The sequence below is a fragment of the Phalacrocorax carbo genome, chromosome 1 (assembly GCF_963921805.1).
Source record: "Phalacrocorax carbo chromosome 1, bPhaCar2.1, whole genome shotgun sequence".
Classification (NCBI taxonomy): Eukaryota; Metazoa; Chordata; class Aves; order Suliformes; family Phalacrocoracidae; genus Phalacrocorax; species Phalacrocorax carbo.
In genome coordinates, this window is record NC_087513.1 from 205,958,676 (window position 1) to 206,100,556 (window position 141,881).

General features: G+C 45.3%; 3 protein-coding genes across 7 annotated transcripts; 2 read left to right on the forward strand and 1 right to left on the reverse strand.

The window, feature by feature from the left end:
* The first annotated feature begins 16,106 nt into the window (after positions 1-16,106).
* SESN3 (sestrin 3) lies at positions 16,107-63,058 on the forward strand. 3 transcript variants are annotated; one of them, XM_064441336.1, is made up of 10 exons: positions 16,107-16,364; positions 42,143-42,208; positions 45,257-45,454; positions 46,209-46,391; positions 46,780-47,016; positions 48,544-48,712; positions 50,957-51,072; positions 53,467-53,657; positions 54,077-54,221; positions 55,042-63,058. In XM_064441336.1, the coding sequence occupies exons 1-10, from the start codon at positions 16,266-16,268 to the stop codon at positions 55,126-55,128; spliced, it is 1,491 nt and encodes a 496-aa protein (XP_064297406.1). In that variant the 5' UTR covers positions 16,107-16,265; the 3' UTR covers positions 55,129-63,058. The 3 variants fall into 3 exon arrangements, with proteins under 3 accessions (XP_064297406.1, XP_064297407.1, XP_064297409.1); XM_064441337.1 differs by having other exon boundaries at positions 16,108-16,364; positions 48,565-48,712; XM_064441339.1 differs by lacking the exon at positions 16,107-16,364 and adding an exon at positions 23,504-23,522.
* A 3,102-nt stretch (positions 63,059-66,160) lies between these two features.
* Positions 66,161-85,994, reverse strand: ENDOD1 (endonuclease domain containing 1). The gene is made up of 3 exons (XM_009513577.2): positions 85,748-85,994; positions 81,522-81,914; positions 66,161-75,104 (listed from the first exon to the last, which is right to left on the reverse strand). The coding sequence occupies exons 2-3, from the start codon at positions 81,813-81,815 to the stop codon at positions 73,971-73,973; spliced, it is 1,428 nt and encodes a 475-aa protein (XP_009511872.2). The 5' UTR covers positions 81,816-81,914; positions 85,748-85,994; the 3' UTR covers positions 66,161-73,970.
* Positions 85,995-98,261: 12,267 nt separating this feature from the next.
* Positions 98,262-115,168, forward strand: CWC15 (CWC15 spliceosome associated protein homolog). 3 transcript variants are annotated; one of them, XM_064441347.1, is made up of 7 exons: positions 98,262-98,285; positions 100,602-100,740; positions 102,851-102,963; positions 103,880-103,968; positions 104,825-104,935; positions 114,040-114,158; positions 114,815-115,168. In XM_064441347.1, exons 2-7 carry the CDS (start codon positions 100,610-100,612, stop codon positions 114,942-114,944), a joined length of 693 nt encoding a protein of 230 aa, XP_064297417.1. In that variant the 5' UTR covers positions 98,262-98,285; positions 100,602-100,609; the 3' UTR covers positions 114,945-115,168. The 3 variants fall into 3 exon arrangements, with proteins under 3 accessions (XP_064297417.1, XP_064297415.1, XP_064297416.1); XM_064441345.1 differs by lacking the exon at positions 98,262-98,285 and adding an exon at positions 98,310-98,396; XM_064441346.1 differs by lacking the exon at positions 98,262-98,285 and adding an exon at positions 99,032-99,191.
* Positions 115,169-141,881: the final 26,713 nt, after the last annotated feature.

Here is a 141,881-nt window from a genome sequence, read left to right on the forward strand (position 1 = left end):
ATGTAAGGGGCAACAAACCCAAACCAACAAAAAGAAGAGAAGCAAATTCTGAGCCTTCCAGCTTTGGCCCTAGGCCATCAGTTCGTCACTGTGTATTGCAGTGGCTGAAGCACCAGCTTCATGGTGAATGTGGGACAAGCTGGAGAAAGGGTTCACAAGTGCTGAAAGGGCAGAGCATGAAGTTATGAAGGCCCTGAGCTAGGGCTGGTGGAGTGGCTGTGATGGATGAGTCCAGCACTGAGAGCCAAAGGGTTCCCTGGGGCTTTCTCACCAACGTGTCCCTTGTGGGCAGATTTCATCAGATGCAATTTAAAAGATATCAAGCTCTTTCCTAACTTCATTTGTCTGTATAAATAACTACTGCAGTTGACAAACGGCTGTTCCGGGATCACAAAAGGGATGGGAACTAGTACTCAGAGCTGGAATGGGAGAACAGAATTGAGACAGCAGTGTTTTTTCCAGGCAAACTGTCTGGGGCATCCTTTAAGCCTCTTCAGCATCCTGAACCCTCATCACCCTCTGCAGGGCTGGGGCAGTCAGGCTGGGCATGGAGGGTTGGCTGGTGATCTTCCACTCATCACACCAATGGAGGATTTTAGTTATACAGCATCCTTTCGATACACAGGGGTTTTGGGCTCATTGCTACTCATCCTACGTTACAGTGCTATTTATGTCTGTTAAAACCTATACTGATCATCTCCACTTTACCAGCCTAAGTAACCTCCTCACTGAAGCATGGCCACCAAGATTCAGGGCATTAGGTGGCTACCAAAACTGTCTCCAGGGCAGTGTGGCTCCTGCTTTTTCTTGCCTACACCAAAACGAGACTCTCACCAACACCAAGACTTGGGTTGTCTTCCTGCCCCAGCCCCATGGCTAGAGAGTGGCTACAAATGATGACCTCAAGTGTCTATGTTTATTGAGCTAAAGACTTAGGGATTCATCTGCCCAGAGCCCCAGGGAGACTCAGTCACCTCTCCCATGCTGTACAGAGCTGGGCATTGGGAGATGGCTGTGGAACTACCCAGGAACCATGGGGCAACCCCAGAGCACGCTGACTGCAGTAATAGGGAGGGCACGGCTGCATGCATGGGACACATCTACGGCAGTACCAGGGATGCTCACGGTAGGTTAACAGGGGAACCCAAAGGTCAGGACCAGACACAAGTAAACCATGAAATATTTACCAACATACCCTAAAGCTTAAGCTCACCCTGTATTACCCACATACCTGAATTATGCTCCCTTCACTCTCTGCATTGTCAATGGACAATTACAGGAATTTCCAGTGATGCTTCAGATGTCAAATGGGCTGATCTACCCTTTGGAAAGGTCCATCCCTCCCAGCTCACTGCAAAGGGAGTCTGGCATATCTGTGGTCCTAGCTTTAACACCTCTGATCCGCACATAACTTAGGTGAGCTGAATCCTGCCCAAGAGTTGTTCATGAAACTGTGCAAACATGCACTGAACTCCTGGGAGGAAAATGTTTGCTCATTCCCTGATTCCTTATCTGGTGTACTGCAAATGCTAAAATGGGCCAAGGAATTTGGGTCAAGAATAGTGGTGGACTAGAAATGGAGATTAACTTTGTGTGCAACACAGGGGCTCTTGATGCAGCAGCTTTTTGAAACAGATGGCAAAAGAAGGGTACGAACAGCAAAGGAAGATGCAGTTCGCTTTTAAAAGAAAGCCTAAGCAGTTTTGGGGTTTTTTTCTAATTCAATTTTGAAGTTGCTTAGGTGTCTTTTTTCCTAACTCATTCTTATGCGATGGACAAATGTAGGAAGTAAGCAGGGGAACTGCAGCACACTCTGAATACTTTGTGAGCCCATTTATGTCCCTTACCACCCTCTATGCATCAGCAACTATGGCAGAAGTGACCAGCTGCCTACTAAAGCAGCTTGTAGCAAAGCGCTGCCTGTTGCACATATTCATTAAAGGCAGCCACTTGAACATCCTGCTCCTTTGCGGATTTTTCAAATAAGTTTTACATCCTAAGACCTGCTTTATTTGCAACAACTAGGCAGAAACATAAATAAGAAGGACTTCTCATAACAGTGGCTTTATAAAAGTACTATTCATCAAAACCTCCATCTCACTTTTTGGATAGTATCCCTTCAAATGATCACTTTGCAGTATCACTGGGATGTCCTGCACAATGCCCTTAGCTAAAAAGCATCTCTGCTGGGAATTGATTTTTCTGCTGATGGGGGACAGCTTGAAGTACAACCTAAGCAAGAGTACAGTCAAATCAAATGGTTTCTGCTGTAGAAAGTCAGATTCAAAATTCAGTTCTCGGCTGTGCCCATGGCCCGCGCCATGACCCGCGCCAAGTCACTTCATCTTCCCAGGCCTCCATTTCCGCTCCAACCTTTTCACATTTATCTACATGGCTTATGAGCTGGGCAGATGAGTTTAACTGTGCTTGTACAATACATACTAAAGCAGAGCTGTCAGCCTGATTTGTGCCTCTTGGCACTGCCAGCATTACCAGTTCTCGGGGATTTACTGCACGTCTGCATGTTCAGTGGCTCTCATGAAGTCTCCTTTCCTGGGATGACGCATTGAATTAATTTTTCATTTAAAAGCAAAGTACATTTTTAGGCAAGCTTGAAAAGGCAAGCACTAGAAGTTCATACTTGAGAATGGAAATAACACAGAGGTGAAGTGGTGGTATTTTGGGTGTGCTAATCATTATTTTTAACACTCGGTGTTAGCAGCGTGGCAGTAACACAGAAAGAGCACAAATGACATATCCACAATAGTAAAATTAGCAGAGTCAAAATGCTCCTGTTGCAAAGGCACTAGACAAGCAAACATCTAATTACTGTGTTTTAACAGCATGGAAACTCAGTTAATTTACCAGGGATTGAATAATGTGTCTGCATATTCTGTTTACAAAGGAAGATGCTGCCATTCAAAGGTGTTGGGGTTGTCAATGGGGGTTTTTTACCCTGTTTATGAGGCCAGCCCCACACTCCTCTGCACTCTGTCACACATGATGCTGGCGGCTCAGCACTCCTCCCCTCCTCCAAACAGTGCTACCCAACCAAAATCTGCCTGCTCCCTACTTGCTGTGCATGGCAGCTCCCCAGGGAGTAAGAAAAGGGGCTGGCAAGGAGGAAAACTGGACTTTCTATTTTTGTTGTTGTTGATTCCATGGTTGGCTTGTTATGGCATGTGATGGCCTGCTAGTCTGTCTCGAAAATAGGGATAATGAGTCATTATCCTGCCAATACCAAAGCGTATCTTTATTTAATTCTCTTCCTGGTGCGCTGGGTGCCAGCAGGTGATGCAGATGGCGAAGGCTGGGGGACAGGGAGCAATTGCCAAGAAGCAGCTGGGTGAGCGCCAGGTGCCCATAGAGGGTGTACGTATACCATGCTGGCTATGTGGCAGCACCCAAAAGCCACCTCACCCATGGGACTTTTGGGGAGGTGCTGGGGAGAGGGTCACCACCGCAGGGAGCTGGGCACAGTGCGGTGTGCTGGGGAGAGGCGGCAAGCCCAGGCACAGGGCCCCAGTCAGCAGCCAGATGCCTCTCATTGTATTCACTTGCATGAATAAAATACAAAAATGGACTTATCGCATCATCCCTCCCAAAGCGGGAGGCAAAATTACTTGCCCCAAGGTCACTTGGGGAGCCTGCGGCAAAGTCCAGCCTGCAGCCAGATTTTTGAAGGAAGAGAGAGGAGACAAGACCCTCCTGCAATCTCACCCATCTGCACAGGACACCTTGAGACTGCACAGCAGGGGAAACCTTGTTGTAACCTTACAAATAATTTGATAAATTCAGCCTTGAAGTAAGCAAGTTAAATAGCTCACTTAGTAGCTTTATGCTCAGATCCATCCCATCTTGATAGTTTATGAGACTCCCAGTTTATCGCATGCTGGGGGTCGCACAGTGCAGCTCCCCCGTGGCAGCCGCCGCTGTGCCGACCTGAGCTCTGCCGAGGGTACCCGTGCGGTCCCAGCGCTGTCTGTTTCTTGGCATCAGATCTCGCTGTGCTGGTGTGCTGCATACAAACCATTACATGCGATAACAAGTAAAGCACTGCTTGAACCTTAGCACAAAGAAGCAAAAAACCAAAACAATAAATGCATTTTCCACAAGGGCAGAGACAGCAGCCTTTGAATAGGAACTGCTGGATCGGCTTATGACTCAGCTGGCTGCTCGCAGAGCACTTCAGCACATGCTCAACTTGGGATGGCAGCTGAGGCTCTGGTGGCTTTGTTGAACCCAAAACAAAATGCATGCGGAGATGGATGGTAAATGGTGCGGGACACGGTCAAGGTCTCTAGCACTGGTAGGGCAGGGGGGATGCCCACATACTCTCCCTCCAAGTGATGGGGTCACCTCGTTGCAGGCAGCCCCTTAGGAGCAGCCTGGCTGCGAAATGGCGGGCGAAGGGCAGCTGGAGCTCCGCACGGGGCTCGGCATGGCATGGGGTGCAACATGCGCGGCTTGCAGGCTGCGTTTCACTGCCCGGGTCAAGCCCTGACTGTTGGAGTGGGAGGAGGGAACCAGCCCAGGCGCCAAAATGTCTGTGACTGCTTAGATCATACTTATAATGCTTTTCTGCATACGGATGTACCTAAATAAAAAGAAACCATTCATCTCAGCTGGGAAGACTGGCAGCCTTTGGAGTCACCCTGTCCACTGATATCCAGCCACCTTATTTTTTGCCCGCTCTTTGATTGCTGCCCTCCTCCCCCCAGCAGCGCTGTTCCCAGGGCATTGTCTTCATGAAATGGCCTTTTGTTCATAGGTGCCTGAAGCTGATGCGCCTCTTTGGCTGCTTCGTTTCACCCCGACACCCTTAACTGCTGGTTTCATCTTCCTGGTAGAGATTGTCTCAGATGAAGTTTCAATATCACTGTTTCTCATCTGTGGCTTGAGAGTCCCATTTTCACCAGCCAGAAGCCAAAACCCTCGCACTTGCCTGACCTCTGCAATTACTGGCAGGAGTCTTACTCCACAGCGCTGCAGCCTCTGGCCATGGGGAAACTTTGGAGCGGGGACCGTACGGATAAGCCACGGGAGACCTAGAAACTGCGCAGAGTTTGTTTAAAATGTCTGGCTCTTGCTGCAGTTTCATTCAAGTTCACTGTTGCGACCTGACTTGCTGTGAAGTACGGTTTTGATTGCGGTGTCATTTGTATGTTGCCTGTGATGGCAGAGAGCCTGTCCTCGCCTCTGGAGGGTCTACTTGTTTTCTAATTTTTGGGTTCTTAATCTAAATGCCACTAGACACTCTAGACTGTAAGTTTCCCGTGGATCTTCGTGAGCAAGACACGTAACAGAAATGCAAAGGAAAGCGTTAAAACTATTCAGGGATTTCTTACCTCCAATGCAACGTCTTATGCAAGAGCTTATGCAAGTCTCTTGGTGCTGCTCAGCATATTCTGCTAGATGCACATAATCTTTGGTTTTCATTATGCCGTGAACATCCGTCTAACTTCAGCCAGCAGCTTTTAATAGCTCTTCAGCAAACCCCGCACATTTGCCAATGCCTTCAGTGGTGTAAGGAGCCTGCAGCATGCATTTCTACCATCCGCTTAATACATGAAGAGCAAAGCCTGTTAATACTTCCGCAACAGATTGAGTGGAAAAAAGGCAAGCCCTCCACATGCTCATAATGCTGTTGCACCGAGTAGGTCTGTTTTTGATTTCAGCTATCACACTTCAGCTGCAGCACATGGGATTCTGGGCTGGAAACCCCCGCCACACCACTGCCGCACCGTGGGGGTGTTCAGGTCCAAATGTGAACTTTGCAGATCAGTAAAGCACCCAAATGCCAGTATCCCGGTGCAGTGCCTGTGGGAAGCCTGTCATCAGAATAGATCACCTTATCTCCAAGCCGCCTGGAAATTTTGCAGAAATTAGGCAAGGTGTTAACGATAAGTCAGAGACCCAGGACTTGCCTGCCTTCCCACGGCCTCTTCTCAGGCAGCATTTTGTCCTCCTGGGAAAGGATGCCTGATGGCACAGTGGCACCATGCAGTGGGCTGGAGGCTCGTGCTGCTGCTTACCAGCTCTGCTTGGGGGCTGGAAGTGGGACAGCTATGCAGCCCAGTGCCAGGGAAGCTAACTGGCTGTGCTCATGGACCAGCTCCAGCACATGAGTGTCAAGTGTCAGCTGTAGGAAACACAAGCTTGGAGGTCTGAGCACCATGCTCCAGCACAGGCTGCAGCTGTGCCTTAGTTTATCCAAGACAAGAAGTATCCTTCTCTTCTGATGACACACCAGCCTTCAGGAATGGCTGCAACCACAGTACTGAGGCAGGGGGGCAAATCTGCCACTCAACTTTTCTTCTGTGCTAACCAGTGGAAGCTAATTAGATGGCTAATGTCCCACCAGGCCTCATTGCTCTCCTAGGAAACCCTGCCTTGGCTAATCACTTTTGCATGAACTGCAGGAAAGTGTTAGGAGAAGAAAATAAGATCTCACTAAAACTATCACACTGCCTTTCCTGGTGAGAAGAATAAAATTTATTTCCGTCCATCACTCAGATAACTTCAGATACACTGTGCATGCTCTCTTGAGCTCTTCCCATTGACGAGAAGCTCAGCAGCCACACCAGCTTTGTCTTCAGTTTGAGTGTTTTCCTGTTTTACTTCCTCTGCAGCTTATCAAGTGTAGACGCTGTTCTTTGACAACTCCACAGATAACTGCTCTTTCTGGACTTTTATTTTCACCATACAGCGCCTTGCATGAGTGGATCTACATGCACTTCAGGAAGCCCTGAAAGAGTATCAGGAGGCAGATGGGGGTCTGATTCTCCCGTGTCTCATGTTGTCCTTAATAACTACATAAAGCTTAACACCTCCAAAGTAATTTCAGGTGTAAGAAAGGAGAATCAGTTTGACAGAATTGCAATTTCTGAGCGCTTTTCAAGACACAGCTGGATCCTGGTGAGCATCGTGTCTCTATAAGATAACTCTCAAGTTATAGAAGACACAAGAAGTCTGTGACAGCCCCACAAGACAGCAGTGAGCTGTCCCAGATCCCAGCACCTTGTTTTAAGAGTGAGCCTCAGCACACAGAGGCAGTGCAGACTAGGGCTTGGGTACCAGGCAGCTTGGGAAGATGACGATATTTTTAGCACTGAGGAGTTTCATTGCTGCCAAGATGCCGACCCAGGGCAGGTGCCTCCACAGCAACCAGCCAGCAGCCCTTCTCATTTCTGAATAATCTCTCTCATCCATCATCCCGGTGGGCAAAGGGAAATCATGCTGCAGAAAGCACATGCCTCGATTTCTTTTTTACCAGACACCAACTATTTTGTCCAATATTTTTCAGATTAAATGTCAGCTTCTCTGCTTTGGCACAGATACCTACAGGTCTTCAAACCCAAAGATGTGATTTATTCACTTGCACCCCCTTCTGCCACCCATAGCCAAACAAGTTGGCAGTGCTTTAAAAACAGCTGCACGTGGTGGCTCAGAACACAACCAACGAAATTACCTGGCACGGTCGCAAGTTGTTCACCACACTGACAAACAGTTACCAGTCACTTTCTTCTACCTCCCCTAGCTTAGTCATATTACAGACACCGCTTATAAACCACATCCTTCTGTTGCAGTATGACTTGTACCCACTGCTACTGACATGTTTTCTGATTAAATGCATGCATGCCACATTTTATTGCAGGGAGAAGTTGCTGCAGAGGTTCGGAGGATCCCCAGTCTGCACAGAGGATGCTTTGCTCACTGGCTGCAGGAGCTTGCTGGAGGCACCAGGACCACCTTTGCATTTAAACAAGCACTGCTCTCATCCCATGATGGGCCTCCTTGCACTCTTTCTCCAGCGCTTTCAGCTGACATGTTACTTGCACAGTAGCACACCACTGCTACTTTACTCAAAGGAAATCCAACTATCCTGCCAGGTAAGTAAGGGGAGAAATTAACTTTTCATAAACTGCCTCGGAAGAGAGAAATTCTCTGCCTACCAACAGGAACATGCCTATCAATAGCCCCTGTGTAAACACAGATTACGTACTACAGAACGTCATCAAGCATGGTTACTGCTAGCCATCTCTTCATGAAATTCAATAGACATTGATATTTAAATCCAGCCTTTGAGGTTTAGCATGCTTCAGCACAAATATGCTTTTATTAATACCGCAATACATCAGGTCTTACTGACTTTTACTGAGTCTCATTTCACTCACAGATACACTTCTTTCCTGGACTGTCATGCTTGCAAAAAGTTAAGCCAAGAGTGAATGATCTTTCAGCAGAACAAGTAATATGCTTAAGACTACATTCAGCATTATTTTCCTTATTTCACTTCACCAAAGTGATATTTAAAGAGAAGGCTACATTCTGCTCAGCAGTACATTAGTGTTAATGACATGTGACTCCAGTCATAGCAGCAGAGTGGCTCTGAACACACCTCGACAAAAGAGGGAGTGAGAATTTGGCCCAGCGTTCTCAGAATGAGAGTACTAGGATTGGAATTATGCCAGGGAATAATTTGGCCCATACTGTTTCTGAAATGAAGGACCCAAATAATTCAACAAAGGACACTGATTTGTAGCCTGTTTATAAGAAAATCCATGATTTCCAGTGATTTATAGAACCCAGCTAGAGGAAGGTTAAGTTTCAAGAGCAACACAACATGACTAAAAAGTTATTTCTCCCTGTAAAAGGACATTTTAAAAGAAATGAGGACGAATAAAATTCTTAAGACATGACCTTGCTGTAGAAATACAATCCTTTTATGCTTTCCATCTCAGATCATGCTCCTGTGCTGTTCAAAGGCTTCGCTCTGCCTATAAAACAGTCATTTCTCTGCTTCTGCTGTCCAGCATTCTCCTGAATCTTCACCAATACAAATGCTTCAGTGGCGATAGTAAATAGCCAGGTCTGTGTGCCTGAGGTTCAGTTATACCGGAGGATCTGGCAGTTAGCAGAGCAAGATGCAGTGACCTCTGTTATTATTCATTTCTTCGCCCAAACAGAAGTCTGGTTCTGCCCAGGTTATCCCAGCTCGGGGGCTCCAGTGCTGAAGCTGTGACTGCTAGAGCTTTACCAGCACAGCAAGGTGCATTGCTTACACCCTTTTTTGTCCCTTACAGATTGATCCTCCCTTTGCCTTCTCCTGACATTATAAATATAGCTCCTGCCTACTGCAAGGCTGGGCTGAAATAGGTCAGAGAGTCTTCAAAGGAAAATCTACATGCAGGAGTCATGCATTTCCATCCAGCAGCAAACAGGCAGCCTAGAGGAGACAGGAGCAGAAAGGAGTTGACGGATGTTGGTCCAGGGAAGCTGCTGCTCCTTTTCTTTTGCTCTGCAGCACCAGATGGCTGGGCCTGTCCTGCTTGCTGTATTTTGGTTTGTCACAGTGGGCATCGCCTGGCCGCGCGGGAGGGAGGGAGGCAGAAGTGCCAAGGTTAGCGGGTTGCGTGGCGCCGTATGGGCACACTGCACTGCTGATTCAGTCAGCCGGCTCCCCTGCAGGCATCTTTCTTTAAGGTAACTCTCAAAATTTGGGACTTCTCCTGTCCAAGGATGTCCTCAGCATCCACATGCCATGCAAACAAGCCTTCAGCGCTGAGCCTATTTTGCTGGGGAAGATCCCATGTGCTAACTGCCTTGACTCACACGCCTAATTGCTTCTAAGTGTGGTACCTCCTGAGAAAATCCCACTTGCAATGGCCCTCTGTTTTTTCAGGATGTAACTGTCAGAAAAATAACCAAATGTTCTTAAATCAAAATAAGCCAAGCCCATAACAGATGCAAACCTTTCAGCACTTCAGCTCTTCTTTGTCTACAAATAAAGAATAAAACTGCCATAATTCAGCCTGATCTTCCAACTTACTTATGTTTCTAACTCAGGGCCTTCAATGAGAAATGGACCTGAATTATGCACCACATCCCAAAAGCTGATGAGTTCTGTATTTGATTTTTGTATTTTATTATGTATTTGAAAATAATGAAAGTCATGACATTGCCAATGAATAAAGGAAGCTAATTTCAGTGATCAGCTCCATCCTTAATGTGGCATCATGTTGTACCATGTGTTTCATTTGCAAAATAAGAACAGACATGTTCTGCTGCTTGAGAAATTGTAGGGTTTTTTCAGCCAAAGACATTGACATTTGTGCACTTTGCACTGGCTGGGCACAGAACTGAGCCAAAGCAGTGGAAGGAAACAGGCAGCAAAACCCCGGTTTCCAGTTCACCTCCCCGACCAGCAGGTATCTGAGCCAGCTGCCTCCCACTTGCCCTCTTTTGGCTCACTGGCTTTTGAACTCTTGGCCCCAGGGTGTCCTGGCTGCAAAAGGAGGGCTCAGGGTGCTTTCACCCAGCCTGACCTACAGCATCACGGCTAGGCAGTACTCTCCAGAGACATGCGATGTAGCTGGGAGCCAAGGCAGGAGCTCCCGCTTCCCAGCCAACAGCCAGCAGCACTCCTCTGTCTTCTCAAGGAAATCTTGCCACCTGGATCCAGGCCCGAGGCACCGATGGGCACCTACATCTCACAAAGATGTCATAACCGCAGCTTTGATGCAGGCACCCATATTTAGGAGAGGGACGAGACTTTGGGCGCATCCTTCCCAGTGCTGCAGCTGGTGCACAGCCAGTGCTGAGACCCAGACTTGTCCCTGCTCCAAGCGTATGCCCCCAGGCAACCGCGTCCGCCCTGTGAACTCCACCTCCAGTCCTGGAGGGGAGAGGCATTTCTGTCACCAAAGACAGTCCTGCTGCTGTCGTTAAATCTGCTCGGTAGGACTATCTTTGATATTAATATGAATACATAGCAAGGGGTTACTTGTAATTCTCCTTTTGCAGGGAGTAAGACCAGGCTACCTTTGTCCTGCTTTTCTGATCTTTTTTTCAATTAATGCATTTCCCTGCTGTGTCACTTCCAAAAATTGTATGGGCCAAAATACTTCCAAAGTTAACTTGAAGCATAACCTATTTTTTCCAGATGACCCCTATTTACAGGCTCACAGCACTGGCCAGTGTGGTCTCAGGCGGCTGAACTGAAGTAAAAAACATGTTGAAATATACTTAGCGAATTATCATGCAAACCACAGAAGAACATAAAGAGAGAGAGGAGAAGAGGCTTCCTGGTTGGGTAGTGATTTAACGCTTTTTAGAGTTATTTAACTGTCAAAGAAATCAGATATCAAATAGGCCTATTAGGTCAGCGAGCTCAGCTCTCCTGGGCCAGGCTGTAATTGTTTCATAAAACAAACATAATTTCAAGTGCTTTACCTAGTCAGAGTTTAAATGCTGCAAATGAAAAGGCGTGTACCCTCACCCTCAAGAAGAATTCCACAAACTATCACATCTTGCTGTCTCGTATAATTACCTGAACACTCACTTTGCAAATTAGGATGGGAAGTCATTTTGTAGTGTCAAAGTATGCTTAACATCACTCAGGGCACAAACTTTATCTGCTGCCCTTCCTTCCCCTAACAACATAATATAAATCCTGTGCAAGTGATATTAAAACGGTGGTGCAGCAAAAATGATGATAATGAAGGCAGGACTATCACTCATTTGACATAATGGCAATGGGCTGGATTTTTGGCCTCGAGAGACCACATCTATTTCTGTACGTATCCATGTTCAGTATAGCTTTACTGAATGATTCATGGACTCATGAAATGTAAGGCATGTGACATGTGTCAATCACCTTGCCTAACCATGTGCATGGCACTTTACCGCGGCAGTCAGATGAGGAAAGTGGGTAAGGCTCCAGAGTTGGGTGCTCCTGCATACCCTCTTTTCCTGCTTCTGAGCAAAACTTGTTTTAATTTCATGCGGGATTTCTAGTCTTGCAGCAATCCAGTCAGAGCTATTGCATGGCAGCTGCTCCCTCCCTTCCTCTCTCCCCAAGCTGCTGGAGGTCTATGAATCACAAACATATTCACTGCATAACAAGTTCTATTTTACTGCGCTGATCTTGTCAGTCCAAGCTTTTCAGGAAGCATCAAGCTGTTGCATTAATGTACGAACAACAAAAGCCCTGCACGGTCATGCAGTAGGTGCACATCTTGGGGAAGCTTTGCGTGGACTGACTGAGCACTCCTGTAGCACCTGCACAGCACGCTGCAGTCAGGCTGACTCTTCTGGGACACACAGCATGGTCAGTACTGTACAGGCACTCTACAGAGCATCTTCTTATTGCAAGAGCAATTATTGCTCTGTGCCCTCTCACAGGCTGGTTGTACAGCGGACCGTTGTTGCGTGCAATGCTTTCTGGAAGGCAGTGGAGAGACACTGTGTCCAGCTCTCAACCTTCTCTTCAGGAAATTCCAGGCAGAAATACCGCAGCCCCAGCAGGAGTTCAAAGCTGCTATCACACTGCTAAACTGTGGTATAAGTGCTCATTCTGGGGGATGAAAGCAGCTTGATGTTTGGATGTGGTATGTCTTTTAGCCGATCCATTTGAACCATGTTAGCTTGAAGGCTGCATGAGGCATTAGGGGAACTCTGACCTTCTAGCAAAGGCCACCACATCTCATCCAACCCTACAGCAAGGGCAGCAGTCCACAACTGGCTGCAACATGTCTGCCAAAAATTTCAGGAGGCAGAGAAATCCCCACTTCCTATGGAAGTTTGTTCCTGCCTTGTTGTTTCATATTAGTGTTTGATTTTTAAACTTTGCAAAAGTTACAAGCATTGACGATAAAAATCTGTTTAAACCAGTAACCACTTGTGCAACTCTACCACAGCAGGTCAGTAATCTCTCTGAAAGGATGTGATGGTCTCAAGCCAGTACGCTCCATATCGTTAAGAAAAATAAGATCAGCACCTTTCCCACACATGGGATATAACTCGCAGCCTCCTTAAGCGACCTCAGCAGAGAGGACTGACTGTGTTTATAGAACTGACCACCGCCTTAAAATTTCCAGGCAGGTCAGGATGCCAGGCTGCTCATAACACATTCACCTCTTAATTTCAGGATTCTACTTTCCTTTATGACATGGTAACTGGGCAGAAACTGAAGGAAACCCTCAGCAGCAGATGGCAGGTGAGGTACAGTTGGTTCATCAAAACTGCCAGACAATTGTGAAGGGAGCCCTGAATACTTTTTGCAACACTTCTTTTGAGAAATAAGTTTACAAGGAGAACTTTCAAGAATGTGGATATGTTCACCAAGAAGCCAGCTTGCACAAAGGGAGGCTTTTAGTCTGCAGAACTTAAGCACGTGTTTAACTCAAAATGGAACAAGCCGAGAGCTTAAAATCAGGCACACATGCACAAGTCTCTGCAGGCAGCAGGACTCTGCAGATGGCGTAAGCTGAGCACATACGTGGCGTTTTACAGGGCACATCGGTGCCACAGGCATCCCAACACTTAATTTCCAAACGCTACATTTGGACAGAGCTCAGGTGCTTTGAAAATTCTGATATTGTCTCTAGTCTACACGCTCATTACCTATACTGGTACTGGACAAGCACTGCATTGGTCCTGCCAAGTACACTTTTGATCTCTATTAGGCATCAAAACCCTTTCTAAAACGAAAATGCAGAAGGAAAAAAAACAAACTTCAGAAAAGATATCCAAGAGAATTTTTGTTGGGTGCAGGAAAGGATTTTAGGCACCCGCCATTTGCTGTATTGTTTCCAAAACCAACGAAACACTTTCAAAGTTTATGCTTCACTTGACATTTCTCAGGCACTAAAGTACTGAAGGCAAGACTGGGAGCCACAAAGGTACTTAAGTGCTTATGGTTTAAGTGAGGGTTAGTCAACCACATACTTCAGGCATCGGGGCATGCATGTCCCACCCCCTTTTGCAAGAAGTTTGTGGCAGAACAGAGACTAGATATCAAATTTCTCAAATTTTAAACTGCCATACAAGTCAGCTTAACTTTCACACTTGGCTAATGGAAAATTTTCCTGTTTTTAATGGGCTTTGCTCAAGGCCTGAAGTTGTCACTCAAGGTGGGAATAATTTCAGTGGCGAGGAATGGGACCCAACCACATTTCTGAGGATGTCCAGACATGTGTACTTGCCACTATGGAAATAAAATAAATGAATGGATGCTATTATTGAAATCTGAATATTTGCCAACGTTCCAATGTTAAATATTAACTCCATCGAAATCATTCTCTTACCTGGGTTTCAAACTCGCCTGCTACCATCCCTGCCAATGGGTTTGAGTTTTCAACCAGGCGCTTTGACAGCAAATATCTCCAAGTGATCTTACTTGAGCTGAAGAGTCAACTCTCCATTGCTTGCGGCTATAATAACTCTGAACCTCTTCTGCTTGCTTTAAAACTTCTTTGTGATAACATTATCATGAAGTTCAGAAATAAATAAAAAGCCATTTACATCATTCATGTTACTTACATTTTAGCATTACATTCAGACCGCACGACGGAACTAAGCTGCTTGGCTTTCCTTTGCCACTTCAGTTGTAACAGCACCACACTGTAGTACGTGGGATGCAGACACGGCACAGCAAGTACCCGCGCTCTAGCAAACCGCTTCCTCATGTTGGGATGTCATTTCTACTGCACTGCTTGGAAAAAAAACTCCAAGCCTCTTCCATTTATTTCTCCCCAAGCATTTTGTACGGCTGCCTGTGACTGTAACATTTGGATGCATTCCATGTTGACTTGACTGGCAATAGTGGAGTCCACAGTGTGCCCATCTGCTGAAGGCAGCTCTGCCTCAGGAAAAGATCCCTTCGGAAATGGATGGAAGGGGAAGGATGGAGGAGAATGCTGCTGTGGATGTGATTTTACTTGCGGTGGCAAAGTCTGACCTGAGAAACTTTTCAGTAGTTCTCAAAGACAGTCAGATCTAGGTTCAATTAGTATCCTTTAAGAGATGTAAATTACTAATTGCATTGTGCCCTTTTTAGCCATGTAGTTGTCTAAATTACATGCCGCTTCATTTTGCAGAAATACAAAGTATTCCCAGGCAAAGCAGATGACGGTTCTCAGGCAGCTGATTTACAATTGTTTTGCCAGGAGAAACCTGGAAAACAATGTATGTAACGCCCCAAACCTTCTTAGAAATTTCATAGGGTTATAGTGTGCTGTTTCCATAACAAAATCAAATCCTTCCACACCATCGTCTTTCAAGATAGGAACGATATAAGGCTTGACATTTAACAAACTTTTACTGATGTCGGTGGGACTACTTGCATTAATACCCATACATGCCTATTCAAAATCTAAAGGTAAAGAGCACACAAACAAGGAAAACTGCAGTGATGCTATGATGTAAAAAAGAGGTTTATCCCCCAGCTATCCTAGCCTGCAGATTACAGATTTCTTTCGGTCCTAATTATACACTCCATCTCTGCGCATTAGCACGGAGCCCAGAAAACCTGACTCATCATTTCTCCCAGTCCCGGCGACCCGAGGCAGACGCGCACACATGCACGCGCTCGCATGCGCGCTCCAGGCGCTCCCAACTGCCCCGAGCACGCCCCGGGCGCTGCTCCGCCCGGCAGCCGCGCCGCTGCAGCAGGCAGCTCGCCCTCGCACGGGCACGGCCGGCGGCGCCCGCCGCCCTCACCGCCATTAACGGGGCCGCGGCTCTGGACAGGGGATGCCCCGGGAGGATGGGCTGGGCCTGCACTTGAGCTTGAGCTGGAGCTCGCGTTTGGGCTTGGGCCTGGGCGGGGGTCCGGCAGCCAGGCGGGGCGGGAGGCTGAGGCCCGCACCTCATCGCACGGGTGACCCCTCGCGCTGCCCCGCTCCGCGCCCCCAAGCTCGGGCGTCCCCGGGGGACCATCCCCGAGCAGCGCCGGGGTGGGGGGTGGGGGGGCCGGGACCCGCCACCCCCTCATGCCGGGCGCGGGCCCCCACTCCGGGGGCGGGGCGTCTCCCGCCTCGTTTGCATAGCGCCCGTTGAGCCGCCCGATTGGCCCGGAGAGGGCACGCGCCGAGGCGCCGGCCCCGCCTCTCTCCCCAACGCTGCCCAGAGACGCGGCCGGTCACGCCCCTCCGCTGCCGTGACCACGCCCCTTCCCCCGCCCCTTCTCGGAGGCTGCCTGGAGATGGGAGCCGGAGAGGACTCTGCCCATTGGCCGGCGGCAGGCGGCCTCTCGGATTGGCGGAGCGCGGCGGCGAGGGGCGGGGCGGCCGGCGCGGATTGGCGGAGCGCGCAGGGGTGTGCGCAGGGGGCAGCGGCCCGGAGCGGAGCGCTGGGGCCGCGGCTGGAGGATGGGGGCGGCCGGCGGCGCGGGCTGCTGAGGGGCGCCGAGCCACAGCCTGCCGCCTCCCCCTTTCCTTCCCTCCCTTCCTTCCCCGCCCGGCTCCCCGCTCCCAGCCAGCATGAACCGCCTCGGCGCCGGCAGCGTGGGCAGCGCCACCGCCGCCTCCGCCGCCGGCCAGTACCGGGTGTGCGGCAATTGCCGGAAGGTGCCGAGACAGGTACCGAGGCGGGGGGGGACACACACAGGGCTGAGAGGCGGGGGGCTGCGGGAGGCGGTGAGGGGGGGACGTGCAGGTCGGTGGGGCAGCGGCGGTGGGGCGGGGGGCTGCGCGGGGGGGACTGTGGGGAGGCGCTGTGGGGCAGCTGGGGCGGTGCGGGGGTGTCTGGGGGTGCGGGCCGGGCGGGATGTGGCCCCGGGGGTGCAGAGGGGTGCCGGGCCTCGCGCCCCCATGGCCGCCCCCCCCCCGGGACGGTTGTCACCTGCCCTTGCCCAAACCTGCGTGTGCCTCCCCCCCCCAGGGCGTGGGGGGCGCCTGGCTTCCCCGGGGGCGGGGGGGGATTGACCTGAAGAAAGTTTATCCACGCATCTCACCCGCAAAACTCATCACCGCGATGCTCGTCAAGTCTTCGTGCGGGGACACCCAAAATCAGAGCTTTAAAAACATTTTTAAAGACCCCAAAAAGCCCCTTCCCCCCCAACTCCCCCAGCCCCATCCCCACGGTCGACGGCAGCTCCCTTGCGCGCACCCTCGGTGCTTCAGGGGGAGTGTAATGGCTTTACCGCCTCCCCTCGACATCTGCTTAACGGGGAGCATTAGTTGAGGTGTTTTTTGTTTGTCCAGTGCAAATGAATTAAAATTGCTGAGCTGTGCAAACGCGCCGAGTCCGAGCGCCCAAGATGAACGCGATGCTGTTTTTGGTTTTATTTTAATGCAATCTCTCCCCGTACGCTTTTGCACCAGGTCGGTTCTTGCAAATGCTAAGAAAGCCTGTAAGTCAATGAGCTCAAATATTTGCGCTCTTTGTCCAAAAACTGTTTTTCTTCCTCTGTGGGTCAGGCCAAGTGCCAATCAAAGTTGTTTTTCAAGCCTCTCTTCCCTGCAGTAGGACTGCTTTTCTCTTCTTTTTTTTTTTTTCTAAGGGTTTGGTTTTTGGAAAGGAGGTGTGTATTTAGGGAGGGGGGAGGAGAAACATTAAAAATCAGTCAGAGAGAGAAGCAGATCTTAAAAATAATGTTTTTTGAATATTTTAATGGAAACAAAATCTTATTAAATGTGCATGCTTGGTATGTGCAGTTATTTTTTCCATAAACTCTTGGATCATATTACAGTTGATACTTGGTGCTCAGCTCTTAGCTCAGCTTGCAAGAAATGTAATGGATCAGAGAAGCACACATCAGCAGAGTCTGATTTTTAACCATTTCGTTGCAGGATTGAATCCCTTATTGGCTTTAACTTGCTGCTGTTACTGCTTTAAGAAAAACAAGTACTTAAAAGAGAGAAGTTCTGCGGGGTTAAAGCCTGAAACAGCTTCAGACTTGACATATGTCTAAAGACATACAAATTAACCGGTGCCAAATATGTCTGTGGAGAAAGTAGGGAGGGAGCTTGCTTTGTTCTGCCAAATAATCAAAATGTTTTGTTGACAAATAAAGTGGTGCTTGGCAGCACTTGTAGATCTAAAATTAAATTTAAATTATTGAATTTTTTTTTAAGCCATAGTCTCATCCTGCTGGGTAGGACTTCTTTGTATACCTCTTTAATATCAGGAGCAGGGGGGACATGGACAGGGCTAGATGTTACTTTTCTGGTAACAGGAAACTTGCTGGATTAGATTTTTTTTTTCTTTCTTTTAAAGAGGTAACGTAGGGAGAATGATGGTAAAACATAGGTACTCGGTTGGGTCTGTTGAGGAAGGCAGCTCAGCACTGTCCTGCTTTCTCTGTGGTCATCTCAACTACTTTTGTTGCAAAACTGGGGAAAGAAAAAAGAAACCGAGCAACAGCCCGTGAAACCCTCTTAAAATATAGGTGTTTTGTGCTTGCAGTGGTTGTACCAGGACATCATTGCGTCTGTGTTTTAGGTTGGACAATAAACATACAAGTACAAAGCTTCTGACTACATCTGTAATTATTTAAAACTTGCTATAATAAAAATCACAGTAAATTTTAACCTTCTGCACTTAATTGGCAAGCATGCAAGTAGAAGACAGGGAAAAAAAAAAAGGCTTGGTGGAAGTGAGATGCAAATTTGACCTGGGTCTCAGTGTAATAATCTTCAGATAAGTGCTGCCTCATCTGTTCTTTTGATGGTGGTGGTGGTTTTCTTTAATGCTCATGTGATAATATACTGGAAGAATGATTGGCCTTAAAACATGTTGAATCTCTTCTGCCCTCCTCAGTCTTACGTCTTTGTTCAAAGGCACTTGAATGCTCGCAGTTCAGATAGTGCTGTTGTCCAAATTGTAAGGGGCAAGGCAAGCTTTCTGTTTGGTGGCTTATAATGAAATTTGAGATAGTCCAACAGGTTTCAGATTTTCATGGGTGAAGGTAAGTTTCTCTCTCAGCACGGAAACAGGAAAAGCTATATGCAGCACTTTAGGTTTCAGCTGATTTTAGATTAATCAAAGTTACGTTTTGTTACGGAAAGTTCTATTAGGGTAGTGCTAGAAACTCGCTAAGGATTCATGGGTTAAATTTGCCTATGAGGAAGGTTTTTAATACTAAAAAGATACAATTTCCGGTTGGGTTTATTGTTACGGGATACTTTAAATAACCAGATCTACTTGCAGAACAATTGCTGCTAATCAGAAGGGCTTAGACAGGCATAGATACGAAAGCTATGTGTTTATTTGAATTAGAAAAAGAAAATGACAACCAGTAATAAGTAAGTGATGCTGGTTTGGATTTGGCGAGTGAGCTTGTTGAACACACAACCAAGGCTAATGCTTTGACTCAGCTTAAAATAAATGGAAGAATGAGTGAAATGAGATGAGTAGCTCTGGTTTGTGGGGTTGATGGGCAGGCTTTGTAACAAAACTGGCATATTGGTATGAAAAGTGCTTAAAATGGCCTACAAGTGCTGTACCCAAGTCCTTCCTAGGGGGGGCCAAGAGTTGCTGCCATTGCAGTTACCAGGGCAGCCTCTAGCTCTCACATTTGAAAATCCAACATGTGGGGAAGTCCCTGGGCAGGGGAGCTCCAGGATGTAAATCTGCCTGGGCTCTGGAGCCTCATGGAAACCCAAGTTTCTCCTGCCTAAAGAAAATCGATCACCCAAGGAAGCAAGAAGAGGATATATAGGAAGGGCTCGGTATTTATTTGGACAAATAACTGCTTCAGGAAGGCTTTTAGGAATATGCAGAAAGTCTTCAGGGGATGGAAAAATCCTGATATGTCAGGAAATGTAGGAACAGGGAGAGTTTGCCAACTGTTCAAGGTTAGCTGCAAATGGCAAAGCATGTGAAGTAAAAGGTTCTTTTACACATACATGCAAGTCGGTAGGACAGAAAATGAGTATAAATGTGGTTCCAGGATTAAATATTTGTTTTGTGTTAGATTGCAGTGAGGGAGATAGGGCAACAGCAAAAGGGGCGATGGGGGAGTGCAGTTTATGAGCATCCATGGCTGCTGGCAAGGTGGAAGTGAACCTGGCTTAGCTAACTGAGAATCTGTTCCTGTTTTTCATAGCCCTACTCAGTCAGGGTGATCCTGTGAGAGGGAAATAACCATCAATATGATGGACATAATTTTCAGTGCTCTTCATCCTCCCATTCTGGTCTCCTCCTTCAGCACGAGGCTCAAAGCAAATTTTGACAGAAAAGCATACAGATTTTTTTCATTTATATGTATGACATGATACCACCAAAAGTAGGTCATGCTGGACTAATGTGGTAGTCTTCTGTTGATAAGACATCTGCTAGAGTGTCCTCTTCCGAAAGCTTTGGATGGACTAAAACTAGAATTTATTAAACGTATGAAGTAACTTCAGAGGTTGAACTCCTTGCTGCACCAGCAAGTCAGCTCAAATTAAACTTTGGGATTTACTAACACAAAATGGTTTAGATACCAAAAATTTTAAGTTGTTTGGGGTTTAGGGGGTTGAAAAGTATTTGGGCAAATTCATAACAGAAAAATGAAACAAGACCTGTGAATAGGAAATAGCAACACTTTTCAGTATAGTTTCTGTATGCTTTCCTGGCTGTTTCATGTCTGCTGTTGCCCCCTGGCAGTGACAGGTTACTGGGCAATAGGGACCTTTTTGATCTGACATATTTTGTCTGATTTTCTGTTCCTCTTAATTATAGAGGAGTGATTGGGAGCTATTGGGAGTGGGGACGGTGATGGACCATGCAGAAGGGAGAAGCCACAGTGCTAGGGGAGACTACCAGCAGGTTTTCAAAGGATTGTTTTGAAACTAATCTGGTTTAACACTGTCCCAAATCGCAATACAAGTTTCTAAAAGACATACACATGGCAGAAGTGGTAAATGTTGTTGGTCCATGGAAGGAGCAAAACGTTTCATAGAAAGCTGGGAGACCTTGAGTGCTGGTGTAGCTGGAACTGGGGTGAAATCCAGTAGTATGAAGTGTAAGAGTTATAGGCTTGGCTGTTTGTAAATCATAAGTTTTAATAAGAGCGGTTCCTTGGAAGGAGCAGGGTGACGGATGTCAGTGTGCAGGAGGACCGGCAGCTTACTGTCACCCTGCAGGGCAGTGTCGCTGGGGAGGAGGGAAGCCGGGAAGGATGGACCCTAATTAAACAGGAGCAGAGGTGAGCTGGCTGGATGCTGGGAGTACCAGTTTTGCAGAAGGAAACTAAGAAAGTGTGCTTTTTTTAAATCACCAGAAACAAAGGCTGGGAGGGATATGATCCGTGTCTATAAATACATCTGATGGTAAGAGCCAGTGGGGAGAAATTAGCTCAAGAGCAGATGGATGTAAAATGGGCATAAATACATTTAGGCTGGAAAATTAAAGTGTCCAGAGGCGTGAGGTTCTGGAAGAATTTGTCCTAGGTCTGGTGCTGTCAAATAAAGCATCTACTTTTAAGACAGAAAAATGTGTGAATGTCATTAAATGATGCAGTACTTACAATAGCACTAGCCTAGGTCAGGGACCTGAGGTCATATCCAGAAAAAAAAAAAAAGAGAAAGAGAAGAGACACTTTCATTCACTTCATTGTTCTGTGTGGGTGAGTAAGAAAGTAGCCCAAAAGTGAACCAAAAATAGTCGAATGTCAGGTCTCATAAGCCTGCGTAAGCTGAAATATGTGTCACCATGAGTCACGAAGGTGTATGGAGATGCTGTTACCTGTTCTGTAGAAATCAAGAGGCCTTTCAAGGACGTCTCTACTATTTTGAGGAAAGTGAACAAGTGAACCTGGTTAAATCTCTTCTGCACACAAGCAAATTAAAGTTGCTATGACTTTGCTTGGAAAACACCTTGGGTTTTCCACAATAGAGCATCTTTGTCATCGAGTTGCATAGTGTAGTGCAAATGGCTTCAGAAATCTGATCAACAACCTTGGCTGTCGCAGAGAATCGTATTTTTTAAAATCAAATTATGTCTTCCATAGTTTGACCACTCTTAATAATAGTCTTGTCATGCTGTAGTTGTCTTGATTTACGGCTGCCTAGATGGCTTTAAACCTCCAACGTGCCCCTTTCTAAAGGAGTTCTCAAAGTGATTTGCAAACTCTAGCACAAAAACCTAGCTCTGTTTTTATCAGCTCTAATTTTAGTAACTTTGTATTGAGTAAAACATGGTGTCTGCCTTCACTGTTTGTGTCTTCCAGTCCCCTGGAGCACTGCCGTGGTGAAACCAGCTTGGGTCACTCCTCTCCTAACCCTACGTGCGCAGCTAGGGTGAGAAGATGGGCCTTTGAGGGTCCAAAATGTAAAGTTATAAACCAAGAGCAACAAACCCAACCTTTTAGGACAGTTAAGATTGTCAGCAACAGTCCCCTTACCCTCATAATTTGTTCTTACTTTTTCTGGAAAGGATTGGGTAAAAAAAAAAAAAAAACAAAAACAAACACAAAAAAAAACAAACAAAGAACAGGATTCTTTCCTGTGAAATAAATGCAGTGAAAATCCAGAGATGACTGTGGTTTCTCTCCTTCCCCATCCTCACGAGTCTTGCAGTAATTTGTATCTTTTCAGAGTCTGACCCTTTTAAATAATTGTTCTCCCACCCTCCTATGTAATTCTTGGCTTCGTTGCCTGGAATCGGAGAGTGCTATTGCTCTTTGCATGTGTATGCTAGTCTTGAGTGTTCCGGGGTTCCTCAACTTTTGCTTTAAAAGCTAGTGTAAAAAATTTTCCTTGTACCTTTCTGGTCTTACGTGCTGAAAATGAGAAGGTAGAACTATTAAATTTTCATTAGACCTGTAATGAGAGTGGCATGAGTGAAATGAACTTCTGGTGAAGGACGCTGTTTTGCAATGAAAAGCTGTAAGAGGTAGCCTTGTAAGAACCATGCTCATTTTATTTAAAAAAAAAAACAAAACAGAAGCAAAAACACAGTCCTCCCTGAATTACAGGGAGGGAGTAGAGGCAAGAAAGGAAAGAAAGTGGGGAGGAGGATTTTCTTCAAAAGAAACTTTGAGGTTTAGTGTTGGGAGTGAGTTAGCCAAGCGCAGAGGTTGTCCTCTGGTAGGAGTGGTGCATTGCATTAGGCAAATCACTGGCTGTGGTTTGGAGATGTGGATTCGGTGAGCATTTGCTTTAAATTTATGCATATTACTTAATTAGCGCTTCAAATTTCACATCTCTTTAAATGGAGGTGTTTTGAAATCTGGAAAAAATAATATAGTTTGTTAAGCATCCTTGGTTTTTCCTCTCTGCCACATTGGTGAGGGAGCTGTTTATACTCGTTTGGTCTTTTATTTTAACCCTTTTTTCTGAATAGGGAGATTTGAGCAAGAGAAGATAGTGGTGTAATTCTCCCCTGGCTTTGCACAGCTAGGGGAGCTGGTCTGGAGATTTTATTATCAGATTTCCCTTTCCAGGGCTGGAGAATAAGAAGGCATTGCGAGCATCGCTTGCTTGGCCAGGCTGAATATTGACTTTTGTCTAAGTGGGTCAGGAGAGACTTGGGGGAAAAGGGACACTTTCAGTAGAAAAGAAGTTTGAATTGTCAGGAGGGAGACCTCAGATAATGAGAAATTGCACACCATCAGCTTTGGAAAAACCTGTATGGAAATAATTCATGCTGTTCAATTTCTCTGTTCTTTGCAGGTGTTCCTGTTTGTGTGCAGAGGTCCTTCCCATTGTTGTCTCTGCAACCCAGCCTGGTAGTCTGTGCGCTTTCAGTAGAAACTATAGGGAGCGTAATGCAGATGACTCAAATATCTTGTGAAATTCCATTACAGGGAGGTAGGGATATTCTCCGCAAACAATTTTTTTTCTGACTGTTTATCTGTCAGTCAGTCTATGGAATGTATATGGGATAGTTAAAGAAATTTTATGGGGTTCTCAGTATGCCACTCTGGGCAAACTGTAGTGTTACTGGTAATAGGGGAGGCTGTGATCAACGGGTATTAATTTAAATTTGTCTCTTAACCACTAGTTTCACATTTTTATTATAGGATGCTTCTTGCATGTCAGACATTGGATAACTATCGGTTGGGGCAAAACACCAGTGTAGAGGATAGTTAATATTGTGGGGTTAGGACGCTGAGAAACTAACTCTTTTGTTCTTGGTATAGACTGTATCAACCATTGATTTATTCAAATATCTTCACCCTGGCATCTTATTTAAATTGAAAGTAAGATGTTTTGAAGCACAGGCTTTTTTCTTCTAGGTCATAGTGCTTGTGACAGTTGGGGAATTAAGTTACAGAGGGGTTGAAGAGGGTAAAGTAATGATGCTCAGGGTAAGAGATGGAAGTCAGTGCTCTGAATCTAGAAAGGCATCTTAAATCTTTCCTGAAGGTCCCTGGTTACCCGAATTAGAGTAGGATAAATTAACAGATGTAACCTCCTAATAAACACCTATTTTTTTTCTTGTTAATGACTCTCTCATATTTCTGACAAGGTCAGCATCTTGTTTTGTTAGACCACCAATGGATTTCTAATGGACTCCGAGCTCAGCACCCAACCTAGTGAACTTGGTAACAGTGTGAGGCTACCTGCAGCCCCCTTCCTCAGGGGATCAGGTGGGAAAAAATAATAATAATGGAGAGGAATATGAGGTATTCCTGGCATCATGTGTTCTGAGTAGACTGGAACTGAAGGGGTAAGCCTGCATCACACAAGAAATAAATTCCTCATGGACTTGCTCCATATTGTGTGATCAGTGTGTGGACCACCCTCTGGGTTGTGGTTTAAGTCTTCCAATGTAAACAAATGTTAGGTTAATATGTATGAAAGCCAGGAGAAATCTCATTCTTGAGAATTATGTGGAGCCATAGGTCTCTACTATCTCATAAAGCGCAGAAGGCATTTGGAAAAAAAGTGAAAGGTGACTTTAGAATCAGATTTTCATCTATTCAGAATGAGTAATAAACTCATAAATACAACCAGTATGTCTCAATTGCTGTACTTTGGAATCAAAATGCATAATTGTATATCTGTTTTGAAGTGTGTTAAATTTGAACTTAGTTTTCACATGAAACTAGAGAGAATTGTAAATTCTTTTAGAGTCAGTTGATACTGTAAAGGATCAATTAAATTCTTCTTTAGAAGGGAGGAAAGGTTGCAAGGATGACTCCTCACTTAACGTTTTCACACAAAAATGAGCATTAACTGTGACTTGTAGGTTACTTGGGAGTTAAGAGTTTGTGCTTCTGAGCAATTCCACACAACCTCAGTAAAACAGAGTTATGTTGATGATAGTGAAGGAATACTAGCTGTCTTGGTGTAAGCCGTCTTAGAGCAGTACAGACCAGCTTACTCAAAATCATCTTTTATCTGTCTCTGGGCTGTTTGTTAGTGCATTAGATTTGCTCTGGCTGATACCAACAAAACAATTGAAAGCCAGCATATGTTCTCTCCTCTGTATGAATAGTGCAGTTAAAAATTATGTAATAAGACAGTATTTTAACAGCGTTGAACCTAATTTAGTAGCATGCGCTTGTAAATATGTTTAATATCTCCTGCTTTAGCATGTGGTGAAGGGAATATAGTTGCATTATTGGCTAAATGTATCTGGAGGGGTTTTGGCCATATGGTTCTAAATCTGTTTTGATGTAATTATCCCTATAAACTGAAAAAATAAAAAATATTCCCAGTGAGTTGATTGACATTCTTCTCAGTAAAGCACCCTCATTGCTGATTAGAGGTGTGGAAATAGTAATTTCTTCTAGCATTTAGAAATTTGATTAGACCCCTAGTGAAACGGAGCGCCTACATGCTGTCTAAATATTCTACCTGACACCCGTTGGATCTCATCCAGCATGGAAGAACACTTGAAATGTTGCTTTACTACAATGTGTTTTGTGTCTTGAAATCAACTGTGCTGCGTGCCTGCAAATACCCACTGGCTGTTCAGCGGGCAGAGTGAACCTTGACCCTCCCTGGAAAGCGGCGTCAGGGTTTGATTATTCCACTGAGCGCTCATTGCCTTGCTGCGATAACTAGCTTAGAGTTAGAAAATGAAGGCAACTGTTTATGTGGAAGCACTCATACTACTAACTCTGTGAGCTGGACTTCAGAGTAGCTGCACACATACGTTATACATAGTATGAAGTGTATATGAGGTAGAAGCGTGCTGTTAAAGCTCACAAGTTGTCACTGTTCTTGTGTAGTAATAAGTTGATAACAACACACTATAAATGAAAATTTAAAGTTAAAGCATCACCATTCTCTCCCTGTTTTGAGCTGGCTTGTTCTGTTTCCTCCAAAGGCTGCTTGAAACACCCGTTGGGTGCTGTGGCAGCTGTTCTAGTACCTGTATTTTAAGTCCTCTTTAACTCGGTTGTGGCAGTTTTCACTCAAGAGCACTACTGCCAGAAAACTATAAATCAGGACTCTTTGTTAATGTCCTGCGGTGGAAACCTCAGTCCCTAGTGGTAGGAAATACATTAAAACAGCGCTTCAGGTGCGTGGTGTCCACTGGTCAACAGTTCATTTTGACTGGTTAGCTTCTTCCACTGAAACATGGAAGGTAAACTCTAGTGCATCTGAACTGGAATCAGATATAGACTTTAGTCTCCTTCCTTGTCATTTTTGGGTTTTTATTCTGTTTGTCCACCATATTTAATATTTTTATGTATTGCAGTTGCCACATTTCAACAAATACAGTAGAAGTGTTGAATCAGAAGAACTCGAACAAGTTTATATCGCATTAATACTTCAGGAGACTCCAGAAATGTTTTCTGTCTCTATTCCTTCCGGAAAACCCAAACAAACTGTTCAATTACATTAATAGTTTAAGTTTTGCGATACTGGGGAAAGATTGGGTGAGGCAGTAACATCAGGGATCATGCAGGTAGAACCTGCTTTGAGATAAGTGACTTTTATTTCAGTAATTAAAAACTTGTTGTCTTGCTTCAACGCTGGTGCTTCACAAGTAGTTAGAAGAAAAGGTGTGTTGATTGAAAAGGTCAACTGTAGTGTAATTAAAGGCTGAAAGAGCTTGCAGCTGGTGTCATAGCTCTTCAGGGAAGATGGAGCTTGGCGCTTGTTAAGCCTGTACAGAGGACGAGTGGAAAGAGACCAGTCTGTACCAAGTGAGGGTATACTTGGAGCCATCTTTCACACATGGCTTAGAAAAGCAAAACGGGAGTGGAGGTGGACGGAAGGTCTCCCTCTGTGCCCCTGCTCTTTAGGCCACTTGCGCAAAAGGAATTAGATAAAGCTGTAGTTACTTGACCTATTTATCCAACAGAAACTTGCAGTACAAGCAAAAGCAGTTTGACTATCCGGCGCTGTTGCTGTTTTGTATGGGACACTCCTTTGGGTTAAGCTGTGCTTCATGAATACTTAGAGGCAGCGTGCAGCCATCCACCATGAGTAATGTGTCTTGTTTGAGAAGGTAGGTCTATGGCATCAGTTCTTGTTTTCCAGAAGAGTTGGAATACCCATTGCATGGTCTAACTTCTGTCCATATAGAGCTAAGCTGGGTGCGAATAAGGCTGTGAACATGCCTCTTAGGAGGTGGGCTTCCTGTGGTACAAAGGTCTTCGTTTGGGTTTGGTGACTTCATTCAGAAAAAGGGCAAGTAGGCTGGAACACAATGGAGGGTCTCATTAGGCGATGCATGTTAACCAGTCTTCCATGGCTACAGAAGACATTATTCCAGCAGGGTATAAAATAAGTGGTTTTATTATTTCTGTAGTACTTGCTGGTGATTTTTTTGTACAGTCATTAAGTCACTAAAATGTAGCCAAAAGTCCTTTTAGTAAAAGCACAGACAGTGATCTGAGGAGGTGGTAGCGCGTGTTAGTTCTGAGGTTGGAGGTAAATCTGAAGTTCTGCCAGTCTGATGGCCTGGATGGCTGAAGAGCATAGGAATAACTGATCTGTCTCTGGACATGTCTCTGTATTTACATGCAATAAATCTTCTATAATAGTTACGAGTCTTAATTTTTGAAAATCATAATCAAATTTAAGCTCTGTCAGGAAAACACATTTGTACCATAGGCCTTCGCTGCCATCAGCTCAGCCATGTTAAGTCAGTCTATTTTGGAGATTGTGTCTCAGTAATGACTCACTTCGGTAGGATGTAGCTTAAGATGCAAAATGTTCTTAAAAAAAAAAAAAAAAAGAGGAAGAAAGTGCCTGACTGCAAGCATGTGGTTGTTCCAGCAAGTCGGTGGCTTTTGGATGTGCTACTGAGATGAATCCTTTCCTCTGTCAGTCTCTTGCCCAAACCTCTCCCAGATTAATCAAACATAAACCAGTTAGTGTGTCAGCTCCTTGCTCATTGTAAAACAATTTTCAGCCTTTGCAAACAAGACTGCTTGGAGAAGTAATTTGCCCTAATTGGTGACTATTTTAGGATTTCCTATCAGGTGAAGAATCAAAAGGGCTCACCTGTGGTTTTCCATCTGTGGCCCTAGTACCCATAAGATTTCTCTGGACTTCTTTCAAGGAGCCTAAGAAAACTTACTTTAGTAAACTCATATGCATGGTGTAGATACCACCTCCTTCTGAAAAATGCTTACGAGTCAACTAATCAAAAAAGGCTTAAACTCCTGGCTTAGACAGCAAGGCGCTTGCTCTTGGAAATTGTACCTTTAGGCTAGAGGTAAAGCACGTTAGTCAGGGAGATTTTCTTTTTCATCTGGCACGTTCTTTCTGTTTGAGTCATCAACCAAAGAAAGAAGGCAAAAAAAGATGCTTCTCTTAAAGCAGGACATTGCTCCTTTTGGACATCCAGAGGGACTATCCGTTTCCAGGTGGAGCTGTGAGAACAGCATCAGTGTTCCTTACGTTATCTGAACTGTAGCAAAGATGCTCAGTGGTCATCAGTTGTACATGAGCATTCATCTGAGAAACTTGTGCCAAAGGGACTTCTCTTTTCTTTTTTTTTTTTAAAAGCTTTTCAAAACTTAAAAATTTAAGGAACACTGGACACAAGTTCTGTTTGCTGTAAACTAGAAACCTTAAGCCAGCCTCATGTTTTAATATTTTTATGTCGGCTTGAATTCTAATGTGATCAGCTTAGTGAAAGTTCTTCATGGTGAGGGAGGATAGCCAATGTCTGCTTATATTCTTCCAGGTAGATACCATCAATCTAAACAAACATCATCTGCCCATCAAGTGAGTAGGGAGGGTACAAGTTTATATTGTCTTCATGTTTTAATTCTTCAGGGTTTTTTTTCTTACCCTTTTGCAGACCTAAATTGATACAACTTCTGATTAAGCGCATTCAGAAAAGGGGAAAAAAAACCCTTTTGCTTCCTAAAAATAGTGTTACTAAATAATTGAAGTGTAATATACTCAGGATTATGAAGTAAATTATATGATACCACCTGTACTTAACAGACAGTGTAGGAATGTGCTCACTAAGGAGCTCCATAATGTGGGCTGCATCTTTTAGACTGGATTAGCACAATGCTTGTGCCTGCAACGGTCCAGTTTAGTTGAAATGTCTCTTTGTTGGAGTGATGCCAATTCCTATCTATATTAGAAAACATATTTCATTTTTAAAATGCTATTTATAGAATAAATAGTATTCTCGACCCAATCTGCTGCAGGTATATAATAGCATTAGTGCAGGTATAGTGGGTCAGATTGAAACTCTGTGTCCTGTCTCTGTCAGCGGCCAAGGGAAGGGATCTAAGACAGAGGACACAAAACGGCAGGTTCATTGTGACACTCCATCGGCACTGTCTCCCCATCTCCAAGTATCTGCAACTTGAAAACTTCCTGAGCTGGAGGTGGTTTCTCCATATTTAATAACCATTCTTGCATTTCTCTGCCATGAGCTCGAACAATTCGCTTTTAAACGCATGCTGACTTCAGGTGTCCGCAGCATCTTACGGCAAGGATTTCCACAGCTTAGTTGCGCATTGTGGAAAAGGTTAAGTACCTCTGCTTGAACTTGTCACCTGCTGGTTGGTTCCTAATCCTTTTATTGGAGGTGGTAAAAGCACACTATGCATGGACTGTGACAGCCAGGAGGCAATCAATTAAAATATCTTGACATGCTTGTGACAGCAAGCTCAGCAGTTCAGAGTTACTTTGCTACTGTGTTTCACAATCCTATGTGAAAAAGATGGCAGAAAGCTAGCTGGGGAGGCTCCAGTACTGAGCTGAGCACATTTCCCTTTTATCTGAGTGAGAGGATTTGTTTTTCTGAATTTGGCAAGTTACTTCCATGACTCTTAAGATAGTTCCTGCACACAGATTTAAAGTAATTGCTATGATCATTTTGTACATAAAATGTGTGGGAAAAGCAGTTTGAAAACCCATGCTTCTGCCATCTGCTTGACTTTCCTATGTCTCAGAATAGAATTTGGTTTTATATAGTACCTGGTAAGTGAAAGGTGGTAGGGAGCGTGTTTCGGTAGCAGTGTATTCAGGGACGCTATTTACTTGCTCAGTAGTAGTTTTTACTGAGCTGAAAACACTATATGGACACAGACTTATCAAGAGGGAGTGTTGGCAGGGACACGTGGTGAGTTTATTTCTGGAGTGTGGGGCCTCTGTCATTTTACTTTTTCCTTGAGAGGCAGTGAAGGAGCACCTGTGATAAGCTCTAGGTAGTGAAATATTCCTGTGTGGCAGATGCACTGCTCTTCTGCTGAAAATCAAACTTTCCACTTAAACATCCTGGTTCGATGGCTATCACCAGTTGGCTGAACAGGGGAGCAGGCAGAGCACGTTGCCTCGTGCATTTTAAGAGAACAGATAAAAGAAGCAAGAGCTGTAACCAAGCGGTGTCATTGTGTGGTGAAATATTTGGTGAAGAGTAGTGAAAGTGCCTGGGAAGCAAGGCTGTATGGTTTGATAGCTCGTAGCTACAGATTTTCACATTGGAAAGATCCTCAGCTTTTCCCTTCTTGAGTTAAACTCTCTGATGGATTTCCACACTTTGCTAGTGAAGATTTTTCAGTTGTTTGGTAGTTAGTAAACATGTAGTGTCTGACAATAGTCACGAACATTGCCTGACTAACACCTCAGCAGCAAAACACCTTGCCTGACCAGGACACCAGTGCAGCCTTGTTGCTTCTGATAGCTTATCATGCCAGCAGTTGACGCTAGGAAGAAAACAGTCTTAGCGAGCTGATGCAGAAGTCAGAGCCCAGCTTGCTCCCCTGCAACTGTGGTGGGATGGAGATGCTAATCAAAGGAGGATATTGTTATTTTTTCCATTAAAGTGCAAAGGTAGGACTTGACTTGCTGTGAGCAGATCTCTTTATGATACCATTCAGTCTGAATTGTCTAGCTTCATCATTTCAACTGAAAATTCAGCAGTGGCTGAATTAACGTTTGTCTGATTTCTGAAGCAGGTTGTGCAGCTGAGCTCCATGCACCTGCCTGACTTAGGAACTGTTAACCAAGGACTTCTTTAAAGCTAGCTTTAAATAATCCTAGAAGAGCTGCAGTTCCGCTAGTGACTGCAGTGCAGGCGTAACCTTAAGAGTCTCCCCCTTGGTAAAAATCTAAATTATAATGTTTTAAGGCACACTGCGCCTGAATTGTGTCTGTCTGTGCTCTTTGTCATAATGAATGCAGTGGCAGTGCCAAAGAGGAGAGGTGAGAGAATGCAGCCTTGATGCCAGTCCCTGGTTAAACGATTCTCCCAGTCTGCTTTTATAGTAACCTGCAGTTAAGTGCATCTTCCTTCCTATAAACCCTCAGTGAGCGTCATCTCTGCTGGAATACTGTAACACTTGAGGATGTTCCAGCATTAATTGCAATGGGGTCCGTTAAAGGTTTTCGTTAAAATATATTGTTGGAGTATTTTGTTGTGTACTGCTCTTACATTAATATTTTGAACATTTAGCATCTTTGAACGATTTAAAAAAAAAAGCCAAAACACTAAGCCCACAGTAGAAGGATGCCATTATGCATTTACCGTATGGATGAATACTGTTCAATTTGGCTTGCTTCCAAGGCATGTATTTTCAGACAATACTGCTATTAAAAATTCGGTAGAGCATTCTTGGGAGGCAGTTTTGCCAGAGATGCATGACGGATTTACATAACCCGAGGGGTCTTTCTCTCTCTTCTTTTTTTTTTTAATATTCACCAGTTATGCCTCTCTGATTGGCAGTATGCCCAATAAATCAAATGTGTCTGCATTTATGAATTGAAGTATTTAACCATTCAATTACTGTATTGTACAGAGGCTGTGCTATCAGTAGTTAATTTAGGTATTAATTCAGGCCTCTCAAAGCAGCTGCTGTTTTATCTCTACTTTCTATCAAACGTTTGTTCTACCTGTTGGCAGTGGTTTGCTCCATGGATCAAATGGGGGAAGTTGATATGGTCTCTCCGTAGGAGGACAGAGACCACATGTGTGACCACGGCTGCTGCCCTTACCCACGCTGAGCGTGCAGCCTCCAAAGCACCTGGGACCCTGCTGGCAGAGCGAAACCAGGCTTGGTTAGATGGGCTGTGCTCGGGCAGGACAAGGCAGCCCTCTGCATGGGAGGCGGCGGATTAAAGGATATGCCATGCTGCTTCAGCAGCGTTGCTGCCCTGGCTCGTGATGAGGCAGATTAACTCGATGCAGTTTTGCCAATTTAGTGGCTGAAGGCTATGTTCCCCAAACTAGATAATATTGGTCTGTCTCAGTATGTCAGACTTGGACTAAATCTGAAGGTGGAAGTGGGCAAAGGTACAGATAAAACAAGTCCCGGCTTAAACCGCTGAAGTTTTCCACTCTAACTTTTGCCCTTGATATCTGATGCTGTTAAAACATAGAAAATGCTCTTCTGCTGTGCTCGTGAGATTTTGAGTCATCTTGATGATCACAAGATCTCCTGTCCTGAGGGCATTTCTTGGGAAGCACACAAACTCCAGTGTTACGTTTGGGTGCACAGGGAAGGAAGCTTTGTTTCCTTCTTTTTTTTTTCTTTTTTCTTCTTTTTGGAAGGCTGAAGTAGACCAGAAGACCATTTGTTGTCTGCTGGTAGTACGTGTCTTGCCCAGCTTCAGACTATTATGTTTGACCTGGTTTGCCATGGACTGCTGTTAGTCTATGGAGGAAAACCAAGCCTTTCCATGGCATAATTGGTCTCATCCTGAATTAGACATCACCTTTCTTTTTCAGTTGTAACCAAGGTCCAGCTGGCTAGCTCTGATTTGGGTGTCTATGTTCAGTCAGTTGAGTTTCAGCCTTGGTATCCGAAAAGGATTGGGGCATGGATGAGAACTCAGATTTTGAGGTTTGGCTTAAATTAGATGGAAGTGAATCTCTAGCAACAAGGAAGTAAAAGAAGTGGTTGTTTTTCTCATCCTTTTAATGTATTAATAATCGATGTTTAGCTTTGACTGCTGGCATCTGCAGTAGAGCAGATCATCTCGTGAAGATCTTTCAGTTTTTCCAGTCATGACCCTTAGCCTTACTTTCTCAGACATACTCTGTACTTCACTTACATCAAGATTAAGGCACAGGTGTGTCTTCTATTTGATATATTGTCTATTCTGACAAAAATGCAAAACACAGTTTGACTTCTTTATTTAAGAAGTGTTTTGCAGCATACCCATTACTCTGACATTTGACTTGCAGTCCTTGCCTGTCTATTCCCAGTTGCACTTAAAGGTTGGTTTTGGTTAATAGCTTTAAATAACTTTGAAATTATCTCCAGGGCAGGGAGAATGATGTGACACAAGTAGGACTAAAAGGGGATGTAGATATAGGCATTCTTTATGAAAAAAAGGCGATAGGCTTTTCTGTCAGTAGCTGCATGTTCACTTCTGAGTTTTTTTTTCCCTTGGGTTAAGTGTACTGGCTATCTTCCAAACATGGAGGAACCGCTGTTGGACTTCTGCTGTCTTGCCATCCATCTTGGGTTGGGTAGAAATTGCTGCCCTTTGGTTTCTAATTAGTGTGGATTGTGCTCTTAATAGCTGGTGGAGGGATGGGAACTTGGGATAGGCTTCCTTTTATTGTGTAAAATCCAAAAGGGCTGTAACCTGTTACCAAAGCGAAAGCTCCCCATCAATTGTACTGCACTGGCTCTCTTCCCAGCTCCTTGCACCACTTCATCAGCTGTTAGGCACAAAAATGTCAAATTCTTAATGTTAAAAGTGACTGTTTTAAGTATTTTGAAATGCTGTTCCATAAAAAAGATTTCCTACTGTTTGACTTCCTCTGCTAATTTTCATCTTTATCGCTTAGTTTGCATTTTTGGAGTCATACAGTTTGTTAAGAGGAAGAAACGGTTGCAAAATCACTTGAAATACCCTTAACAAATGTCTGTAGGCTGGGACTTTTACTTTGTGAACTCATAACATTTTGATGCTGTTCGTTTTGAACATCTCTTTTATTGCTCCTGGAGATATGTCCTGGGTTTAATTATATGAATGGGTCAGTCTTAAAGAGGAGTTCTGCACTGTCAGCAAATAGTGTTGTGCATCATTCAAATTATTCATCCTCATATTTTCTCTTTTGTCTTTCAACTTTTATTTCTCTATGGAAATAAACAGGACACCAAAGTTTATTCTTCTAATGTGTATCCAAATTTTTGAAGTTGCAACACAAACTTAATTTGAGATGAATTGCAGATACATTCTGAAGCTATAAAGCTCCCTATTTTATTACATTAGATGCCATAAACAGATCTTTTTTCTTTAAAAAAATGATACGTCAATAAATGTCAATAAATTTCAAAATGTCACACTTCTGATGAATAGGCTTTTTTGTTGTCAGTCAGAACCTCCCAGGAGTACTGACATGTGAAGGCAAGTAAACTGTGTGTATTTGGTTTTCCTTTTAGTCAGCAAGACTTTGTGTAGCTGTAAATATTATATTAATCCTCTATAAATTTATGAAAAGTATTAAAGGTTCCACCTAAAATGAATTCACAGAATCACAGAATCCCAGGTTGGAAGGGACCTCAGCGATCATCTAGTCCAACCTTTCTGGGAAGAGCACAGTCTAGACAAGATGGCCCAGCACCCTGTCCAGCCAGCTCTTGAAAGGGTCCAATGTGGCTGAGTCAACCATTTCCCTGGGGAGATTATTCCAATGGGTGACTGTCCTCACTGTGAAAAATTTTCGTCTTATGTCCAATCGGAATCTCCCCAAGAGCAACTTGTGTCCATTCCCCCTTGTCCTCTCCATGGGACTCCTTGTGAAAAGGGAGTCTCCATCTTTGTAGCTGCCCCTTAAGTGCTGGTACATGGGGATGAGATCCCCTCTGAGCCTCCTTTTCTCAAGGCTGAACAAACCCAGTTCTCCCAGCCTATCCTCGTATGGCAGCTTCCCAGTCCTCTGATCATCTTGATGGCCCTTCTCTGGACCCCTTCCAGCCTGTCCACATCCTTTTTGTATAGCGGGGACCAGAACTGTACACAGTACTCCAGGTGTGGCCTGACACGTGCTGAGTAGAGTGGGATAATGACTTCGTTACCTCTGCTGGCAATGCCCTTTTTGATGCAACCCAGCATCCTGTTGACCTTCTTGGCCGCAGCAGCACACTGTTTGCTCATACTGAGCTTCTTGTCCACCAGGAGCCCCAGGACCCTTTCCACAGAGCTGCTCTCCAGCCAGGTGGATCCCAGTCTGTGCTGCACTCCTGGATTATGTTTTCCCAGGTCCATGACCTTACACTTGTCCTTGTTGAACTTCATAAGGTTCTTGCTGGCCCACTCTTCCAGCCTATCCAGATCCTCCTGCAGAGCAGCTCTCCCTTCTGGAGTGTCTACTTCCCGACTCAACTTGGTGTCATCAGCAAACTTCATTAGGCTATGCTTGATCCCCTTATCCAGATGAGTTATGAAGAAGTTGAATAACATTGGGCCCGATATTGATCCCTGGGGGACTCCACTAGTGACAGGTTGCCACTTTGAAAAAGAGCTATTTACCACCACCCTTTGGGTGCGGCCTGTCAGCCAGTTCCCCACCCACTGCACAGACCACTTGTCTGGGCCATAACACATTAATTTCTCCAGGATGGGGCTGTGGGGGACTGTATCAAAGGCCTTGGAGAAGTCCATGTAGACAATGTCCACCACCCGCCCCATGTCAACCAGGCAAGTCGCTTTGTCGTAGAAGGCCACCAGGTTTGTCAAGCACGATCTGCCCTTAGTGAAGCCATGTTGGCTTTTCCCAATCACGTGCTTCATTTGACTTGTGACGGCCCCCAGGAGGATTTGTTCCATAACTTTCCCAGGGACTGAAGTAAGGCTGATGAGCCTATAGTTACCCAGATCCTCCCTCGAGCCTTTCTTGTAGATAGGGGTAACATTTGCCTTCCTCCAGTCCTCTGGGACATCCCCAGTTCTCCATGACTTCTCGAAGATTATGGAGAGTGGCCTTGTGATGATGTCAGCCAGCTCTCTCAACACCCTCGGGTGGATGTCGTCAGGGCCCATAGATTTGAATGTGTCCTAAACTTCTGCCACATTTCTAAAATGCTCTTCCTCTGACAAAGTTAGATTAATAAATTAGAATGCAAATTGGCATACGCAGAAATAAACAAAATCCCTCTTATATCCTAAGGAAGGGTTTGAATAATAGTAGAAGCTAAGATACAGTCAGTGTTCAGATAATATTTTTTGTTATGCTTTCTTCTGTCTTCAGCGAGGGTTGAATGAGTAGGCGGTCCAGTATAACTGTAAAATTGTGTTAGGCGTTAATGAAGCCCAGAGCATTTGACTGTGGTCAGAGCAAACAGAGGTGGACACTGCTCCAGGATCCAAGAACCAAGAGTGGATATGTGTTTGGTAAGCAATAATGGGGGTGGGAGAAGCCAGTTTGTAAATAGGGTTTTAACCAGCAGCAGCAGGTAATATTGTCTGTACTATGTCATCTAAAATATAAGGCATTTGTTTGTTTGTGCCAGACTGAAAACCGAAAGTGGGCTCTGTAGCATCAAGTCCGTGAGACTGAACTAGCTTATTTTGAAGAACTGTAAGATAAATCTGAGACTGGGACAAAACCAATCCCTTTGGGGAAATTCAGCCCCAGATAGGCAGTCTTAAACCCAGTTCTCCACTCCCACCCTCAGTGTCCAAACACCTGGTGCAGCCAGCAAAGCCCAGCAGGTGACCTGGCTCACCAGTCACTAGGTTTGAGGGTAACGCAAACTGCACTCCAGGTGCTGTGACCAGTGCCATGGTCACCTGCATTAAGTACCATTTAGGATGCTTAAGGATATCCAGGGCTCGTCCAGGTATCATAGGAACTGGCAGACACTATACATACCTATGGGAAGCCATTCCCTTCTGGGGCAATGGTTGGATGCCAAGCAGGAGACTCCAGGGAGTCTTGAATGGTGCTCAACTCCTGTTATTAATGACACTGCACCATGCTCTCGCTTTCTGCTGGAGGAGTTCAGGCACCTCGGAAAAATGGAGACGTCTCCATGTAGGTGTCCCAGTGATGGACTAAACTGCAGATTATTGCCACAGATGATAATGTGTGTTATGAAGAGATAGACCGCTGAATTTAATGACAAAGATCCTTAGAAATGCTAGATGTTATCAAAATTGCTTGTAGATTATAATACAAGACAAGGTGTAATAAATAAGAAATACATATGCATCACCTTCCCCTCAAAAAAATTCCTGCTTGTTTAGGAAAAAGTTTGTTCATAAGGAGAAGCTACTTCTGGGCTGCCCTTGGAATTTATATTTGATCTAGTGCTGTTTATTATCATGATGTCTTTATAGTGGCAGCAATTTTTGTCAGAGTGGAGGCTCTAAGCCCCTTCGTGGGTGTTTCCCAGCCGCTTGCGCTGCTCTAGGAGTTCACAAGGACACAAGTGGCAGCGTTGCCGTGGCTCGCAAAATTCCCTCTTGAGGTGCAGAATGTTTCTTCCTGGTGATTCCACACACCCCCACCCCCACCCCAGTTGTGGAACGACTACCTTGATGTGAAGTTCAGGTTGAATTAGCTTTTATGCGCCATGTGCATGAGAAGCCCCCATACGCCTGCATCAATGCAACCACTTCTCGCGTGTGCTTTCTGCGTTCATGGGTATTCAAAATTACTTCCCAAACCAGCTGTTTGATCAGTCTCGCCAGCTAGCGGCTCCATTCTCAAGTAAAACGGCCTCCTTTTACAGCTCACTAAAAAGAGTCTTTTCTTTAAAACCTGGGGATGCAGCAACTCATGTGATAGAGAAAAGTAAGAAGCATTATTTCTTTTGCTTTACACTTTGGGAGGAAGGCCGCCATGCTGCCTTAGCACTGGCCGCACTTGTGCTTGCTCCTGCTTTGGCTTCATGGCCATATTGCCAGCTGAGTGGCTCTGGCATCCCTTCCTTTGCTGCAGCAGCCCGGCAGCTATTTATGATGCAGGTGCCATGTCCCAGTGCCCCCAGCCTCTTGGCTCTGGAGGGAAGGTGCATGGTCACTGCCACAACTAAAAATAAACCCACGAGGTGGCAAGTCGCAGCTTTTGGCTCTGGGGGCTTTGGGCAGAGTTTGCACAAGGATGAAGGTGTTTCTTGCAAATTATAGATGTGCAAGTGGGAAATGGTTCCAATTCATCACTGTTAAAAGTTCCTGATATTTAGTTCCTGACACCATTCCATGCGCAGCTTAAGGAGAGAAAGCAAGTCACAGATAAAGCTTGCTCAGGCCTGTTCTTTCACAAATTCCTGCAGCAGCATTCCTGTGATCTTTAGAGGTCTTGTTCTGCTGTCTGATGCCACAGTGCACTACTGCAAAACCTGCGTCTAGGCTCTGGCTTGCAGTGGCCTCTCTCCCAGTAACGTGCTTGGGCTCAGTTTTCTCTGTTTATCTTTGAAGCTCCTTATCATCTTTCTCCTTCCGAAGAAGCACCCCCAGAAAAGGCTCTAGCTTAAATGTAAGTGGAATTGGTTGCAAACCTTTTAAGGTAACTTATTCATATTCTTGCAACACGTTTCTGGAGGAACATGAAGCAGAAGATGGCTGGTATACGTGCGTATCGCATTTTGGTTGCTGAGCAACCTGTTTCTTGCTTCAGCCACTTAGCATAAGAATCCAATTTCAAATAAGATATTGGGGACGCTGGCTGACTTACCAATAGCTAGTGTGACCTGCAGGGACTAGTTGGTCAGGAAAATGAACCTGATTTTTTGGGAAATCCAAAGATTTGCAAGAACTTTTGCCATAAAGAACCATACATCTGCAGTGTTGCTGTGTAATTCTCATACGTAGTTTTTAATGTTTAGGTTCTTGGGTAGACCTTAAATCACAGCTCTAGATAAATCATGCCCAGAAGCAGGGGTTCTTATCTACAGTTCGACAAAGCCAGCATTATCTTTCTAATGCTAGTAAACTTCCCATATTTTTATTAATAGCATCCCAAGAACTTGTGCAACCAGATGATATTTGCTCCTTTTCTTCTGACAAGCTTGTTTTGACCAGTTTTAATAAAATAAATGCTTTGGCATGAAGGCAAAGTAGTCATCCGTGTTGGTGGAAGGGAAGGGTATATATTTCTAATATATAAAAAACCCAGCTTCCTGAAAGAGTGCCGTGATTAGACTCACCAACTTGAATTATTGTGTTTGGACTATTGTTTTCTTGTTCCTGCTTTGGTTGTGTATCTGTTTTTTCCAGGCTTGTGTTTTTTGTAACTACCGCCACCCAAAAGGAGCTGCGTTTTGTCCTTTTCACAGTATATTCAACACACCTCGTTTTTTATGTCTGCCTATCTCCTTGGCTTTCTGTCATCGTTCACAGGAATTAATCTGAGATACTTCCCTATGTTCTTCCACCCAACTACTGTTTCCTCCTTTCCTTCTCAGCAGTAGTTTATCTGCAAGGTCAAAGGAGTAATAGCAGTCACATCGAACGGGGAAACACAGGAATGGAGCCCAGATCCTGCTAGAAGAAGCATTGCATTTTTTTCCCTGGTCTGGCCTTGAGGACCAGCTTTGCAGAGCCTGAAGAAGCAGGGAGAGAGAGCAAGACAGAGAAGGCAATTGTTCAGCTCTGGTTTAGACCTGTGTTCCTGTGAGAGCTGACAGTTTGCAGCTAAGTTGTCTTGCTCGCACAAGCTGCATCCTCAAGATTATTCAGTATGAAATGAAGGTTTTAAACTCTAATATCCAGATAAACTTCATAAACCAAGTAAAACGCAACCTTAATAGTAATCTTGGAAAGCATTTATTTTTCTTATGTTGGCAGAAATGACTGGCTGCCAGCAAGATTGTGTATTTAAAGCTAGAAGATGTCTTCCTGTACCTTGTGTAGCTGTGCAAGGAAGCAGTTGCATGTGCAGATACCCGGTCTCTCTACACCCTTTCTTCTTACTTTAGAATGAGTACATTTGATTCATAAGAAATATTTTATGGGATTTTGAGGCTGTGACAGCAGGCAGCGGTTGCACTAAGTTGTCTCCTGGCTGCTGGGCTTCACACAGTAGATCCAGCTTATTTGTGCATCTTTTAACAGCTAATTATTCCGAAGTCACAAATCTGATTGTCCTGTGAGAGTTTGCTTTTGAACATCTTTACTGAATAATCACTGCTGATTTCTGCATGTTTTTTCATAATCTAATTTAGAAAGGACAGGATGTTTTTAAGGAGCAGGACAATAGTTATGCAGCTCCAGTGGCTTCACTTTCCTGTGTGGAAATCGCTGGCACGCTCCTTCCGGGACCAGCACTGCCATCCGTGCACATGGCGGTTAAGGTTAAAACCCCCTGGTAGAGGTATTTAAGAGTCATTTGTTATGGAAAACTTCGAACTTTTATGTTAGGGGCATGAAAAATTTAGTATGCAAATCCTATACAGCTGTTGATGGATAACTTACTAAGAGTCATCAGTGCTGTGGTGCAATTAGGGACCTGAGAAAGAGTGCAGCAATAGTTTCCAGATAGGTGGAATATAACCATAAAATGGAAAAGAAGAAAAGACAAGAAGCAACGGCTTTAAATTACTGTAAGGGAAATTCAGGTTAGACATTGGGAAAGGTTTCTAAAGATCTGAGGAACTAAATGACGTGGAGAGACAGAGGAACCTCCGGGAGGCTCTTTAAGCGGAGGTTGGAGCAATGCTGGTCAGGAATGACGTGGACAGTGCTGGTGAACCAGGGGAGCAGTCAGCCTCCCCAAGGGCCCCTTCACCCCTCTGGCTGTCAGCAGACACACTATGAAACCCTCCACAGTTTATCTTAGTTCAATTTCTTATCCCTAATAAATCAAAAAAGTCCTCTGTCTCTTGTTACTCTATCAGCCTGTTCTGTACTAAATATATCATCCTCAAAGGGCATTTCATGACTTCTAGCTGGGGTCTGCACACCAAGGCTTGTACTGTGTGTGGTGTTCTCCTCTGGGCTCAGCAGCTGAGCAAGGCGGGCTTTCCATTGGGTTTAAAAGGAGTGTGGCCAGCAGATTGAGAGAGGTTATCCTCCCCCTCTACTCTGCCCTAGTGAGACCACATTTGGAGTGCTGTGTCCAGTTTTGGGCTCCCCAGTTTAAGAAGGATGTGGAACTGCTTGAGCAAGTCCAGCAGAGAGCTACCAAGATGATCAGGGGACTGAAGCATCTCCATTATGAGGAAAGGCTGAGAGACTTGGGTTTGTTTAGCCTGGAGAATAGAAGACTGAGGGGGGATTTCATCAGTACCTATAAATATCTAAAGGGAGAGTGTCAGGGTGATGGGCTGGACTCTTTTCAGTAGTGCCCAGTGACAGGGCCAGGGGCAACGGGCACAAGTTGGAGCACAGGAAGTTCCACCTCAATATGAGAAAAAACTCCTTTGCTGTGCGGGTGCCAGAGCAGGGGCACAGGCTGCCCAGGGAGGCTGTGGAGTCCCTTCCCTTGAGACATTCACACCCCGCCTGGACGTGTTCCTGTGCCCCCTGCTCTGGGTGTGCCTGTTCAAGCAGGGGGTTGGACGGGATGATCTCCAGAGGTCCCTCCCAACCCCTACCATTCTGTGATCCTGTGATTCTTTTCCTAGAACAAGTCTTTAATTGGGTCTTGCTGGTTTGCGTGGACTGTGCTTTTTATGCCAATATTTGGCACACAAAGTGCTTACGCTCTTCTCAACACTGAGGATCTCATTAGATGCTGATATTGAAGAAGACAGTGTCTTGCTTATAATTTCCCAAGTGTGGCTTTTTTCCCCTCTACTTTCTGATCTTCCATTTAGTCCAGTAAATGGCTAATTTTAGCATTGTGCCAAATGTTTTATTGCTGTTGTTTGTGTATCTTCAAGCTGGTCTATAGGCCAATAGGGGTTAGATTTTGGGGTTTTTCCTGTTTATCCATTGCCAAAATTGATGCCGTTCATTCACGCGAAGTACAGGGGATGCAGAGCTGATCTAACCAGCATGGCATGATGGCTTCATCTCCTCAGTGGGCTGTTAGAGACCCAGGTGGCCTTGGGAAGAGAACCTATTCCAGGCCTTGAAGATCTCATCTTGCAAGATAAAGCGAGTTCCTATGATATTCCTGACACTGACCAAAGTATGTGATTGTTTTGCAGGAAAAAAGAGTCCAAGTCTCCCCACCATTGACAAGAGGACCAAGTGCCTTTATACCAGAGAACGAAGTAAGTTTGCGGTTAACTGGGCCAGGCGGGTGATAGCTTTTAAAATGGAAATACTGAAGGACAGTGGTACCCAGATGAGCTCCTCTGCAAGCAGAAGCGGTGGTTTCTCTAGAGCAGGCTGCAGTGGGTAAGAACCACCCTGCCTCTCACACAAATGGTGCCATTTGTCATATTTCCCATTGCCAGTACTCCCGGAGAGAGCCGTGAGTGCCACCTCTGCACTTTTCGGGGGGGATAATCTCTTGCTACTCTTAATGCCAGGCCTAAGGGGAGGCATCCAGTATTGCAGGGGTATGATTATATAGCTCTCCGAGCAGTCTCTGACCTTCAGTTTGAGAAAACCTGAAAATAATACTAACTCTGTAGACTGTAACTGTAGCTCTTGAGAGAAATTATCATTGAAAGGAAAGGTATGGCTTGACTTCAAACTCAAGATTTCTGCCTATGATTTAATGTTCAGCTTAAACCTTGATTTGCAGCTAGCTGCAGTGTAGAAACTTTACTAAGATGGTGTTCTGCTGTGATCACAGTCTCCCCAAAGTATTATTTCTTGATTAATTAATTATTTGGGATGCCTGACTAAAAAAACAGGACCTTTTGTTTTGTTTTAAGTAGTTGCTAAAGGCAAATAATTCAGAGTAGAAGAGCCAAAAAGACATTTTGAAAGACAAGGTAGCTGCTGTTCTCTGAGTCTCTCCCCATTTACACACCAGCAAGGTTTGAATCTAAAAGCGAACAGAGAGAGCGTAAAGGCTAGCAACAAGAAAACATAATGAAGCAAAAAGGAAGAGAGGTCAAAAAGAATCTTTTAGACTTGGGAAAAGGGGAGCAGGATGAGTTCCAGCCAGCCAAACTTGTGAAGAGGACTTCCCTTTTGTATGAAATATGAGATGAAATTGAGATGCCAAACTTCACAATGACTTATTTTTTCTCATAAAGTCAATAATTGTATAAAAAGTAGAAAAAAATGTAGTTAAAATAATAACATATTTTGAGAGAATTGTTAATGAATTTATTTCACAGCTGATACACTTGGTAAAGGCACTAGCCAGGGGTGAAGGAGGAATCACTGAGTAGCTCTCAGAAGAGAGTAACCCCAGGGATTACCCAGTGCACGCACGGAACCTCCGCCTGTATGGATAGAACAGCTATTCAGTATAACAAACAAATGTTAAATATTGTTTGTTAAGCTACCTTTTTTCCCCTGTTCCTTGGCATGAAATTATACAGTGGATAGGAAGGATGTAGTTAGAGATTAGTAACACACTGAATGTCTCACAAATCTTGATAATTACATTGCTCGTGTCAAAGCCTGCTTTATTGTCGTAATGGAAGGAATATGGACAGAGCAATAACAACTTAATTGTAAAGGTTCATGTTAAAGTGCCGTAAGGCTTTACAAGCAGAATTAAAAAACATGTTCATGAATCCATGGATGATAATAAATCAGGAGGAAGTATACATATACAGTATGAAGAGGATAGTAATATAGGTGGAGATAAATCTCAGAAGCAATAATGCTGCATATTGCTATGCCTAACATAGCAACAGTGCAGTCCTACAGGATTATATTTCAATTTTGTCAGCAGAATTTCTTCTCCATAACTTGCACTGTTACAACAAAAACTCCTTACAAGCTAGAGAGGATTAGAAACCTTATCAGAGACACAAGAAGTATGATTTCCCCAAGAAACAACTAAATGAGACAAAAGATCTCTTAGATACATGGGAGATACACTTGCTGAAGAATAAGGGGGACTCCTTGGGGTGGAGTGAGGGATATACCATAATAAGGGAGATAAAATGATCTCTAATATGTGAATAAACTTCTGATGGTAAAAACATTCTTAAGGAAAACTGAGGAGGCATCATTTTGGGTACAAAACACAGGAAAGCTGTCATAGTGAAGAGCTACACCTGCAAAAATGGTGGAGCTGCCTAACTGCATAGCTGCTTCTTCCCTTTCTTTCTGGGCCCACAAATTAAAATGTGGAGTACAGTGGTGAGAAGTGAAAATGTAGTAAGTTGTTTGTATTTCTTTGTAAGTAGCTTCTGTGATTTGATGGAAAAGTATTTGAGACATGGTCCATTCATCAGCCCATCATAAAGAAGGAAAAAGTATTTTAAGTAGAGTATTTCAGCAAAAGTATTGTGTTTTCTTGGTTTTACGCACTTTCTGTCTTCATTTACAGTAAACCAGCTAAAATGTTTTCTCATTTCATGGTGTTTGCAATAGTAAGCTGTCTGGCTTAATACTGTGCAGTTTTAGAATAAATACTGGGTATTCTAGTCTTGTGCTTGTAACTTCAGTGGTGAACATGTTGAGAGTGGCTGTTCTTGGTAATAAACACTGAGTAATAGCACTAATACTGTCAGGGCTTGCAGTGCAAGAGCTACTTACTCTTTTGGTCTTTCATTTCATCTTGTGCCCAAGGTTTGGATTGGTTGGAATAATTAAAGAACACCTTTTGTTTAAAGAAAGCATCAAATTCCTATTCTAAATAATACTTGAATGTTATGGACAAATTAGCATTTGATCTCCTCTTCAATTATACAAGCACAGAAGGTTGCCAGGCTTCTTTCTATAATTTGGTTACATAACCCAGTTCCTCTCCATTAATTTTGAAATTGGTTTTAGGGCTGAATGCTTGGGTGGTGTGTGTCTATACAGGCTGACTTCCATGAAGACTTGACTTTCCATTTAGCTGTTGCTTTCTTCCAGCACTCTGTACAGATTTGACTTCAAGCACCTGCGAGTTTAGCTGTTTCGGAAACATCTGCAGAAAAATGTTTTTGTGTTTTTAGAAACATATTAAAATAACGAGGTACAGTGTAAAGCGCTCTTCAATTCTCAGTATACAAAAAACATCTGTATGTGTATATTTGCATGCATGCAAGCATGTATATTTACGAACATACATCCAGATCTCCATCATTGCCTTTAAGTTTGTACACAGGCAGACCTTTCATACGGCAGTATGTTTCTCTCCAGGGCTAAAGCTAGAGAAAATCGCTTTCTCTGTTAAGTTTGTCCATCTTATTTTTAAGGTTATGCAAGCAAATGGTTTGGATGAACGTACTAATCTTCTTGTGGAAGAATACTCTACATCTGGTCGCCTGGACAACATCACGCAGGTCATGAGTATCCATACTCAGTACCTGGAGTCTTTCCTCCGCAGCCAGTTCTATATGCTGCGCATGGATGGGCCTCTTCCTTTGCCCTATAGGCACTACATTGCTATAATGGTATGTACCAACAGGCTATGTATTTTCTCCTGTGGCCTTGACTTGTGTTTTAAAAAAGAAGAAAAAAGGAAGACTTTAGAAAGGAGACACTAGTGTGATATTTTGGCAGGGGGTAACTTTTCATAGTTGATTTTTGTCATAATAAAGCATGCCTAGCCAGAAGGTTTTCAATGAGAAGGGAGAATGACAGCATGCATGTTTCCTTGTTTCCTATAGTGGTACAATTCTCACATGCCCACGAAAGTGAGGTTTTACAAAGAGCAGTTAAAACTGTGTTATCTTATTTCTGGATATTCAGCCATCAGTGCGCAGCAGTGGGATGAGATGCAGTGGACTCAAGTCACAACAAATTCCAGGTCGACACTAGGAAAACAATTTTTATTGTGAGGATGTTGAGAGATTGCAACAGGGGCCAAGAGAGGTTGTGTGATCTCCAGGAATGGAGATCTTTTCTGGTCAAGGCTCTGAGCAACCTGATCTAAGATAGCCCTACTGTGAGCAGGGGCTTGGACCAGATCTCCTCTAGAGATCTCTTCCAGCCTAAATTAGATTCTGTGGTTCGGAGTAAAGTAATCAAATGTATTTTTACTGGCGAATCCTCCATACTGTACAGAATTGCATTACAGTATAAAACATGGCCCTTTGGAATCAAATCGTATTTTTGTTTTGTGCTAATAAACTGTCTTCCACCTGCAGCAAAATCCGATTACGCGCTAATGTGCTGACCTTTTCCCTCTGTGTTTAATTATTCCAGGCTGCAGCCAGACATCAGTGTTCCTACCTAATAAATATGCATGTTGATGAGTTTTTGAAGACTGGCGGGATTGCAGAGTGGTTGAACGGTTTAGAATACATTCCCCAAAGACTGAAAAATCTGAATGAAATAAACAAACTCCTTGCACACCGGCCCTGGCTAATCACGAAAGAGCACATTCAGGTACCGGCTAAGTCGTTCCCTGTAATAGCAGTACATGTCCAGCAGTAAGAACTGCTAAGAACTATGCAAGTGTCCGTTTAGGCTTCATTACCTTGAGTTAAAAAATTCAAGGAAGTACTAGAGCTTTGAATAAGCCAATAAATTCTTCTGTGTGACAAAGCCAACAAGATTTGCTTCTTAGGAATAGCATTGGCTAAACTAACCCCAAAAGAAAAAAGGTAATATATTAGATGGCTCTTTTTTTCATCCATCGAGAGTTTGTGTGCAAGAGGAATATGGTATTATTGGAAGAAAGGAATTCATCCCTTTTTAAAATACATAGCGTTTTATAGGAAAGCCAGGGGACGAAAGAAATTTTATATTTACACTTCTTTTATTCTCATTTCAGAAACTTGTCAAGACTGGGGAAAATAATTGGTCTCTTCCTGAACTGGTGCATGCTGTTGTCCTGTTGGCACATTATCATGCCTTGGCAAGTTTTGTATTTGGTAGTGGCATCAATCCAGAGAGAGATCCGGATACATCTAATGGAGTCAGACTTATAGCAGTCAACAACTTCTGTGTCTGTGACCTTGCCAATGACAACAACATAGAAAATGCATCCCTCACAAGTAGCAACTTTGGGGTTAGTGTTGCAGGAAGATTCTTTTGCTTGCCTCTGTTTTGCATTAGAAAACTTTCTTCCATTCTTTCCTGTTGAAATTTCAGGGTAATTTGGAAGTTTTTGTCTACTTTACTGGAATGCTTGAGTCTGGTAACTCCTACGTTAGCTCTAGCAGTTTGCAGTGTAATCTATTGAAGGCCACGTTCTAACGACAGACGGTAGTCAGAGCAATGTGATTTTGATAGTTCATCTTCCAGCCCATTGGGCAAGATTAAAAATTTGCTTTCAGCTGAAACCATAAAGTCCCAGTTTCTTCAGATAGTGTGTCGCTGACTGGAGCATTGTATCATCCATGTTCCTAACATCTGGAATGAAAGAAGAAATGGGAAGGAAAACAGAAGTCATAATAATAATAATTTTGACTTCAAGGACTACAGTCACAAAAGAGGTGCTCTTCTGAAACACTTTCATGTAGATGGGAGGAAATGTCTCAACTAAAATTATTTAATTCTTCATGCTGGTGTTCCAGTCTTGAACCAACCGTCAGAGAACTTTGATGACTATTTAATTAACTTAAATGTGGAAATTTTTTTCTGAAAGTGGCTCTATAATGCTTTAAAGACATGTTGTTGAATTAATGCTGACTGATGAATTAGCCTCATTGCCTGTATTGGAAGATCAGGATTATGAGCAGTCATTAGATATGTTTTTTAAAATTAGCAGCACAATGCGCACATGTAATCAGTCAGTTCAGTTGCTGTATCTTAAATTTCTGGGCTGAAAGACATGCTAGCTCAAATCACTGGGGTGTCTTATTCCCTGTTTGTAGCAGGCAAAGGGCTGCTGCTGACTGTGCTGCTTTCTAAGCAGAGAGTAGCATACTAGAAAACAATTATAGCTATGGGCAGAAGAACAGAATCAGAAGGAAAAGCTGAAAAATAAAAATAAAACAATTTATCTTACGAAACTTCTGAATGATAAGTACAGATCATAGAACCCCAAACTTCAATGTATTTCTAGTAAAGAAATTTAGTTTCCTCACAAAATCAAGAAAAAGGATCAATATAATGGTTATTTTGATCAAGTGTAGTGAAAAGTAAAAGAAAACACTGATTTGCTGTCTCAGGTTTTGTTCCTGCATTGCAGTGTTGCACTGTATCTCTTCAGAAAATATTTTGCATTACTAATAGACTCAGAAAAGCTACCTTAATATTAAAAGTCGTTTTCTGATACATGTAGGGCACACAGATGGCTTTTCCTGAGCCATCTGTGTGGTGGAATATATATTAAAGTGGCTATGGTTTCCACGTTCAAACACCACCTCTTCCTTCCGCTGTTAATCCACTGCAGCAGATTACAGCGGTAGGTTAGACTAACACTTCCCAGCTTCCTTCTCACTGTCTGAAAGCTGTTTGTCTACGCTGTATGTGACAAAATGCATTCTGGCGTGAGTTTCTGTGTTTGCTGCTGCTATCTATTTTTGAGAATGTTTGTTGTGGAGCATGTAATCTGAAGATGACACACGTTGTCTATCTTCTAATTTTGCAGAATGTCATGGTGTTTTTGCAGATTGCAGATTCTTTAAGTGAGCTGGAGGCCTTAATGGAAAGGATGAAGAGGCTACAAGAAGATAAAGAGGATGAAGAAGCCTCTCAGGAGGAAATGGCAACTCGCTTTGAAAAGGAGAAGAAGGAGAGTCTGCTAGTAATTAGTGGAGGTATTTGTGCTTTTCCAGTTCCCTTTTGTTTGTGCTTTGTAAGAACTACACACTTGAGGCCAGTTCAGTGACTACAACTTTTTCTGTCCATTTTTTTATTCTGGTTCTTGGTCTAGTAGCAGTGTAGTAGGGGTGGTCCTGTCACTTGCTTCATCTGCTTGAGATTTCTTGATTGGCATATAGCACCATCCTTTTTGCTACTTGAAATTTAGCTCTTTATAGTAAAAAAAAAGCCTGTAGGCTTTCTTAAAAACTTAGGTGTAAATTTCTCTTTCTTTGTATGCTCTGTATCTTCAAATTAATTAATTCATATAAATATTCTGTGATGTTTAACAGGTTTAGGATCTACAGTGCTTAGAACTTCAATGATCTTTGTAAGTAGCCTTCAGATATGACATTTAGTTCAGGAAATAGATTGGGATGAGACTCAACTTCTCTACCATTTACTGCACAGCTGGAAAGCACATTTCTAACTTAACTGTTCCGAGTGATCATACTGCTGTGCTGTTCCACAGCCTGTGTTGTGATAGATATTCTTAGCAGCTTTTTATTCTTAAATAATGTTCAAAATTCTGAGCTGAAAGCTTCTTTTCCAGTATTCTTCATATGCTCTGGAGGTCTTAATCTGTAACAACAAAATCTGTTTCCTTTAGGCAAGAAGGTGGGGGTATTTTACCAAGTAAAGTGTTTGAAGAAACAATACTATTAAGGCAATCAGCATCTCCAACCATTTCCTCATAGCAGAGGCTACTTGAAGATGATAGCTTGTGTCTTTTTAAGAAGTGACACATAAAACACTTCACATTTTATTGACACTGTTTTTTGTGAACTCAAATCTCAGTAGCTTCAGACCAAACGTGTTTGAAGGCATGTAAGTTTTCGTGCACTAATCCCAAAAGGTAGGAAGAATATGTTATGGATCAGCAGAGGGATTGTTTTGTGGCTCTCTAGGAACATGCAAAGTCTCTGAAACAAGATACATGACATGGCTGGATGTTAGGAAACAGACATTGTCCTTTCTTGCTCTGTTTTTCTTTGGTCAGACAGTATCAGCAATGCAGATAAACTGACACCCGTTGCAGTTTCATTATCAAGTCAGGACTTCCATGAGTCTCTGCAACTTCACATGTATAAGGAAGAGGTGTTGTTTGGGGCAGAAGCGGGTTTTTTATGCCATTGCTGATAGTTTTGTTGACCTTCCTCCCTCTTTGCCTTTTGCTGGTTTGAACTGAGGAGTCTGTATGTGTTGGGCCTTTGCCCTTTCATGAAATTCAGTCCTTGTCAGTGGAGAGAACTGTACCTGTGCAGGTTTTTTATTCTTTGCTGAGGATTTGCTGTAGCAGATGCTGTGCGAGCTTCTTCCTACGCAGTTATGTTTTGATTGTTTAATGAGGCAAAGAAGAGATAAAGCACTTCTGCAATTCTTAGATTAACTGACTTTTCAAGGTGCTAACAGTGGACATATGGCAACTGTTCTGTCAATGCATGTGGAAGCAAGCCAGGATTTTAACATTGGGGTCAAATGCAGTCAGCTATGCAGTAGTCAACTTCTGCAGAGGTAGTTACACAATCAAGCCACCTGTTTATTCAGGAGGAAAGACTGATTCCTGATAGAGAACCTGCGCTTGCTTAGTGACATGTTTTGGAGCTCTCTGAAGATGCTTAGTTACTAGAGCTTCTGGCAGAATTTCAGCCTGATGTACTGTAGAACTCTGCTTTCATATAATCTTCAACTGATATTTACAAGTGGAGTGTTGCATTGCTTTCCGGTTGCTCATACTCTGGGTTGTAGAACAGAATTGGTGTAATTCCTGACACCATACCGGCTCAACATAGCGATCCTGTTGGCAAGGGTACATTTTTCTGTTTCTTATCCTAAAAGAATGAGTTTACTAACAGTAATTTCTAATTTACTAACACTAAATTCCTTATTTAAGACACCTAGCCTCCCTCAGCAGTCAACAGCAGGAACAGCACACCTGCAGACAGAAGATTAGCCTATCTCTTCCCATTTTATAGAAGTATGTTAGATGTTTGGTGTAGGCTGACATTTAGTTGGCTCAGTGAAAGGGATGGATCCCATACAGGCAAATTGGGATTGAAAAGTTTCTTTCCCTCATACCACTCCCTTCCTTTGCACAACTTCTAAAATTGTTCTCTAGTCCTGTGGTAGTGTGGTAGATGGAAGTTGGCGCTAACTCATGTGCTTGCCTAAAGCAAAGCATTTTGCTGTTTTATTCACAGCGTTTGATGATGAAATAGTTTCTACAGATGTCTCCCGCTATATTGAAGATCCTGGGTTTGGGTACAAAGACTTTGCAAGGCGAGGAGAAGACCATCTGCCAACATTCAGAGCTCAGGTACCATCTCTTTAAAGTACATTCACTCAAAGAATATTTGTGTACCTCATTAGAGGGCAAATAGCATAAAGTGGTTGTGGTGGGGCATGTTTGTTGCATGCTCCTTTTCTTGTCCTGGTCCATTAAATAACTTGCAAACTTCCATAAATCTACCTGAGATGAGTCTTCTACTGTTTGTGAATCTCAGAGAAGGGAATAACTAGCTTTCAGTCTTACTCCAATTATTACTAGAATTGTAAAGAAAGAACTGTAAAGCATATCGCTAAATCTGGAATAGAAGTGAAACATAGAAAAGAAGGAATTTCTTTTCCATCCCTCCAGATATTGTAGAAAAAATCCATTGGAAGAACTCTTTTTTCCTGCCATTTTATCAAGTATTCTCTGTCCAGTGGTTATCAATACATAGATGCTTGTAGGTCTGTGGGAATGATTTGGTGAGTATCATTCTCATATAGGCACCAAATCCCTGGACGTTGAATGGCGGAAAGGAAGAGGAGTTCTTAAATATGATTACTGAAGTTTTGGCTATACTTGGATATATTTTTTTAGTACTGTTGCATGTTCATTTTACCTGTATATTGTCTTACCTATTGGCACCTTTTTCCATGACCAGACTCATTAACTTCTTCATGATATATATAGCAGGAGAGACATTCTAGGTGGTTCTGTTCCAGCTTATAGAGTAGATTTATCAGCAGTCTAATAATAAATTGTAAGCAATAGAAGAAATCTTAAACCAAATCAGAGAACTTCAATTCAAAAAACAGTGGGTGCAGGAAAGCTTCATGGTCAGAAGATGTATCTAAGACTGTAAAACAAAGAGTCCATATGATCACTCTCAGGAAATGTATTTAGCTATATAGCAGTCTCTGCTGATCTGGATAATTTACTCTGCGGTCTTTATATGAGCCTAAAGTAGGTAGATATTGCCAAAATGAATAAGGCAGAGTCAGTGCCTGTAAATCAAACATTCTGCTTAACTACTTTAGGAGCAGCAGGCTCCCATGGAAAAAAGCTCTACAGAAGTTGAAATTGGAACTAAAACATCTCTGCTCATAAATAAACAGGACAGCCTCTGGCCTGCATTCAAAGGAGTCACCTTGATAATTTAACTGTACTAGTATGTCCTAGTCTTAAGCAGTTAGATGTGTATACCCGCATCCTCCCAAATGCTCTGCTGTTAATGCTATTTAAATTGCAGTAGCATCCCAAAACTCTGCAATAAGTCCAATCCTTACTCTGATTAAACAAGGCTGCCTTTATCTCTGTGGGTTTAAATTTAGTAATAGAAAAAGTTATTCCATTCACAGAAGAATCTTTAAATTATTTTTTTCTGTTTTTCATCGTTAGTGTGGATTAACTCTGCTGTTAGTAAACAGCTCTTTGCCCCTCCTGAGCCTTCTGGTTTTCAGAGGCTTTTATGATGCCCCAGGTGTCCTGGACACTTTTACAGGGCTGGTAGGTACAGCAGATTTCTCACAAGCCTTATGGTCTTTTGGACTGGCAGCTGGAGGCTGAATGTGATGCTGTGGTGTGTTTCAGGCGTCACTGAATGCTTCTGCTAGGCAGCTGAATATTGTCCTACATACTCTTCCCCACTGTCCTAATCAGGGGCCCAGGCCAGTAGATGTGGTCTGGACCCTTGCCCAGCAGTACCTTTTGAAAACAGCCAGACACAGGAAGGACATGGAGATGATGCCCTCAATTGTAAAGATGGCATCAGTGATTGAACGATTAAGCACTTGCCCAGGATGTGGGCAAACTAACATGTTCTATATAACCGCAGTGTGGAGAGTGGTTGCATGCTGCTCTGGAGCAGGGTCATTCTCTGCTGCTGGTGCTGTGCCATGACTCTGCAAAGATTTTCCTATTCCTCATACAAGCAGGCAAGCTTTTATACTTGCAGTCCAGGTGCTTGTCAAAGAGCAAAGCAGCCTGGATTTTATTAGTTTGTTCAAGGACAGTTCAGCACTTCACACAATGAGTGTACATCCTTTGTGGAAGTAAATATGCATCTCTGCTCAGAGGTGAGCATCAGAGCCTCCAAGAGAAACAAGTTTTTAAACTTCCAGGCCTATCCCACGTAGAATGCCACTGGTCAGAGTGTCACAGCAGGCTGTGGAAAATTCCCTCAACACCAAGAGAAGCTTGGGGTTTTTTTTCTCCTGTAGGCTAATGATATCCAGCTGGAGCTGGGGCGTTGCGACATGATATTCATTGCCAGGAAGCCTGGGGGAATGGAGCAGGTGATATGGATGAAGGATTCAAAATGCAGGGTTTTTTTTTTAAGACATTATATAAATAGCAGACAACAAAACCTGTTGAGCTATAGAGAGGATCAGATAACGACTTCACTTCATCTGTACGTTTATATATTTCCTTCTCTTCCTGCAGGACTATACTTGGGAAAATCATGGCTTTTCCCTTGTAAACAGGCTTTATTCTGATATTGGGCATCTCCTCGATGAGAAGTTTCGGATGGTGTATAATCTCACATATAACACTATGGCAACACATGAAGATGTTGATACAACTACGCTAAGAAGAGCTTTATTTAACTATGTCCACTGTATGTATGGAATCAGGTACGGATGACAAATCCCCTGGCTTAGGATAGCGTTTTAAACGGTGTAAACAGAATGAAAAATGAACCATGTGAAAAGCATGATTTTAGACTCTGGGTGTTAAAGTGGAGATGGTACCTCAGTCTGGAAGTTAGAGTGGTTTTGCTGGCGTATCAGTATAACTTTTGCTTCCAGTGGAGAAAGTGGTTATGAATCAGGATGGAAATTATTACAGAAACGTCTTCTCTGAAGCCATCCTGTATCCTTTTTTCAGAAAAAAGACAATATCCTAGTACAAAGCCTTTCAGATCCTCTGTTAGCAGGTAGCTTTCTAGCACCTATAATAAATGCTCCAGTTCCCAAACTTAAGAACATAATGCTGCAAAAGACCATGTTTTTCAAAACTTATATCCAACAGAGTGATTGCCTGTGTTATTTAGGTATGATGACTATGATTATGGAGAAGTTAATCAGTTACTTGAACGCAGCCTGAAGGTTTACATAAAGACAGTGACCTGCTACCCAGAGAGAACTACCAAGCGCATGTACGACAGTTACTGGCGTCAGTTCAAGCACTCGGAGAAGGTACGTATTTTAGAGCCAAACTGGCTTCACAGAGACCCCCGTGCTGTTTAAAAGTTAAAATATGGTGACACCTAAAAATGGCAGTATCTGTCAGATGAACTGTTTTTAACCAGAGAAAAACAAATGAGATTAATTCATTGAGTATTAGATACCAAATTTACAAAAATACTTCTTAGTGTATTGAAAATACTCATTCTTTTTTTATTATTTTGTTGAGTGACTTATTCATAAAATTGAACTGACAACTGTAAAAAAAAAACCAGAAAACTTGGGAATGCAGAAGTGGTCAACTATGCCAATACTTGGGATCTGGGGATTAAAAAAGACCTTAACTCATACAGATATTTATAATCGTCATGGTGTTTTTCATCAAAAGAAACGTCAGCGTGTCTTTACATATCCGCGTTAAATGCTTCCTGACAAGGGTTCAGCGCTTGTGTGCCTGCCAGCCTATCTGGCATGTAAACTTCCTTATTCTGTGCTCCTATGTAGCGGTCACAGGTCGTAGTAAAGAAAAGAAAACACAATTCATAAAGAACTAATGCCGTTAGGATACAGAAATGGTTTTATTAGGACTAATCAGATGGAAGATTGCTTAAAGCAGCAGTTGAGGCTAGTTCCTTGCAGTCCTCGGATGTCGTCTAGTATTGGCATACTACACAGCTGTCTTGAGAGGAACTGGAGTCCTGCAGCAGGGCACAGGGAAAAAGGACGTAGTTTCTTGCAGCGATATTTTAGTAAAGGTTAGAAATTTTAGCCTAAATGAATAAGCAACGTTGCATTCAGAGGTGAACTAAACGGCTGATTTAATTTTTAACAGGTTCATGTCAATCTACTTCTAATGGAAGCTCGCATGCAAGCCGAACTTCTGTATGCTCTTCGTGCCATAACTCGTCACTTAACCTGAAGCATTCGCTGGGCAGAAGTAAAGGAGATTTTACCGAGTATGTAAAGACCTTTCAAAATAGATACACACCAGAAGCTGTTTGTGATGTAGCATCAGGTTATTCAAGTCTCTAGTGTCAAAGTTTAGCCGTTCTTCTTGACGGCTGTAATGTGCAATGACGTGTTTTATTTTCTTGATGCTTAACATTACTAATGATAACAAAAGTAACACTGAGGAGCACTACTCTGCGTTGTTTCTGGCTGGATTTCTGCGCAGTGGTCAGGATCCTGAAACTTTTTATCATATCCAATCCTAGCGCTTTGTTCTTTAAGCACTGGAGCGAAGTGCTTAGAGACTTCTTTTTCCAAGCAATCATTTTTCAGATTAGTGGAGTCCAGCAGAAGATCGGTTCTGCCTGTCCTGAGAACGTACCATCATGTCGTGACTCGTGACAGAGACGCGCGGGCTGCGTTGCATTGAATTGCCCACTGGATTCTTCTGTGTCTCCTGGAGACTGCTTGCCAGTCACTGTCTTACTACAGCAATTGAAGGTGATGCAAGATGTGGGTGCAAACATTGAGCACACTTTAATGTGAAATTAATCGTGATAAATCCTACAGCATGCTACTGAAGTGCAAAATTCATCTGCTTTGTCGTGCCCCTTCCCAAGAGAAGAGGCCTCGCGATTTGCCATTTCAGCCACACTTACTGTGTTTCATTCATGCATAGTCTTGTTTTCCTGACAGTCACCCTCAGTTGTCCTTACAATACCCATGCTCATCACATGTTGCAGTTTGTTTAGTTGGCACCTATAAAGTTAATACACAGGCTGACCAAAAATAGGGTTGTGGGTTTTTTTGCACTCTCTTCTTTCTCAATGTTTTAACTAAGGAAAGTAAAGGAAGGCTAGCATATCTGTTCTTTCATATTGGGTGTATAAAATTTATTTCCCATAACTTTTTCATAGCATGAAATTTTAATATTCAAAGTTTAAAAAGTTTCTATGCATTAGTGTGAGTGAACAAAAGAAAAGTGCAATATTTAAAACGAAAGCAAGCTTTTTTCCCTATCATGCCACTGCTAAAGTGTCCTTCTTACATAGCCATAAAGAAATTTTAAAACCAAATTTCTTTATTGTCTAAGGCCTAGCAGTTTTGTTTTAGCTTTTACGGCTTAAGACAACCTGATACTGAGATGCCAAAGCATCCCCAAAACAAAGCATTCTTAGACAACCGGTAATATTGGGGAAGGGAAGAAATAAGCTGCCAAAAATGTCACACTTTTGTGCTGTTTTCTGTTGCTTTTGACTAATTTTTAAGAGCACAAAATGTTGATATTTATAGCTTTATTTTGTATTGCATTTAATGAACCAGTGAAGTGCCTAAAGAGATGCTTAAACTTACCCGGTAGGATGCAAGTTGTCACTGCTTCAACTTTCGACTGTTGGTTTGGACTTTTCATGTTTCTTCGAGGAGGGTGACCTTTATTTCTGTTGCATACATTCAAATCTAACTGGATAGATTTATTTTTAATGTTCCATTGGATTGTAGAAGATAAGACAGTATTCTTTTCCATTGGTGACTGCAGAATAGTTTAAAAAAATACCATCAGTCCTATTTCCTTTTCATTAGACAAAATCATGGACCAGTACGCTACTAAAGCTAGTTTTCTCTTTTCTTCCCTTTTCCTGATACCTTGCTGTGACTTCACATGTTGGTTTTTTTGCTTTATCTCTCTGTTCCAGATTGGAAAGCTAAATGATTGTACACTTTTCTGCACTTTCAGACTGCAGACTCTGCATGTGGAAACCTTTTGAGGAAGAAATCAGTAATTTTTTTTTCTTAATGTAACATTGGCTATTTAGAAAACTACCCAACAGACAGCATCAGACTCTCTTCTAGAGAGAGCATTGGGTAAAACACCAGATTTATTTATCTTGTATAGCTAACTGCAAATATTTCTCAGAAGTGTTGAGATGTTCCTATGTATGAACTTAGATTAACTTTCTAAGTTGTTATGATCCTTTTTCCTCCCTCTTGTGACTGTAGCGGCCATACCTAATGGCTTTTGTACATAAAACAGTTCTGCTGAGAGAAAGTTTTCATGCAATACTTTCGCTTTTTTCAAGTGATGGGAACTGTACAGTACTACTTTAAATTCCTTTGCTTTGAAAAGTCAAGTAGTTCTCAAGAAGCACAGCTGAGCTCTGGAAAGGAGGTGAAACTAGATTTGGGTAACTAATGTGACTGCTTAGTTTCCCTTCAGAAATGCAAAGACTCTTAGAGCAGGTTGAGTTTTACATTTGGAAACATGAGTGCCTTTACTTCTTTCCTTATGATATATACTTGCCAGCTCACATGCCTTCTGAGCAAAGTAAATGAGCAGATTTGAAATATAGAAACCATAAATGGATTGCTTCATAAAAATTGTAGTAAACCAGTGATTTTTATTTTTTTAAGGTGCCATATCCATCATGAATGGCCTGCGAGACATTTCACCATAGGAAATGTCATTGTACAACTAGTTTGCTATTTCTATTTTTTTTTTTTTTTAGTATTAAATTCAAACTTGAAACTTCTGGAAGTGTTTTCCACATGGCATTTTTTTTCAAAGTATTGCATTTACAGTGTAACAATTTATAGTCTAGTTTTTATACTCAAATTTATGATTTTTAATAGATGTTTGTTCAGAATAGGTGTTTAAAGTCAGACAACTCTACTATACACTTTATGCACGCTTTAGGCTCACACTGTGCCAAAGTCTAATGTGCAAGTGTTCTTGGATTTTTTGCATTTTTAAAGCACTCATGAATGTGAATCTTCACACTTCATTCATTAATATTTTTTTTTAAGAGTACCATAATCGTTGGAAGGCAGATACTCTCCCTCTGTGTTCCTTTCTTGGAATTGATATTTACCAGCACTAATGTTAGTCCACAAAATCCCAGCCATGACCAACATAAAAAGAAAGTGTACAGTCTCCTGTCTACTGGAGAGAGAGCTCGGTAGGTACAAATGAAGCAGCTAGCACAGGGAATGCTGTAAGTAGGCAACGGAGCTTTTGAGCATGGAGAGCTTCTTACCATTGCAGAATCGCTTCACAACGTGCGTTGTGAGTGAGTACCTCCTTGCTGAAACTGCTCCTTTTTTTTTTTTGTAACAAAGAGAAGTGAAAAAGGTGCCGATTGGAGAAAGCATTTGCGTTTCGCAGGACACAGTGCGTGCAGCAGAACGTCACAAGGGTGCCGTCATACAGGAACGGAAACCATTTTAAACTAGGGTGCAGTTTGTGCAGACAGCTACTAAAGCTAGTGTTGTGGTATCCTCTGAGAATTTTGGTGAGCTGTAGATGGATTTATTTTCCTCAAGACTGAACTGAAACATACATTCTTTGTCCTAAAGCCTTCGTTAAAATGAAGAGGATGTACTTTCAGCTTTAAAGGTAAAGAATTGCCACTATCAGCTCTTCCTAGGTATTAAAAAAAACTTTAAGGACAGGAAAATCGGTGATTGTAAACAATTATAAATATAGGTCTCTATAAATTTAAAACAGAACAAAAAAGAAAACATTTTGGTTCTCTGTTACTTGAGTGACAAAGGTCAAAGCACCAGATTCTTCAAAAGTATTTCTGTTTGTAGTGATGCTGACAGATGTTCTCATGGAATTTGGAAAAAGCAGCTAGTTGCCTAAATTTCCATGGGAATTTAAGCACCTAGGCACAAAATCCTACCAGGTGCCCGCTTGCATTTTTGAGTCAGATTTTTAAAGATACTTAGTCACCTAAATTCAGTAGAACAAAATCAGTTTCCATAGAGATTAAAGGAATAATGTGCAGCAGATCTATGTGATTGTTATTGAAATGGGTTATTTTGGGGACTTAATATAGGCTTAGAGAAATCACTCCCAAAGCAGTTAAACTGTAAGCTGCTGCTGTTGCAGAACAGGTTCTCGATGTTTCTCATGCATGTGTGTTTTCCATGAACATAGGCATGCATTTCAGGCTCATGTTCCAGAGTTTGGACTCTCTTTTAGAAGAGCTGGATTATTTAACCTGTACTTCCAGAAAAGATTTATTGGCAATAGCAAGTGGATAGCTTGTGCCTGGACTAAGAAGTTTTGGCCAGAAAGAAATACTCCAAATCTCCTTGATTTCAAGTGATGTTCTTTCACTTACTTTCCTTAGAGGATTGGGTCTTTCTCCCATAAATAAGGGGTGATGTTGCACAAAATGGAGGGAGAGGGGAGTGGATTCATTCTAAATGAACTTTCCCAGAGCTGATCTTAATATAAAGAATTGGTTTGCTATTAGTGATCATTCCAAGAGCTGGACAAAAGCATCAGTTTTCACTGTCTGAATGTGAGATTTCTTCTCCATAATGTCCCCCAGCACTATGTTTGAAGAGATGCATCCACCAGCTTTTCCACATTTGGGAACTGTAAATGACAATTTTTATCTCCAAATGAAAATGAATTTAGCGTCTCATACCTACTGCATAGGTCGCAGGTGTGGGAGATGGAGAGAGCACGGTAGTATGAGGAAACTTCAGGAGCATCTTGATCAGTGTTAATTTATCCCTTGGAGCACATTTCCTGGCATGCGGTTATGCTGCTGCTCCCCCAACACACATCGGGTCTCTCTTGCAGACATTTAATCCTTCTGCTGCTCACCAGGGGCAGAAATTGTCATTTCCCGACCTGCCACCACCACCACCCTGCGTCAAGTGCTTCCTGTCTTCCCAACTCACAACCCTTAGCAGTCATGCAGGGACAACCTCCTAGTCTTTACCTTGTAAACCCATGCTAGGTTCCTCTATTGCCATTTGCTATTGAGTTCAGAGGGTCTTTCTCATGTTCAGAATCACTTATTTGCCATATTAGGTTATTTATGGACAGGAAAATCCTAAATCTGGTTCGAAAGGATGACACTCAGTACTTGCTTACAACATTTAGGTAACATTTGCCAGTAGCGTGTCAGATCCCGTCTCTGGAGTTACAGTAATAATCCAGTGGATCTACTAAGGAGATGCTTTCTTTGGAGAAACTCCCCATGCTTGAGCTGTTCAGCCATGAAGGGTTCTTTGAGGGACATCTAATGGGGGATTTGAGGTCCTGTTGTGCCAGGCAGGCTTCCAGGGCCGTTGGGTCGGCAGCTCCTTGGGTGCCTTGCAGCCGGGCAACTGCAGCCGGCCTCTGGAGCAAGTGAGCCTGGGTTTTTCACTTACCTATGGGATAAATCCAAACGCACGCCATGGAGCGGCTGCTGGAGGTGTAGTCAGGGTTGGCTGTTCCTGTGGGTACTGAGAGTATCATCAGGGCTTGTGGAAAATACAAATCTGAATTCTGCTCGTGTTCCCGGCAGTAGTTAGAGGTGGTATTGAAGATGCCAGTTAACTGTGGGGAGCAAGCCGTGCTGTCAGCACCAGAAGGTAGAGACCCCAGGTGCTCCCGAGGGGACACAGCCGGCACGGGAGGAGTTGACATGTTGGTCAGTTGAAGAAACTTCAACGATGTGTCCGAGAGGTTCTTGTGTATGTCTGTGCGTAGGGGAGGGGGTGGGAGATGCCTCCCCCCGAGGTGTCCAGGGGGCTGCTGTAGGAGAAGAGCCGGGACCCTTTCCTTACTCCACGGATGGAGCAGGGGAAGGGAACCATTCACTTCTGCCTGAGAAAACTGTGCTGCGGTTGAATTACATTTTCTTGCCCCCATCAGCCCTCTGAAGGGAGTTTTCAGCCGCAGTGGGTGAAACACCAAGCATTGTGTCTCCAGGCGAGGGATCTGGGGGCGCAGCAGCGGGTCCAAACATGCACTGTCCAAAACCGTTTCTCATTCCCCACTTCATGCTCATGTTGTGCCACCAGACCCAAACCTCTTCCCGCCAGCCTGGCTGCCACGTGCCCGGGTGGCTGCAGGAGCACCCTGCTTGGGGTGGTGCCAGATGCGGCCGCTTTTAGGGGAAAAATAATAATAATTAGGCTACAGCCCTTGGACTCTGCAAGGCAACACAGTCAGAAATCTTTTCACGACTGTGACCAGAACTGGATATAAACTGTAGCTTAAAAAAAACAGGAATTTTGTAAACTTGAAATCTCTCGGTTTTACCCTTTTCTCCTTTTGCTGGAAAGCCACACAATGAATGTATATGCTTTATCTTTCTATCTGACATAACTGAAAAATCAGACTGCCAACTCCTTGTTTTGTATTAGCCTTTTTCCTTTTTTTTTTTTAAAGAAAAGTTTGTGAGCAATATATGTAGCATGCTGTGAACGTCTGTTTTGATCTTTATAGTTACTCTTTAATCCATCAGTATTAACACCAGTTCTTTTTTGTGTTCCCCTTGGTACTTCGTATGCAGTGTAAGCAGAAGCTGTGATCGGCTTTGCAGTCCTGTGCCGTGTTACTGTAACTCCTTGATTTTTTTAGGAAGCACCTGACTGTGGGCCACCCTGGGGCAGGCAGCGTGCCTGTACACGACTGCCACTTTTCGATCTCTTGTACTATGTATAGTTTTAAGTAGAATAAGCTTTTTAACAGAATATTGATGCGGTTTATGAGTCATGCAGGCTGCAAGTGTCTGGTGTGTGAGAGTCTTTGTATTTATAGTTGTTGGGGTTTGGTTTTTTGTTTTGTTGTTGTTTTTTTTTAATTCATAAAGTAGCAAACTTGATAAACATAGCCACTTTAAACTGCTCTTGCTAAACAGACCCTGCTGTAGATAAAATACCACTGTAGATACAGGGAGGCACGCCGGCAGACCCCTCTCGACCGTGGGTGAGCTGAGCCCCTGTCTGTGAAAAGCACGGTCCGAGCGGCATGGCTGCCCTGCGTTTGGCCACATTTGGACCCAGACGCCGGAAGGCTGGGGTCTGGGTGTGTTTCAGCCCCCTGTGCCCATAGCCTGCCGCTGGCTGACCCCTGTGGTCTGCTTGCTCGTGCACAGGGGGAACCGTGAGCCTTGCCGGTGTGGGAGGGATGGACGGACCAGCCGCTGGACCGAAAACATGGGCACAGTATTTCTGCAGCTGAAAAGCTTCCAAGCCTCTCTTGAGTGCAAAACTTAGCCCTTGATTTGCCGTCTGCAGAGCCCGGCGTGTCAGGGGTAAGAAGCGGCGTTGGCTCCCTGTTGGTGGCTGTGGGTCTGAGCCCCCTTGCCTGCAGGGCAGGGCAGGGCTGTGCCCACGGGGGTGGTGTTTCTTTGCATCTCCCACCTCTCACCCTCTGGACAGGGGGTAAATTGTGCCCAGCCCCAGCCTGGCAGCCTCCTGCCTCCTCCTGCCACGGCTGCGCAGGTGTTTCGGGATGGAGGATTAAGGACAAAGCTCTGATGCTGCTGCTCCCTCCCACCACCGTGAACAGGGAAGCGTGGTACCTCTGTGGGCCCCGCGGTCCCCACAGCGCCCTGCGGGTGGGTGGCACGTCACCTTCCTGCCTCCCGGGCCACCACCTGCCCTGAGCCCTGGAGATATGCCACGGGCTCCCTGCTTTCGCAGGAGGTTTGCCTGCAAGGTGAGGCAGCTGCTAGGAGCTCACTGTGGGTTTCCACAGCAGCTTTTATCATTTTTTTTTTCTGTTGTTGCTGGTTGGGGCTTTTTTTGTTGGGTTTTGTTTGTTTGTTTGTTTTTTGCAGAGGACAGACTGACCTAGTGGGATGGATTATTTCTGTGTGTCACTTTTTGTAGTTAAGTTACCCGACTTGAATTTATCTGAACAGATGCAGAAGGAACTTTTTTTTTGTGAGTTAAGAGACAAAAACGCATTTTTAAACAAAAGAATCATGTATTAACATTTTAACAGCAATTCATAAATCTGCACTTTTTATGAGGTTTTGAAAAATCTATTTATAGGTACGGAACAATGGGGTTTGTTTAAAACTGTATCGCATTTATACTTGCTGAAATTACTTTCATTGTTATCAGTAGGAATTTCATTGGTTAAATAAAATGGATAAAACCTGTCTCCTGTTCGAGCCATCATTTGCCACGTGCCGGGGAACACATCTCTGGAGCAGAGCATCCTGTGTTTCGGGACAAGATCCAGGCCTGGAAGTGTCCTTCCCCTCCCTGCTCTTGCCCTGATTTTTAATCTGTGTATTATTTAATATGTAGATTATTTAAACTAGACATACAGAAAATAACTCTAATCTGTGTGAACATAAGTCCTGAAAAACATACAGCACTTGCCAAACACGATGACTTTTAAACAGGCAGTTGTCAGTGATGAGGGATGGAGTGACGGGCATCATGATGTTCATTCTTGATACAGGGCTAGTCACCTCCCCTTAGGGATTTCTTCTGTGCAAGCCACAGGCAGTGGGATGCACCGGGAGCGGCTCCCTCTTCCAGGGAGCCCTGAGCCAGCCCATCAGAGCGGAAGTGGATGAGAGCCATAAAACCATGAAGGAGATGCGCAGGAGAGAGGTAATGTGCGCTGAGGGGTCTGGCTCAGGGCAATGCCAAGCCTTCCTAGCAGCCAGATTGCCCCCAAGCTCCCACGGTCCTGCTGTCTGCCCCATCCAGCCCCGGGGGGAAGGGTGGCATAGTGCTGAGGGGTCACCAAGGGGGTTTGTCCTGGGAGAGGTGCTCATCTCCCCTCCAAAGAGACAAAACTAGTTATCACAAGCCATGGACCTGGGCTGTTTTGGGTGTATCTTATCCTCCAGCTGCTGGATGCTCAGCTTGCCTCTTCTCACCTCGCCCTGCAATGGAAATAACACCCAAAAAAACCCTGAAAGCCCATTTCCAGTTCTGCTAGGGGCAGTGTGTGCCCTGAGGAGGCCATTGCTTACTGGCATCTTTGGCTGGTTCAGCTTCATCCTGCCCTGAAAATTACACTTACCACTATAAAAAAAAAGTAGATCTGTAAATACATAAAGTGCTCATTTATTTCCTTTCAGTGGGAGTTTCTAAATACTGAAAATATCATCTTGGGTCCAGGCAGAGCTTCCCATCCCCTTACAGGTGCTGTGGCTGTCACCTCCGGGCGCTGGTGCAGCTCCAGACTGGAGGGAGGGCGACCATGTTGCCGGCATCGTGGCCAAAAAGATTAAAAACTTGCAGTATTCCTCAAAGCCAAGGGCTGCTGTGGAGTTCCTGCTTTACTTCCTAAAGGTCCCACGGAACAGGAGAGCAGCAGGGAAGGATGGAGCCTCCGCAAGCGACCCCAGCCCTGATCTTGGTCCCTGCACCTTCACCCAGCCCGTGGTGCGAGGGCTCAGATGGGATGGAGGACAGCCCCGCTCCCCAGGGACCCCGGGCTTGCCCTGCACCCTGTCCTCGCCCCTCTGGGTGGTTCCCCCAGGAAAGCCAAAGCCAAAAACATTTGTGGGTGTTGGTGATTTCCCCAGACCTTTGCCTTGACCATCCTCCCCCGGCCGCTACAGCTGTGCTGCCGTCTAGCCGCACGCCCGCTGCCTCCTGCTCCCGCGCCGGCTCGCCCCGAAACCCAGCCTGTGGCCAGGGAAACCCAGAGACGAAGGGTGGTGGCAGACCAGGGACCACCATGTCACAGGGGTGCTCGTGTGCCCACGCCGGGTGGGACAGGCGCCCTGCACCCCAGAGGTGACCCCCATGGGATGCCCCCCAGCATCTGGGAAAGGGCCGTGCCTGGGGTGGGGGTGGGCAGCCCCACATGGGTGGCGTATCCATGGGGAGACCCGGCTGGGCTGACCCCGTGCCCCTCCCCGGTCCCTCCCCAGCTTCATGGAGCACGGATAGACACCCTGGTGTGCCCCATGATCGGGAGCTGGGATGGGCTCCCGGGAGCACGGCCAGCCCCAGCCTCCCAGCAGAGCCAGAAAGCCACAGGCGGCAGCAGCAGGGAGGCCGGCAGCAGTGGTGTGCCACCGCAAGCAGAGACCAGGTGCCCACTCATGGCTCAAACAAGCCCACGTCCGTAGGGTTGGATTTCAGCTTGTATTGGGGTGCCCAGCAGAGCCTCGGGCTCCTCATGCTGTGGCACCGGGAAGAAATGTCCACAAGCCCCAGACCCTGTATAGGGGCAACTAGTTGATCCTCTCTACCAAGCATTTGCATTAATTGCCGCTGAAGTGCACCCACCAGCACAACTTGATTTGAACATTGCACGCTAAATTAGCCCAAAACACAGGCCACGTGGGAGCATGCAAACTGCCCCCAATAACTATTAATTTGATCACGATGGAGCAACCCCGTGAGACACCTGGACAGCAGAGCAGAGGCTTTACAAATCCAAGCTAGAATTATAGATGTTATAACTAACATCATTCATCATGCTAATGAGCTCATGTAAGCATAACTGATTTTTTTTTAAGCTTTTCAAAGTGTAAAAGAAGATAATCACTGAATTTGTATTTCCTGCTAAATTAAAACCTAGCCTCTGCATCTGCATTTTGTCCTCGAGCTTTCTTCAGGCCCTTGGAGCAAAACTTGAATGGTTCCGATCTTCAGGAAAGTGCTTTTGCAGAAGGGAAGGCCTCCTCCTCCTGCGTGGGGCTAGTGTTTAACGTATCGACATGTCCAGGGTATGAAATGTTGCCAAAAACTGCACCCAGAAAATACAACAAAATGTGATTTCAGCCAAAACCGTTGTTGTTTACGAGTCACAACCTGCAACATTCAGCTTTGACTTGCCCAGGAATGAGTTCCCCAGCAGTTTGCTGCTGCGGTGTGTGAGCCTGCAGAGGATGGTTTAGTTTCAGCCCAGCCCAAATCTCCCGTGTTGTCCTCATGGCATGGTGTCTCTCGTGATGCACTCAAAGCACCAGGAGGAGAAGAGCTGGGCTGGGGAGATGATGCTGCCTGAATACAGGCTTTTAATTTGTCTTGCTAAATTACCTAGCTAATCTGTTTTGGCTTCCTCTGCAACCGATGGAGAGATGGAGAGACTCCACCAGAGGGTGACATCTGCCCTGAATCATCTCCTGGGGGAGTCTGATCCGCCTCCACCCTCCGCGTCACAGGAAACAGTGGGTTTGCAGTGTTCAGCTCGCAGAAGATTAAACTCCAGCTCACATACGCAGCACAGCACAGTGATACTGAAAAGATCAGCTGAAAACATTTTTTATTAGATTTAAGCTAATCCCTAGGGTTTTCTTTCGGTTTTCCTGCTGAAAAATAATAAAACAAGAAAAATGCAAAGAACAGGAACAGAAGCATCTCAGCTGGAGGCATCTTACCAGGTATAATCAGTAGACCAGAGTACAAATCCCCACTGCCGCAGAGGTCCAGAACCTCAGTGCTGTGTCCCCCGGAGTCCCAGCAGTGCCGGCAGCACACTTCGCGGGAACGTGCTTGGTGCTGAACACCTACATCTACTCACGGCTGGGAGCAGGTGACGGACAAAGGGAGAGACTTTGAATACGCTCCTGAGAGAAATAAAGGCCACGTACCAGGTTCCCAGACACATCCCACTCCACCAAAACCCCCTCTGACTGGGCTTGGGGGGGGTGATCTGTGGCATTACAGGATCTGGGTATGGGCAAAACTATCCTCCATCGCTGTAGCCCAAGTGCCTGTTCCCTAGTCCTTGATGACACCCAGCACCGGAGTTGTCACCCTTTCTCCTTAACTGTCTACTGGTGGGATGATGAACCTCAGAGATCATTTGGACCTCTCTGACACCAGGACACTAATTGTTACCATTCAAACCTCTTCTCCAGCCACTGGGCAACATGGTCTCACAGGTCCCTGAGAAGGTGGCCCCTTTGCTCCACATCAAATAACTCCTCTCAGTTTTGCAGAGTGCAGTGTTCTTTTCAAGTGCAGGCTATCATCACCCACAGTGCAAAGGTGTACAGTTACAGCCTGCAGATGCCTGAGGGTGAAGGATGCACTCAGCCACCCCACAAATATGCATGTTTTTCGTGAACTCAAAAAACTGTAGGCCAAGTTCTTTGGGGGGTGGGATCACCCCACACAGGTCAGGCCAACTCGTAGGGCTTGAGGCACACACGGTGGTTAATCCCATCTGTTGAGCAGGACCACACACAAACCCCACCACCGAGTGTGGCTGCGAGCACTGGGGGTTGTTTCCAGCAGCCCTCAGGAGGCATCAGCCCCTGGTATCAGTCCTACCTGCATGGAAGGACTTTAGCAGCCCAAGAGCCTTCCAAGGGGCTGTGGGAAAGACCATCTCACCTGTACAACCACATGGGCGACCCACGTCAATGGACACCTCAAAGGTCTCCACGGGTGGGACAAGCCCCATCAGCCCCAAACCCCAACTAAGCTTCATTGGCCCCAGCTTTAGACATCCAGCTGAGGTGCCCAGGTGAAAGTCTAGTGAGATATTTACACTGAATGGAGGGAGTCCTGCAGAGAAGAGATTTTAAATGCCTAGACTTGGCATATAAATCCAGAAAGCAATGTCTGCCTGAGTCTATCGAATCATCCCTCAGGAGCTGCTCCACTCATCTCAGCAGTTCATTGGTGTCAGAACCAAGCAGAGACCTTCTCAGCCACTATTCTTCACTATTTAGCTACCAGCCACTTGGTTTGAAACATCCCATCCATCTGTTGCTCTTCTCCCACCATCAAGGAGCTCCCATGGTTCCTCCCCTGCCCACTAGCATCGTCCTGCCCGCCTGCTGCAGCTCCTGGCTTTGGTCGATAACCGTCTTCTACAAGCAGACACTGGGCAGTTTGGCAAAATCTGCACTATCACAGCAGTAAACACACAGTGACATCTGCTCCAAATGTCCCTCCTCCACCATGTTAAATTAGTTTAAACCTCAAGTTATTAATAAAGATGCTACTGCAAAGGAATTTGAAGCCACTGCTTCAGCTTTGCAGGCAACTTTGCTCCTGGCTCAGTGGAAAATGGCTTCTACCTCCCAGGAAAAGTCACAGTTTCAGTATTTTTGGAAGGGAAACAGGTTTTTTTCACCCTTACAAATGGGACAAAATGAGACATAAGCTAAGATGAGCCACAGCTGTAAGGGCACTCCTCTGAGATGAAGACAGCCACATTCATGTGTCAGGCCTGGCTTTAGGCAGGAGCAGGTGCTGAATGTCCATATCCAAACCTCTAATCCAGACCCTAGGCTGCTCTTGGTTGATTCTGGTCCTCGTTCCAGCCTGGACCTGAAAAATCTTTTCCACTAAAAATGGCAAACTGCCAGGAAAAGAACCCTGTTTGATAAATTAGCCTGTTCTGACAGGATATATTTCCTTGGAGATTTTCCAACCAGCTGTAACACTAACACTGCTGGAAAACCTGTAGGCCTCTCTGCTCGGCTGGAAACACCAGTTCTGTGGAAATCAATGGCAGATGTTACCCAGTGTGAGACCCATTCCCAAACCGAAGGAAGTCCAACGGCCTGGGAGACCGTGCAGCGAAGAGCAATCGTCCTGTGCCGAACCCACGGGATCGCAACCTCACCAACACGGACACCCCAGGCGCACCTCACACTCCTTGCTCCCATGCAATCCCTCCTGCCCAAACAAGTTACACTGGCATTTATTTTCCAATACTTCTTCTATTTTCTGGAACTGACTACACTGGAGAGGTAACCTGTGAACAAGGATGATTCAGTTCTTATAGACTTAGAGCTGTTGTGACTAAAACCTGTTGCTTTGGGGGAGTCAGAAAGGCTTCATGACAAGAAGCACCTAAACAAGACTTACGACCCAGATGTACAGAACCATAAAGATAAGGACACTGCAGAACTACCAAACTGCTGTCTGGAAACCACCTCATGATCCCTGAGGTTCCACTCAGAAGCACCCAGGACAAACACACAACAGCCTCATGACTGCCACTGCTGTAAGGGCAAGAATGCACTCAAGGACATAGTCTTGGCGAGCCTGATGGGGAACGTCCTGGAGGGATGCAAACACCTAGCAGCAGGTGCCGGTCAAACCAAGACAAAAGGAACAAAGGACACCTCCATCTAGATAGGGGTCAGAACACACACCTTGCAATATACTGTGACAAGATTACTTGATGGGCCAACTCCTGACCATATGTGGAAGAAGGGACTTAAAACACATGGGTAATTAAGATGCAAGTATTATAATTAGTTCCAGGAAATCTAATGCATATGTATATAACTGAGCAATATAAGCTTTGTCCATCATGACTTGCGGGATGCACATTAGGAGTGATCCCCTGTGTGTCCAGCACTGCAGTAAAGAATACCTGCTTAATAGTTGTTCAGACTACTGAGTCCTGATTTCGGCTTTTCACTGCATCAGTTCCCTGACAAACTGGAGCAGCTCCCTGGCCAGAGGGAGGTACTGAGCCAGAGATGGAGCTCCACACAGGGGTGAGCAGCTCCAAAACGTGCAATGGCAGCAGAGGTGCCACCCAGGGGACCTGAGCCCAGGGCTGTGACCAAGGGGCCATGCTGCCAGGGTTGCTGAGCCCCTCTGCTGTTACCAGTGCCCAGCCCCAGGGGAATGCAACAGAGACAAAGATTATGTCGAGGTGCACAGAGACCCCTGTGTCGGATGTTGGGTGATCTGGATGAGGCAGGGATGCCTTCCACTAGATTGGGCTGCTCAAAGCACTGTCCAACCTGACCTTGAATGCTTCCAATGATGAGGCATCCACAGCTTCCCTGGGCAACCTCTTCCAGTGTCTTGGCAATTCCTGCAGACCTGTGAGGAACGCAGACTGCGCTGGAGGGGTTCATCTGCTCAAAGAGGTACCTGCAAAATGTAGGTGCCAACATCTGGTTTACTCATCCCAGGATCTCTATACTGTCAGTGGAGGAAAACAGCCACCTTTAGGAAGTGTTTGTTTTCCTTCTAAAGATGTGATAAAACCAGTTAAGGGAACAGCATCACACAAGAGGGAGTTTCTCCCCATCAGCTACAAAGAATCACCCTGCCATGATATGATTTTTCTGTATCCAAACCAGCCATCGTGCTGCACCCCAGGTATAACCACATCTCAAAAGAAGAAAACATCTCTTCTCCCTCTCTTGTGGCACACACAGAGCTAAATTCACTGCCTGCAGCCCCCCAGCTTTTATCTTACATATTCTGCAGCTTAATGAATTGACTCTTTTAAAGGGCTTTGAGAGAGGAAAGGTGTTTTAAAAGCACTAAAGGGACATTAATATCAGATGTCAACCCGTAACAAAGAACAACTGTGCTCCTGGTGCTTTGTTGATCAGTCAGGGTGCCCCGGGTGGCATTATCTTGTTTGCAACTGTGACAGATACGTGATACCAGCCCCTCTTTGGAAAAGTAACTTTTATTTTGTGAAAGCCATATGTTTCCAAGGAGAGAGTAAAGCTCACAAGCCATAAATCATGCCCAGATAAGAATAATCTCAAACAATAGTTAGTTTGTAGCAGGATGTTGCTTGTTCTGTGATAATTGCTCAGTGTTTGAGGCAGATTTCCCATCATCTGCTCAGACAAGCAGCACAGAAGAAAAATGCCCCGTGCTGGTTGCAGTTCTTAGCATTTGAAATCTGAGCACGTTAAGATGATTTTTAGTAATACTGTTCCACATCTGCCCAAATCCTACAGTGCTGCAGCCCCTTAGGTTTCAAGGACTCTCCACCTGTGGTCAGAAGACCCGGCTGCAGCACGGAGACCTGCTGGCCTGACCCGAGCTAGGCTGAGTGGCGATGGTGATGGAGAAGTGGCAGCGCAGACCTCCCGAGGCATCTCAGCTTTGCTGCCTCTCCGCACACGAGCTTCCACATCACTGCAATGGGAGCGCGCTGGAGGTGTTTGCGGGGCTGGGATACAGGGGCTTCTGGGTTAAGGTGTGGGGCAGCTGCTCTGGGTGCAGGACCCCTGAAAAGTGCATCACCGGCTGTGTGCAGCACCGCACAGCTAAGTGGGGTCAGACACAAGGCCATGCAGAAGGCACGAGACAGGCAGCTGCAGGGGGGCACAGCTGCCTCCTCCCCAGTGCTTGGGCTGCACTTGAAAGCTGCTGCCACCACACATGCCTTCAGAGGCTGCTGGGGACCCTGTGTCCAGCAGGCTGGTGCCCCTGTCACTGCACCCTGGCAGCTCCTGGGACCTGAGCTGTCTGCCATGTAGCCCGAGAGAAGTGCTGGGTTTGGGACAGGGTCCTGTGAAGGAGTGAGAAACAAGCTCCACATCTGGCTCTGCAGCAGGGAAGGCATGTTTCAGTAGGAAAAGATGCAAAGTTTGGTTTGGAGAGCATCTGCAGGCTGCTGTTTGCCTGCTGGGAGCAGCAACCTGGACCCTGCCCCTTGCACCCGAAATCCCTGTACCAACATCTCCAAGGCAAAGGAGGTATTTGTAAACACCGCAGCCTTCACCCAGTTAGACTCAAGTTGGCACACAAAAGCTGCCTTTCCTTTTGGACAACGCCAGTGCTGTTTGATGGGTGGCCTATCTTTCTCCATGAACCAGCCATGGCCCACAAAGGGTGAGGTGAGCAGTTGTCCTCTGTCCCTGCTCAGCCCACCACCTCCCCACTTCATCCCCATCGATGCCACTAGCATCGCTGCCAAACGGGGTGCTGCCTGGCCAGGGTGTGCTGGTCTGGGGTGTGCCCACACAGCTGGTTGCATGGAACACAGTCCCTGAGCTAAGGAAACAATCCTCTGCCACAGCCATGAACCAGCTCAATCTCCTTTATCCCCCTGAATCCATCCCTGCCCAGCTCAGCCCTGCCGTGAGCAGTGAGAGGCAGCAAAGCTGCTGCATTGAGTAATTGGGCTGTCTTCAACCCAGGACTGGCCACCAGCAACACAGCACCGCTGGGTCCCCCCCAGGGACGGCAGCACCGGCTTGCACACCCCTGGGACTCCTATGGGGTGCTATGACAGATCAGAGGTCCACAACCAACCTGACGCTGGAGCGGGGGACAGAGGTGGGTGTGAAGGGCAGGACCCATCCTCCCATCTGGGAGTCGAGCCAGAGCAAATGCTGCAGAGATCAGGAGCCTCTGTTCTGCAGGCAGCTGCACCAAGAGACATAAAGCCCCTTGCTGAGCTGAGCCCTGTGGAAGGGCAGCACCCCTGTGCCCTCCTCCAGCAGCGGTGGGCGTCCCTGTGCCCCTCGTCTGAGTACAAACCCCTGATGGTTCCCTGCAAAGCTCCTGCCTGCACCCCGGCTCCAGTGTCCCAGATGTCAGGGGTCCTGGCTCACACTGCTCGGGAGAAGGGGTGAAGGACAGCGAGCACAGAGGATGAGTGGTGCAGAAGAGGGATTGGGTCACCCTCCCGCATAAGTGCATCCAGCAGTGCATGGGCTCACCAGGAGGGTATTTACACAGCAAAACAAACACTGTGCCTCAGATCCCCCTTCTGCCTCTCGTCCTACCTGACAGTCCATAGTCCCCATGGGAGAAGGGGGCAATGCAACTGCTTTTTCCCTCCTCCAGGTTTCCAAATTTGAACAGGGAAGGGAACCAACCAGCAAAAGCTGTTGCTGCTAAGGCTCATGTTGAGCTTGGCTGTGCTGGTCCCTGCAGCGGCGACAGCCACACAGACCTCTCTCCTCTCCCAGGCAGCAGAGTCCCCTGCCATGAGTGCTACCAGGACCTCCAAATGTAAGCAACTCTCCACAAGTGTCCTACTCCCTCTGCCTTTTCCTCCCCTTTGCAGGACTCCCCTCCTCGATGTCCCTCCAGCCAGCTTCACTCCCAGCACAGGACTGAGGCGACCCACCTGCCCTGCCTGGGGCTGGCCCTGCCCCGCCTGGGGCTGGCCCTGCCGCACTCTGGCCCCACCGCCATGTGGGGCTATCAAAACACCAAATCAACCCATGCAAAAGCAGCAAAGGGATTTTCCCCTTGCTCCCCATGCATCTTCTCTCCCATATTCCCTCTGTAAGGATGTCCCTGTCGCCGACCCAGACCAGTAGGAAGGGCAGAGCTGCTTTTCTTTTGCCCTAGAAGGAAACCCAGGAGGATCATTTTTCTCTCTGCAGGCTGGGCTTTCAAAACAAGTCCCAAAAGGACAGCTGTGGTGTTAGCCATCCCCAGCCTGGGCATCATCTTGTGGAGACCTCAGGCATGTAAATACTGCTGTGTGCTTGGGGAGCTGTCAGCTCTCAAGGGAGGCAGGGCAGGTGGCAGCTGATTCAGAGCCAAAAGCATGACTCCCGGGCGCTGCTGGGCTTTGTAGCAGGCACAAAGGCTTCAGGGCTGAGACCTTCAGGGGCTTAGACCATCATGGAATGCCATGTCTTGAAGCTTCAGGGCTTAGACCTTCAATAGTCACCAGAGAGCAAGGAAGGGTTGGGGGAAGATGACCTTGGTATGGCTAAGGGAAAATGTTCTCCCACGATGAGAAAGAACAGGCAGCAGGTCTTTCCTTACAGCAAGATCCACATGATTTCAGCTGCCTGGAAAAGCCTGAGGACTATGAGATACACCCAGTTGCATCCCTTCCACCAGTGGGGACCCTGGTGCAATGAGCAGTGCAACCAACAGCAGGACCTCGTCCCCATCCCTCCTTGCTCCCTACCATTTCCCAGCCCCAAATCCTTGCACCCTCACCTCCTTTTCCCTTCTCCAGGTCCCAGAAAACCCTCTGTACCTAAAATTGTGCCCCAACCACCACCTCCTCCCCAACAGGGATGGGCTTCTGTGGAGCTCTCTGCCCCTGCATAGGTCTCACTGTTGTCTTTGCCAGAAAGAAACAACCCCATACCACATTTAGCACGTCTCCCACGTGCTAAGAGGAAGCATCCTGACATGTGCAAATCACAGAAACTTTGTGGCCTGCACCAATAAATCCGAACATTTCACAAAAGACAGAACTTGAATTACAATGGTGGTGCCCCCAGCAATGTTACCTCGGCCTTCCCTGTTACTCCCCCATTGGTTCATTATTATTAATGTCACTACAATAAATACCAGAACAGAATTGAGAGCATATGGCCACGTATCTTCATTGCCCCGCTCCTCCTTCACCCCATGTCTTTGCAGCCTTGATTTCCATCCGCATCAGTCATCAGAGGAGCCTTTAGGGACAAACCGTTTGACTATGTGACCAGCCAAGTAATAAAAGCCATGCAGAAGTGCAGCTGTGGCATCAATGACCAGCGAGAAGGTGCCCCCGATCCCGGTGGCCATGTCTTTGAGGACAGAGGGAATGGCACAGATGGAATGGTAAGGGAAAGCAGCGAGGTGAAGGACAAACCCCATAGGGATGCGCAGGATCCTGTAGGTGAGGAATGCCACATCTTGAACAATTTGCAGGAATCCCAGGAATATGTTGGCAATGACCCTCCCCATGTCATAGGGGATGCTGATGAGCACCATGCTGATGGCTTTAAGGTAGGACACCACCCCATTCCACAGGCTGTAGATTCCATCCAGAACTGTACCACCAACCCACTTGATAACGAGCCACAGAAAAGAAAACACAAATTTCACCAGCCCCACAAACACGTAGATGAGGAGTTCCAGAAGTTTGATGAAAGGGGTAGCAATGATGCCAGCCACTTTTCTCACCAAGCCACTGTCTTTGGTTTCCTGGTTGTCATTTGTTCCTACTTGCTCTCCAGAGCGGATCTGACTGACAGTTTGCAGTATTGCTTTTATTTTCTCCTGGCTTTGGTTGTCTTCCCCACAGCTGCCCTTGAACAAGTGAACACCTGCTAGAAGCTGCTTCTCCAGCTCTCCCACCATGAGGTCTGCCAAGCTGTTTTCATCATTCATTTTCTTCACTAGTCCCAGGGACCAGCCCTCTGGAGCATCACAGCAGGCTGCCAGCCAGAGGGTGTCTGGCACTGACACCTTGCCTTTAACTTGGACACTGGAAGGAATCGCGCCTGCAAGGAGATAGAGGTGATCCTTCTTGGAGCAGTGAGGGACCAGAGCTTGCTCCACTACCCTCTCAATGTCTCTGTGCCAGCTTTTGCTCAGAGATGGGCTCAGAGGGACGGCATTCGTGAGCGTGTAAGTGGCCATCTGGAAATCCTCCTCATTGAGCAAGCTGGGATTGAGCAGCCCTCTCTCATAGCCGGAGCCCATGTAGTCAGAGGTCAGGGCTTGATTTGCACCAAGGTTGGCCACAGTGCCAACAATATCAGCTTCATGCACCATCTCATGCAGGTCATTTTCTGGATCATCTATCTGAAAGAGTAGAGAGGAGAGTTACTGGATGCAATTTGCCCTTCTAGAAAGCAACATGTAAAATGGGCCTTGAAGTATATTTTCCATTATGACTCCTACTACATGCTGTGCCTTGTACCACATCCTACACTCCCTCCTCATTTTGCTTGCAGCGCTTCAGAGGAGTGTATGCTTTACTTAGCTGCCCTGCCAAACACATTGGTTTAGGCTGCAAGTGATGCTAGCAGCTCTCCAGTATGGTCCGCAGCACAACACAGCCTCCAGAATCTCACCAGCCACCCTGCACCAAGCCTCTAACTTGTGCTTTTTTTTTCTGGAAGAGATTTTTAAGACCAATAGGTGGCTTGATATCAGGCCATGTTCTTACCTCCTACGGTGGTGGTACCTCCAGTTCATTTAAGCAGCTACCATATCACCTTAATTCAGCTCTATGAACTATCAAATCCAAGCCATGAAGAAAAAAACCCATGGTAAATATGTCACAGATGGAGTGAGAGTGCAATTCATTCGTAAGAGAGAAGCAACAACATAGTTTATGGATACAAAACAGTGAGTTAACAAAATTCAATAGTAAATGCAACAGTGGTTTAACAAGATTTGACGGCAAGGAGCACTTGATTATTTACTGCACAGAGGACAGGGTGAGACAAAACTGTCAGGGAGACGTTCCCATTGAGTCATGAGGTTCAGAAAGGACGCCCTTGCTTTCTAAACTCCTCCTCAGAGAGGAATCTAGGTGTGGCTGGATCCAATCAGAGTCCCAGGCTTGGTCAACAGTTTATGTCTAAAGGATTATATATGTGCAATCAATCCTTTACAACACTTAGCTGAGATTTCAAAGATTAGCATGCTATTAGTCAGTTGCCAAGGGTCTGTTGCAGCAAGGAATGTCTCAACCTCAAGGAGTAACCTTGAGAGGCACCCCTGCTCAAGAGAAGCTCCTGGCGTGCAGCCCACTGCCATGCAGGAGTGCTCAAAGGGCTCTTGGGCTGCTCAGTATTTATGGGGGTGAGATGATGGACTTATAGTCACGTTTGCATACTAGCAAAACATCTGGGTCACTGCTCCAGACAGCCCTTGGCTACAGTGTTTCCATCCATCTCCCGAAAGTCCAACTTAAGTTGGATGCAGACATCATGGCCCCCACTGGTGGTTATTGCTTGCATGGCGGGAGGGGAGCACACCGCCACAATACAAGATGCCTAGAGAAGGCATTTACCTCTCACCACTGATTCTGTAAGAAGCCAGGCACGATAGCAGGTGACCTGAACTTCCCTGCCCTGAATAGAGAGCACCTAGGGCTCTCTCAGGGCTTGTCATTAGTAGTCTGAACCTAATGTCATTAATAGTCTGAACCTCATCTTTAACGGCCACACAGCTCCTGGCATAACATCGGTGAGGATGCCATCACTGCATGTCCTTGACGGAATCGTGCTACCTGCTTGCGTCTGCTATTCCCATGCCACAGAGCCAGAGGTAGCAATTGCTGCAGCGGGAATTCATCCTGGAGTCATGCACAGAGCCATGCATGGGGAGGTAATAAGCAGTGGGAGCACGAGCACTAAACACCAGGGCGTGCTCAGGTCTTTCTCGGGTGGCCGTAGCTGTCTGCTCCTTAGTCACTCCTATTGACACTGCCTGCAGCCACTCCAGGAGGGTGCCAGGTTGTCGTTTTCTTCCCCAGATTAGAGGGTAAGCATGTTGGTAGAAGCTTGGGGGTGGCAGATGGTTTGTGGCAGTTGCTGCCTCCTGTAGTCCCTGCTTCAGAGGCTGTGGCCTCAGCTCCCAGCACTGTGCTGGCCCAATTAAACCTGCTGTCTTTGCTCCTGGCCTACAGACTGTTTATTGCACTATATAATAGGTACTTTGGAGACATCTGTGGTAGACAGTTCATAGTCTACCTTGAATCACTCCCCAGTCATCCTTCCTCATCCCTTGGCCATCGTCCAATGCACTTGGACAGACGTCCAGCTATATCCTTGCAACCTTACCCAGAGTTTGCATCCTCTTAGTGCCGCATCACCTCCTCACAGTTCTGCATCAGCCTGTGCTGAGAGTAAGGGCGGAAGGGCCAGCGCCAGCGAGTGTCAGCAGCTATCTATCACCCTCGCTGTAGGAACCAAGCTCTGGCTGGCCTCCTGCATCAGCCAAGCCCCTGCAGTCCAGGCTCCGGCTCCCTCTGCACCAAGGCTAGTCACAGTGCCAACACTGGCCATTGCAGTGAGCCGCATTACCCCCATCCTGCTGAGGAGGTTTCTTGCACTTTTATTTGAACCATCTGGTGCTTACTGCTTCAGGACTGGAAAGATCACAGCGAGTCCTGTGTGCTGATGTGCAAGTCATAGCTTTTTCTAAATACACCACTTAAAAAAGACTTATCCTGCGCTGCTTCTGCCGTATTCTGCTCCTCTTGCTCAGACACCCCAAAATCATGAGCTGTAGCTGGCTGATGAAGCCAGACATTTTGCACTCCACAAAATCACTGTCCCTTCATGCCACCCCAACTCTTTCTCCCTGTTCTGATGAAATGCCAGTGTTGTGCCATGGGACACACATGGGATGCACCCGGTGTGTTTAATCCCACAGTACAGGTGAGGGGAGCGGCCATGGGTTCGAGGCTGTGCCTGAGAACCGCCCTCCATGCTATGGTCCTTTTGAGCCTGACACCCTTGCAGAGAGATATTCATCCCTTCTCACTCCCATGGCAGTGCTCCCGTATCACAAGGACATGTAGACCCAAGACAAGTCACCTCTGCCTCCTAACAGAGATTCCCAGCCTACATGATGCAGATTGTACACACTTCATTTTCTCTTCCTTTGAGCTGATGCATGCAAACCTTGAGGTGCCTATCAAGAAAATATGTCTCCGGTTAGCTTTTCAGCTTCAAGCTTTTGCACATACCATTGGGATTGTTTAGGTGCCATTAAAAGAGAACAGGATAAAAATGCGGCTGTGTGCTGTTCATGCGTAAAGGCTCTGACATCACCAAGTTATGCTTATAATAACTCATATTATGGTATGTAATAACTCTTGTGTAACTGAAGTTTTCATGCCTCCTCCAGCTCAGCCCCAAAGGCAAGCTGTCTCCAGCATTACATCTAGCCTGCATTGCAAGCTATCTTTCCTCACTGCTTCAAAAAGCTTTTGGTTTGTGTCACTGCCAAAGCATATCTGCATTCATGGAGTCAGCCATGAAGCCACCTGTCCAAATAACCTGGAATAGCTAAGGGCTAAGCAGACAGGTAAACACCTCATTCATAGGACAGGGATTTAAAAATAAATTATGCATCTGAACACCTGTATGGATGTGAGCACCTAACAATATTGATATGTTTCATAAAGTGGGGGTTGCAGTTTCACAGAAGGGGAAGAGACGGATTAAAAGTATGGCAACACATAGCTATTAGAGTGGGCAGCTTCCATCATGTTTGGTCATTTAACCTCTCACCTTCCCCACCCTAGTACCACTCCAGGGAAACTTCAGCATCCCACTTCCCTTGCTATTTCCTCAGGCACGCTTACACCTTTGATTGCAGTGGCCATATTTCATCTACCCTTAGTATAGGTCCCAGGGAGAAGGCACAGTGCATCTTATGCCAAGGTTTCTGTTGTAGGACATTCACATGAGTAGCTCTAGAAGTACCTGTTTCTCTTGACCGTCTACCAAGAGAGATGGCAAGAGCAGCTTAGAGGTAGCTACAGCTGGGTGGTGCAAATCCCACACTGGTCATCTGGCTGGTGGTAGTCATCAACCAAATAAAAACACAAGTTGATTCATCCAGACCCTCATATGTTAGGACAGAAAAAAACTCCAGCGTTTTCCACCTCTCTCTAAGCTATGGAAAGAGTCAAACCATAGGTTTATCGGACAATCAAAATGAGATGAGGTAAAAGCCACCTAAGAGGCTTGCACTCAACCCGTAGGAAATCTGTGGTGGAGCCGGTTTCCAGACCTGAGCCTGGGGGAGTCCCATCAGAACCCTGCTCATCAGCCTACCCTGCCGGCTCTCTAATTTTTCACTAATTGCTGAATTAATTAGCTGTTTCCAGCTGCCAATCGGCAGTGGGTGGCGCTGACATTCCTCCCACTTCTCGCCCAATTACTGCCTCTGTGCTACATTTGGCATTTGTTTCTCAGGCAGACATTCCTGAGGAGGCACGCAGGGAGTGAGACGGTGCCCTCACTACTTACATCATTACCTCAAAAAAAGCGTGTGACAACCCCGAGGACCTCACCAGAGTGCAGAGAGTGTTTTTATAGTGATTTCTTCCTGTTTGCTCTGTCTCTGCATCTCTGTGTGCATGCACATAGGTGTAAGCACATGGCGCTGTGCAGCTGAGCCTGCTCATCCCTGCCTACCCATCTTGACAAGGAAATTACCCAGAAAATAGGCAATATAACCTCATGGGGCTATGCTGCAGAGTAGGTCTTGCTAAAGGTTCCCTTCAGCAACCATCGAACCTTTCCTAACCATCTGACCTAGTCTTGACAGGAACACGCATAATGGGTGTGAGATCTCTTCCCCACTTTTTCCTCCCAGATCCAGGGAGGAGAGGGGTGTACATGCTTTTTTTTTTTTTTTTTGAGTTAGAGGAATTTTTCATAGTCCTGATTTCTTCTCCTTACAGGTTCTTCAGCCAATTTTTTTCTAGTGGTTTTCTCTCTCAGACTGAGGTTCCTCCAGTGAACCAGAGCTGCTACCTCCCACCTCTGAGACACCTGCATTTACGCAATGGGTGAAGGGGACCCATTAGTGTAAACTAAGAATGGACCCACAGCAGCCCATGGGGATGCTCTGAAGAAGCCAGAGCAACTAAAGGTAGTGCCTGGCCAATTGTTTTGGGGGCTGTGGTACAGTTGGGAGGCAGGAAACACAAGGTTTGCAGGCAGGGACGATGACAAGGTGAGGGGTGAAGAAGGGTGGAGCAAGGAGGGCCAGGGAGCCAGCTGGAGGGAGGTGCTGGAGAACCGAAGCTGCTGTGGAGAGGCTGCTCCATGGCAGCAATGGCTTTCAAGCCTGCCTGGGCAGGTCTGGTGAGTCAGACTATGAGGAGAAGGAGGAGATATGGTGGCTAGTAGTGAGGAAGGGCATCAGCAGCTGAGGCAGATGGGAGAGGATCTCATCTCTGCTGCTTTGCCTCACTGCCTCCATGGCACTGACAGCAGATGCTCACTCGCCTAGATCCTCTGTGCTTTAAAAACTCATCCCCCTTCCTCAGCTCCATAATGGCAGCCTGCAAAAAGCTTCCCTCTGTTTTAAAAGGGCGAGCAGACACCACCCCAGGATATCTGTGAAGTGGAAGGAGAGCAGATCAAAAGACCCTTGAGAACTCCTACAACTCAAAACCCAGCCCAGAGAGCAGGGAGACAGTCCAAGGTGAAGAGAGGGATGTAGGATCTCCTGTCTTCACTGCCTGTGACCTGATGTCTTAGTATCTCATCACCGCACACAAGGAAAATGAGCATGGCAGCCACTCTCTTGGGACAGGGGTGAGCTTTGATTCTGGCTGTGTCCAGCACCCAAGGGCCCTGCTCCCAACACACTGCTCTGACACTGCAGCCATTCCTGCCCTGACAAAGCACCCCTGCACACCGCCAATCTTTCCTGAGCTCAATAGATGGGGGTAGCTTGATGTTTGCTACAAAACTCCCCATGATCACTGCTGAAAAACCTGAAACATGGCAAAAAAAAAAAAAAAAAAAAAAAAAGAGAGGTAAAGCAAGCATGCTTGTTCTCTTAGGGCACCAGCAACTTTTTTAAGGATTTCCTTTAAATTTAACAGCCTGAAGGACTTCCACAAACATGCCAAGTGTCAGGGGAGACAAAAAACAGTGAGGTTCCAGCAAAATTCATTTTATACTTCTCACTTCTGACCTGACTGAAGCCTGCGCGCTACAGGACATGGCAACTCATTTCGCTACCGGAGTCTGCCGCACAGGGACACAACAAAAAGCTGCAGCGTCAACTTGGTGACCCGCAAATGGATGTTTTATCCCTGCACAGTGAAGCTAAAGAACTCTTCACAACACTGCGATCACAGTGGCAACAGAATAAACTTCAGCCTGACACTGCGATGTTTAATCCTGCTACCCACCAGCAGTGCTACCTGCCCGTGATAGCTTACTAGGCAGGACAGACACATCAGCTGGTGTTAAAGATGACTTTCCTCTCCCCTGGCACTGCACGTTGCACGCAGCAGCCTCGCAGCTTTCATTACAAGCCCTTTGGGACAAGGAACTATTTGTTTGCTCAGTTCCAAGTACAAAAATAAGCTCTGCTTGTGTTAAATTAATATCAAAAGAAGTTCAACAAACAGAGCTCCTGCCTCCTTTGCAAAACCCTAGCCCTGACTTCACCCTAGAGGAAACGTTCTCCAGGAACATTTGCAGTACAGGGAAGGAAGAGCTGACTTACCTGTGGTTCGACCAGCCAGTTCTCTTCCTTATTTTGGGCTGGCTTTGTGTACTTAAAAGCTGAATAAAGAGGTATTTTGTCCTTAGTACTGTAGAGGGTTGCAAAGCGCGGCTTTTTGTTGTACTGCTGACAGATTTTCACGTGGAACGGCTCCGTAAATCCTTCGGGTGGGACTTGTCCAGGGAAGAACACATTACACTCGGCAAAACCAGTTTCATCCTCTCCAACAACTCTGCCCTGGGAGAAGCCTGGGAAAACTGAGATGCAAAGCAAAAACACAATTGACGTCTTCATGGTTCACTCCCTGGAGCTGAGGGAAGCCTCGTCTGCCTCCACTGGGTATGGCAAAGGACTTGTGCTCTGAGTCCATGCAGCAGCAAAGCCAGAAAGCGTCTGGAATTCGGGTGTAGCGTGTGAGGGAAATGAAATATGAAACCGCAGCCGATCCCTTCAGGCAGCCAGCGCCTTCGGCAGGCAGCACGTTGTGAAACCGAACGTGCGCCAGGCTGCACTGACACACGCTGCGGACGCCAACTGCCCACGGGAAATAATGCCAAGCAACCTGAAATCATCAGGGCTTGCTGGGAAGGGGAGGAGGGAAGCCTACGGCGGTGCGGGACTACAGCTGAGCAGCACTGGCTGTCCAGGCTGGGGCTCCATGCTGGCGGGGGTGTGGTGTGCTGCATTGCAGCACAGTCCCCAGCAGCAATTTTGGCTGACACAGCCAGAAATCTTCCTGGGGCTGCCAGGGGGATGCTGCAAAGTCAGATTCAGCACCCCGAAGGAGGTCCTAGCTGGCCTCTCCAGCCATGAGCCTGGCTAAGGGAGAGGAGAGGGAGAAGAGAGGTGGCAGGATATTGGCACTGCTAGGTACCCACTTTCCCCCTTTTTGGGCTGTCTGTCACCACTGTTGCTGCCAGTCATATGTTTCTAAGGCACCTGGAAAGGCATTCTGCTCCTATCTCTCTGGGAGCTATAATAGAGTTCTGAAACCCTCCTGTGGAGCAGTATCACCTCACCTTGGCAGACCCTCCCTCAGGAGAGATTAACAAGAGGCAGAATCAACAGCCACGTCTGAATATTTTGACCAAACCTATAGAATTAGTGAAAAAAAAAATCTACCTAAAGGGAATGAAACCACTTATCTAAGTTCATGATCAGCAGAGTTACTGCTGGGTAAAGGCTGTATTCCTTCAGTGACTGGGAAAATTAATGTTTTCAAAATAGTGGGGATGGAAAGGAAACTACAGAGCAGTTCCTAGGCATCAGAAAAATGCGCAATTTCCCACCCAAGAAGTTAGATGTGATCAGATGTGTTACCAACAGCCTTTAAAAATCCTGGGTGCCAATAAAGCACAGGTCCCTTTTAGGCAAAGCTGGTTTATACTGTTAAAGTGATTTCCAAGCAAAAATCTCCAAGTGCTACCAACCCACAAGTGCTTTGCAGGCGAGGTATGTTTAGTCTATATTGCAAATGACAAAATGGGACAGCGGGTGGTTAAAGTGCCTGCCTGAGGTCAGAGACGGAGCCTGTAAAAGTGCTAAAAATAGACTGGAGTCCAAGACTATCATTCCTCTACTTCTAGAAGTATCAAGGCAAGGAAATACGTCAGCACCTCTTGGTGTGGTATTATCAGCTGGGGGAGACAGAGGCGGGCTGGACAGGCTGGGGAACAACAGGAAATGTAGTAAGTGGGCTTGGTTTCAGTCCAGGCGGACGCCTGGTTACCCAGCCCTGACAGAGTTTGTCATGTTCAGGAAAGATGGTGGAACTGAAAGCACAGACACAGACCAACCTGAAGACAGCGGCTCCAAAAGACAGGTTAAAATTTAATTTTCCTGGATGTAAAAAAGCTCCTGGAAAATCAAGAACTGAAGCTAAACGTTAGCTATTAGATGTTTGTTTGATCCCAGGCTTGCAACTACCTGGGCAGCAGAGGAGATGATTTTCACAAGTATAGTAAACTCTGCTCCCCAAGCAAACCTAGGCCAGGTGATACCGCTAAACACCCCGCTCTCAAGACTGACATGCATTACCCCAGGATAGGCATGGTCCCAATCCAAAGAAATGGCAGCACGAGGTGTCTCGAGCATGACAGCAACCAGCAGGCTGAGCAGATCAATGACTTCCAGCAGGAAACATGGACAGCCTTCCTCTGACCTGGACCTGCAGGTCAAATCTCCCTCAACGCCACACCTCTGTCTCAGTGGGAAGCACAGCCCAGGCTGTCTTCCAAGCCTCAGGGGTTTCTTATCTGCTTTTTGGGAACTCTGAGCAGCTCTTTCCTGTGAGGCTGGAGTCTGCCTGCCTATTTAGCTCTGCATTTACCAGCAAACAGATAACCCTTGAATCAGTCTGAAAAGCAAGAGCCTCAGGCTCTCATCTCTGAAAAGCATCAACATGAAAGCTCCACTCATCTACTCTCAATCCTATTTCCTCTACAAGCAAGAAGCCCCTCTGCAGTTCCTCTCTAGTTTAAGATAGCTTGAATGTGGAGCTGGATTTTTTTCTGTTCCTGCTAACATCCCTATTACTAAAGAGGCTGGGTGCCATCATCATGGTGTAGCACTCACCATGCTGGGAAGATAAAGGCCAAAGGACTGCCCTGCCCCTGAAGATCGTGCTCTCAGCCAAGGGATCACAGACAGACAAAGGAGTCAAACACAGTGAGATGGAGTTGGTCAGAGGTTTTGACGACTCAGTGCTCCAGTAGCTTCTCTGTTATCACAGGCTTTTATAGGCATCACAGGGAGTGATGCCTGTAAGGAGCAATGCAAAAGGGAATATTAATATCGGATCCAAAGCAGACCTAAGGCTGTTGATGTGAACAGAAGGGCTCTGCAAAAATGCACATTGGGTTAGAAGCAGGCAGCACGAGCTGGCAGCGGCAGCAGGGGCTGCCTCCTCCAAACCCACCAAGGGGTGACAGCGCAACAAGCCCAGCGGTGCCGGCAGTGCAGGCAAGCACCTTGTGTTTGATATGATGGAGGAGAGGGAGCCCAGGGAAGACACAAAGAGGTAGGTGATGTGGTCAAAGGGACACATGAGAAAAGTGATCTCTTAGTGGCAGGCAGAGCTGTGTAGGAGGAGAGGAGAGGCTGTAGGCAATGGACTATGGACACAGAGTTTGCAAGGCATATCAGAGATGAAGTGTGTTGAGGAAAAGGTTTCGAAGACAGAGAGATTGGAGAGAGGGAAGAGCAAGAAAAGAGGTAAGGATCCAGAAAATGGTGTTGACCAGGAGGAAAAGGAGCATATCGGGCAAAAATTAGAGTTGAGGGGGATCTGCATTCCTTAAAAATTGGGGTACTAAGGAAAGGTTAAGAAGGAAAATGAATGGAAATAGGTGTGAGGAAATCTAGGCTCAAGTAAGGAGATGAGAGTGAGCTGAGGAAAGCTGTCTCCTTCTGTGATAAGAAAATGAGGAAAAAACAGGAGGAGGAGGAGGAGGAGGAGGAAAGGAGAACGAAAGGAGGTTTTCATCCATCTTCACTGACATAATATGGGTGACCACTCTTCCTCTTCCTCAAGGGTCTCAAGAACAAAGACTAACGTCTCAAAGAAAATAATACCTCCCTGCAAAACAAACATGAAAAACATACCAGCATTCAAACCCTTTAGCCACAAAGAATCTGCTGGGCTTGTTTGCCTGCTTTCCCACACTGTGCCTCCAGCCCTGTCTTTCTGTTCACACAGCTGACACTGGATTTGCTACAAATAGCAAATCTTTCTCCTCGCATGCCTGACCCCTCTGGTCTAGTCTTTCAAAACATTCTTGACTCCAAATATTTTTCCAGGCCAGATCTCCTGTCTCCTACCATGACCTCTGGGTAGGACCCCAGTGCTGTATGTGACTGTCCCATTCTTCTGAGAAGGAAAGGAAGAAGAAAGTGTCTCCAAGGGCAAGCAGTCCCACTGGAGAGACACCGTCTGATTCAGTGGAGACACCAAAGATTGGGCTTGGAGCATGGCAGTGCCAGCAGGCATGCCATGGCATGTCAGAGAGCACATCTGCCTCCTCACTGTCTCATGGGGAAGGAGTCCCTTTTTAAAATTAGCTTACAAACTTGTCTGGGAAAGGAGCCCAGTGCTGAACTAGGGAGAAAAACAGGAATGAAACAATTTTCCTGCTAAAACTAAGAGATTCAGGGGCCAGAAGGGCAGAAGAACAATAAACTCGTCAGGGAAGAGCTTAGCAACATGCTCTTGGGATTTTGATTCCCACCTTAAAAAAGGTCTTGATGCCAGTCTCTGCTGCCTACTTGTTAGGTGTTTACACAGATGTCTTCATGCCTTCCCCATGGTGCCCCTTGTGCTGGTGAGGAATGGTCCACTGCTGATTGCACTGCTTCGTTACCTTCTGCTGTGATGCTCACAAACATGGGTGGGCCAGCAAGAGGCCACTAACCACCTCAAACCGCCAGGGGTGCCAGTCTGGCTACTCTCCTTCCTCACTTGCCTTTCGTCCTGGCTGTACTCTCTGTCCACAGCAGCCAGTGGATGCCTCGAAGCTGAAATCAGAAGAGAAAAAGATGGAGAGGTTTAAGACATAAAATTATAGAGGAGGTTGTCTGTGGTGCACGGTTAGAGGAAGAGGGTGATGTCTGGGAACAGTGAAGCACCCAAACATACTGCTCTCTGGGTGATAACACCGTCAGGACAGGGACTGGTTCTGTGTTTGTACAAAAACTTGCACAGTGGGAGTCTGACAGGGACCTTGTAAACCATAAAGCATAAATGCATTGCACAGATACTGGATTAAGTTAATAAAATCCAGAGGCTACATCCCTTGGCACTTTATCATGACCTTCAGTCTCAGGAGATCTCTTTTAAATCTTCAGGCTGTTAGAAACAAGCACAACCACAGCAGAACTAGAATAGATTTAGACTAGTGGTACAAGGCAACATTTTTAATAGTGCAAACAATTAACTATTGGAATGAGTTATTTGGAGATGTGCTGAAAGCTCCAGCACTTTCATTCTTTAAATCAAAGATGCTTTTTGACACAATAGCAACTATGATAAAAGAATTGATGCTTCAAATGTAATGACCTTTGGTTTTGAGATTGTCAGTTGATCAGAGCCACAACAGTTCTTTCACACCTTAAAACTGTTTTGGACAGGAAAGTTACCCACTTGCACACTTTTCTTCTATGTGTTATAGTGACTTTTTATTATTTGCTGTTTTATTTTTTCAAAAGTGTGGTGTGATCCAGCCAATGCTGAGAGCTCACTGTGCTAGGTGCTACCTGAAAGCAACGTGTGAGACAACTCCTGACAGTCTGCACTGACAGAAGACTGATGAGTGGGAGCAAAATTAGAGGTACAGACTTGTTAGGCTTGCATCATCTCAGAAGAGAGAATGAGAAAGTCATAATCCTTGAGAAAGCCAAACCTGCTGGCAGGTTCCAGGAGCTTTAATCAAGAGGCAAGATAGCAGCCACACCCAGGACTACCTGTCTCCAGTAACACCACCATGTTTTGGAACCAAGGAGTGGGAGGAGGAGTGAGATCTTCTGCATTAAGGATTTGGCCAGACCCAATAGATGGAGGTGAGGTTCCTGCTGCTCCCTGGCTTTGACACAGTGGAGATGCCCACATGAAGCCCAGTCATCCCAGCAGCTACAGCAGAGAAGCAGGCACTGCAAGGGTATAACTTGTATCATCCTACAAGGACAGGTGAAGACGAGACGGCATCCTCCAGATGTGCCTCTGTGTCTGCACCGGCTTTAAAGTGAGCCCAGAATGTCCACAGCTGGTCAGAAAAACCTTGCGCAGGACCAAACATACTTCTGCCACCCCAGGGTTTTAGCCTGTGAAAAATCAAGGGTGTTGGCTGTGCGAGGAAAGAGTGAGCAGGTCTTTCTCTGTGCTCCTTTCAGGCCTTGGCCTTGATAATGAAATACATATTGCAACTGCTGCTAGGCGTAAACATAATCTCATATTTCCCATATACATTGCTTCTTGGCCAGTACTGCCTGGAGAAATATTCACATGTGAAAAACAATCACCAGTCCCAGGATCCCATCACTGCCATGAGTACAGGGCACAGCTCCTGCCCTTAGAGTTCACAGAATAGCATCGTTGTACAACAGCCAGGACAAAGTATTTCCTCTAAAAGACAAAAGCAGCAGTGCTTTTAGACACACTCACTGACAGCAGGGTGAAAGGAAGTACTGGCCTTAAATTAATGCTTTAAATAAACGGGTGACTGGTTGGGGCTGCAGGTTAAATTACAAGTGCAAAACCTGAAGCCTCTGGAGAGCAGACCTGGGAGCCTCCTGATTTCGAAAACAGCTCAGAAGAGAAAGGACAGACTTTTCAGTGTCTCTGCTGGGATCTGCTGTGACACTGTCTGATTTTACTTTCTTGGGAGACGGTATTACCTTGTCTGTGGTGTCATGAATGGGGTGATTTAGATCACTTAAAGAATCACCATCAAAGGTATTAGGAAAAGTGGTTTTAATGTTGTAAAAGTGTAACTTAACAAAGTTTGATGGCAAGGTTCACTTAATAATTACTGTGTGGAAGGAACATACAAAGGAAAATTGAGTTACACTTGAGTTAGAATGATTCACACAGAGACCTGGGACACAAAAAGGTCAGGAGGACCCTCCAGTTGAGTCATGAGGTTCAGAGTAGACCCTCTTGCTTTCTAAACTCCTGATGGAGCTTAGGTGTGGCTAGGTCTAACCTTAGTCTCAGACTTGGTCAACAGTTTATGTCTAAAGGATTGTACACGCAAAGTTTATTCAATGTTTCATTAGAATCAGTTCAGCATGCAATCAAAGTCACCAAGACAAAATCAAAGTTACCATACTACAAGGTTATGCATGATATTGGTTGCTTACCAAAGATCTGTCATTGGTAAAAGGTCCCTCTGCCTCAGGAAGCAACCTTAAGAGGCATCCCAGCTCAAGGGGAGATCACCGCCATTGTGCCATGCAGCCACGCTGCCTAGCAGAGAGAGCTTAAAGAAGGCTTACTTAGGCTACCATATTTTTAGATATAGTTGTTGGCTTGTAGTCAAATTACATACGATGGAAAAGGTATGCATGAGAGTCCTTGTACCCACAACTTACTTTGTTCCTTGATAAATGAGTCTTGGAGAAGCCACCTGCTGTTCATGCATTAACCACATGATTGGTGTTCCAAGCTCATATGCATCGGTACTCAGAGTGCCACTCTCCTCCTGTGTGGGTTTTTAGAGAACAGATTGAAACTAGAGGAGTTCACAGTCTGGCTATGGCTCAGGCCTTTACATCTTCTGCAGCCTGCACCAAACCACTGCCAGTCTGGTCAAGGGGTGGAGCGCATCCATCACATGTGGCTGTGTAACACTCGTCAAACGCTGGGCTGAGGAGCAGCCAGTCCCCAAACACATGGTTCACCAGGTGATATTCAGGGTGCATGCAGCTTCAGTGCTGTTGTGTCTCATGTCTAGATCTCCTTCCCCACAGTAAAATTCAAGATCTCGGGGTAGGCATTAGGGCTCCCCAGAGGATTCGGGAGAACAGAAATCATAAAGGCCAGCATATTACGCAGGGACCCTCGTAAGCTAGACATTCACTAATGACTAAATATAAGCCTTCAGCACAGCTTTGCAAAGAGAATTAAAAGCCTGTATATCCTCAAGATCTGTAGCCATGAATCTTCTCCTGGCTGTGGGCACTCAAGGAAAGGTAGCTTTGTTCTCTCTCTCTTAAGTTCAGTATCAGCATCTAGAAGATTGAGGTTTTAGTCTTAGTTCCATCAGGAGGCAGGAGAGGTTTGGGGTCAACTATATCGCTCCTGTAAGAGTGCTCCAGGCACTGTCCTGCTGCCCTGGGCTCCTTGCTATTGAACTTTGCACAGTCACCTATTCACAAAGTCAGAAGGTGAAACACTTTCTGCCCTTTAGTTCTGTAGTGAAAGCACAAAAGCAAGAGACTCATGGTCCAGCCTGGACCACGCTGCTCACAGTCCCTCTGAGCAGCGGCACCTGTGCCCGCGCCATGACACAAGGCTCTCAGTCTCCTCTGCACAGCACCCAAATGAACCAGAACTCCCTGGAGAGCACCCCAGCCCTCTACCCTTCCTCAAGCACAAGGCAGTGTATAACTACTCCATGTGTTACTAACTAAACAGCCTTACACCTGCTGGGAAGTGCTTTGAAGCCTACCTAGCACAGATTATAGAGCTCATAGCTGGTAAAGACTGCAGGAGTTGGAGTTGTCGGAGTAGGCAGGCTCCAACTCAGTGAAAACTTGAAGGAGGGAGAGATGTGAATAGTGCAGAAAGCACATTAATCACAGGCCAAACATTGCTGTGCAAGCCCTACCCCTAGTGCTTCCCTCCACAGCTGCTCACTGAACCACTGTGCTATGGTGGGACTCCCCACCAGTGGGTCACAGCACCTTGCACAGGACCAGGACTCCTGCCTCTATTCCTGCTTAAAATTTTTTCTGCAAGAATGTCAAGTCAAAGTTACTAAGGGCATGCTAAGGTAGTACTTGACAGGAGCGATGAGATCAAGCTGCTTCACGTATATGTTTTTGCAGGGACAGACATGAGATGTGGCTGCTTGCACCATGCTCATGGCAGGCGACAGGCCAAGGAGAACAGGAAAGTGAGGGAGGGGAACGCAAAGTTTGGTTCCAGTCACTAATTCTCAGCAGCAACAATACAGAAACAGGCCAAGTCTTGCCAAGATGAGGCACGTCTGCAAACATGTTTGCAGCACACACCTTCTCACTGTGCTCTGACTCTGCAGGGGAGCATGCAACGCCCGTTCAAAGGCCTCCTGCTTCTGCAGGTAGGGCTTTGCTTACATGCGCCATGGAGCTCTGTGTTCAGCTGAAGGAACTGTCCACCACAAATCCTGAAGGAAGCAACTCTGCTGATTGGGTTTTGATACTCCTAACCAGCACTAACAGCCTAAACTTCAGCTGAACACCTCCTGCCCTTCTGCTCAAACCCCAAGCACAGATCAAAACCCAGGAAGGAAACAAATTTTGCCAAGATCATCTCATCCAGGAAAGGATTCAGTCATGGTTACTGGTCTTGTAGGAGATGCCTGCCTCATCCCTAATCAGTGTCCCACAACAGGACTCAGTGTACAAGTCTAGCTCAAATAGAGGTGATGGTTCTGATGGTAAAATTACATGGCAAAGCCCTCTGGGCTTTGCAATACAGGAGATCAAATTTCATAGCCTGCTTTTACATGGGATATTGCACCTACAGATGGCAAAGCAAAAGCCTTTGGTCCATTATCTGTGGTTTTATAAAGAAGGAAATGCACAGGACTTAGGGCGAGGGGGCTACTTTTTCAAGGTCCCCAGGCTAGTGGCAGTGCTGGGAAGAAGATACCAGTTTCCTGAGTGCCAGCCCTTTGCACTGATGCAGCCCCACATAAGCAAAAGGCTCCCTTGAGGCCTCAGCAGCTAAAATATGATGAATTTGCAATCAAGAGCTAAGGGAAAATCAACCTGGTTCATCCCACTTGTGGGTCTAGAGTTCATTGTTTTCCAAGCTGTTGTTCTTTGTTTTCAACTGAATTGGAGTAAACTCGCTTCTGCCCACGTCTGAAAGAAACAATGCAAGTGGTTAAAACTCTTCCAAAGCCAGAATTGCCTTGCTACTGGGGTAGAGTTAATTTTCTTCACTGTAGCTGGTATCTGGTATAAGAATAGTGCTGATGGCACACTGATGTTTTAGTTATTAAGTAGCGGCTAAGTGTCCCTAAGTAGTGCTTATACTAGTCAAGGACTTTTCCATCTTCCCATTCTCTGCCGGGTGCACAAGAAGCCGGGGGTGGGGGGGGGTGGGGGGGTGGGAGGGGTGGGGGTGGCGGGTGGGAGGTGGGGGGTGGGGTGGGGGAGTGTGTGGGGTGTGTGGGGAACGACGACGACGACACACACGACACAGCCAGGACAGCTGATCCCAAATGACCACAGGGATATTCCACACCATATGACAACATGCTCAGTATATAAACCTGGGGGAAGAAGGAAGCAGGGGACATTTGGAGTGATGGCGTTTGTCTTCCCAAGTAACCGTTATGTGTGGTGGAGCCCTGCTTTCCGGCTGAACACCTGCCTGCCCATGGGAAGGAGTGAATGAATTCCTTGTTTTGTCTGCTTGTACGTGCAGCATTTGCTTTTCCTTTTCATTATATTGTTATTGTTATTATTACTACGACTATTACTGTTTTGCTTTACCTATTAAACTGTGTTTATCTTAAAGCATGAGCTTTCTCACTTTTACTCTTCGGATTCTTTCCCCCATCCCAACGCGGGAGGAGTGAGTGAGCGGCTGTGTGGGGCTTGGTTGCCAGCTGGGGCTAAACCACAACAGTAGGAAAACATGATACATTCATATGCCATCTTTGGGGAAGGTGGGGATTGATCCTATGCCTGACCTTCTTTTCAATGAGTTTGAGGACTGCATTACTGAGATGTTGCTGGAAAGGAGCGTTAACTGTGTTGTAACTTGGTCAGGATGACACTTAGCTGTAGTCTTCTTATAAACCCTTCCTTGTATTCCTGGTTTGGAGACTCGAGATAAATTAGGAGGTTCTGTGCTTTCACAATGGCTGATCCTTAAAGCCCCATTTATAAAAAGTACTTAGCTGCATCTTGAAGCTTGAAGTAACAGAAATTTTAAATCCAGAAGGATCTCGTCTAACCTAACCTCATCTTTGGAACAAAAGTACTTTTAGTGTTTTACCTTGTAAACTCAACATCTTCTGCCTGCTTTTATGATGTACTAATGAAATACAGGCCAGGATTTTCTGAGATTGCCCAAGACAAGTGAGTGAATCACCTCCCAGAGGCACCTGTCACTATCCACTGAACAGAAAAGGAGCCTTAACAAATTGCCTAGACTAAATACCTCACTTACCTGGAGCCCTGTGAGAGTAATCCTGAAGTTAAGGGAGAGTAGCCTGTAAACTTAGGACTGATTCAGGCAGAAAATCTTGATAAAGAACTAAAACTGAGAAAAAACCTTATAGAGTGATATGGATACCAGCTCCTGATCCTATTGCTAGAAGTTATAGCTGCAGCTGGCTCTTAAGAGGCGAGTGCATCTCCACTCCATCCTGCCTGACAAGCTCACTTGTGGAATACTTCACTAGTTTCTTTGTTCCACATCTACATGGAGAAGATAGAGGGAAAGTGAGCAGGTCTGAAGCCAGAGCCACTGTGGTGCATGGACAGCTGGCCCTTCCTCCTGTATAACACCAGTTTTTTAGAGTCTGGGCACATTGTGCTACTGAGACTCCCCCAGCCAGACTGAGTCATCATCAGCCAGCATTAAGAAAAGGATAAAATTAGCTTAGCTATTAGTACAGTGTTTGGCTAATAAATAGAACAGTAGGACATTTTTGCTTAACAGTGGATGCAACCACAGAGGTATGTCCTGGCTGCTCGCCTAGATGTAAATACTGCATGGCTAAAATTATTTGCTTTGTCCAAGCTCAAAAAACCCAAATCAGTTCAGTAGAAACAAGAGAGCTTCCGTGGAGCTGTGCGTGCATCCAAGATTGTGAGGCCAGGAAGCGTGAGCTGTGTGTATCTTGGGGTGTCACTCATTCCTCCAGCACCCTCCCTCCCCACATCCCTGAGTGCCTTTTGGTTGACATCACGTCTCACGATGAAAGAGCACTGGGATCTCAGCAGAGAGCCGCGCGCATGGGGAAGCAAAGACACAGTAAACAGAACACGCATTCAAAACCAGTATGTTGGACCTGCAGCACTGGTCCAGCTCGTTTAATGGCTGGCAAAGGAACCACAGTCTGTGGTGTATGATGAAGGTCGTCACTGCCTCAGGCAGGATCCAGATCGGGTCCTCACCCTGTGCCTTTTCTTTCAGGGAATCACTCCTGACTCCTGGGATTTTCCCTCCATTGTGAATAGGTCACAAGGTCTCTCCCTGGCTGCAAAGCAGGAGTTCACACCCGCTAAATCCACCTGGGACCGGAGCACTGAACACACAAAAGGAGACAGCAGCCCAGGTGATGGGATGGAGCACAGAAGCAGAAAGTTGGAGAGACAGTCCAGTGGGAGGTGGCAGGGAAGAGGTTAAGGGCCAGGATGACACAAACTCTCTGTGCTTTGTGAGCACAGAAAAGCAGCAGCACAAGATATTTACTGTCCCATGGCAGCAGGGAGGGTGTAACAGAGCTAAACAGCACCCAATGGCCTCATCGGAAAGCAGCCCCCGCTGACTCACCGACTGAGTCACAGCCTTGCCCAGCCTCTATTCTTTTCCCAATCAAGGAAACAGCAACTTCCCACAAAATTCTTTTAAGGCTGCCATTCAGATGTCGAGCATTCCTACACCAAGCCTCCACTCTTGACAATGCCCTGCGTCCTCCCATGTCTGTAACCCAGTGGGAGGCACGGTCCTTCAGAGCACACGGTGTCCCGAGGGAGGAAACACACTGTGGCCTCTCCAAAGCAGAAATAGGATTTACTGCTGCTCGGTCCATGCAAGCTGTGCCCTGGACAGCAAAAGACAGGCTCTTACAGGAAGGGAGGCCAGGGGAAAATTTAAGCTGGGAGATTTCCATTCTGTCACTGAACATCTGCCCTGCTCAAGGAAAATGCTCCTGTTCACAGTACCTGCTTTGGAGTAGCTGCTTTGAAAGCCCTGTTGCTGTACTTTAAGGGCAGAAGATAGTCCCAGAGCCTACAGTGGGAGACCCAAAAATTCATGAAAGAAAATTGCCTCAACTAAATTCCCATCGAATTCAGAAGCAATCAGTGAAAAGCAACAATTAAGAGCAATGTTACAGATGGAAGAAAGGGGAACCAGAGAGCGAACAGTATACATGAGAAGCTTTAAAGAACAGAAAAATGACTCAGGAAACAGGAAAAAACTCCTGGCATTGGCAAGGCTAAAAGGGAGTTTTTAAAGTCCATTAGGAATGTAAGCATTCTTCATAACGCTACAGGCCAAGACGTAGATGAGAAAAACATTAACAAGGTTCCAAACAGGCACAAGGTTTCTATAAATGCTTCTGTTCTCTTTCAGGACACGATGTCATTTGCAGTCTTGCAATAATCTCAGAGAAGAACCAGCACTTAGGAGAGACCTGCATCCTAGAGCACAGAATGATCAAAGAATATTGATCTCCTGATGTGATCAGCAAATATAAAATTGCACTTAGAATATGTACAGGTACCATGAAAAATTTGGGACAGTAATTAAGAGGCCAAGCCAGCGACACCAGCAAGGGATTTCTTTTCAAGACAGATGCCTTTACCACAGCCAAACACGTTTATTCATCTCAGCTCAAATAATACCTGGAATTTTCTAATCCAGAAAGCAACGACCCTGAGAAGGATTCAAGAGTCACCGTGGACACCCACCTGGACTCAAGCACCCAGTAAAGCACTGTGGAGAAAAAAGCCCCATGGTGTGATCCTGGGATAGCTAAGCAACAGCCTAGAAAGCTGGGGGAGGAAAGTGATCTTATCTCTCTATTAACATTAGTGGAGCTGATGCTGAAACAGTTCTTATACTTCTGATGTTGGTAAGTTAGACAGAGATCAAGAAAAAGCCCTCAAATAATTGGTGGAAGAAAATGATTCTAAGACACTAGAAGAGTTCAGTCCGCTTACCTTATCCAAAGGCAGTTGCAAGACTAGATTACAAAGTATAAATACCTGGTGAGAAAACGGGCTTTTAAAATTACCAGAGAAAGGCACAACAGGCACCCGTGGTTGGGAATAAAGCCAACTGAAATGAAAAGTAAGGTGCAGTTTTAAACTGTGAGGAAAATTAGTCACTGGAGGAAATGATCAAGGGAAGTGGTGACTTCTCCCGCTTTTCATGTTTTCCATGCAGTACAGAATACCTTTCTCAGAACTGCCACAGCCAAATTGCTCAGCAGAGGAATAACTGAGGGTGCATCTGTGGTGCAAAGAGATCCAAGAGATCCAAGGCTTAGCATGCCACAGGAAGAAAGAAGTCTTCAGCCTTGAGCTGTGTGGTGATTAGAGCAGCCATGGGAAGGGAGAAGACATGGGGTTTTGTCATTGTCTGATTGTTTACATTGTCTTAACACATTTTAATGCACAATCCTGAAATCCAGGAATTCTCACTTAGAGATGAGTGCCTGTACCATTGAACTTGGCTGGGCTCCCTTCTACATACAAGCTCTCCTTCTCTATGAATCTTTAATTCCTTCCTTTACACTCGGTTAGTCAGCTTCAAAGCCACAGGATCCCTAAATATCAAAGCAGCCTAGAGCTGCCTGATTGATGGGGCAACTCTTCTCCACATGCAGGGTCAGCCCTGCTCAGGAAAGGGCTATGGGACATGCCCCAGAAGGGGCTGAGGGGCTGATCATGGTGTCTACAAGTGCTGGATGTGCTCTGAGAATAATTATTGGATTAATGTTCCCTGAGCACTTGAGCTAGGAGATATATCCTGCTTCTATTAGGCCTTGGTGTGAGCAGGATACCAAAATTCTGAGGCCTAAACTAAGTCAAAACAAGTTCAATTTTGGGCAAAACTGTATGCTTAGAGATCTTTAAAACCAAACATTGTGGTTAAGGTTAGGTGCCTCTCCAACAAGACCAAGTAGGGATTTTCAGGAGTCTGGACTCAGGCACCTCCACTCCACCAACATCCTTCTTTAGTGCCCAGATCTTATAATGAATCCAAACCTCTGACCATAAAACACGTCTGTTGCTATTTGTACTTCACATCGATATGCACAAGCTGGGGGAAGGGAAGCACCTTGGGGTTGTGGGGAACAATTTGGGCCAAAGACACTAATCCAGTCCTTTATTATTCAAAGAATCGTTGTATCTGTTCAGAGAAGGGACTGTGCTAGTTTTTTAGCTCTCATCTTCAAGTAATCATCCACGCAGAGAAAGCTTCCCATTTACTCTTAACTGACAGCAGAAGTCTCTTCAGTTTTGAGGTCTTTAATCAAGACTTGATACCTTTTGCCAGATGGATATTAAAATGGAACAGCAGGCACTGCCCTCAGGACATGTTACTGAGCAAAATACAACATTCTGCTGCACCAAGAGAGTCAAATTAGCATAACAGTTCATTTTGATTGAAAGTCCACAGATTTATAATATACGAATAACACCCACCATCATAGGATTATGCACTGATTTCAGGCAGCTGCAATCTGCAGCCTAACAGTACTGAATTCTCAACCACCCAGCTGTGAAGCCAGACTCCTCTGCAATGTTTGATCTTGAGTCTAAACTGCCTGTAGTGAAATCAGTCATAAACCCGTTTCACAGGGCATGGACCGAGGCTTGCAGATAAGAAAATGCAACGGTGGATGCATGGTTACCGACAGGTGAAGCTCTTAAGAAATTACACCGTAATTATTGTTAGTATTTACCTGACTTCTGAGTGAAGCTTAACATTTATGACAAGTTGTTTAAAATAACCGGCTTGTTTGTATACCAATGGCCCACTTCTTCCAAGCGCTTTCTCTGACGGCTTGCTGACCCAAAGGGTGTAGTTCACTTTGTTGCTGTAGCTCTCTGGATAGCAGTATCTTTGGGGACCTCTTGTGGACTCTCTTCTGAATTGCATGTTCAGGAAAATGCTTCTGTATTAATTTGTAGATACATCAAAGAGCCTTTTACTTCACATGAATCATAGAATGGTTTGGGTTGGAAGGGACCTTTGGAGGTCATCTAGTTCAACCCCCCTGCAGTGAGCAGGGACATCTTCAGTTAGATCAGATTGCTCAGAGCCCCGTCCAACCTGACCTTGAATGTTTCCAGGTATGGGGCACCTACCGCCTCTCTGGGCAACCTGTTCCAGTGTTTTACCACCCTCATTGTAAAATTTTTTTGCCTTATGTCCAGTCTAAATCTATCCTGCTTCAGTTTAAAACCATTACCCCATGTCCTGTCACTACAGGCCTTGCTAAAGAGATAGTCCCCCTCTAAGTACTGAAAGGCCACAATAAGGTCTCCCCACAGCCTTCTCTTCTCCAGGCTGAACAACCCCAACTCTCTCAGCCTTTTCCCATAGGATAGGTGCTCCACATGCTTTCATGTGAATTCACAGAAGTTTGATAATAAGGTGCATCTAAAAGCAAAAGCAAACACAGGAGAGAAACTGCATTTTAAGAGGGGGAATTTAACGCCCCAGAGATGCTTATTTATGCTTTGGCTTCTTTAGAGAGACAGCAACGAATATACATCATCTAAAGGATCTGTTTGTAAGGGAGGGCAGGGACTTCCTGACTGACAGTCTGACATGGGCTGATGTTGCTAATACAGAGCTCTGAGCAAGGAGGATGACTGAGAGGTATTCCCTCTTCCTCCAGCTGCCTGGTTTCTGTATTTCCCCGTCTTCCCCACAAGGATCCCAACCCTATCTCCTTAATCCCTTTCCTCTTCCATGGTCCTTCCCTCACCATCCCAGGCCCTCTCGCACTGACAACCAGGGCGAGCGCTCTGAAGCCATGAAGTGCTGTTGCACGTAACTAACACACCGCCTTTTTCCAAGCCTCCTACATCAAGCAAGCAGCCTCTGGGCAGACTCCCCTGAGATTTAGACTTGGATTTAGACGTTAGGTCGGTAGCACCTCAGGGCAAGGCCCTCCTCCAGGGCAACCCCAGGCTCCTCGTTCCCAGCTGAGCTCGCCTGACCCCGAACTGAAGAGGAAGAAAAGGAGGCGGCCACCATTGTTACACAGGCAGCAACACAGCACCCGCTTCCGCCTCGGTAGCCATCATGGCGGACGCGCTGACCGTCCTGACGTGACAGTTCCTCCAGCCCTCTCTATGGTAAGTCCGCCGCTCCGTGTCTGTTGCTTCCGCGCGGTGCCTTGTGGGCGCTAGGCGGAGTCATGGCGGTGCTGTAGGGCACGGTGGTGCAGGGCGGGAGGAGGCCGGGCGGTGCGTACCGGCGAGGTGGCAGGCGGGTGGGCCTGGCGGGCTGCAGCGGGGTCCCTGGGAGGGGGAAGGCGGCCCTGGGGCAGGGAGTGCTGGCGGGCTGCCTGTGCGGGGGCGGCCCGGGGCAGGAAGGGGGCGCTGGGGCCGCTGGGCGGAAGCGCTTCTGAGGCGAAGAGCTGAGGGGAGCCGGGCCGGGGGGGCGGCCGGCGGATCCGCACACCGGAGTCCCGAGCCCCGGCCCTGCTCCGGGGTGTCGGGGTCCCCGCGGCGTGGCGGCTGGGGCGGACCGGGACCGGGACCGGGACCGGGGCCGGGGCCGGGGCCGGGGCCGGTGCTGGGCTCGGGCCGCCCGTGAGGGCGGCTGTGGCGCGGCGCAGCCCGGCCTCTCCTGGGCTGTTTCTGAAACCTGAGAGGTCGGTGTGAGGGTCCCTGACCGGCTTCAGGCTGAGCTTGGGACCTTTAAGGCCGAGCCGACTGCAGGCTGGCCTCAGAAAGAAGCAGGGACAGTTTCCAAGGGATTTGTTAATGCTTCATGAAACTGTCCAGCCACGTGGGATCTGTTTTTTTTCACCTGAATTCACGGATTCCCCTGTTACATCTGATTGACACAGATAAGTTCTGAGAGCACGTGGCTTTGCTGGGGCTATGGGTCTGGCAGAGTCTGCGCCAAGGCAGAGCTAAAATGCCTTGCTGAGCTCCAGCTGACTTGCAGAGCGTCACTGAAAGCTGTCAGCAATCCTTGGTCAAGGAGCCAAGGCTAGTTACTGTCTCACTTCTTTGTAAAGGCGTTCCTCTCTGGTAATTGTGTTTTCTGAGTAGTAGTTCAGTGGCAGTACCTGTGTTCTGCCTGATGGGATGTTACCTTGAGTGACAAATCATTTTATAATTTTAACACTGAAGTCATTCATTTTGAGATCTCATCAAAAGTGGAAAAATAACAAATAATGCAAGCAGAGCATAAATATTTTTTATTTGTGTATCACAAAAGCATATGCAGCAGTATAATTTTTTCTTTTTTTTTTAATATTCTTTAATATGTTCTTTTGACACGCTTTAACATCTAACCTTCTGGTTGGTAGAACTGGTTTCTTTATGTGTGTCTGCTGTATATCTCTCATATATATATCTTTAGTCTGTGGTTAATGGATGCACATGTCTTGGTGAAGCAGGAACGAGCATAGTTTCAGGTGGTAGATTTAAGATGGCGCAGGTTGTTCCTGTAGGGTTTTTTGGCATTGGTTAAACATCTTAAACTCTTGGCACTGTGGTTTAGGATTGCCGGGTCTCCAGCTTCTATCCGACAGCACTAAATGCAGCGTGTGCTGACAGGGTGTCTGTGTGGCTGGGGCTGGTTGGAGCCTGTTTCACTCCTTTGCTACAGAAGAATTGATAGTAGCAATTTTGGGCATCAGCTAGTTAATTTTTCAGGACATGGTGGCAGTATGTGAGTTCATGCAGTTTCTAAATGAGAGCTGGTGAAAACTTCTGCATTTGTCCGAGCTTTTTTAATTGCACTTTGTTTACATAAGGGTAAAGCTGTTGGCCTTGTGTGACCAGGGAACCATTAACCCTGACCCTTCAGAAGGTTTTGTTGGCCAGCTGGAGCCCTGCGCAGGCTGGTCCCAAAGGGTGGCGCTGCAGCATAAGTGACATTACTGTGTCTGTACTAGAGAACTGAACAGGGCCATGAGGAGGGCTGGAGCATTCAGGTTGTGTGATCTTCATCAGTATTTAATTATCAACACCATCCTAGGAATGATCTGTGTCACCCAGCGTTTCTGGTGATGATACCTAGAATGGTTTGTGGAATAACGGCGGGAGGGGGGTGTCATTCCCAGTAGGCAGTCATCTTTGCCCGTCACTTTTTAGGAGGGGAAAGAGTTTAATTACAAGACTGTACCATGTACCTTAAGGTTAGGAGACTGGCTTCTGGGCAGTTTTATTTACGGTATAAACATTGCTTCACATTCTTGTTTGAGTCTGTGTATCATCTTTCAAACATCTTGGAAAAGACTGTCGTTTGAAAATGTGAATAGATTCTGTCAACAGCAAGCCCCCTAAATTTTGAGGCTCATGAGCTGAGTGATAGCTGGTATTTTGTAGTGGGACTCGTCATTGCTTCTGCAGTTCCAGGAACAAAGTAGCTTCTAGTGAATGTTTTTCATTGTAGGTTTTAGTAATGACTGTTTTTATTCCTTGATTCTGTAGTAGTTAAAATGACGACAGCGGCGAGGCCAACGTTTGAACCTGCGAGAGGAGGAAGAGGAAAAGGTGAAGGAGACTTAAGTCAGCTATCCAAACAATACTCCAGCAGAGACCTACCTTCTCACACTAAAATCAAATACAGGTTAGTATTGGGTTTTTTGGTCTTAGGGCAAAACAGGCTGGGAATGATTTTTTGTTATGAGCGGTATTTTGGAATTTTTCCCAATAGTTGTTGATGTGCTTGACACTGAGCAGGCACCAGAGGTTGTGCAGCTGTGCTGAATGAGTGGGCTGACAGTGCAGACCTAGGAGATCGAATGCTTTGCAAGTAGTTGGAGAGGTTTCATTTTAGTGGTATTTATTACTGCTTGTGGAAGTGAATCATCAGAAGAAGTGAGGTTGGGAGACAGAGTTTCAGGCAGTGGAGTGGAAAGAAAATCATTGGGAACAAGAGGAGCCGACTGAGCTGCTGAGGATGCTGGCACTTACAGAGCTAGGTGAGATAAGAGGAGCAAAGCTGAGCACATCTTAAAAGCAGGAAAATCACATCATATATTTGGTGAAGGACCACTGGGAGAGGGGCATTAAGAGGAAGCAGGGAAATCATGGAGTAGTGCTTAGGCAGTAGTATGTGTTGGAAGAGCTGACGTTAAATGCTGCAAGTGGTGCGTGCAGGTCCTGGGGGAGGAAGTTGCTTTAATCAGTGAAAGATAATGGGATCTTATGAATATTTTCCTCTGTTTGAAATGCATAATAAATCTTCATTATCCTGTTGAAAGATTAAGTGAAATGTGGAGTCAATGTGATACAGATACCAATACAGATACCGATAAAGATACCTAGAATTCAAATTAAATGCATCAACCTAAAAATGCTTTTTTGTAATCTAACTGATGTTACCCCGTCAGTGAAATTACTGCGAAGGTTTTGTGTTTCCACTTTTTCATGCAGAAGCTCACCCTTTCACCTCTTCCCTATCCACACGTATTCTTCAAAACCAAAGGGCAGGAGGGGAGTTGGTGTGTTTTGGAGAACACCAAAATCGACAGCACCAAAGTGATATCAAATGCATTTTGTTGTTATGGGAAAAATTGCTGGTGGTTTTCTTTAAACAAAAGTGGGATTTGGAAAACCACTCTGTTGCTTTGAAAGAAGTGTGTGGGGACAAGTATGTGTGGAAATACACAACATATGTTTTAACAAATCCCTGCATGTGCCTGAGAGAGAGAGAGGTGGAGGGAGCATCAAAAGTCGTCTGTTCTTTCTCCCAAATATCTAACACCAAGTTGTCTTTGTTAAATTGCCAGGGCTGCATCATACAGGAAAAGCTCAGTGTTTCAGTCCCACTCACATTCGCTTGAATGACACAGGGATTGGGGGGATTTTGCAGCTATATCAGGGTTCAGGTTTTTAATTACAAAAGCAAATTAAATACTTCATCATAAAGACAGGCTGTGCACACAATGTATTTATAATGGCTCAAGTCTGGGTTTCTTCCAGGCACTCTTATTTCCAGCACTGGGTTCACAGAAAGGTGAAAGGAATTGCTGCTTGTTTTTATCCTTTAGTTCTTTTCAAGATTTTCACAGAAAATGCGGTGCTCTCTGGGTGGAACTTAGGGTGACACAAATATAAATAGCCTGTTGCTTTTGGCCAGTGTATGTTATGTAAGAGGAGAAAACATGTCTTTGCAGCATGTGTCACTAAAGCTAGTATTTTGTCTGTTCTCCCAAGGTTTTGGGTTTTTTTTATGGTCATGGGAAATTATCTTGTATGTCTCTTGGAGGGGCAAAGGTTTATGGAAAGTATGTTCTAGTCCTGGTCTTATCTCTAAGCCTTAGAGACTGTGTTTGCAGCAGCAACTTGGGATAATAAAATGGTGAGGAAAGTTGGCCATAATGCTGGTGGATGTCCGCTAGGATACTGGGCTTGGACTGCTGGAGAATAGAAGGCTTAGACCTAGCTACCAGAGGTAGATGTGGTCATCCTGGTTTTGCAGGAATTCATGCAGCGTCTTCTAATTCATTTGAGAGCCACTGGAAGGAGCATGTGTGTGTGGCATTGCCTGTCTGCGTATGTGTAATGCATACAGAGAAGGGGGCTGATGAAGAGAATAAAGCAACTTGTGTCTACGTGGTGCCCCGTTCTCATTCTTTATACTTACCTGTTCACTCCAGGATTTATTGACCTTCAGAAAATTGCTCCCAGCTTGGGATTATCAACTTCAGCTTTTCCCCCCCCTCATGTTTTAGGCAGACCACTCAGGATGCTCCTGAAGAGGTGCGTAACCGTGATTTCAGAAGGGAGCTGGAGGAGAGAGAACGGGTTGCTGCAAGGGAAAAGAATAGAGACAGACCAACCAGAGGTAAAAACAAACAAAAAATATTAATACCTTTGTGTGGCGTTGCTCGTGCACAAAACTTGGTGTTGTAAGAAGTTTGCAGGTTGCAGACAGCATGTCATGAGACTAGAATTTAGGGTATTGGTCTGATAGCTCAGAACTGTTGATCTGCAAGTGAATGTCCTCTGGCTTTCATGTTGGCTTCGTGCTAGTAAAAAATCTAGGCCAGCCAGTAGAAGAGTGTAGGCTATCATGCAGGCCAGCTGATACAGTATGATTGTAATGAATTGGCAATAAGTAAGTACGGCTAATAAAGGGCTTTTTTTGTACTTGGACAAGTGGGATGGGAAGGAGAAGGGAAATGACTCATCTTATAGTGTTACAGCAGCAGCATAACAAATCCGTTTTTGAAGCATGCAGTCCTGTTCAGATACAGTGTGACAAATTGAAAATCAAAGGGTTTTTTGATAAATACTCATTTTTAGTAGTAAGCTTGACAGAATTTAGGTACTTTAGGTATGAAGGTATTGTGAGGCTTTCAGATTCACAGATGAAAGCAGCTGTGGTTTGGACCCAGTTAGACAACAGTAATGCTTTGGGGTGGTCCTCAGTGGGAACCGTCCAACTGGATATGCAGAATAAGAATATTTCTCCACAGCTTTTTCTTCTGCTGTTCTTTCTTCTTGAAACAATGACTTCAGAAAAACTCTTGGAGGCCAAATTGTAAATTTGGGGACACTATTGCTTCCATTGGGGATACCTACAGGACAGGAATTAGCATGGACATTAGGATTGACAAGTGAGCAGAAAGTAAGCATAAGCTTGTATCTGTTACTCTAATGCAAGATGAATTGTTTATGAAGATTTTTGCTTTCTGACAGTAGATGCTGTTAAATGGAGTGACTTAGTCACTTTTTTTTTTTTAAATCTTATGCCATAGAACACACAACGTCCTCTTCTGTGTCTAAGAAGCCTCGGCTAGACCAGATTCCTGCAGCAAATCTTGATGCAGATGATCCACTTACTGATGTATGTACCTTTTTCTGTCTTCTTTCCTTTCATTGTCATGCCTCCAGGATTTGCTCTTGATAGAATATGTACTTTTATTTTAGGTCTGGTGAAGATTTAAGATGGGTTCCAACATAACCTTTTACAGTTACTGTGCTGAGGTGGAAGTCCAGAGTAGTTCAGAGTATTCTGGTCCATGTTGTAATGGTATTCTTGGAAATCACACAAAAACTAGGGAACTGAAAATGCCACTTAAAGTGTGGGGAATGGGTGGCTTTTTAGACTCGGTCAATTACTGGGTTAGTTAGAATTTCCCCAAGGTAGAACTATTGAGATACACTGTCTGTGTGAGCAATGAATTCTTGCTCTTGGCTCCTCTCCTGATGCTGACGTCTAGGAGTTAGGTCTAAGGCTTAACGATAAGCTGAGGTTTTTTTAATCCTGTTTATATTTTGTCCCAGCAATATCGGATGGGGTATCTGGGCACACTATTATAATGACTTACATTACAATGATTAGAAAGTGATTGAGGACAGTTGTTCTCTAGAATCTGTCAGCTACCTGGCACTTGAATTCTAAAAAAATAAATTGCAGTCATCCAAAAATCATAAACGTACTTTTATCTTGACTTTACTGTACAAGAGCAAATAAACCATTTGTACTGTATTTGCTGCTGCTGCAAGCACCCAAGTACTTCAGAAATCAGTCAGCAGCAAATTGCAGCCTTAGCTGGGCAGACCAGGACTGTTCGGGGGGCTTGTTTGGGTTTTTTTTTGTTATATTGGAGACATGTCTCTGCAATAACCTTCAGAACTAAAAGCTGGTTTTGTTAAATGAAATGAACAAGCTGCTTCTTTTTTCCATTTGTTGCTATTAGGAAGATGATGAAGATGAGGACTTGGAAGACAGTGATGATGATGACACTGCAGCTCTTCTGGCTGAACTGGAAAAAATCAAGAAAGAACGAGCTGAGGAACAGGCTCGAAAGGTAAAATCTCACCCATTAAAGAGCATCTGTTTTTTTGCAAACTGGTGTTTATTAAAATTGGCGTGCCTTAAGTACTTAGGATGAGTGAGAATCTGTAAACAAAGTAAGTGCCCATTAGCTCTTCTCAAGTAGAGTCTGATGGATTTGTTCTTCTACATAAAAATTGTTGTCAAGAATTTTTTTCTTCAGTAGACACACTGAATGCTTTACTCACTAAAACATTTTATTCACTTTCCCAACATTTGTAGAGGCATTGAGTTAAGGTAATCTTAACCTTTCTTATGCAAGTTCTTCTAGGAAGACAAATATCATACCAAGCCACATAGTGGCATTAGTGAGCTACCTGTTATCCAGTGCAATTTCACCTGCTAACTAGTTTTTATGAAACAGGAAGTACAGTTTTTTATTTATGAAATAAACGTGCTTTTTGATGCTTTTGCTTATGGCTGCAAGTTTTGTACAGTGGTTGCTCTTTCTCAGCATTGGTGCTGTGTTGCCTTGGCAAGGAGCACCGGCTGTAACTATAAGACCAGAACTATTTTCATGTCATTATACATGGGCAAGTTTATTTTAAAAATGTCTCCACAAAAATGAATTAATAATATGGCAGTTAGTCTTTTCAGAACATGGAAGGTCAACTCACGTGTAGCCTTCATACCTCCCCATAATCTCTCTCTCTCCCAATAGAAGCACCATGTTCTACCCTTGAAAAGGAAGGGAAGTCCCTGTAGTTAGAGATCATTTTCCTGTGAGCAGGATCAAATCCTATGCTGTTGGCTCCCACACCTCCACAGTGTACGAGCTTGTTGGGGTGGAGTGCATTAGGAAAATCCCTGATTGATGAACGGACTTGTAGGGACTGTTTCTGGGAATAGTCGTGTTGTCAACTGATCGGGATTTAGGATGAACTATATTGGCTCTAACATTGCCTTGAAGCAGAATTTAGAGTCCAGGTATTTCATCTCTGCTACTGAAATGATCTGCCTTTGGTGGTGTTATACAAGTGGTGGATATGTGCAGCATTCCTTTTTCTGCTTTTAGTAAGTGCTTTCTTTTTTTGAGTAGGTCTTAAATCATTTTATTGCTTTTGAGAAATGTTGCATACATCAGTTTGAGTAGTTGTATATGATGTTATACGTGAATTCTACATTAGTGTAAAAACAAAGAACAACAACAAAAAGAAACTTATCTTTGTAGTCTGAGGTGTTTTTAGGATATGCTAAATAAACATATTAAATACTGATCAGAATCTTATCTGCTGTGACAACTTGGTGCCTTAGCACTACTAATAACCTTATCGTAGCTTAACACACACACTTATAGTTTAATGTTTTACACAAATGCTCTCCAGTAGAGTCAGCTGGCAGTGAACAGGGCACGGCATCTAGCAGACACTAGGAACAGCCAGGAGACAAAAACATTTTAAATGCTGTAGGCAGCAATATAGAGCTTGACTGCTCTTGGCTAACGATACAGAAACTTACCTTTAGAATCAAAAAGGTCTGTAAAGCCAGTGAGCTCTGCAGTTTTGGAGTTAAGTACCTTGGAAGGCTAAAGGCTGTACCATGCTGTTTCAGTGCAGAAATTTTGCTGCAGAAAACTGTTGGTACTTGATTCTCCATTTGGCCTGCGAGTGTTCTTTTACATTAAAGTGTTTGAAAGTGTGTCACATCTCTCTATCTAGGCATTTGAAGCACATCACACAGCAATTAAATTGTGTTCTGCAGTAGTAACATGGTAAAAATTACTTGAAAACACTGGCAACAATTCCATATATTTCTGGGTGAAAGGTACTAAACTACAAATTAACGGTAGCGATGTGTAGGAGAGGAATGTCAGCTGTTCTTGCACAGTGCTTAAAATGAAAGCTTAGATCTGTATAGATTTTTTACTTTGCCTGATAGTTGAAGTTACGCTATTTGATCTAAATGTATAATATGTCACATATTTCAGTGTAGCAAACTTGCATTAGGAAAATAATGACAGTAAATTGCAGCACAGACAACCAAGTGTCTGTGTGTGGAAAGCAGGAATGTTATCATCTCCGTGAAATCATTGTTTTGTCACTAGAGGGTGCTAAAAGCTATGAAGTGTTTAGTACAGTGCTTGCTTTATTTTGCTGTCTCTTAAGTGGTATTTTTACCTTCATAGGTGTTCTCCTTCCCCCAGAAGCAGGACTTATAATGGCCAGTGCTAAGTGCACACTGAACATGTGCAGGCTAATCTGAAATGAATATGTTTGTTTCTTCTTAAAAGTTAGTATTAGTTATCTATTTGCAATAGTGCACACTATTGCACACTCTCTACCTGCTCTGTTCATCCTTTCGCTGATTGGTGGCTGATAGGGTCTCCTAAAAATTGACATCTTCAGTAAATAGTAGATGCTCTACAGGTACTTGGAATTTTATTTTCTTGGGGGTTTTTTGAGAGTAGAAAACTAAGACTACATTGATTGGAAAAAGTGAAAACCAAGGTGGGGTGGAGCCTTAGAAAGAATCTTTGGGAGTAAGGGTCTCCTTAGAAAAGATTATTTACGTATATTGGCTGTAGGGGTGCAGTCCGTTTATGTTATGCCTTGTTTTCCATGGCTTTGAAGTAAGACATTACCGGCAAAGCATTTTACAGCCGTTTTATATAAATCCCTTTTCCCTTCAGATATGTGAGATTTCATATTATTATGTATTGCAAACCATAATTTAAACCTAATTTTGTAAGTAACCTTATATTAGTCATCCAGCTGACCTCAGGGTGACACCATGTGTAGTCTTAATTGTGTAGTCATTATTAGTCCTAATCTGCATACAGGGATGGTTTGTCTGCTGAAACACTGCTGTCCATAGTAGGCAGCGTGGGTAAAGCAAGCCAAAGGCAAACTGCAGAGTGAATGGCTGTTCACGGTTCTGCTCATCATTCTCAAATCTCTTTGTTGTTATACATATTAATGTCTTTGCATCTTCTTGGGTGATGCCAGGGTCTTAAAAAGATGAAGTGGGTAAAATACAGTAATATATCCCAAATTTGTGCCATATGTAATTTTCTCCCTGATACTTGAGTTATTTTGATTTTTTAAAATGCTGGTCTGATTACTTCTGAGACTTCATTTAAAGCAAACTATATTTTTGTTAACTTTTTTCCCCTCATTTTACAGTCCAGTATTTAACTTGCCATGAAAGGAAGACTGCTTCTTTTAAAATGCATCTCTGGTGAGACAGCAGTTAAAAACAAAACATGAGAATCTGGGGGGGGAGGGGTTGCAGATAATCATGTTCTCTGTTAGCTCCCCTTATGTGGTAATACCAATTTCCATAGAAATCCTCTAAACCTAATTTTGACAAATATTAGTATTAAGAGGTTCTATCTTCCTTCAGACAGATATTTCCCTTTAATCTGTGAAGTAAATTGCTTGTCAACCAAATAAGCAATTGCTGTCAAAGCTTGTTAACTTCTCAAAATGCTTAAATTCCCTTGAATTCTGTAGAAACATTAAATAAATGCTATGAGTGTTTTTAAAAACTGATTGAGCGTGGCAGTCCTCATGACTTTTCTCATGCCCTCCACGATTTTAATCTCTCGGGTTTGTTCTAGTAGACGCTAAGCTGACCAGGAAATTTTAGTTTTGAAAGCCATTTCTGTGGAATAATTCTGAACCTGTCTAACACTGTACAAACGCTGGGTCTGCTGCCTATGTGAACTATCCATGGGTAGGTTTCCTGGAAGCTTGTTTCAGTATCCCAAACTCAGCATTACGATGTTCTCGATTGTCAATTTTCAAGCACTTCCTTAAAAGGTAAATGGAAATAATTAAAAACAAACCTCAAACCAGTGAGCAGCTGAACGTACGCGTGCAGTTCCAGCAAAGCTATTTTCACATCCAGTCATTTTATGCTTATCTTACAGACTTAAAGGTTTCTGTTTGGTTTTTTACAGTTTTATTTCACCAAGTGTTTCTCTATAACTGAATGTATTACTTTACCAATGGTCAAAATAGATCTTAGTTCTCTCCTGTGTGTTAGCCGTGTCAGACTTTCAAATAAAACATCAGAAAATAAATCTTGATAGATGTTAATCTTTTCACTTAAATTTTAAGGGTCTGACTACAACTAGAATATCAAATCAGTGATTAAGAAAGAATTTCAATAAAGAGGCAAAAGCAGATGGCAGAGTATTTTCTTCATTAAATGTTTGAGACACGCTAGCAATACTTACCCTTGCCAAGAGCTAATGATCGTGTGCCCTCCCTTGTGGGCAAAATAACAACAGATCTGTGTATAGATACTGCAGTTATGATTACTCTGTGCTCTTATTTTTTTTAAGTTTCAATCAGCTATTTGAATCGCTGTATTGGACCAAGTTAGTAATTTGTAGAGGATCAAATACCTGGAGTGGATCTCTGCATTATTAAGTTTTGTTCCCTGCTGTGGAAAGGACTGCTGTCATAGTTTATCATTGAAAGCATTAAAACAAGGTTATGTGATTTCCTCCCTGCCCCCCCACTCCCACCCTTCAGTAAAATGTGGGTATTTCAGGTTTTCTTTCAGCTATTCAACATCTATAAAAACCGAACAGGATAACTTACTTTAATACAATGGAGTCATTTCAGGAATTTCAGCACTTTCTGTAAAAGTAATCTCACTCTGCTAAGGGTAAGAACTATACTAAAAAAAATAACCATGGTAACAATAATGTTTTTCTTTCCTTTGCGGTCAGAAACAAATATGCCAAGGGACTGTTACTCTTACAGCAAGATAAGGAATAATTGTTTAGTTAAGGTTAATAGTTTTGTCTGCTTTTTTCCCCCTCAACTGCGATGCCACATGGTGAGTTCAGTTGTACAGTGGAGGCTTGCTTTGAGATCCAATTCATATAGCAGTGTCTGTCTCCCCCCCCTTGGGGTGTGGGATTCCCTCTGCCAGTCCAGTCTTATTCCCCACACCATTATATTCCTGTCCTATTTCCTCTGCTTCTAACACGGTGGTTACAACATGGTTGAATTCTGATTCATCTCTGCAGTTGGTACAACATGCTGCCATTGAAAAGCACAGCACTGCTGTCTGTGGTGGTGGACTAATCTGCAGCATGGGTTTTTTGCTAAAATGGCTTAGGAAGAGTTGTAAACCTCATCTCACTGAACAGAGGCAGGCAAAGAGACATTATTTCAGAAAAGGTGGAGTGAATAGAGAAATATTATTTTCTCCCTCAAGCTTTTCCTCTGTTGTGGGTTTGTTGTATTCATAGTGTTTTAGCTTAATAAGCCTTTGTTCTACCACAAAAGACCAATGCAGGCTTTGCAGCAACCCGAGCTGCTTATTTTGTGAACAGCTGTGCTTGATTGTGCCTTAGAGGTGTGAAGCTCAGACAGCTATGAAGGTCTGTTTGATTTGATGCAACCCATGCTCCATTGCCTGGAGCGTCCCGGGTTTCAGCGGAGGAGTGGGCAATGGAAGATTTATGTGGAAAATTCTGAAACATAATAAAAACCTCATTTGGCTGGAGATGAGGGATTCTGCAGCTCTGGCCAAAATGTGTAACTTAGCTTAAGTGTAAATGTCAGCTTTATACCACTGTGAGTCACATGTAGTGTTTTCTCCATGTCATGTCTCTAAGATACAAAACTTACTACATTTGCCTTTTTTTTTTTTTTTTTAAATCTTGAATACCTTCTTTGGGAGGTTTTAGTGAAGCTAAATAATACAAAAGACCTTCAAGACTAATCTTCAGAATTAGCCTGCTTCCTAAAACTGGGAGCAAATATGTTGAAACATCATCCAACTTAGGACAGCTTTGACTGACTGAATGCCATAAATAAGCTATCATGCATGCCAGGTCTTCTTTGTAAAGTGACTTCACGATGCCTTACTCAACACATCTGTTCCCTGTTTGCTTTCAGACTCTAGTCTATTCACCTTTAATGACAAAGATAAGCTTATGCAGTTTGTTACTACTTCTAGTTGTGCTGCCTCTGCGGGTCTAAAAGGCAGCAGAATTCTGTTTGTGGACAGAGCTGAGAAACAGCAAATGGCTGTGCAAGTGCCCAGGGGCTCTGCAGCATCTCTGACAGGCGATAGGGGAAATTGGGCTTCAAAAACAAGTGTCATGCATGTTTTCTGTACCTGTTGTTGCTATAAAAGAAAGTTTAACAGCTTCTCTTAGTGTTGTGTTCATAATTGTTTTTAATAATTTAATAGATGCAAAAGTAAAATGTAATAGTTTGAAATTCCCAAGGGTGCCCCTACCATTTCTTTTGAGTGTAGTGCAATTTTTGCTACCCTTTAGTGCTCTGGAATTGTAGTAGACTTGAGATGGTGTAGGTTTTTTGCTAGCAATTAGTGGTTTTAGGCAGAATTCAGTTGAGCTTGAAATGCTAAGTTGCTGGGGTCAATGTACAGTCGCTTCTTCCAGTGATTTGAATGACTGGGTGCTTTTCATTTCTCTTCATGCATGGTAGAGAATGCTGGAACAATCAGCTTTTTAGGAGCTGTTGAGATTAAATCTGAAACAGGGGAAGAGAAGAATTGTAATTTCCCCCCTGCCCCTAAAGATGCTGAGTGATTCCAGTCGACTTTTGACCACCACATAAATACTGTGTGTGGAGTGCGTTGTAGTTCTGTATTTGTTGGTGGTGTGTGGATGCATTGTCATGCATTGTAAAAAAAACAGCATAAGATATTTGTGTGTGCCCCAGATAAAGTGGTGCATGATGCACAGGTTCAGTAACTTTGGATCACGGCCGAGGTTAATGTCTTAGAAATTTGAGGGTGAGACTGTGCCATGCTCTGCATGCCACCGTGAGAAGAGTTCTCTGGGAGTACAGCTCTGAAATGGAAAACTGCTGTGTCTGTCTGCAAATATAGGACTTGGAAAAAGTTCTCTCTACAGAAGCATTTGTCAGCAGGGGGGTATTAATTTCTTACAGTGCTCTTGTTAGTGCTACCTGCTCTTGAATATAGTCCAGTATGAGTTTTTGGTTTGTAGCTGCTGTATTTGATTTCAAGATTAGTCCCAGACCTCTTGTTTTTTCCAAAGTCTCACTGTTAATGGAGCATCAGAGATTAAACTTAATGATGCAGAGCCCACCTCATTTTGGAAGGCACAAGAGAACACTTCACATGCTTGCATCCTGTTGTAAATTTGCCTAATGGGCTTAAACAGAATCTGATCACCTCTCGGGAGGTACCTAAAAGTCAATATTGGTTTTGTTTTGTTCTGGTTTTTTTTTCACTTGTACCAGTATCCTAGATTTTGCTTGGTTTCAAATAAGTACTTTGCATGCATGTGCTGTACGGTAGTCTGAGAGCTGCTTGGCTTCGGGTGGGAACACGACACAGGCTGCAGTAAATAGGATTTCACTGCTGTTGGCTCCTCCACGTTACAGGGGAAGAAGATGGTAAATCAGAGGTTGGCATAAGCAGCTGCATATATTTTTTGTCTGTAATCCACAGAGGAAAGAAATGTATAATTTGAATTTGTGTTTCTAATATCGGGGAAATTGTTGTTTCATATAAAATATTTTTGCTCTCTGTGTTTTCTTATTCACTGGGGTGGTAATAACTGAAGTGGGAATGCAAATGTTGGATTTAGGGTTATGTTTGAAATTGCAAAACTTTATTTGTGTTAATAACTTTTAACTGCTGCAGTTACATGGATATAGCAGCAAGGGCAAGTCTTGCCTACACACATGTTTTAATAAGGGCATGACAGGGCTGCGCTATGCATTTAAGCAATATGCCCTTTTGGGGAGCTTTTCTCATCCCACTGGCAATTAATTGCAGCTGGTTCTAACTTTTATTTGTGAGAAGCAGTGTAAAGGTAGGTGTTTTTTGTAATTAATACTTGAGTAGATTTCTAAAGGTAAAATCTTTACCAGTGATCCTGCATCGTCTGGTATTCGTATGTATGTTAAGTTGGTATTGTTCTTAAGAGGGTTGAGGTGTTTTATAGGAGTATTCCACATACCTGATCAATCCAATTGAAAAACATTGTAAATTGTAGCTAGTTTTACTAATATATCACTTAGTATTGATGAAATGTTTGAAGCTAGAGAACTCTGGCTAGCATCAGTGTTCAATTTCAGCACTTAAACCTTGTAAATGCTATCACCAAGAAAAACATTTTTTTATTTCTGGGATCCCACAGCAGCCCTCAGCCATGAATTTTCTGCAGTTGGGGGGGGTTGGGGTGGGGAACCAACCCTGCGATCTCTGCAGTGCTAATGAGACTTTGGTGCTTTTCTTTTTTTCCTTAAGTAAAATGTCTTCAGACCATACTTCAGCATACAGGGAGCAGGAGACCTAGTCAGTCATCCAAATTAAAGAATTTTTTTTTTTCCTTCTGGTACTTTCATCAAAGAGCAGTCCTTGTAATACATTTGAAAGGTTGTGGAAAAAATATGTTGATGTAAAATGAATATTACGTATTCATAAGTCTGTGAACATGTAAGTCACCCAATATATTAATACAGCTTGGAAGCGTGGGCAGTGAAATCTACTTTGTGTTGCCTGTAGTGCAGTGCTTCACTTATACTTGTACCGTCAAAAGCATGTAATTCAAGAAGAAAATTTTTCTGCTCCTTAATATTGGAACTCTTAAATAGTCTTATGACATCCACTGCTTGGTTTCATCTTAAATTTCTCAATATTCTTTTTAACTGGTCCCTAGGGAAGTTGTAGTCATAAAACCCTAGCAGATTGCTGAAGATGATAGAGAAGTTTCAACATGCTGTAAGGTTTCTTCCACCTGATGAATATTGTATGATGAATTCTCTTTTCTCATGGGGATAAAAAGATCTTTTAATCTGTACACAGTTTTTCATATAATAAATATGTAAATGGTAAAGCTAGACTCTGAGTATTTAGTGGAACATCAGAGGTAAGTGGAGCATATATGAGTGTTGCTAGATTGACAGTTCATTAGTAATGTTAAGCTCTTTAGAGTATCTCTGCTTCTATCCTTATTCTACTCATATCCATGTCAAACACTCTGAAAAGTCTGAGCTAGGAATTAAAGCTTCATCTGTATGGCTGTTCGCAGCTCAATAATGTTTATCTCTACCAACTAGATGAGAAAAATGGCCCAGAAAAGTAATCGTATCCATTTCTGGTTCTCAGGAACAAGAGCAAAAGGCTGAAGAAGAAAGAATTCGGATGGAGAACATTCTGAGTGGTAACCCACTGCTGAACCTTACTGGCCCAGCACAGCCTCAAGCGAACTTCAAAGTGAAGAGGAGGTACTGTGCAACCTGGGCTGTGGTATCTATTCCCTTACTCCCTCTCGTTACTGAGAGTCTGAAAATGCCATCACTGCCATTGGTTTTTATTTCCTTCCTCAGATCTTGTCACAAGCAGTGTAATGTAGAAGTGGGATACTGATGCATGTGGTGATTGTCTTGTGCATTTCTCTGAACAAATCATCCTGCTACTGGGTGTTTAAAAAAGAGAGACTGAGAATCATGTTTGCCTGATGTTGTTCATAATAATACCAAACGTAATAGGACCAAAGTTCCTCAAGAAATTTGATGTTATGCCCCCCTTTAAAAGCTAGCTGGTTTGGGTTTTTGTTTCTTTGGGTTTTTTTTAGTCTAACTCAAATTAATAAATAACAGCTTTTTTCTGAATACAATTCTCATTTGCAGATATTCCAGCTACTGTTGTGTTTATCAAAATTAAGGCCATTTGATTAAAGGTTTTTTTCTGCTCCTTTAATCTACTGATATTCCTCTTGCTTCTGTCTCAGCAGCATGTAGGAGATGGCTTGGATTAGAAATCCTAATGACTAGCTGTTCTTAATATATTTAAATGCAAGGGTCAAACTTCATTAGATATTTTTGTAAATTGCACCTAATTTTCATACAAACTTACTGAAGTTAAAAACTTTTGTTTTCAGATGGGATGATGATGTTGTCTTCAAGAATTGTGCCAAGGGGATAGATGAAACAAAAAAGGACAAAAGATTCGTGAATGATACTCTGCGATCAGAATTTCACAAAAAGTTCATGGAAAAATATATCAAGTAGTACAGTTTTATGTGCAGTGGCACTGAAGGACTTGGAAGGTCATGGTTGTTCCCTCCCTCTCCCTCGGAATTCAAGGCTGAATTCACAAATGAATGGTCATGAATTCCCAAATGCTTTTCCAAGATCAGCAGCAGCTTCATAATTAATAATTGCTATGTATCTGGAGTTTTTATTCCTTCAGTATGTTTTCCTTTTCAGTTTTAATTAAATGAATTTGTGTTTCATCAATGTTTTTCTGTTCAGGTGCGTTTACTTTTACTGGCTGTCTTGTAAATGGTAGAAGAGAGAAGCTGGTTTGCAATAAATACTTCTAATTGTTTAAACTGCTTTCCAAAACAACCTGTATTTGTAATGGTGGTGGTATGTAACTTACGCAACTTACATAAATGTCACCATTATCAAAGCAAGGAATAGCTGAGCACGATAAGCAGTGTGAACTGAGAAGAGGTATACTTTCTGTAGCAAACCGGACTTACTTCCTGTTAACAGCTAGTTAGAAACTTAGTTAATAATCTTGCTTTTTAATTTCTTATTATCAACCAAGTTATGGTTTGGTGGGGTAGCTCCAAGTTTTTAGCAGCGCTGCTTTCTGGGCTCTCTTGGCTTAGCGCTTCTGGGGTGGTACCATAGAATGCTTGGGGGAACTCTGAGAGGGAAATGCTCTGTGGAACTGTGGGGGGTTTGTCCTCCGTGAAAAGCCATTGCAGTGCTCAGTCCCTCAGCCACAGCCACGTGGCCGCAAGGTTCAGTCTGCATGTGTGTGGTTCAGTAGTAATAGCGTTGTCAGAAACTTGCAAGTGAGTGTTCTTATTAAACGAGTGATCTCTTCAAGATACCATCACATGCTTTACTTCTTAAATGTCCATTTTAACACTTAATAGGACAATATAAAATCTGAATGATTGAAAAACATCTCAGTTGTGAAGGAATTTTTTTTTCTCCTCCCCTCTTCTGTCATGTCGGTTGCGTCTGAAGCCTTGGCCGGGTGATGCACTGGTTGTGAACCTAACACTTGCAAAATGTAGTAGTTACCTCTCTACCTAGAAGGCTACAGTGGCAGAAGCAGGTGTGCTTATGTAAAACTCTTGCCTTTTTCCTTGCTTATGTTATGCTCAGCCTAGTTCATTCTTACAGACACTTTTCTAATACTATTATTATTTTCCAGCTCTTAATTTGAACATATATCTGATTTTCATTCTAAGAGTGTAAATGTAGAGCACAATGTTTTAGATTTTTGTTGGGTATGACTCTAGTATCCTGTAAAAGCTTTCATTAGCTTTAGCTGTATTTTCCACCCTTTCATTAAGCTATGCATAGTGTACTAATGCCAGCAGCTAATATCCATATTTACTTGGCAGTGAGATTTTCAGCATGCTTAAGGTCATGTGAGCTCCTACAGCCACTGCAGGAGTGTGTGTGTGTATTACTTCTGCTACCTGCCTCATGATGGTAATGATTCTTGGGAAGCAGAAAAATGGGAGCACTTTGTCATTTTGTCTCTTCAAATTGAAGATACTAAAATCTTGGTATATTGGCAACTTATTTAGAAGGAAAAAAAAGGTTAAGAGCTGTACTTGTCAGAATCTGGCAGTGGAGAAGCCAGCTGCTGCTTTAGGTCTGACCTAACAGTGTAACTGTCATGGCAACAACAAAAAAATACATTGGTCTCACAGTATTGCAAGATATAATGACTGTGCCAAAGTGAGCAAGTGAGCGTACGGTTTTATTGGAGAGGGCGAGACATAGTCGCAACTCCAGTTCAATGCCTTCATGGAAATCGTAAGTGCATAATGCCATCATTTCTGTTCTTCAAGTAATGTAACTCTCCTCTTGGAGAAGGTAGTACTTTTAAGAAGTCAGGTGGCTGGGGCTGGATGAGGTTGTCTTCAGCTATGCAGGCAGTTATTCTCCACACCTGGAGGAACATCCCTTTCTTAAACTTCTGCATAATGCATAGGTGTCCTCAGTCATTTTTTCCAGTAGCGCTCTCCCTCGCTGGTTCTGGAGAAGGAGCTGTAGGAACCCTATAGCTCCAGGCTGCAGCTGTATTTGAGGTTTTTTTGTTGACATTGTTCAGCTCAACCACAGAATTTGCAGATCCTATCTCTAACCTCCCCCCTCAAGGCTTTTGTATTTTAGCCTCCTGCAGTGTAAGCTGACCCACAATCTGAGGACTCAGCAATTCACAAACACAATTTGATAATTAAGGAATCACAAGCCTTATCTCTTGGTGGGTTTTGTGTCATTAACTACTGAATTTTCTTCACTAGTACTGGAAAACTGTAAAATGCTCTGTACTTTTTGTTGGGAAATAGCCTGGGCTTTCAGTATTGATGCTGTATTGATGTTTAATTTTCTACTGTGCTTCTTGTACTCACCTAGGAAAAAACAAGCAGATAATGTGTTTTTGTAAAACTGCAGTGTGACTGGGAGTTCTTTAAAAAAAAAACCCAGACTGTGATGTTCTACTGTCTGGTTCAAGCATAATCGTTTTCAAGAACCTCTGTGCAGTATGACAAGTAACTTTCAGCAAAGGCAGTGGAGCTGGCAAGGCAGCTGTTCCCAGGAGGTGAAGTGGAAGAAAGTTAACATTAGATACTTCAAGGAATGTAATATTTCAGTTCCTAGCGATCAGGGTTGCTTAATCCTGTGTTTTTGCAAGCAACACCTGAAGTCACTGTAACTGATGGCTTGAAACAAAACCACTTGCTTTATAAACAGTTGCCCCCTTGTTTATGGTTATTTTTGGTGTAGCATTGGAACGGAAAGCCAGGATCTACTTTCCATAAGGACTAACACTTAAACTTCTAAGGGTTTTTTAAAAAGCCTTGTCTCTCAAAATTTGTCTTGGAGTATGTATAATTCTAAAGGGAATGAGGAGTAAAGCTTAATGATAGTCCTGCAGCTGGACATAATTGTGCTCTGTGTATACAGGGTTCTAAAATGTTTAGCATCTATTTGCCTTCCTCAAGTACATGGTTGAATATTAAAGGCTGCGTATTGCAACCAGCATAATTATCATCTGCGTTTTTCAGGATTTCACATAGTCATAGGTACCATGTAGGCATCCTATGAATGCCTGGAAGGAGATTTCTTTTTTTATATTTAAAAAGAAAAAAAAAAGCTCCTTTTTGGTGAGTTCCAGTTCCTCTGTTAACTTGGATTTTGTTTGAAATAAAATCCTGGGGCAGAGGTGATCTGGTACTTGCTCTATTTACCTTTGAGTGCCTCAAGGGCAGCGCAGCTGGTGCCTGGTGTGGTGACAGCCTGGTGTCTCCTTTCAGCTGTGCACGTATCAGTTCCCATCGAGCTGCTGAAATTTCTCTTTGCATTTTCCTACAACTACAAATACCTTGAAGTCTTTCATGCTGGAGGCGAGATCTGAGCACAGGGTCAAACCATCAAATGGATGGGGCATGTTGCCTTGAAGCGCTTCACTTCAAAGGAATATCTGTAGGATTCAAGCCTTGAAGGGATGTGCTGATGCCCAGAAAGTGCTGCAGGCTCAAGTGTTTATTCATATCTGCAGTCACGGCTAGTTGGAGCTTGAAGCCTTAATTCTCTTCTAAGGAAAGTCAGAATCACATGCAGGGGCTTCTCTGATCTTGTTTCTTTCTCAGTGCCTAGTGCTCTGCAGTACAGATTCAGGGGGAGGGAAGGAAAGTACCCGTGGAAATGTTTCCATCCACAGAAGCCCTCCTTCCATCTCCTGTCAACTTTTAGAATGAAATTTAGTTAGTAGTGGTCAAGAACAAAATTTCCTGCCAAATTTTGTCTTGCTTCTTTGGGAGAAAGATTATGGGATGCTTTTTCCAAAGAAATAAAGTCTATGTTTGGTTGTAAGTTTCAGCTATTTTTTCCCCAGGCAGACTGACGTATTGTCGTATTGAGCCATAAAAGCAAATATGGCCTCGTCACCATACTTTGTCCCTCAAGGTATAGTTCAAGGAGAGCATAAATAGGCATATTTGGAAAAGTTATATTTCCTAAGAAAGGCTCCTCTGAGCTCTTTTTGTGAGTTAGGGATAAGCAGAAAGGATAATGATGTTTCTATAGATGTCCAATTCACTCATTTTTAAATAAATTTGAAAAGAAGAAAAACCCAACCTGAATTCTTATGTTGTTCAATCACAGACACATTTCACTGCTGCGCTGCTTTCCTCGAGATCATACAGGTTCGCTTTTGTGGATTTCAGTCTTGACTTTGTTTCCTTGTCCAAGGTGGGCATATCATGGGACGTAACTGAAGAAGAATGACTGTGGTGCTGTGACTGGCAGGGAAATAAGATTGAAAATTAAATAGTGACTATGTCTAGTTTTTAAATTGCCTCAGTTCAAAGAGTTGGAATACACTAAGGGGTATGATAAAAGTGTATGTGCAGTGTGGGTTTTCTCCCTTTGTAGCCTCTGACCAGCAGTTCAGGAGCAGAAGCTTAATGTCACTAATCTTCTCAAAATCTGATCTTTCAAGTGGGAAATGCAGCTTTAGTGATTTAAAAACAAACAAAAGCCACACAAAATTGCTGGGAATTCTAATGTTCCTAGTGCAGCTCTAACCAGAAGGAAGTGTCATCTAGATCTAAACAAATTATATCTCCTAATCTAAATCCCAACTTGCCACCAAGCTGAAGAAACACCTTCTGAAGTGGAGGGAAGCGGCACTGTACAGGAGGTAGAAAAATGAAACTGAGAAAATAGGTATGTCTGATTGTTCTCTGGTGAAATCAGTAGCATCTGGATAGGAAAAAGATGCTTTCTAAATTATACTATAATATAATTTTATAGCTGACAGTGGGGGTCTGTTATGATAGGTTTTATGCAAATGGGGAGTGTAAAGTAGGCTGTATTCTGAAGAGTCTGAATGCTCGGAAGCTTGGGTGAAGGCAGGATGGAGACAGACTGTTCAGTCCCACAAAAAATTGTATCTGGGAGCCGAGTGGTGAGCCCCTCTCCCCTCGGTACCTGCCCACTGCCTTACCTACAGATCTGCTGCTCATCCCAGCCCTTTTCTTAGAAATACTCTAGTTAAGAAGTGGGGCTATTTATTTTTGAACTGAGTTATTTCCAGCGGGTGAGATTTCAAGCAGCTGGTCTTCCTCCAGGGGAAAAGGGGATAAGGGTGGAGGATAGACCTGCCAGTTGGTCTGCTTGGTTTCAGATGGGGTCCCCTGGGGTTGATCCCTGTCCTTTGGGGTGGCCTGGTTGGACTCAGTGGCACATGAGTTGTTGAGATCAGTGGGGTGTGTGGATGGTACGCTCTGCTGAAGCATCACGTGCTGAATTACTGCCCATGTGGATGGTTGAATCCTAGTACTAAATTTCAGTATAGTCTCATTGCAGGATAAACTAACTCTCTGAAAGAAACGTCTGTTCTTACTGAAATTCCCATGAATACTTTTCTCTGGTGTGCATGTATCCTAGACATCCCATGTTCATGAGCCCCAGATGTGCCATTGTGGTGAGACCAGCGTGATTCAGAGTTCTCTAAATCCTCTTGCTGAATTTGTCCTTCTGGTGCAAACTGATGTCATGAAAATGTCACGGTCCCTTTGAGCACAGGTCGCCAACGGGCTTGAACAAAACCAGTCATGTAGCCTAATTCATGACCTAGTTTGCAAAGGCTGATACTCCTGGGTGCTGTTAAGCAGCACTCAAGCTTAGCGTGTGATAGTCTTGGTCTCCTTCCTTGCTCTGGAGAGGTTACTGCAGCTGGAGGCTGCTCTGAAGACAGGCAGCAACAGAGGTTGTCAACACCAGAGAGAAGAGTGGAAGAAGTTGGGGTCCTGTTGGGTTTCTTTCTTCTGATGAAGTGAACTGTCGCTTGCACCTCTTAAAGGACTCTAACCAACTTTCCCCAGCAAAACTGACTTCCGCTAACAATATATGGATTCATCACATTTCTTACTGCAAGACTTGTTTTGGGCAGTGCAGCAAAGACGGTGAACGTTGTGATTTATTTTAGAAGATGATACTTCACTGGAACATCTTTCAGGTTTAATATTTCTATGGCTGAATTTCAATTGGAGGCACAAGTAAGCTGATGGTAAAGACAATGGATCATGTTTTCTGAGAGCTTTAGAAATTATTCATAGATGTTGAAATCTATAGCTGTTTTATGCCCAATGCCTTCTTTAATTTATGCTTGTTTTTCAAACACCAGCTTCTTAAAAATGTATATTCTGTCTTTCAGTGCATACAGCAAGAGAAGGAATAATTTTAGAACATTCTAGAGCCAAAAAAATTAACAAAAAAGGCAAATTAAAGTCCTCCTTTATGTAATAAGCCTTTCTGCCATTTGTTACAATAAAGAATAAAAGCAAGGTGGTGTTATGTAGGCATTAGCATAGAATCAGAATGTCCTGAGTTGGAAGGGACCCACAAGGATCATCAAGCCCAGCTCCTGTCCCTGCACAGGACAACCCCAAATTCACACCATGTCTCTGAGGGCGTTGTCCAAGTGCTTCTTGAATAGAGTCAGGCTCGGTGCCATGACTGCCTCCCTGGGGAGCCTGTTCCAGTGCTCCACCACTCTCTGGGTGATGAACCTTTCCCTAATATCCAACGTAAACCTCCCCTGGCACATCTTCCTGCCATTCCCTCAGGTCCATTAGAGCAGGGACTGGTAATCAGGACTCCTGGAGTCTATTTGCAGCCATAACCCAGGATGGTAGCCTGGTTTTAATTCCCCTTGATGGACTTACGCTGCAGAACTTGTTATATTTATGGAGTCAGGCGTGAAGCTAAGGGGCGAAGCGATCATTTCAGCCCTGAGACATGAGGAAAGCAGGGTTCGGTTTTTGCCTCTGCTGCAGTTTGTGTGAATTTGCAGGAGTGTATCAGGCGTGTAAATGCTTCCAGTCCTGTAGCTGTACGCTTCTACGGGAGAACTTATCTTGGGCCGCATATCTCCGGGACACAGGGCTCTACCCACCCTGGGGACAGTGATGCACAGACATCAATATGATGGATACAAAATGTCCGTTTATTTAGCTGCGTCACACGCTTATATAGCTCTTGCGCTTCCTGTTCCTGCCACTCCTATGGGGAGGAGTCTGTCTTTCCGCCACATCCCGTGATCTTCCGGTTGCTGATCCCTGTCTATTCCCCTACACAGTCCAAACCTTGGATCTGAGCAGATAGCAGGGTGCTGGTATCCCAGGTCTGCCCAGCTCCATTCCCGCTGAAGGGGGTGCACCTTAACCCTTGCAGTGCTGAACCGCGGGGAGCAAGGCAAGGGCCCACCTTAGAGCATCTGATAGTCTCGGTGGTTGCAACAGAGATGCAGGAGGTCTGAATTAATATTGCTTGAGGTAGGCGATAGAGGCAGAAGTGCTCAGTGTTGGTCCCTTGGGTAAGTTCGTGTCCCATGGGTCCCTCAGTCTGGAGGCTATCAGCCACCTGTGGTCCTGCAGCAGGACCTGGGAAGTGATGTCTTCTGCGGTCTGGGTGGAGCACTGAAGAGGGATGAAGCAAATGTAGTCCCCGGTGCAGAAAGGTGGGTGTTGGCACAGACAGAGGCTGCACTGCACTCTGCGGAGGGCAGTGGTCACAGTGAGGGGACACAGCCACCCTCTGGGACATGCCTGGGGTGGCACTAGCCCACCTGGACTTCTGCTTTCCAGGTCAAACTCCTGTAGGAGGACAGAGCCTGGGATGTACGTTTGTCTGCTGAGCTGCCCGTTAGCTCAGCCATAGTTGCATAGCATGAGAATGTGGCCAGATCTAGACTGAGAACAGGGAGTTACGGCCTTTGGCATTAAAATGTTATTAAAATTACACATTGTCAAAGGCAAAATTTTTTGTCAATTATCACTGATCTGTCTCAGAAATACATTTTTAATTTTATTCTTCCTTCTAATAGAAAGCTACTAGCAACTGCTGATTGCAGATGGGAGCATTTATGGATAAAGCCTTTCCTTTTTATACTGCTGCAACCCGGCTGGCTGGCTCCTCCTCGGCATTTGTTGGTTTGGAGTGGGTTTGTTATTTAATTTCATCCATTTTTTCCCTGATAGTTATTCCTTGCCAAGAATATAAAATCTGAGAACTGGGGTGAGCGTGTTGCAAGAAAACTGAGTGATGCCATGAGGCGCCTTGGTACAAGGGAATGGGAGAAAGGATTTGACAGAAGGAAGACCTGGAGGGTGTTTGGACCATGCTCAACTGGAGATGGGCACAGTGCAGAACTAGCAGATGCAGAAAGTTAAAGGAAAAAACAACGTTGAAAAGGAGTAAAGGGAAGAAATCAGGAGACAGGAAGGAATGTGAGGGATGAGCAGGAAAGATAAGATAAGCAGAGTAAGGTAGACAGAGAGAAGCTCTTCCCATTCCTGTAATCTGCCTTAGCTGAAGAGGTGATAACTCACTAACTAGGACCAGATGGACTCATTTGTCTGCTATCAGCAGCTCAGCAGAACTTGTTTCAGCTGCCACAAAGGATGAGTTTCAGAGTCTCAGCACAGATCGTTGGTCTTTTGACAAACAGTTCAAGGGCCTGTCAACAGGTTTTCCAAAGCACTCAGTGTCTGCAGGAAAGTGCTGAGCAACGTCTGAAATTGTGGTCAGTTAAGAAGCATCTGAAAGGGAGCTGGGAGCTTTTGAAGATCTAATTTCTGTCCTGGGCTGCTCAAAAATCAGTGCTCTGAGACATTAATCCTGTGACTGGCGTGGCTCTGGATTTATCCCAGCATTGCACCGCTGGCTGCAGTGGAGTTATTCTTGGTCCTCGCTGCTGTAAATGGGAGAGAAAGACCAAGATGTTTCTAAATACTTGGAATTCTTTTTTTAGCGAAATGTGTTTTCTAAGTGGAAATAACAATAAACCAAAGACGTTTTTGGAATATCCTGAACATCCTAACAGTCAGCCGCATCTTTTCCTGCCGAGTGCAGGGAGTCTGGTGGGACGAGCCGCCCCCGCCAGCTGCAGCAACAGGGAATAACTGAGTGTCTGAGAGCACCAGCTGCAAATCAGGGGTGGCAGCTGGGCTCTAGAGGGGTGGGTTGATGCCAAAGGGCATCATTATGGGACTAACCCAGCAGCTGCTCTTCCTAAGAAAAGAGATTTGTCAGCAAGTTGAAACCCCCCCGCAAGTTTTCTTTGCCAATGCAGCAGAAACAGTGATGTGGGGGCAGCAGGGTGGGGGCATGAAGGACATGGTGGGACCAGCACTGGGTCTTCAGCTTAGGCAACTTCTGCCAGCAGAGGAGTGAGTCCAGAGCTTGATTTCTGCTCCTGGCTTTTAATTCTCTTCTTTCCTCTCTAATGCCTTAATTTTAAAGAAAGGCAAAGCAGCGGAATTTTTTTATCCAGTAGGACACAATATAGGTGGTAATTTTAAAGCGATATCCAGGGGACTCAAAAAGTGATGAAGATACTCCCAAGCTTCCTCTTTCTTTTTCTTGTGAGCTGGGAACTGGGAAAGGCTTGATACCTGCAGGTGCTGCCTCGTGCAAGACAACATGAATTTGCATTGGACACCACAGCTAGGGAGAGCTTTGCTGTAACAATTAATGCCCATAAACCGAACATGACAGATGCATTAGGGATGGAGGGTCCAGCTCACACCTGTCATCTCCTGTAGTAGACGTGTCCTTTACCCTCAGTGCTTGCACACCGCTGCGGTTGCAGGCGCTGTTGGAGAGGGGAAATGAGGAGGAAATGTGAAACTCTCACAGTCTGAGGTCCTGAACTTGTCCTCGGAGCTGCAGCTGAGCAGAGCACCCATGCAGCAGAGTGGTGCGTCTCAGACGTGACTCCGGGTGATAGATGCCTTCTTGTGTGGTGCTTCAATTGCCGCTCGCCTGTGCTGCCCTGTAACCACAGCCCTGACATGGGCTCCTGCTGCTCATTCTCTGTTGGAGTTTCTGCCTTTGGCTGAGCCTCTCCAGTATCATAGTTGTTTTTTAAGGCTCTCTACAGTCTCCACCAGGGTGGAGACTTCCTCGTTTGTCAAGATTATGCTGAAATCTAATCCAGACCTCTAAAACAGTTGTAAGCACCCTCTCACTCGTCCTGGTGAACACTATGTGCAATTTTACATGTTCTCCTTCCCATCGCAAGCAGCGCTCACAAACGGAGCCTGGGGCACGTCCCTGGCCAGGACCCCTGTAGCTCCCGGGGAGCGTGAGCACATCGCTGGCATACGCGAGTGGGCGTGAGGCAGGACAAGGTAGCTGCTCTACTGTATAAGCTTAAACCTTGGAGGGAGAAATACCTATACACTGTAGGCCTTGTTCTAACAGAGACTCAGAACTGCTGGGACGCTCTTTGGTGTTGGTAGGGCAGCACCATTGGCTTCAGACCTCCTTGGAGGTTTATGTTACCACAGCACTAAAATCCAGTCCCAAGAGCTCGCTTTTCCTGAAAGGTAGTTGACCAGAGGAGCTGAAATCGGGTCCTCCTGTCTCTGAAAAAAGGTTGAGGCTAATGATAAAACCTCTCAGTTGCCCTAGTTGCTGCGATGGCTGTGTTGTGGAGGGGTTGTGGTGGCTGGCAGGTGTTTGCTCTACCCAGGGAGCAAGAGGGTACCCCTCCATGCCAGAAAGCCTGCAAAACAGATGTGGTTTGATCACAGTGATGTTGATTGAGTCAAGTCAAACATTCACCTTGTGATAACTGATGTACGGGCGTTAGAGCGTGCTGGATGGGGAGTTGCTGTGGGCTGGGGTGGCTCTGCACGTCTGTGCGGGCTGCTTCCACTCTCTCTCTCTGTGGCTACCAGGACAGTGATGCTGGAGAGTGATGGAAGGCACTCACAGCTCTAGAAAAGCTCTTTGCAGCTGTTCTTGGAGGCAGTAAAAGGGCCAGCAGTTGTGATTTGGGTGCAGAATGAGAGTTTCAAATACTGCATCTCTGGGGAAGGAGGAAAGCCCCCCTCAAATATGCTGCCTATGCTCTCCTCTGCTTCGCTGGGTTTCTTCTAGGGGAGCAAAGCAGCTCTTGCAGGGCTGGAGAGCTGAAAACAGCACCCAAAAAGGGTGTTGCACCTGTGCTGCTCCCCTCTGAGACCTTCAAGTCATCACTTCAGCATCAAGAGGAGAGGCTGGCCAAGCCGCTTTCCAGGACACCCTGTACCACAGGGGACAATGCCGTTCCCTGGGGGATACATGCCGAAGCCCTCCAGCATGCGTACAGTGGTGGCGGGGAAACCCAGCACACTGCGCCCAGCCCTGCAGACCCTGGCTTCCCACCCATCAGGAAAACTCATTTTCAAGAAGATGCTTTGAAGCCCTCTCCTTTTTCTCCTGCCCACTTATGTATGATATTTCAAAAAGTTTAGAGCTACGATGTTTGAATGCCCCCAAGTCCATGCATTTATCATTCTGCCAATACCTTGTTTCTTCTGAAAGTGTTTTCACCCAGGGCTACCCACTGGGTTTCCATGAGCCAAAAGCTGGTCCTCACAAGGCTTCTGCCATGAGCGGGATTCACCCAGGGACAGCTGGGAGGGTGAAAGCCTGTGTGAAAACACAGGGTCACCCCTTCTCCTCAATGCCAGGCACATGGAAGGAGCCCAATGCTCATGACAACATCCCTTTTTTTTTTTCCTTACTTTGAAGCATTCAGCTCCTAAAGCCAAGCCTCAGGCTCACTCGGCTGCATCTTTGCAATGCTTTAATGCTACCTTGGTATGACGCGGAGATCACGGTGAAGACAAAACAACCTCATTTGCCCACCAGGAATATCTCTTGCAATGGCCTCTTTGTTGTTCCAGCCCAGGGGGCTCTTCCACGTTCCAGGCTGTACGACACAGCATGACAGGTCAAGGCAAGGCCAGAGATCCCAAGAGAAAGAAATGAAAACAAGCTCCTTTAATATAAACTGTATGTTTTCTTGTCCCCGCTCAATTTACACACTGCATTTTTCGCTCCTCTCTGACGAGCAGTGTTTATCTGACAGGGGACAACTCTCATTAGCAACGAAGGGCAGCATCAGATTTTTCTGTGCCATGTTTAAACAGTATCATTTGCTTGTGTTTTCCTTTTGAAACGATGGAGCAAATGGCTCAAAAGCAACCGAGGCAAGGCTACAGCACCCTGTTCCCTTTACATGTGCCTCCATCTATTTTAAAAGTTTGAGGGAAAATAAAACCTTGAGTCAAGTAAAACATTTCAACTTGCTGATTCAAAAGGGTCAAAGAAAACCCATCTCCAGGAGGCAAAAAAGAAGCGAGTTTTCAGCTTCTATCAAAAATGCTGGCTGGCATTTTGAACAACGTTGGGTCATGGTAACACAGACTAATATTTTAATAATATTTAGAATAATCTCTGTTTACAGAGGTCATGTTTTATGTGAAGGTCACTTCTACTGAGTCAGTATCTTTTCCAAGAATAGAACCCTATTTCTTTGGAAAACCAGAAGAAAAGTGCAAAAGCTGTTATTTATATAAGACTGACCAGTTCTGGTACTCTTCTCAGCCCTGGGGTGGCTGAGGGCTGGAGCGGCAGCGAGCAGGGCAACTGTTGCCCCATTGCACTAGCCCATGCCCAGTACAAAACCTTCCCCTTACCTCCCTGTGCCAAGCAAACGCTCTTTTCCTGACTCATTTCCTCTCCCTGCTTCCCTTTGATCATGCTCTGGAGCTGCCCTGGGCCAGCTAAACCAGAGGGAAGATTTCCTTTGTTGGCTTTTGGAAACAATGAGCTGTTTTCAGAGCTGAAGGGACTCCTGGCAGCCCTGGCATCTCACCCAGGAATCACTGCATTTCTGCCAGAAACAGCTCTCTCCCCCCTCAGACCCATCCCACACCAAAGTCCCTGCCTGCCTGTAGGGCACAGCTCCATCCCTTCTCTGTGGCCTCTGTCCCCCCCCATGCTGGGACGCTCCGGCCCAGCATCACCGATGGAAGGGCACAGTCTCATGCAGCAGTGGCCATACTCCACATCTGCATCCAACCCTGAGAATCATGACTCAGTCTTTGCTGACTTTGGGAGCATCCACCACCCCTATTTCACCACATTTCCAGAATTTCCTTGTGCATTTAGAGCATCGAAAAATGTTTAGCACAAGTTGTCAGCAGCGTCAGAGCAGTGTCACAGCAGCCACTGAGCAAGAAAGCCCTCTCATGCTTATGAGGTGGTAAACTAATGGCTTGCCACCATTAAACCAAAGGCTCCACAGCGGTGCTCCTCCTGCATCTAACTCTTCCTCCTCCTTCTTCAGTGCCCCCTGTGTGGGCTGGGGGCTTGGCTTCTCCCAAACCCCCAACCTCCCTCACCTCCCGCAGACCCTGTGGCCACTTGCTTTGCACTGGCCTCACTACAGTCCTCACCTCCTGCTCCTCCAGAGCACACTTTGTTGGACCATTTTACTAGCTCGGGCAAACACCAACATATGCTGATGCGCCTGGACCCAGTGAGATGTGTCTTGAGTGTGAACCACCCAGGTAACATTCAGTACCAGCTCCCCATCGTATTTCCTGACCGAGTGGCAAGGCAGACCAGTGCTATGGAATGGATGGATCCTGCCAGCCCAGCTTAGCTGGGTACGACTCATCTCTGATGGCCGTGCCAGGTGAAGAGGTGTGTCTGGGACGTGGGGGTCAGCCATATGACCCAGCAGGAGGGGCACAGATGCTGTGCTCCCACTCCTGGGGTTGCTCCCCCTTGTACAGCCACATCCCCTCCACCTAGCTCTCCTCCACAGCGCTCCTGGGGCTCACAGGCATTATCATTAGTTTGACTGGTGAGGGGAGTTTATTTTTATTCAAATTTCCACCATAAAGTGAGGGATGTCCCTTAATCTGCTGGTCTAGGGTGTTCCTAGTGGAAGGCTGAGGACAAGCTAGCACAAGGTGGTGGCTCACAACCACACGTGGGTGTTTGAGAGGATGAAGTCTGCTGGGGTAGCACTGGAGGAGCATGCAGGTCAGAAGGAGCCAGGCTGTGCTGATATGGCCCTGTGCCTTTTGTACGTGTCCCCTGGAGCATACCCAGAGCTGGGCTGTGGCTTCACCCTGGGCAGAGCCAGCTGGAACTCACCACACTGGCGAGGGTCAACAGGCAAATAATATTGCCCTGTGGGCATTTGGCCATCCAGTGTTTGAGCTTGCTCCACTGCCTGCTTTTTTTGGGGGGTGTAACATCGCAGAAGAGTCTGTTTTAGCATTTGCACCCAGGTGGTGGTTAGGTACCTGGCTGGTCCTTCGGTGCAGGAGTACCCCCTGCATGTGACGTGGAGGTCTTGGTAGGACAAGATCCCCCAGGCTGCACCTGGTGTGTGATGGCTGGGGGACACCAAGGGGTGACATGGCTGAGAGAGGAAAGGAGGCTCCCAATCCCAGAACCCCTCCAGAGTCCTTCAACTCCTCTTCAAGAATTATTTTTATGGCTTTGGATGAAAAATAAAAGGTTTGTGATTTATCCACAGGCTGAGACAAGCTGAAGGGCTGATCCCCACTCCAGCTCTCTGGTGAGCTGGGGAGGTGCTTTGGACCTAAGTAAATCCATTTAAGTGGTGGGCTTGCTTCCAGCCATGCTGGATCCCCCGAGGCATGTAGGTGTGCTGGCAGGAGCCACAACCAATTTTGCATCTTCCAGGGGACAACAAGGATTTAAGGAGCTGGCTCTGAGCACCTCCCTTCCTGGGGATTGCAGGCAGCTGCCTTTTCAGGGTGCTGCAAAGGTAGGCCCCTTCGCCTTGGGGAAGTGCTCAGTAATCCTTGGGTGGATTTTTGCTGTGGAAATATTACATATCATGACACATTTGCAACTCCCTTTTCAGTTCTGCTCTGCCAGACAGCAGATCCCATTGCCATGTTGCCTATAGCAACACCTCCTGGTTGAAAATAAGAGAGCTATGACAAATGGGTAGGTTTGCTGGTGGATATGTAAGAATGGTTGTTTATTATTGTTATTGTTATTATTACTACTATTATTATTATTGTTCTATTATTATTGTTACTACTACTAATACTACCACTATTATATACAGCTCTGGGGGCCTTGCAGCAACTGTTTTTGGTTAGGGGTGCAGCAGTGCTCAAAGCAAAAGCAGCATCACCCAGACGCACCTCCGCAAGCCTCAGGGCACATCAGCCTGGGGCAAAGGGACCGAGATCACAGCAGATTTGCTTTCTCTCCCCTTACTTAAACAGCTGCTTTTCTTGGCAGGGATCTGGTGGGAAGAGGCCTGCAGCATAAGGAGGGAATCCTTTTTTTGGAAAAAATATATGGCAGTGTGTCCAGGGCAGTTGGGCAGTGCAGCGTGTCACTGATGCCCAGGCTGTGTGATGTGCTGGTCACAGAGGACAGTGCTGCTCAGCAATGTTCCCGCTCACCAGCTTACAACCATTGCTGCACAACACGCAAGTCAGAGGTTTTTGGCAGAAGGTGCCTTCGGATGGGCGGAGCTGTGCAGAAGTGACTCATGGCTTTGGATGTCTTGGTTTCTGGGTGACCCCGTTTGAGTTACTTCCCTATACTCTTGGTTGTCATTGCTATTTTGTGTTTCAGGGAGCTCCTCAAAGTCCATGGCTCAGTGCTCAAGGTGTGTGCTGAGAGAAGCGCCTTCTTGTGGGCTCTGTGGCCAGACCACACCAAGTTAGCAAATAATAATTAACAATTAATAATTTGTTTCAGAAAAAGTTATTTTTTGAAGAAGAGTGCCCACTGATTGAGAGGTGGGCTCTGGCCTCACAAGCTTTCACTTTTGATCATTTTCCTGTTGAACTTTAAGCAATTCACTTTGCTCTCTGAGGCTGAGGTTTCTCATCCTTAAACGAAGGATGTGATTCACACGTGGCTTTTCCTCTCCCCTCCTGAACGCTGGGCAGGCTCAGGCTTCCCAGGTGGGGTCAGAAGTCACTGTACCAATCCACAACTTTCCTGGGATTTCTAGTTTTCAGCACATTTTGCCCAAATCCCCTCAGAGCCTTCTGGAAGGAGTTTGGAAAAGCACCCAAATCTTTGGGGCACCATCAACTGCTCCACCACCCCAGAATCCACCAGCTGCTGCAGCAGTGTCCACCCAGGGAGGATGGAAATGGGCACCTTGGTCCCTGAGATGTGTTTGTGCAACACATTCTCACTTCAAGGTAGGGAGGAAAAAGCAATTCCATTTAAACAGTCTTTTGGTTGTTTCCATCCATTTGGGGCCTGGTTTCCATTGTGCTGGTTCCCACTGCAGATCCATGCTCAGTTATTCACTGCCAGGTCCCCTCCCAAACCTGGGGGTGTCCTGGCAAGGGGGGCCCCAGGAGGGAGCCAGGGAATTTACAGCTGGAAACACAGGGAGAAAATGTGCTCCCATGGTGTCTTCTCTGAGAGCAGCAGATCCCAAAGGTTCCTCCTGACCCTTCCTACTAGAAACGAGATGAAAAGAAACACTTAATTGAAAGCCTGATTGGCTCAGCAGGGATTTCCCAGGATGAGCTGAGCTGAGCACTGCACAGTCCAAGCGTGGTGCATCCCCCAGTGTCATCACGACAGCTTGAACCGCTTGGCCATGCGAGACACACAGCAGAAACCTTGGGTGCTGGTACGGTGCAAGGTGTTAGCTGGGGGAATTCTTCAAGCCCTTGCAATCTATAATTTCATGCACAACTTGGAGGAAATCTTTCAGCATCTCTGGCTTTGGCTCCTGCTATGTAACACACAGATGACAGAATAAACTGGGGGATACACATCACAGAATCACAGAATGGTAGAAATTGGAAGGAACCTCTGGAGGCCGTTTTGTCCAACCCTGCTACTTGAGCAGGTACATCTCGAGCAGGGTGCACAGAGACGCGTCCAGGTGGGTTTTGAGTATTTCCAGAGAAGGAGACTCCACAACCTTTCTGGGCGGCCTGTGCCAGCGCTCTGTCACCCAAAAACTCAAATAAGTTTTTCTTCATATTCAGGTGGAACTTCCTGTACTCCAACTTGTACCCATTGCCCCTTGTCCTGTCGCTGAGCACCACTGAAAAATCACGCCCCATCCTTTTGACACGCACCCTTCAGATATTTATAAGTACTGATAAGATCCCCCCTCGGTCTTCTCTTGTCCAGGCTAAACAAACCCAGATCCCTCAGCCTTTCCTCAAAAGGGAGATGCTCCGGCTCCCTTATCATCTTGGTAGCTCTCCGCTGGACTTGCTCAAGCTGTTCCGCATCCTTCCCGCCCGTGGATTTTTGAGGATCCAGTTCACCTAAATGATCTCTAACCCAATCCTTCTCAACCAAGGGGGAGTTTTCCTTTCTCCAGCTTTTCTCTCCCACCCCTGGGGGCTGGGATGCCTGAGGGCCAGCCTTAGCAGTAAAGACTGAAGCAAAGGCGGCATTCAGTAACTCTGCCTTCTCTGCATCCTGCGTCACCAGGGCCCCTTCCTTGTTCAGCAGTTGACCCACTGTATCCCCGGTCTTCCTTTTACTGCTGATGTATTTGAAGAAGCCCTGCTTGCTATCCTTGACATCCCTTGCCAGATTTAGTTCCAAGTGGGCCTTGGCCTTCCTCGTTGCATCTCTGCATATCCTGACAACATTCCTGTATTTCTTTGAAGTGACCGGTCCCTTTTTCCACATACTGTAAACTTCCTTCCATTTGAATTTCTCTAGAAGCTCTTTGCTCATCCATGCGGGTCTCCTGGCTCCTTTGCTTGACTTCTTCCTCCTAGGGATGCACTAATCTTGATCTTGGCAGAAGTGGTACTTGAATATTGACCAGCTCTCTTGGACCCTCCTGCCTTCTAGAGCCCTAGCCCATGGGATTCCTCCTAGCACGTCTTTGAAGAGGCCAAAGTTGTCTCTCTTGAAGTCCAAGGTTGTAATCCTACTTGTCGTCCTGCTTCTACCACACGGTATCCTGAACTCCACCATCTCATGGTCACTGCATCCAAGGCTGCCCCCAACCTTCACATCCTCAAACAGACCTCCTTTGCTTGTTAGTATAAGGTCCAGCAGCATATCTGGCGTCATTGGCTCCTCCACCACCTGTGTCAAGAAGTTATCATCAACACTTGGCAGGAACCTCCTGGATGGTAAGCACCTCACTGTGTTGCTTTCCCAGCAAGTAACAGATGCTCTGCTGGTGGGCACAGATCCATCCCTGAAGGAGATTACCTTACAATCCTCCCAGACCAGGCTAAGGTGGGAAATGAGATGCTAAAGGAAATGAAACCACAGCTGTGGGGCCCCATCCCAAGGGCCTTCTTGTAGTTCTGCATCTCTCCAACTTTCCCCAGTCATACTCTGATAGAAGGCAAGAGCATCCATCCAGCCCCTGTCCTGCAAGCTGGAAGTGCCAAGACACTGCTTTCTCCTCTCTTTTGGTGTGCTCTGCATTGCTCCACTTGGCCCTGGACCTGTTCCAGTTTAGACTCATTTTCCTTCCAAAGTGGATGAGCTGTGTTCCCCGCCCCGCTTCGTGGCTGTCTCCTCCAAAAGCAGTAGGCTGTTCTTAATTGCTTAGTACTCCCGTGAGGGTACCTGGGTTTTCCGGGGCACCATCATGCTGATAGCTCAGCATCATCATCTCTCTCAAACATTTGAAACCTATATATAAATATATAGCCTGCCTGCTAGGGGACATGGCCATTATCCATAAATTCAGGCTTTTTGCCCTATTAAATGTCATCCCATTTCTACTCTTCCACTCCACAGAGTTGGGCAGTTCCTCCAAAATGACATGCAAATCTCTTTTTTTTTTTTCCTGGTGAAAACTATTACATGTTAACAAATTCATTAGCATATTGTTTCTTGTGCCACTGGCACTGCCAGAAGTACTAAATGATCCCCAAGACTGATCTGTGAGGATCTCCAGGAGTTACCTACCCGCAGCATGAGAAAACCCTTACTGAGACAGAGCAGTGGGATCTCCCTCAGTCCATTTGCTACGCATCCCACAGTTTCCTCCCACCAGGTATGGTCATCCCCATTTTAACTAATAATTTCACATGGGACACTGCAAAAAAGAGCACTAAATTCTGGCAAGATATGACTGAATGCCTCTCCTTTACCCAGAAAATCAGTTATTCAGGAAAGCTTGCAGAATTCTCTGGCAAGAATGTAATTTGGCAGACCTACTGTAGACAAGTGGAGCTGTAGTCGCCCAGGGCATATTTCTTGCCTTTCTTAAATTGCTGTTTTCCAGTACCGCTTCTAAAATGCCATAGATTAATTTCAAAAACTTGCTGCTGAACTTGCAATTTCATGGCCATTTCTTCCCTGACTCTGGGATGGAGCTGGTCCAGTTCCTCCCATTTGCATGCACCCAGCCTTTAAGAATTCTTTCCCATCTAGATGTGGTGGTTTCCATATCCTGATGTCCAGCCATCTTCGGTTTGACCTGAGATTCAGCATCCTCTTTCTTCCCAAAGCCTGACACTGAACAGCCACCTCATCTGAGGGATGTAGTTTTAGTATCTTTAGACTCTGTCACACCCTGGGCAAGCAGACGCCACATTTCTTTCTTCTTTTCTCATTTATGACTCACAAACACTTTGCTAGTTGTTTTAATTCCCCTTGCAAGATCTAACAGAGCTTGACTTTAGCAATTCTCATGTTACCCCTGCACTGCCTGACCTTTAACATAAACCCGGCTTTGCTGGTTAATCCCTTTTTCCATCCATTGCAGGCTTGTGGTTATTTCTAATATTCTTTTTGTGGTAATTCTTCATCCAGTTAAGGCTTTGGTCTTTCCTCTGAGAGATTTCCTCTCTTGCCTAAGATTGCATTCCAGACTGTTGTAAGTTCAGTTGATTTCCCTGATTAATTCCCTTAATTTCTCAAAATTCACCCTCTGTAAAAGTTAGAAGCAAGCTAACTTCTCCTTTTTCATTTAAATTTTAAATTTTAAATACCATGAGGGCATTCAATCCAAGATATTTTCTATGACAAATTCCTTTATAATGTCCTTACTTCTTAAGGACATCTTACTTCTTTTGCTTCAAAGCCAAGCAAAAAAGCCTTCCCTCCTGTTGGATTAATGACACTTCAGGGAAGAAAACAGACTGTTGTGTCTAGGAGTAGCCGCATCTCATTGTTACTAGCAGTGTGATAGGAAGTTAAGGTCTTCATTAAAGTCAATACTCCCATGCTTGACAGTGTCAGCCCTATGACATCAGCACAGAAATCTCTGTCCATATCTACACCTGACCCTGATGATCTAGAGGAAGGTGCAAGCACTACCCTTGAACAGGCTTTTGATGCTCCTGTCTCCTTGCTATACCTGCTGACACCTGCTAGATACTTCCTAGCTAAAGCACCGAAGAATGCGATTCCTCTCTCCCATGCTAATGCTCTCATTAGATCATGTTTCTGCAGAGCCACTACAAGGTCTGCTTAATCCCCTGCTTACTCCCCCTGCTGCTCAGCCTATGTCCCACTCATCGGTTCCCACACACTTCTCTGGCCTGACCCACCTGTCTGCCTGATCTTCTGCAGACTTACCCTGGGACCTGCCATGAGAAACAGCTGGTTTGCTTGATATAAAGTCAACTCCTTTGAAAATTATTCTATTGGCTTTCCCTTTCCTTCACCAGGAGTCTCAGTCAAATCTAAGCTCATTAGACCCCGCTTTACCTTCGACCCCTAATAAAGGTGTCATTTGGAAGTGCCTGTAGGTTCTTGGTTGGAATCCGGGCCCCATCCTCAGTCTCAAGGCCAAGATGACTCCAGTCTAGCTTCTCTCTCCACTCCTCTTCTGGCCTCCTCTTTTGCCTCTCCATTGCTCTCATCTTGTGAAGTTTTGTAATCCCCCCAGTCCTCAGGAACAGGCATGTTTTAGGAGCTTTGAGGCTTACAGGTCATGGAAGGCTGAATTCTTTGGAACCTGAGTACAAACGGGATGTCAAATAGCTATTCTGCTGCTGCAACAAGTTAGTATCTGCTGGTGACTTAGGAGGAATGCTACATGTTATCAACCCCTTGCCAGTGGGTCTCAGCACCATGATGGCAAAGCTCGATAAATGACAGAAGTATCCTGAACTGTTCCAGCCTCTTTTCCTTCTCTTTTGTTGGCTTTCTGGAGATAAGATCAGGTCCTTAGATCACCTCTGTCCCATGGCTTGAAACCTGCAGGAACCTGCTCTGCCTCCATTGTGCAGGGACTGATTCCTCTGACCTTTTCCCAAACACAGCTCAGCTCTTTACAGATATAGAGCACACCGCTAACTTGGGGCCCAAACAAACATGAATATGACGAAGAACAACTTGCTTCATGGGTCTGAGAGGAAAGATTTAGAAAAGAGGGTCCGGAGACATCTGACAGACATGTTTCACCAGCACAAGGGGGAAAGTCTGCAGTCCCTGCAAATGCATTTGGTGACAGGTGGACACTCCCTGATAGATCCATGGGCTGGCCCAGGGCACACACACAGAGCTGGCGTGATGAGGAGAAGATTACCAAGGGGATTCTCTGCTGCTAGTCGGTGCCTGAGCAACTCCATGGGCTGCTGTGCCCTTGCATGCCACCTCTGCCGGGATCAAGAGGGACTAGTCATGGGTCACGATTTTTGCACATGATGATAACGCAGTGCTGCCAGGGGCCTCTGGGGCTGCAGAGCAGGTCCCACTGATGGATGCCTGATGCAGTGCGATGCCAGAGCTGCTCCTGGGGCAGGCCCCAAAATGGTGTCCCCCTCCCCAGTGAGATGGGGGTGAGTCTGTGTGGCTGAAAAAAAAATCTCTTCTACTTAGGACTTCAAGTGCATTTTTCACGTGGGAAAAATCTTGCCACTGATGAAGGATCCAAGGAGAAAGCCGACGTGTGCTGCAGGTGAAGGCTGCCAAGTGCTGGGAAGTGTTTGCTCTAAAGAGGTGTATGAAATTACTCTCTAAAACTGAAATTAATCCAGCCTGCGGTAGCTGTTTTGGGTCTGAACCAGTCGGCTGGATGATGAAGCAAGGAGAGGCTAGGTAATAAAATAAAGAGTTTTCAAATGCAGCCCAGTTCCTGTGAGTGCATCAACCCATTTTCTCCATACAGACTCAAACACTGTGCTCAGGTTGAGATTTTTACCTGGAAAGGCCTAAGTTTGAGCTGGCCTGTCCACAGCCAGTGGTCACAGGGGGATAACTGGCAACTTTCCCCTTGCATGGACATATAGCACACTCTGGGAGCAAATTCTCCACTTTCAAACCCTTTTTTAGCCACCTGTGGTGAACAAATTTCTTGTTCTTATTCATTTTCTTTTTCCCTGTGATGAACTGAATTTCTTACTCTTCTTTTATTCTTCTTATTCCTATTCCTACTCCTATTCCTGTTCTTACTGTTTATCTTATTTTGTTTCTATTCCCATTCTTCTTATTCTTATTCTTACTCTGTCTCTTTCTCTACTATTGTTATTGTTATTACTCTTACTATTATTACTACTATTACCATTACCATATTACTATTACATCATCATCACCATTACAGGCTGGAGCCACCTTTTGCACCAAAATCTGACCATGCTCTGTGCTGCACAAACACAAAACAACCGTGACCCCCACCCCAGAGCCTTCCCAGTGTAAGTGCCAGGGAAGAGCCAGCAGGACGGGGCAGCGGGGCGAGCAGCTCCCCCGCTGCTCCAGCACTCAGGCAGACCCCTTCCTACCGGCTGGCTTTGCCCAGGGGTTGGCTCGTGGCCGCTGGAGACCGGCACTGGGGACCTGTTGATGGTGGATGGGGACGGGGACGAGGGAGGTTGGCGGTGTAGCCCCAGCTGGGGTCGGGTGAGGCTGTGGGGCCCCACGGGCAGGAGAAGAGCCAGCACACACGCAGCCATCTGGGTAACATGATAAGGAGCTCATGGCATCTGAAAATAAAGGCTCATCCATCTAAAAAAAGCCTGTGGTGGGGATGAGGTATTATTTAACACTTAAGTGAAAGGGCTTTTACTTCTGCGCCAGATTTAGGCTCGGGGAATTTGTAAAACAATTTCATTTTAAAAGCAGAGGTGCACCAAGCTGGTGTGAAGATAATAACAGTAGTAGCAGTAGTAGTAAATAAATATTGTTATTTACAGCTTGAGGCAATGCTGCTGGGCCACCACACGTGGCTCCACTGTGCAAGGCCCTGTACAAACACCTAAATAAGGACAGCCCCTTCCTCCCAGCTGTGCCATCTTAAAACTAAACAGGGAAATGTGGGAAAATGGTAGTACATGAGGACCTGAATGCCTGGGCTTTCCCTGCCTGTTTTTGGCAGAGCTGAGTCAGGAAATTAGGGGTGGGGGGAGGGCAGCAGGGTGAGAGGGATGAAGCAGAGGGGCAGGGTAGGATGAATGCTGCAAGGATGACCCTGCCAGTCTGCAGTGGAGCAGGGTTGGGGGGACAAGGACATGTCCTGCAGAGGAACAGGGCATGGGTGGGGACATGGCCCTGTAGAGAAGCAGGACATGGCTGAGGATGTGTCGCTGCAAGAAAACAGGGCATGTTTCCCTGCAGAGCAGCAAGGCATAGATAAAGTGTCTCTGCAGAGGAGCAGGGCGTGGATGGGGACAGCCCACCATAGGCCCCACTCCCCTCCGAGGGAGCAGACAGGTTACTGCTGCCCTGGCATCATGCCCACCCCAGACCTGAGTTTGTGCAGGCAGTGGCTTCAGGCCTCTAACCTGCTTCAGCCCCAAACCTGACTAAGGCCAAACCCACAGAACACAGGCTCCCTGCAGGTGTGGGGTGAATGTACCCTGTTCACAGGGCCCTCTCCAGCCCCTGTGAGAGATGGCTGGACACACAGGCCCTGGGGGTTCCCCACCCCTGCATCCTGCTTCACCCAGCTGCAAGGGGGGAGAAGCTTCCCACGGCCGGGGTCTGCACCTGGTTGAGTGCCTGATCCTGCCCCTTCGACATTCCTGGGGCAGCCAGGTTGGGTACTCCATGTTCCCCATGGGGTCACCAGGTCCCACCACTGCTTTGATGGGCTCAGGGCATAGCCAGCATCAGAGTAAAGACATGGTGGCCATCGGTCCTCCAATAAGAGCAGAAAACCACCAGATCTGGTGCTTGGCCTGCTCGTTTCTGGGTGTGCTATGAATTCAGGTGGAATTAATCCCCTGAGCAGCACAAAACTGCAATGAGATTATAAGACTGAGCCTACCAGAAAGGGTCTTAAAAATACTCTGAATAAGTGGGTCAATGGAGGGGACCTCCATCTCGTCATGCCCTGTGACACCATTCTTCTTCCCGGCACTTCCTCCCAGCGGGATTTCTCCTGCTGGTGTTGATCAAGTCACAGAACAGCAACTGCTGGGAGGATGTCGGCTGCCTCTGCAGTCCCCTGTCCTTGCTCCAAGCCCAGCTGTCCTGTGGGAAGCTTCACATGCCTGAAGGGTCACTGGCTACCCACCCTGCTTCTGCAGAGGCCCCAGGGCATATAGTGGGCCATGACTGGGGAGTCAGAGGCCTCCAAGCAGCCAGAAAAGCCAACACGATGGCCAGGCGTGGGTACAACCTCCTAGGAGAGGTGGTGGCACTGCTGTCCCCCAGTTTTTAGATTGCTGTTAGCTCCATCGCTGCCTCTCTGAGCAGTGCCAGGAAAACTCAAGCTCCAGTCCAGCACTGAGCTTTGCCATGGGCCCTCAGACCCTCACAAGATGGGGGGGCCGATGTGGACCTGGCTCTCATCTCTCATAGCTGCTCTGCTTTGTGTCAAATCAGAGGGCACTGGCAAAGAACCGAGGACTGGGCTGCAGCAGGGCCATGCAGGGTTATGCTGGAAAATATGTGCACTGATATTTTATTCATCTAAAGCTGAAGTGGTTGGTATGAAAGAAAATAGCTTGTGGTCTTTCATACCTCGAGTCAATGAATTCCTGGGCCTTTTATAGCTCAGGAATGCCGGCCACTCTTGGTTGGTTTTACAAGGCTGTGAAGCCGTAGCTTAAGGTCTGGCTGAGCGTTAATCATGGCAGGGACGATGACAGCTGCTCATGTTTTACCAGCTTTCAAGCGGGTATCACACTTCTGCACATTGCACCCTGTTTTCCCCACTGGTCTGAGTAATTTTCTTTGGTCTGTCTGTGTGTGGGATGTTACCTTCAGGCTTGTGGGAACACTGGGTCCACCAGTTTTCATACTGGGATTCAAGAGGGGTGTCCATTCCCAGCACACCAGTGCAGCACCAGCACAGGAGGCAGCTCAGCACCAACCCTGAGCACACCCCTGCACTTTGCTTTTTCCCCCAGGTTGCCGTTTGAGCAGCACCACTTGCACCATGGGGGTGAGGAGGAATGTTTCCCAAATTACCGTGATCTCTGTAGCAAGAGCTACAGACCTGTAAGAAGATGGGCTCGCAGTCCATGTGCAGACAGTCTCCCAAGCCCCCATCACTGCAGGCTGACAGCCGGGAAGGGCAGCCCGGCCCAGACCCCGCGAGGTACCATGGTCCCGCCGGGGCTCTCCCACCCCCATGCTGTGTTTTCTGGCCAAGAAGCTCATCTGCTGCAGGGTACATAAAAACCTGGGTAAGGGTGGTCCAGGAACACAGTGGGATGCTCAAACCCAGCCTAATCTGTTGGGTTGCATCCAGACCCCCAGACTGGAGATCCCAGTGGTGTGCGGACACCTGGCAGCATCCTTCCTGACGGCGAGGGATGTCTGCACTTTGCAGATGTTTCACTGCAGTGTGCCAGCTCCAAGAGATGTTTAACAATGTGAGAAGTCACAGCTTTTCTCCAAGAATGCACTTCGCTCTTTGTATGTTTGTTCCTACAATGTAGGGAAGAGAAAGCCCTGAATATGGTAACAAACCAGAGCAGAAGAGACATTGCAGCTGTATAGTACACTGAATCCCAGGGAATCCTGAAAAGGTCTCATCATTTTGGGCGAGACTTGACTCATGATTTTTGAGTTCCTCTAAATGGCAATTTTGTTAATATTTTTAGCTCTTCTGAGCTCTCTCCCTGTATGTGGTAAGTGAGGAGACCACCGTCCAGTACCTACTTTTGGGAACGTGCAGTAATCAGGGATTTTAACATGTAAACAAATTGACTCTTAAGTTTGCTGCTTTGTTCTGTTTTTTTTCCCCAAGGTTAATGTGCAAAATGTACTTAACCTGGAGACAGCGTTGCAGTGATGTTCTTGTTTTGGCAGGAGCATCCGTGGTGAAGGCACAGCCCCAAAATGGGATAAAACCCCGCCTTGTTACACCTGAACACACTGGCCACAAGGCTTTCCCCTCCCTAATACTGGGTTTGCCTCTGTTGATCTCCTTTCTCCCGTGGCCTTGAAAAACAAAGCTAAGCCCTAAATCTTACTGTCAAATCTTGACTTGAAGAAAGCTGGAAAGCCACAATCTCAGCAATCACCAAATTTTTGTTCTTGGTGGTAAAGAACCAGGGCACTAAAAATACTTCCAGCTGCCACATCTTCAAGATGGAGTAATCAGATGGGTCAGGCCGACCTGTGCTTGCACGGGGAACACAAGGTGCTGGGATGTGGGTGAAGCAAACCACTGTTCTGCAAAACTCCATGGTCTTTGCTGATGCACTCCTGCCCAAGGCAGGTTGTTTTTTTCTTGTGTGTGAGGATTTGGGGAGAGGAGGCTGGGACAGGCTGAGGAGAGCCCATAGAGGAGAGATGCCCTTAGTGGCTTTCATGCCTTTCATGCCTGCAGCTCCCTGGGAATTTTCTAACAGACACTTTCAAGAGCATGTGAAAGCGGGCTGAGCAAACCTCCCTTACTCAAAGCCAGACGCTTGGGTAACTTTTGCTCCCCTCCCCCAGTTTATTTCAGTTGCATAAGCAAGCATACGAGAAATATTTCCACTGGGCCGGAGCACTCCCCTTGCACGCACAACAGCTTGAAATGGGATCTGATCTTTACCCCTTACTGAGGATGTTACAGTGATTAAAGAACGCCTAGATCTACAAGGTATTTAGATCTCTCTCTCACACCGATCCAACACCTGTCAAATAAAGAGCCCCAGACCCTCAAGAACAAAACCAAACCAAACCAAAACTCCCAAACCCCCAGTGGGAGTGCTGTGCTTAGTGGGAATGTAGGGCTAAAGGATCTTCAGATCTTCACCAAAGTGT

Bases quoted from the DNA above. Each gene is read 5' to 3' on its own strand.
- SESN3 (XM_064441336.1), top strand. From the start codon at position 16,266: ATGAACCGCCTCGGCGCCGGCAGCGTGGGCAGCGCCACCGCCGCCTCC. The intron at 48,713-50,956 runs GTATTTGTGCTT...TTTTATTCACAG, and splicing joins TCTGCTAGTAATTAGTGGAG to CGTTTGATGATGAAATAGTT. The intron at 54,222-55,041 runs GTACGTATTTTA...AATTTTTAACAG, and splicing joins AGTTCAAGCACTCGGAGAAG to GTTCATGTCAATCTACTTCT.
- ENDOD1 (XM_009513577.2), bottom strand. From the start codon at position 81,815: ATGAAGACGTCAATTGTGTTTTTGCTTTGCATCTCAGTTTTCCCAGGC. The intron at 75,105-81,521 runs GTAAGTCAGCTC...CTACTCTTTCAG, and splicing joins ACTGGCTGGTCGAACCACAG to ATAGATGATCCAGAAAATGA.
- CWC15 (XM_064441347.1), top strand. From the start codon at position 100,610: ATGACGACAGCGGCGAGGCCAACGTTTGAACCTGCGAGAGGAGGAAGA. The intron at 103,969-104,824 runs GTATGTACCTTT...TGTTGCTATTAG, and splicing joins CAGATGATCCACTTACTGAT to GAAGATGATGAAGATGAGGA. The intron at 104,936-114,039 runs GTAAAATCTCAC...TCTGGTTCTCAG, and splicing joins CTGAGGAACAGGCTCGAAAG to GAACAAGAGCAAAAGGCTGA.